Source organism: Hermetia illucens, chromosome 6 (genome assembly GCF_905115235.1).
Source record: "Hermetia illucens chromosome 6, iHerIll2.2.curated.20191125, whole genome shotgun sequence".
Taxonomy (NCBI): Eukaryota; Metazoa; Arthropoda; class Insecta; order Diptera; family Stratiomyidae; genus Hermetia; species Hermetia illucens.
In genome coordinates, this window is record NC_051854.1 from 101,453,371 (window position 1) to 101,597,549 (window position 144,179).

A 144,179-nucleotide genomic window follows, 5' to 3' on the forward strand; every position below is an offset into this window, starting at 1 on the left:
AATCCATTTTTTTTTATATTTCAAATGTTATCAGAAGGTTACTATATGAAGGATTTCGTGAAATACACTTTCCTCTCTGGATTGTTCGAGAGCGCTTTAGTTTTTCAGGTCCTTTTCCTAGAAGAATTTAATCTTTCACTATACTCCGCTCCAACGGTGTCCACGGAACAAAAGCGCGCAACAGGATGAGTTGCTGTCAAGCGTCCGAGCGGATCGGACGTGTTTCAAAAGTGATTCGAGTAAAACGATAGTGAAAGAAGTGATACCGAACAAATCAATTGTGTGTGGCGCAATGTCAAAGCGCCAAGTTGACGATAGGTCACTGTCGCCAGAGGGGATGGATCCTGAGCCCAAAAGGATCCACCCTTATGGGGACAGCGAAGGCGAGGCCCCATCCAGCCTCGAAGGCAGTCGGGAATTTGCCCCCGAAGACAGTAGGCATTCTGCCCCCGAAGACAGCGAGTCAGTTATGGCTCTCGAATCAACCGATGACGATGAAGACGATGTCGCCGTGCTAAGGAGACAAGTCCAAGAACTCAAGACCTCCTTGAAGGAGATGACGAGTCGGTACGACCGGCTCAGTGCCCTCTTCAGTTCTTCATTGACACAATCTACAATAGCCCTCACCAACACAACACTACAGTACAACACACCAGGTACATCAGCCAATAAGAACCGAGAAGAACGGTCTCGGGAAGAAATTACAATTCCGAAACCCAGTTTGCTACATAAACCAGCTCCAACAACAACAGATACAACCTCACCGCAACTAACCGTACCACCAATGAAAGCCGCTCATCATCCTACTCAGCAGCTACAACAGCCACCCACCCACACCCCAACAACAACCACCACAACCACACCACAAGCCGCTCAATCAACTAAACCAAACAAACAAGAGGTAAGTCAGGAAAAATTTCCACCATTAACTATCCGCGCGGACCCCATAACCACAAAAAAGATTACGACCCAAGTCCTGTCCGCGATCCCTACGAACATAGCACTTAAAAAAACCTCAATTCACTCCACCCACGTCCTTGCCACTTCCCAGGCAGATTATGAATCGGCCAAAAATATTCTAAAAGAAGGTAACCACCCCTTCTTCACGTATACCCCAACACATCTGAAACCCGTCAACCTAGTCCTTCGGGGACTAGATTTTACATACTCCCCTGAGGAAATACTCAAGGAACTACACCGCCTCGACATCTCCGAAGCCATCAGCGTCCGTCAGTACGAGACCAGCTCGTCCCGACGAAACGCAAAACCCCTCCACCTCTTCCTTGTAACGTTCTCCCCCAAATTCCAACAATCAACCCTTACGAAAGCCAGGGCGATGTTCCACTGCATCGTCAAGTTTGAGGCAGTACAACTCCACGAAATAGCTCAATGCCGGAACTGCCAGCGCATTGGGCATGCTGCGTCAAACTGCAACCTGCCATACCGATGCGTTAAATGCAACACCGCGCTCCTCTCCTTCCTCTGCCAAGTGTCCACTAAAGTGGTATTACTGAACGTCAATTCTGTCGTCAGCCGACAAAAACGCTACGAATTGACCAATTTTCTTTCCGCCCACAAACCCAACCTACTCTTTCTCACGGAATCCAAACTCAACCCTAGGCATAAGTTGCACATCCCCAACTATACCACCTTCCGCTCCGATCGCATTGACCGCCAAGGCGGGGGCACAGCCATATTAGTAGCGAATCCCATAGACGCCCAACGGGCTTACATCCCATCCACCATCGCCTCATCCATTGAGTTAACCGTCGTCTCCATAGCTACACCGTCCTCCATCATATTCATAGGCAGCCTCTACTGCCCTGACTAAACCCTTAATCCCGCCGACATCTCCAACCTAGCGCAGCACCTCAAAACCCTACCAGTTAGTCAACACAAACGTTTCTCCCTCGTACTAGGGGGCGACCTAAACGCCAAACATAATACATGGTATAACACCACCATAAACGCCAATGGCAATATGTTAGCCAACTGGTACACGCAGCACTCCCAACCTCTACAGCTTACCCTCCTCCCCACCAACCAACCCACCTACCACCGGCGAAATACCCACTCCTTCATCGACCTCTTCCTGGTAAGTAACCACCTCCTCATCCACCCTAGCCACCCCACCTCCCCCCAAGACCTTCCCACCATTCCAGGCATGAGTGACCATGACGGAGTGGTTTTCCACTTCAACACCACGGATCGCCTACCTAAATCCCAGCCGAAATTCCTTCCCAACTACGCTGCTACCAACTGGCAACGACTCAACCACAACCTAGCCGACAAACTCTCGACTATCTGCCTCCCGCCCAATCCGTCTCCTTCCGAAATCGACTCCGCCGTGGAAAAGTTCACGGAGTTAACTCAGCAGGCCTGCAATGAAACCATCCCCCTCAGACCCCTAAACTACCAGGGCCTAATCACCCTCCCACCCCATGTCCTCGACCTCATCAAGGAGAAAGCCACCCTAAGACGCCAACTCCACCGCCATAGATACGCTCCCCAGTTTAACTTCCTTAAATCACGTATCTACTCCCTGTCACACCTCATCCAATCCCACATTCAGACGCTATACGCTGACCACTACGCTGTGAAGCACGCGAATATCTCGCTCAATAAGCAAACGTGCAGCAAACTACGTGGTACTTGCCCTCGCCTCGCGAAACCGCGCGCAGCCAGCGTCCTCCCCCATAACACCTCCCTCAAAGGCCACGCCGACCTGATTGCCAACAGCTTCCTGGCAGCCCATAGCACAACTCTACATCTGTCCGACCCACCCACGGAAACGGCGGTGCGCCAATACATCTACAACCTAACTACCACACCATCCATATACACCCATTTCCCAATCCCCCCACCCCAACAAACAGAACCCAACTGCCTACCAATACATGCCGTTACACCCCAGACAGTAGAATCCATCATCCTTTCCCGAAACAACAAAAGGTCATCTGGCCCTCACCATATCCCTATCATCATCCTAAAAAAATGTACAAAATCGCTATGCCCATTCCTCGCCCAACTCTTCAACCAATGTTTGCTATCTGCATACTTTCCCTCTCCATGGAAAGAATCCCATATCGTTCCAATCCTAAAAAAGGATCAGCCCTCAGCCTCCCCAAGCAGCTACCGCCCCATCTCCCTCCTCAACGTGACATCGAAAATGTTCGAGCACGTCATCCACGACATCATGCTCCAACACATCACCGACCACGACATTATCCCCCCCTTCCAGTTTGCCAATTGGCGTGGCCACGGCACCTCACACGCCCTCCTAGTTCTCAAAACCGACATCCTAACCCAGATAAACAACAACATCCCCACCACCGCTTGCCTCCTTGATATCCAAAAAGCCTTCGACACAGTCTGGCACGAACGCCTCACCTACACTTTCAAATTCCATCCGCAATTATGCAAACTCATCATCAACTACCTGTCCGACCGTCAAGCCCGAGTACGTATCCACGATACCCTATCCGACCCATACAATCCACCAGCAGGCATCCCCCAAGGCTCAGTACTGTCAGCAACTCTATTTTCCCTTTATACCGCCGATATACCACTACAACACCCCACCAACTCTCCACTAACGGTCAAAACCGTCCAATACGCTGACGACTTGATTCTTTACACCTCGTCCCGAAACATACAATCCGCCCAAAACCGCATCAGTACCACAATCCTAACGCTCAACAAATTCCTGCAATCCTGGAAACTCCTCCTCAACCCCAGCAAATGTGAAGCCATCATCTTCCGCGGTAGAGCCACCTTTACCCGCAAGATGCGAGCCGACACCCGCAACCTCAAAATCAAAATCGGAACATCCACCATTCCCTCCGTCCAATCCACTAAATACCTGGGAATAACCTTCAATACCCGCCTATCACCCGTGCCTCAAGTAAATTCCATCATCGCAAAAACCCTAACAGGACTAAAAACCTTATGGCCCATCCTTAAGAAAGACTCCGCTATCTCCCCCAAAGTCAAACTCTACTGCTACAAGTAGCTGATCCGTCCCCTAATCACATACGGATTCGTCGCATGGTGCGACGTCTCTTCATCCCAAATGGAACGTCTACGAGTACGTGAAAGGAGGTTCTTCCGACTATCCCTCTCCCAATCATATCTCCACCCCAACCAAGCCGTCTATGACGAGATAAAATGCTCCCGCATAGACCAGATCCTCCTCACCTCACTGACCAAATTCCTCACCAAATGCCAAACCCACGAAAATAACCTCATCCAGTTCTACTCCCACATCCGCAACCATAACACGAACCCCCCATACCGTCACCATTCCCTCCCTGCAAACCTCCTAACCCTGTCCTCTCAGAACAGCAGCTATCACAACGGCCAACTGATATTATTTAACCGCCCATACGATCGACATCGGCCTGGCCTCGTCTATTCCACCGCCCAATAACAACACCATCCCCTATATGTATCCTTCCTCCACCCATTCACGCAAAACAATAATCTCGCCGCATAAACCACAAAATAAGAGGGGTTTTTCCTGACTTTCCCCTCTATAGCATAAGTCTTAGGATAAGTTAGTATTACCTTAATTTAAGTCCAGTAGTATAGGAAAAGTTTTATACTGTTAGAGGTAAGTTTAGTAGTAAGTTTAGCCATAAGCTATGTACAAACCAAATATGATCAATAAATTGAATGTGTTAACAAAAAAGCGCAACAGGATCCACACAATCCGTAGCCGTCGTTTCGGTGCGCGTACTACCTTTATGGGCAAGAGTCCCGAGGGGTGGTTCTGTCAGCTCGAGGAGCAATTGGGGCTGGCCGGCGTCACATCTGACGCAACATGTTTTAACCACGCGTTGGTCGGGTTAGATGAGGAATCTGTTGAGCTCCGCGTGTTATGTGTTGGAGCAGGGCTCCTACGAAATACTAAAGGAGCATCTAATACGGAGGCAATCACATCAAATTCATCGTCAATCCGCTCTTATGGCTACAGACAAGAAGATCTGAATTTGGGAGTTCGACGCACGTATTCGTGGCGTTTCATTATAGCGGACATTAGCACTCCCACTTTGGGCGCGGACTTCCTGGGCCACTACGGTTTGTTAGTGGATCTGCAACGCAGGTCCCTCATTGATCCCGCAACCAAACTTATGTCATCGGGGATGATTTCCACCTGCCGATCTGATGCTCTATCCATCATTTTCGAAAACGTTTCCGACTCACACGTTCGTGCACTTCTTCAAAAATACGTAGCGTAGCTTCTCCAAGCCAGCAAAGCATGATGTACAAATATCACATCACTACCAGCGGCTCTCCTATTTTCTCTAAGGTGCGTCCACTACCACCATAGAAGCTTGCTGTTGCGCGGAAAGAGTTTGAGGAGTTCCTTCAGCAAGGTATATGTAGACCGTTAGACAGCTGTTGGTATTTGCCACTCCATATGGTTCATAAACCAAACGGTGAGTGAGTGGACCGATATCTTAGACCATTGATTCATGACTTTGCACATTCTCTCGCTGGTAGCCATATTTTTTCTACCTTGGATCTAGCCAATGCCTACCACCAAATCCTTGTAGTTCTCCAAGACTTTCCGAAAGTAGCAATATGCACACCTTTCGGACTTTCGAGTAAACCTGTATAATTTTTGGACTGTGCAATGCGACGCAAACATTCCAGAGATTCATCCATTTTGTTTTACGGAACCTAAACTTGTGTTTCGTTTACATGGATGATGTTCTGGTCACCTCCTCTTCAGAGTCTGAACATATTGCGCACCTCGAGTGCATTTTTAACGTCTCGTTCAGGCACTGGTTAAAACCGCAGGTTAAATTTCTTTGCCTCAATATTTCTCCTGATGGCATCCAACCGGTCCCGAACAAAGTGCAAGCAGTTGCGAGCTTCTCGATTCCCAAAACTGTTAAGGATATGAGAAGATTCTTGGGCATGCTAAACTCCTACCGTCGTTTCTTGCCCAAGGTCGTCGCCACCAATCTATACTTGACAATTATTTGTCCGGGCCGAAAACGAGAGACACCCGACTGATTGAGTGATCCACAGCGGCTATCCAAGCATTTGAGCCAACTAAGCAACAGCTGGTGGAAGCAACGGCTGATGGAAGCCACGCTTCTGGAATTTCCTCAACAAGATGCACTCCTAGCTGTTTTCGCCTGCCTTAGACTTCGCCATGAATGCTGCTCTTCACCAAAAGGTGAACCAAACCTGGCAACCGCTGAGCTTCTTCTCAAAGCAGTTGAACTCTGCCCAACGGAACTACAGTACCTATGATCGTAACTTATTAGCTGCGATTCCCCTAAAAGACCCTATCATGTGCCGAGTCCCTCTGTCGAGAGTTTAGGCCACGGTTTGGTGTGCCGGCAATCGTCACTGACCAGGAATCTTTTTTTTTTTTTCGGGGTTAGGCAAATTCCTTGACTTCAAACGCCATCGGACAACTGCCTACCAGCTGCAGTCCAACGGGATGCTCAAAAGATGACACAGGTTGCCAAAGCCCGCTATAATGGCGCAAGACGATTCTTCCTGGTCGGAAGTTCAGCTTCTCATCCTAACTCCGCCATGCTATTAACATAGTATGCTGGTCCCAAGCCCAGGTAAAGGAGGAGGGTTTGAGGCAACGTACTCTGTACTATCCTCAGTAAAACAAAAATAAAATGCTGAGATCAGGGAAAGTGATAAATAGAGTATAGTTGGAGTTATTCTACTATGCTAAATCCTACTTGATCTCTCTTGGTGACAGGCCCCGCGACAGGTCGACCAAGAAAATGCATACAATGTCGTTACAAACATGATGATCGGATTAAGTCACAGGCCTCGGAGAAATGCTAGGGCGTCCACCTCAGTCGACGCGGCAGGACGGGCCCCGGTCCTGTCGAGAAATGGGCAAGGGTTCTTGACGCATGGACGGCGTCAGGACGTAAGCAAGTTAGTCCGCACACAACGAACAAAACAAATACGTGTCTGCACGCTAAATGTTGGTACCCTAACTGGAAAGACCGAGGAACTCTCAAGAGCCCTTCGGAAAAGGTGCATTGACATCTGCGCTCTGCAAGAAACCCGATGGTCTGGTTCCAAAAGCTGCGACATTGAACGCGAACGCGGTAAAAATGGCTACAAACTTCTCTATTTTGGTAACCCACACACTCAATATGGTGTTGGCATTGCCATCTCAGAGGGTTTCCGTGATGCCATTAAAGAAGTCGAACGATTTGATGATCGGCTGATGAAGCTCACCATTATATCAGCTGATCGCACTATTCACTTCTTCACCGCGTATGCACCACAGACAGGCCGACCTGATGCCGAGAAAGATGCCTTCTGGCAACTTCTCGATGAAAAGACTTGTCACGTGCCTGCTGATGATTACATAATCATTGCCGGCGACCTTAATGGTCATGTGGGTGAAAAGGCAGACGGTAACAGGTGCCATGGGGGAAAGGGGTTCGGAGCGCGCAACGAAGGTGGCGAGCGTATAATCGATTTTGCGGACACCCATGACCTTGTACTTATGAATACATGGTTCATCAAACGATTGTCTCATCTTCCCACATTTTATAGTGGGAACAATAAAACGCAAATCGACTATATTCTCATAAGACGCCAACATTTTACCACTGTCACTGATTGCAAAGTCGTTCCCTATGAGACCATCGCACCTCAACATCGGCCGTTGATTGCCGTCCTGCGAATTAAGCCACTGATAAAACAGCGGAGGAACGCACTGGCCTGCCGCGCATTAAATGGTGGCGATTTGGTGAGGAGAAAGAAGAAACGGTCTCACTCATACGATTGCCAACCATTACGAATGTGGAAGAATCATGGAACCAAATGAAAGACACGATTCACAAAGCGGCCTCTGCAACCCTCGGGGTCACCTACCCGGCTTGGTGTACATCAACCGAGATACTTGGCTTTGGAATGATGATGTTGAAATGAAGGTCCGTGAAAAGAAACGCCTCTACCACAAATTTCTCGACGATAAAACGCCTGCTAATTGGCAAATTTATAAGAATGCCAACCGGGAAGCAAAGAAAGCGGTCGCTGTCACCCGAGCGAACCATTTCAAAAATCTTTACGATAAACTGGACACTCGGGATGGCGAGAGAGATCTGTACCGACTTGCTAAAAGCCGTGATGAACGCACACAGGATATCGAACACTTCTGTTGTGTTAATGACAAGAACGGTACTTTGCTTACTGACCGTCGAGCCGCGACGGATAGATGGCGAGAATACTTCGAGCAGATTTCAACTGAAGAATTTGCTCATCCTCCACTTCCACAATCATTGCCGACATTTGGAGCAGTTCCACCAGTCAGCGCAACTGAAGTCGAGGAGGCAATAAAACAAATGAAATCGGGGAAAGCAACAGGACCTGACGACATCGCATCTGAGCTCAGGAAAGCAAAGAGCTCAGACCCAACACCGTGGCTGAGTGAATTCTTTAACCGGGTTATTCAGGAAGGTAGAACACCATCTGACTGGCAAGAAAGTACCACTGTTCCAATATGGAAAAAGAAAGGTAGTCCAGCAGAATGTTCAAATTACCGTCCGATCCGGTTACTTTCCCATACCATGAAGATTTTTGAACGCATTCATGACAACCGTATTCGCGAAATCGTTGAAATAACCGTGAATCAAGCCGGATTTGTCATGAACTGCGGAACTACTGACGCAATACACGCTGCGCGGTTACTCATGGAGAAACACTGTGAGAAGCATCGCCCTCTTTACATTGCATTTCTGGATCTAGAGAAAGCGTTTGACCGTGTACCACACGAACTCATCTGATATGCTTTACGACAACACTTCGTGCCAGAAGAACTCGTGCGCTGGGTTCAATTGCTCTACCACGATCCGAAAAGTAAAGTTCGAAGTATGGCGGGTGTATCAAAACCGCTTCGTGTCTCTGTTGGTGTTCATCAAGAACGTGCCCTCTCACCACTCCTCTTTGTTCTTGTTATGGACACCGTCACACGGCATATCCAACGTCCAGCGCTCTACACACTGCTTTATGCAGATGATGTTTTCCTAGCATCTGATAGCAAAAATGATCTCGAGCAACTTGTTCAAAAATGGAATGATCGCCTCATGCAACACGGTCTCAGATTGAATTTAAACAAAACTGAATTTTTGACGACCGATCCTCATGAAACAGGCACAATCACTGTCAGCGGCAGTGATCTGCCCAGATCTGAGCGATTTAAATACCTCGGGTCAACTCTATCAGCCAATGGAGAGTTGCGTTATGAAATTGCTTCACGCATTAACGCAACCTGGATGAAGTAGCGTTCCACAACTGGTGTCCTTTGTAATCGACGTATCAACGAACGTCTCAAATCTAAAATTTACTGCAATGTTGTCCGTCCAGTCGCTCTCTATGGTTCTGAGTGTTGGCCGACCATAAAAGACAATGAACGGCGTCTCGCGGTAATGGAGACGAAGATGCTACGTTGGACTAGTGGCGTCACACGTTTAGATCACATCCGAAATGAGGATATCCGCGATCGTTATGGGGTTGCACCGATCGTGGAAAAGTTGCGTGAGAGGCGTCTTCGATGGTGTGGTCACGCAATTCGTGCAAACGAGAATTCACTTGCAAAGGTTGGTCTGAACATCGAAGTCGATGGTAAACGTCCAAAAGGCAGACCTAAGCAACGGTGGCTTGATACGCTGGATGGGGATTTGAAAGCCTCGAGATTGCACCCAGATCAGGCATTCGATAGAGCCAAATGGCGAAACCGATCACGACGAGCCGACCCCGCTTGTGAACGGGACAAAAGCTGAAGAAAAAGAAGAAGAAGAAGAAGAAGTTCAGCTTCTCATCTTACTTGGTCTGCGGACGCGCGTCCGGTGCGACTTGCCGAGCTGAAGAATTTACGCCCCGGACTTTCGCTGAAGCCCCCTGGTTTCAGTAGAGGGTGGAGTGCTATGGAGACTGCTGTAACAGAATCTGCCGCTACGTAAGATTTGCCTGCACCGGAGTATTAGAGTGGGGCGCAATCAGAGCGGTGAACCGCGAAGCGACACAATCGCAACATATTGTAGTACGTTTTCGGGTGCATATTGTTAATTAAGTTTTTACGCAGGCACTGAATTTACAACCAATCAAATAAATAATAAAAACCGACGACAGCAGACAAGCATCGAACTTTTTTCATGACAAATTGGCTTTTCCGGATGTTTAGGCCACCGTGTCTCATACAGAGAGCCCTTCCGTTAAGAGCAGCAAGTGCTGTTTGAAGGTCTCTGTGATGAGCAATAAGTAAATATAGGAAATCTTAATGGCATAAGTGGGCAGTGGGCATGACTTTGTTCATCAGTCGCTGCATGGTTTAAGGTACATTGCAGAGTCCAAACGGCGTGGTTACGAACAGATAGAGTGGTTGCCCTGGAACTGTGAGGGCAATTTTATCTTTGGACGCCTCATTCAATGGAATTTGCAGAAATGCATCCTTCAGATCTAGACTGGTGATAAATCTTACCTTCGGGGGATGACTGAAAATCTCCTCGATGAGAGATAAATGATAAGCATCCTTCACGGTGAGACTGTTCACCTTACGCGCATTAAGGCAAAGCCGCACTTTGCCAGGTCTCACTACAAGGGTGGCTGTCGAAACCAGGCGCTTTGCGATTCTTCGATGACTCCCAAAGCTAGCATCCGGTCAATTTCTTCGTAAAGGAGCTTTTGGATGGCGGGAGAGACTGAGCAGTGTCTCTGTTTGATAGGTTTGTTATTCCAAACATCGATGATGTGTGTCGTTAGGCTTATACCCCATAAGCCCATAATTGAGCTTTGCTCACTGGTATGTCTTCAGCTGGTGTTGGCTGACGTTCTTGACAGTTTCTATGGAACATAAGGAAGGTACAAGTAATGTGATTTCTGCAGACACTCTGCCTAGTATCGCGCAGCGGGCACTGTGACTTCATAATATTTGGCGTTCCACAGTTGTAATAGAAACGAGATAATTTTCCCACGCAATCTTGCCACTGAGGTCCTAGGTCACCGCAGTTCCAGTAATCACGAGACTGAACTGATTTGACCTCTGCCTCCCGAATGTCATGCGGATCCTGTTGAAGCCTTTCACCAGAAGCTTCGGCTGCGTCCAGTTCCAACGAGTGGCGCTTCGGACCCGTTAATTTAACTATCCGATGTAAACCCAAGCGGCCTATATGGATGGGGATCATTACGGGTCGCAAGCTGCGTCGCAGGCTCTCAATCAGTTCAGCTTCCTTGCTGGAGTCTAGACACCAAATATCAAATATCTCTATAGAAATTCGCGAATGATTCTCGGTCATTTTGGGTTCGGTTTCGGACCGGCTCCCAGAGAACAATATCTGGCAGACGATTTCGAAATTTATCCCCAAAAGCGACCCGCAGATCCAGCTCACCCTAAAGTTTCAACCTCAAAACAAATTCTGCAAAGCTCATGGATGCCAAAATGCCACCCCAAGCTCATAAAGTTGTTGCAAATTGTCTGCAGAAAACTTCCGCTCACAGTGCTTATCGATGGAGAAAAACGAATCGTGTTGCTCCCCGTCGCAGAGTATTATGTAACTCAAATTGTGTAAAAGGGATCGCCAGAATTCAATATAATTTTTTTGAAATCAGAAAACAGTGAGGATGACTCATTGAGGCCGGAACGGAGCAGTATTTAGCCAACTATCTTCGTATTCTATCAAAGATTCATTTCATTTCTGAAACGAAGAGATAGTCGTTTCACATAGTGGTAGGGAAAGACACTCCTTAGAAGCTCGGACGGCAATACCTGTCAGCATATAGCCGCAAAGGGCCGTAAATTCAGAGACTTCTGGAAGGCAATCACCTATGCGACGTTTAGTCTCAAAAACAAACATAACAAACGGCTAGCTCTTGTGGTATACTACCAAGAAATAGGGCAGGAAACTCTACTCTACAAGGTGGGAAGGCTTCTGGGGGAAAAGGCGTGAAGCCCAAAAATTTGAAAGATGAAGTCAAGTGCACGTGGAGCCTAGCCGGGAGTAATATTGAGAAACTTTTGTTTCTCTATCCGATACACCAAAACGAAGTTGTGAGCCGAAATACTACTGGTTCAAGTAACCAGAACCTAGGAAATGTTAGGTCCCACGTTGGGCGCCATTTGTAATAACATAATGGATGGAGATGGTCAACAGACCATCCTGAGTGGACGGAGACGGCCAAGAGGGAAGAGCTACCCTAAAAAGTTAAAAATTTTATTTTTTTTTAAACTTATTTATTCATTTCTATTCTTTTCCACTTTTGTTTCATTCTGCTTCATTATTATATTTCGTTTTGTTTTAAATGTACATTACAAATGGCGCCCAATGTGGGGTCTAACTATGTGACAGGGGCAGTCTTTCCTTCATCATTTTTTAGGTTTTTGGGAACCCTCTTCACTCTGCTATGGTTGTAATATAGTATTCGTTTTGAGCTCTGGCCAAGTTCTGGTCATTAAGGCGGATTTGCGCTCAATATAATTCGTAGGCATGTCGTGTTCTCAAGGAATGCTCAAAAACGGGCACCACCCTCCTATTCCTACTCCTAGGAAAATCGAAAACCCAGCTTTCACGCGGCCATCTGTGTCCTTTCCAGACACCGTGCGGAGCAGAAACCCGTCCACCCTAGCACCCCAGCATCCCAACACCCAAATCCTTCGAACATTTCCAACCCCGATTTCCTCGAGTTCGCCAGGAAATCGCAGGAATTCCTGCAGATGTTCAACGAGTCGGTATTTTAACGTCCAATAATGGATGTTAAGATCATCGAGTTGAACATTAACTCGATCATCGGCCGTGCCCGCAGGCACGAACTCGAGCTATTTCTTGGCAAGCATAAACCCCACATAGTGCTCCTATGTGAAACCAGGCTGTACTATAGACATAGACCCATTGTCCCAAATTTCAACCTGTTCAGAACCGACCGTCCTCAGTCCAATCCACTAGGCCAAGACACCTGTGGTGGAACGGGCATCCTTATTTCCGACAAATTCCTTACCAAACAACTGTTCCCGCCGCCCAATAGCTTCAAATCGATTGAGGTTACCCTTATTTCCTTTAAAACTCAATCCTCCATAGTCTTCGTAGCTGCTGTCTACTGTCCCGATCAATCCTTTGATACCCATGACATCCGTTCGATCCTATCCTACTGTGCCGGTCAACCGAAAGCAAACAAGTCCTGGTTCATAATTATAGGGCGAGACCTCAACGCCAGGCACCCGTCATGGTTCGATGTACGGTCGAACCAGAACGGGGAAACTCTCCACCGTTTCCTAACCCCCTCTCCCACTTCAGCCCTGCCCTCCCTTCATTTAATAAAGGGTACTACCATTCCTACCTTGACCACTTCCTAATCAGCAGCAACCTCACCATCAAACCCAATCCCAATACTTATTCCTTCCTAGAAACAGCCCCCAGTATCAGTGATCATGATGCCGTGGTCTTAGAGGTTTCACTCCTCGACAGAGCCACCAGGCCCTCACCCACTTTAGTCCTTGACTTCCAGAAGGCGAACTGGAAACTCATCAACGGCACCCTTAAATCCAGACTTGAACCTCTCCTCCTCCCTACCAACGGAACAGTTTCCAACGTCACTATAGATTGGACAGTTCGTCAGTACACTGAAGCAATTCAGCAAGTATGTGACGAACTGATACCTTCTCGATCCCTTAACTACCGCAACCTTATTTCTCTCCCAGACGATATCCTCGTGGATATCAAATACAAGCGTACCCTAAGGCGGAGGCTATTTAGGAACAGATACTCTCCATAACGAAATCCTTTCCCTTGACAGGTCAATCCGCAATAGGATTTTAACACTCTATACCAACCACCTCCACAAACGCCTCTGCAACATCGAGCTGAACCCTGATACCTTCAGGGAACTTAGAAAAACTTGTCCCCGTCTAGGCAAGTCCTCCCAGCAAACCACCATCCTTCCACAGAATATCTCAATTCCCGAAAAGGTGAACATCTTAGCCGACCACTTCCTCCAAGCGCACCATTGCACCCTCCACATTCGCGATCAACACTTCGAAAGTGTTGTGAGCGAATCCATAGAAAAACTTCAATCCACACCAACTTTTTACCAACCCAGTCCCAACCTAAACCTATTCACTCAACCCCTTATCCATCCCGATGAACATGATAATGTTTCTCCCATCCACTTTGTCAGCCCAAGTTCAGTGGAAGCTGCAATTGCAGCCTCCAAGAACAAAAAATCAGTGGGTCTCCACAAAATCCCTTCCATAGTTTTAAAAAAGTGCGCCCCCAACATTTCCACCACACTATCCTCGATCATCAACCACTGCATCCTGAACGCTCACTTCCCCACCGAATGGAAAAATGCTCGCATAGTTCCCGTCCCTAAAAAGAACCTTAACCCTCTTAATCCTGATAGCTACAGATCTATCTCCATCCTTTCTTCCTCCACCAAAATCTTCGAGCGGATTATCAAATCCTTCATAGACGAGCATTGCACTTCCAACAACACTCTACCAGAGTTCCAATTCGCCAACCGAACTAAACACTCGGTTGAGCACGCACTGCTTGTCCTCAAGACTGATATCCTCCTGGGTTTCAATCGGAGAACACCCACCATAGCCTGTCTCCTGGACCTAAGCAAAGTTTTCGACTCCGTATGGCAATACGGACTCACGTACAAGCTTTCTGAAATCCTCAATTTCCATCCGCACCTCTGTAAGCTAACACTTAGCTTTCTAGATGGGCGGAAATCCTTAGTCAGCATCCAGCAGCACCTTTCCTCGTCCTATATTTGCCCCGCCGGCATTCCCCAGGATTTAGTCCTGCCTGCAACTCTTTTTTCGCTGTTCACCGCAGACATTCCCAAACCACCTCCACACCCGTGTCCCATCCGGATCCTCCAATACGCGGATGACCTAGTCATCTATACGGCCACCAAAGACATCTCCCGTGGTGCGCGTCTGAATGCTTATTTGGACGAACTTTACCACTAATTCACCCGATGGAAACTTTCCCTAAATCCCGACAAGTGTGAGACCATCGTCTTCCATGGAAACATGAGAATGACACCGAAGATGTGGAGTGACACCAGATCATTGTCACTCACAATCCACGACGAGCCGATTCCCACTGTTAAAGAAGTCACCTACCTCGGGGTGACAATGAACTCCCGCCTCTCCCACGTACCTCATATAACGAAGGCACTAGGCCGTGCAACTGGTGCCTTTCCGTCCCTGTATCCTATCCTTAAATACAACATCCCGACTCCAAAAAAGGTTAAGCTGTTTTGTTATAAATAGCTTATCCGCCCACTCCTCATCTTTGGCTTCATTTTCTGGTCCGATTGCTCCCCATCCCAAATGGAGCGACTCCGCCTCAGAGAGCGTAGGATCTTTCGCCACTGAGTCAATATCTTTAAGAACGAGGACCGCTCCAAGTACATTTCCAACCAGATCCTCTATGAGTCCTGCCAAACCCCACGCATCGACGCCGTCCTTGCTCGTCTTGCCCTCAACTTCCTGGTCAAGTGCCAATCCCATCCCAATCCTCTTGTCGCCAATGCCATGCAGATCGAGATCGTTGAAGATAACCTTCTCCGGACTCATCTGTTCCCCCAGATCCTTTTATCCCTCCAGTCCCAGAACCGTCTGTTCGATCCCCTAGGTAGAGTAGTCTTCTATACAGGCAATTTCTCCGACTCCCAATTTTTTAAACCTTCCCATCATTAGCACCCCTCCCAGCTTTTAATTCCCATCCCTCTCCCGCATGCCTCCCATCCTACCCCAGTCCTTTTCCCTCCTAGTCCCATCCTGTTTTTATATATGCTCAATGAGTGGAGGTTTTTTTTCGACTTTTCCTCCAAAATGAAATGTAAATATCTTTTTTTTTCATATAGCCTTTTTAGTAATAAGTTAGTTTAAGCTTTATGTTATACCTTAGATTAAGTTTAACTGTTAAGGTAGTCCCTAAGTTAACTATAAGTTTTTATTCACTAATTTCAGATAATAAAAAATTGTTGTTTTTCGCAAAAAAAAAAAAATTGTTGTTTTTTCGCGAGCCGCTACGGTCATGCTAGGGGTCAAGCAGTGTACTGCAGGATAGACTGATGCGGAACATAGCTCCCCGAGGCCAACCTATCTTTCTCTAAGGATGAGTTGTCTCTCCTCTGGGACGGTGTGTGCCTTTTCGGGGGCCAAGCCTCTCGTCTACCAAGACCGTTAGTGAGTGGTGATAGCCACACCCTGTACGAGGTGACCCTACTATTAACAAAACGCTATGGATCTAGACTGGGGAGTCGAAAAACACCTTCTCCAATCCAGGGTGTCATGCGAGCCGTGCCCATTGGATAGTTTGCAGTCGGGGGTAACTGACTGTATTCGAACGGAGCCTCACTGATACCTGGTCGCCTCAGTGAGTAAGTTATCATAGATCTTACCGTGCTACGGGGGCTATGGCACGGCGGACCTCTTAACCCCCATACTCGTGAGAATCAAATGAGTACAAAAAAAGAATAGAAAACGAAAACCAAACAAGCGAGGCCCCGTACCGCACAAAAACTGGTTAATCAGATTGAGGCACGTCTCCGAATTACTGAAAGCCAGGTGACTACACCCAAGAAGGGAGAAGTTGGGACGTCAAGCAGTGGATCCAAGGTGAGCATTGGTATACTGCGTGGACTACAGCCAACGAACACCACTGCTCAAAGAGCAGGGACCAGCAAAAGCACGTCTGAGATAAATATAACAGACGTCAGGAAGGAGACAGGTCTCAGTGGCGCCGGTGTTAAATGGTACCTGCGCTATCTGAAGGAAGGCCTGAAACCAGAAGAGGTTCTTAAGAAGGCTCAGGAGAGACCTAAGCCATCTCTACCGGAGCCGAGAAAGCGGGGAGCAGCAGAGATCAGTCCGCATGAAGGGAATGCTCCCAAAAAACCCAGACCTGAACCCACGGGAGGAGGAAACCCGGGCAGGTCAGGAGTGAAAGCAGGACCCAGGAAGCCCGGCATTAGCTATGCTAGTGCGGTTAAGGGCATTTGACTGGCCATACTGCCAAAAAGGTTTCCCGAGCAAATACTCACTCGGGAGGAACAGGAAATCATTGAAGAACTTGTCGTCAAGCAGATGATCAAGGGTTGGACGTCGAAACTGGTGTTCACCGGGATACGCTTTCGACCAGGCCTTATACTGGTGGACTACGCGACGGAAGGCACCCCAGAATGGATTATAACCATAGTTCCTAGATTACCAGGCTGGGAAGGGGTGGAACTGTCAATATGTGCTGGAGATGATATACCAGGAGCCCACATGGTGACAGTTTTTCTCCCAAAGGCCGCGGCAGTAGTAACAGAAGACCTTATGAGACTCCTAATTGCTCAGAACGAAGATCTCCATACTCGACTATGGAGAGTCTTCAGAAGCAAGGTGGAGGGAAAGGGTAAACTCCTCACGATCGGGGTAGATGACCGATCCCTAGAGGCTATTAAACGTCGGAGTTGTCATATCAACTACCGATTTGGCAACATACCCGTGCATGTGCAAAAGGAAAAGCCAAGGAAAGAGACCTCGGAGGAGGCATCGGGTGGAAAACTTACCGATGTCCCTGAAGAAGTTGCGGAAGCCATAGAGGCGGAAAGAACGGGATCAACCAGGGAAATAGACCTGCTGCCCAGTGAAGAGCAGAAGCTGGACGACCTAGACCTAGGACTCCTAGGGCTCGGGGTGGACAGCGACGCGCAGGAAAGCGCCATGTCGGAGGAGGAGGGTGACATTCCGACAGTGGAGAAGAGCTCCAAACAATAAGGGAGCCAATGGCCAGCACTAGGATAGCCCAGATAAACCTCCACCATGCGAGAGCTGCATCTGCAGTGATTGCAAGGGCAAATTCCAAGGAGAACATTGGAATAGTGCTGGCTCAGGAGCCCTGGGTGTACCGGGGGCAGATTCGCGGTCTGCAAGGAGGAGACATGCAGGTAATTTGGGACTCCTCTTGTGAAAAACCAAGAGCTTGCATAATTCTCAAACGTAATTTAAAATACATATGTCTTTCAGAGTTCTTAACCGGGGACCTTGTGGCTATCCAAGTCTCATTGGAAGCCGGGAGGAGCACTCGAGAGGTAGTTGTAGCATCGGGATACTTTCCAGGAGACGAGAGCCGGGCTCCACCGGAACAAGTCGCAAAGCTGACGGAGTATTGCGAGGAGAGGGCGTTACCACTTCTTCTCGGCTGCGATGCCAACGCCCACCACGAAGTGTGGGGAAGCAGTGACACTAATCGTAGAGGTGAGTACCTTCTCGAATTTATTCTTGGTAATAAGTTAGAAATATACAACGTAGGGAACACTCCAACATTTGTGACCAGCACCAGACAAGAGGTACTAGATATAACTCTAGGAAATACCCTAATGAATGGGATGGTCAGGAATTGGAGGGTGTCGGATGAACCCTCAATGTCTGATCACAGGATAATCAGATTCGACATTGAGGGTAACTCCGAAATAAAAAGAATAATAAGGAATCCCAAGAGAACGGATTGGGAATCCTACACAATGCACCTGAGCAACAACATTGCCCACCTTCAAGGGGGCGGTGACATCAGGAGCGAATTAGAATTAGAAACGGTGGTGGAAGACCTCAACACAATCGTCATTGACGCATATGAGGCCAGCTGTCCTGCCAAGACAGTCAAGTCATCAAGGGATGTACCATGGTGGAACAGGAACTTAGCCAGAATGAGAACGGAGGTACGAAAACTCTTTAACCGGGCAAAACGAACCGGGGACTGGCGGAGGTATAAAAATGCACTGACTGCGTATAGCAACGCCATCAGGAAAGCGAAACGGAACAGCTTTAGGGAATTCTGTGAAGGGATTGAACAGATCACAGAAGCAACCAGGCTGTACAAGGCTGTAGCCAAAGACGGGGGAATATCCTCTGTCTGCCTGAAAAAGGAAGATGGGACATTCACCGAGAATGAGGAGGACAGGTTACACCTGCTTCTCAGAACTCATTTCCCGGGGTCCTACCCCTCGGCGGCAGGCGACAATAATCTGCCTGACACCCCAACAACAAATAAAAGGGGAATGAAAGAGAGCTGGAAACTAGCAAAAGAGGTATGCTCAGAAGCTAGGCTAAGATGGGCAGTGGGAACCTTTCATCCAATGAAATCTCCCGGAGCAGATGGCATTTTCCCAGCACTTATCCAGAGAGGCCTAGGAATTATCTTAGAGCCTCTTCTGAGGGTGGTAAGGGGGAGCATAGCACTGGGTTACATACCAAGGGCATGGAGACGGGCAAAAGTGGTCTTTATTCCGAAGGCGGGTAAAAAGGATCCTTTTCACCCTAAATCTTTCAGACCAATCTGCCTAACATCGTTCGTACCCAAAACGGTGGAGAAGGTCATAGACAACTATTATATATTAGAACTAACGTTCTAAAGCGTAATCCCTTACATCACTGTCAACACGCTTACCGGGCAGGAAGGTCAACTGAAACTGCTCTGTATCAGCTGACAGAGGTACTACGGGACGCCATAGAAACAAAAGAAATTGCACTGTGCGCGTTTTTGGGTATCGAAGGAGCATTCGACAACACATCGCACACAGAGATACAGGATGCCCTGAGCCGCAAAGGAGTGGGAAACACCCTAGCACTCTGGATGGGCAAAATGCTAGAAAGCAGACAAATAGAGGTACAAACAGGTACAAATTCTATTATCATGAACACCACTCAAGGCTGTCCACAGGGCGGAGTACTATCGCCGCTGATGTGGAGTATGGTAGTGGATGAACTCCTGGACGTGTTAACTAATACTGGAATACAAGTCCAGGGCTACGCGGACGACATTGTTCTAATCTGTAGGGGCAAATATGAAGATACCCTATGTGATAGAATCCAAACTGGATTAAGGGTTACTAGTGCCTGGTGCAGGAAGGTGGGACTGCGGATCAACCCAACCAAAACCACCATAGTACCATTGACTAGGAGGCGTAAGCTGGATCACCTGAAAGCCATAACATTACATGATATGGAGGTGAAACGAGAAACAGAGGTCAAATATTTGGGAATCACGCTAGACCAAAAATTACTCTGGAAGACACATGTCGGAAACACTTGTCGGAAAGCCACGAGGGCTCTGATGACTTGCAGATCCATAGCAGGAAAAAAATGGGGTTGCAGCCCGAAGATACTACTTTGGATATATACTGCAATAGTAAGACCAATGATTACCTATGGAGCGGTAATCTGGGCAGAAAGAACCCAACTCAGCACACAAGCCAGGGAATTACATAAGCTCCAAAGGCTGGCTTGCGTGTGTATCAATGGGGCAATGAGGACATGCCCAACGGCATCCCTGGAGGTCCTTCTGGGATTAACCCCTCTCCATCTGCACATACAGATGCAGGCAAGGAGATCAATACTCAGGATGGCCGGTAGCATGAGTGAGGCGGGGAGCTGCCTAAATCGAAGGAAGATTGATATCCTTTCTAGGTGGTATCCCGAATTACTGATACCGAGGGACAACATGACAACGAGGTTTCACTTCGATAAGAAGTTTGAAACACGTTGGAGTAACAAGGCAAACTGGGAGAGCGTGGCTGCGACATACGGCTTAAACCAGCAACTGATTACTTGGTACACTGACGGATCCCTCACAGCAGAGGGAGCGGGTGCCGGTGTCATTGGTCCAAGGAAAATGTACTTTGAGCCAATGGGCAGGTACACTAGCATATTCCAGGCGGAAATTTACGCCATAGACAAATGTGCCTCCTTTAACCTGCAAAGGAACTACAGGGCGCAGAACATAGCTATTCTCACCGATAGCCAAGCAGCGATCAAGGCACTTAGGTCCAACCAGGTAAACTCTAAACTGGTATGGGAATGCCTTGAGAGACTGAATACACTCGGCTCGTCCAACAAGGTCTGGATACTTTGGGTTCCAGGCCATGCTGGGCTGGAAGGCAATGAGGCAGCGGATGAACTAGCCAAGAAGGGAGCAGGGATGCCTTTACACGGGCCAGAACCCTTCTGTGGAATCGGAAACGGTTTCATGGCTATGAATCTAAGAAACGAAGAGAAAAGGTTGAGGGAACTATATTGGGCGGGCCTACCAGGGATGGAGCAGTCCAGGGTACTAATTGGGGGATACGAACCCATGCGCACAAAGGATTGCTTAAACCTCACCAAAAAGAACCTCCGAATCATAGTGGGAATTCTCACTGGTCATTGCCGGCTGAACTATCACCTAGGGAAGCTAGGGATATCTACGGACATTGCCTGCAGGTTCTGTGAGGAGGAGGACGAAACCTCTATGCACGTCCTGGGACAGTGTCCGGTACTTGTGCAAAGTAGGTCGATACATCTGGGAGAACACTTAATACCAGATGCAAAGCTGGAAGATCTGGAAGTGGGGAACATACTAAAGTTCCTAACGGTTACAGGCCTGCTTGAGATACCATGATCAACAGGTACACTATAACCAGTAAAAGGGGCACAATAGTTCTTCAAGGACGCGGTGCGACTTTCCCTTAACAGAATAATAATAATAATACGGTCATGCTGCTCCCAGGGCAGAGGTGAGGCAGCGTCTGAAGATTTGCCTCTGTCCTGGTAAGAAACCGTAAAGCCGTCATCGCTTGACTTTTTTATAATATAGTAACTCTCACGGCCAACTACTCTCTAGATTTCTTTGTACCACAAACAAGAGTCAGTTAAATTCTATATGTGGCTTACATACATATTTATTACATCTCCACATATTGTCACATCCTCTGGTCTGGGTGTGAATCCAAGTTCCCTCTTATCTATCATCGTTGGCCGCCTCTAATATATAAAAACACCAAATCTTAAAAATTGAAATCTCGATTAAACTTTATAGAAGATTCCAGTATAGAATGATGGAGCAGCAAAGGTCATCAAAGGTCCTGAAAACGTTTCATAAAATTTCAGTACTTTTCCATCTATGGATCGAAGTTGGTTTTCTCTTCGAAATGTCTATTTGTGGCAGCATATGTACGAATGCGTAGCTGCGTGATTATATATTTCCAAGTCCTTCCTCCGATAACAAAAACAAATCACACACATATTACATTATGGCCCAGTAAAAGTACCTCAAAAAAAGTGTCAAAAAGTCATTTCGGCAGATCAGCATGGGTTTCAAAACTTTTGACATTAAACTTTCCCACTTTCCCATGTTTCTCTATTCCTATATATGAATGTATCTACTATTTATGGAGCGGAAAAGAAATTCCTTGGTGTGTATCTGGAAGAAAAACCTCCTCCTTGATGTCTCCTGTAAGAGGTTGTCATCAAGGACGACACATATGCATTGGTACTTACAACTAGTGCGTGTGATGCTTGGAGTTTTGTCTTCGCACAAACAGGACAGGACGAATGAACGAACATCTCAATCAGAAATGGGAGGGCATGAAAATATAAATGAAAGAAAGTTTTCCTGTTTTCGTTGTTTTTCGCTAAGTTGTCGTTTTGATATCTTATTGTCTTTGACGATGTTTTGTCTTTCTGAAGGATGTCATCTTAATCATTGCTTTGAACAAACTTGTGCCAGAGTACACAAGGTCCTGGAAAAATTGGTCCATGGGAGTAGGGTAAAGAGGATTCGAAGTTATCATGAGGTGACTCAAGGTTATGACAAGGATGCAGAAGGGAAGGGGGAAGGAAAATGTGGTAAATACAAGACTTGACCTTGATCTTCTCCTTGAAATGAAAATATATTATTGTTAAGCTTTCCTTTTCTTGTCCGTGTGGATAGAATTTCACTCCTGCTTCGGTTCAATGATGAAATGAGTTTTCCTTGAACAGTTCTTCTGACCTTGCAGTGTAACCTCCCAGGTCGCAGTCTAGCAGATTCTTCGGCAACAAAACAACGTTAAGTGTTGGAAACAATATGACGAAGACAAGCGAGAATTTATGAGAGTAAATTTGGATTTTTATCACACATGACATATTTACCCATTTTGATGCTGTCGGGAAAATAATAATAGGAAAACAACATGAACGAGACCTAACCCCTGGAGTGACGGGTATTCCATATTTTAAAAGCTCTCGTCATTTAAAATGCATTTCATTCATGACTAAGTAGCGAAAGGAAATTGAAAGATGTCCTGTTGACGATAACATTGGCGTGGTGTGAAGTCCTGACATACAGAAATTCAATATGCGACTGCCAACAAGAAAATCTACTTTCGCGTTGGAATTATTATTTTCCGTTTTCCCCGTCAAAATTGTCTACGTTAAGTCCTAGAAATGTCTGATTCAAGTGAAATGTATAATTCACTGTGGTAAATATTTTTTGAAAACATGCAGTTCAATGGAGTTGAAACGAAGTGCGAAAATACATTTTCAGTAGGTGTTCGTCTGTGTTCCAGTTTTTCTTGAGAAATGTGAATGTATTGTTAATTATACAGACAATTTGGGAAAGTGTTTGTGCTTAAATTGATTGAAATATGGTTGACGTTGATTGGGTTAATACGCCCAGTACCAAAAGAGTGAATTTTTCCATATTGTCGAGGTCACTTTTCAGTAAAACCTCTGACGTCCAGTAATTTGACGTGGGGTTGCAGAATAGAAGGGCGAGTTTCTCTTGTGGAAAACTTATGAGTTCAGTGGAGATTTCGAATTTTCTTGTAGGTGGGGGGTTCGGTACGTCATATGAAAGGTAATGTGCGCATTAGGGATGGCAAGAATGACTAGCTGTCCGGATAGCTGAGTGGTTAGAGCGCAAGGCTGTCATACGGAAGGTCGCGGTTCAAATCTCACTGGTGGCAGTGGAATTTGTATCGTGATTTGACGTCGGATACCAGTCGACTCAGCTGTGAATGAGTACCTGAGTCAAATCAGGGTAATAATCTCGGGCGAGCGCAATGCTGACCACATTGCCTCCTAGTGTACCGTTACGGTCTTGAATGAAGTGCTCTAACACACTTCAAGGCCCTGATCCATCATGGATTGTTGCGCCAACGATTATTATTATTATTATTATTAAGAATGACTAGCTGAGTTGATCATCATGGAGGCGGAGCTATCTCAAAAACCAAAAGCAACATGGCAGAAGTTGCAGTTTCGGGAATAAAGGGAGGGGGAGGAGGGAGTTGTTATTTTAGATGCTTTAGTCTCTCATACATCATCAACAATAAAGGCTTCCCCATGCGGGTTGAGCAGCGAAGTCCGGAGCCCCATGAAGAATTACATTCTTCAGCTTCATCCTGTTCAGGCATCAGAGGTCCGCTGCCAGAGTCAGTTCAGCCTTGTCTCCACTGCCAACTTTCTGAGTTCTCGAAGCGAACAAACGTCAGCGGAAGCTCCTCGAGACCTGTTAAGCAGAAAATATAAGGAACTATTTCTTCTAGACAGTGACACCGGTGATAATTGGACACTGTTTCGTTCGACAAGGTAATTAAAAGAAAGAAACAAGTTAAAGAAAAAATGTTCTTTACAATTTCAGATCTGCGTACAACACCAGGTGCGGGCTTGGGAGCAAGATGTCCGCCAATAGGTGTAAGATGATACTTCCGGAGGAGTTATCATCAGGGGGACTGAAGGAATTCAACGCGAAGCTCCTCGAAAAAATTGGGGAACTGAAACAGGAAAAGTCCGTCATGATCCTGCAATTGGATTGCCAGAAGGGAATTATTAAACAATTCGATCAGCGCTTGGCATTTCTCGAAGAGAGAATGCCTGTAACAACGTCGGAGAAGAAGCAGCAGCAACAACAACAACATCAGCAAAAACAGGAGCAGCAACTAAAACAACTCCACGATGGAGGAGAGATGTGTTTGGAATTGCTAATCGAAAGAGATGACGGCGACGAGTTCAACTTTGTGCAGCAGAAGAAAAGAAGAACTCAAAAAGATAAGGTCCGTGTTAGTCGTGTAAGTGCCTCTTCGGAAAACCGTCCCCTCAACTACTCGCCGAAAATAGAAAAAAATCCCCGATTACTGGGAACAAAATTAATGTACATCAGTTCCTCCAAATATTAAAAGAATAGAAAAGCAACCGTAAAGGATACGAGCCCAAACAGGATCCTCATCTTTGCATGGAACATTGAAGATTATTATTATTATTCAATCTTATTAAAGAAAAGGGGCTACAACTCATAACAAGCAGCCTCCCAGCTTTAAGGAGTCAGTCCTTGGTAATCCGCGATCTCCACAGAGAGATAGACCCGGCTGAAATAATGCGAGAGCTCAATGAAGAGCACCCGCACTTGAAGGTCAAAAGCGTGTCAAACCTGGTCACGCGAGCTTACAAGCTTCTCCATAGCCAGAATTCAACGCTATCATTGAAGTCGCAACCGGAGCTGTTCATGGCTATCTTCGAGCCCTTTCAGAAGGTCAGTGAAGCATTCAAGGTGAAGTATATAGTCCCTCAAAAGATTTCGCTTGAGAAATTCAAGCCTACCCAGGATGTGCAGTGCTAGAACTGCCAAAGCTTCGGGCACAGCATCCTCAATTGCTTCATTGTGAAGTGCACAAAATCCCATGTGCGAGGGGAATCCCCAAGACCCACGGCAGACACGCCTTCAAAACTTGATTGAAACGCTTGCTACTAAATTAACGAACAGCGAAAATTCGCTGTTATCCAACTTATAATGGGTCTATGGACTTACAAATTATCACACTTAACTTCTCGTCTCGACCTCACAAGCCCAATGTGCCACCGGACAAGAGTTGGTAGATTCCATGATAGTGGTCTTGTACTGTGTTTCAGCGACATTATTAAAAGCAGGCACAATGTAAATCTTACTGGATATAATATTATCTGGAACGGCACCAACTGCGGTACCGCCCTGTTAGTCAGAAAAAAAACTATGAATTTGAGGCAGCGGCTTTAGCTAAAACCACCGACAGCAGATGTATCTTAATAGCTACAGTGCAACGTGCAAAACCTTACCTGGCATGTTCGATCACTTTGCAGTTGAGCTCAAACTTTCCTTCGCCGCTCAACTGCAGAAGGGAGTACTCAACAAAATTAGATCCTTGTTCCACACTAACTGTAATAAGTGCTGGACAGAATTGGCAACACAGCTGAACCAGTCTCGCAAAATCTGATGGGCAAAGAGATCGATGAGATCACTTTAGCTATCGATGCAAACTCTGGTACACGCAGAAACCTGTTGTTATCGGCATTGAAAATTTAAGCGAAAGATTATGTACTTTGCGTTCGGAGGTCATGAAGGTTTACGCCCCCACAGAGGAGACTGCAGAGTCGGAGTAGGATACCTTCTCCGGGGCAGTTGAATGAACTCTCAAAGCCTGTCCCAAGTATGATATCAAAATCATACTTGGAAATTTCAACAGGCAAGTAGGGACGGAGCCCGTATTCAATCGATACATCGGCTCCCATAACTTAGATAGGGATACCAATGGTAACGGACTGCGGATTATTCAGTTAGCAGTATCGCACGAAATCGTTGTTGGAACAACCTGGTTTGCGCGGAAAGCGGTTCACAAACATACGTTTCTCCAGACGGGACCACTTTCAACCAAATTGACTACGTGCTGATTGAACGCCGGCATCTCTCAACCTTGAACCTTGTCAGAACATATAGGGGGACAAATATAGACTCAGATTACTATCTCGTTGGCATAGTGCTCGGAGCTTGAATTATCATACAACACCACCTACAATCTCCTCTGACAATCAGGTGGGAGTAAATACTGAAGCCATTCACAACAGGCCGCAATAACCACAGTCAACAGAGATCCTGGAGATGAAGCATCAACAAATGATCTTCACAACCACCTGGAGAACGTTGCCATAAATACGGCCACAAGCATGCTTGGCCCCAGCCGCAAAAAAAGTGGGAACGGCTGGTTCGATGATGAATACCGAGTAACGTTACTTTCTTAAAGGACGCGGGTACGTACAGAGACTTATCACAGACTTCAATGAGCGGAGAAGCGACTTCACAGTCGGAAGTAGGTAGCCTGGGAGAACCAACAAGTCTGTGAACTCAAAAAGTACAGGGAGCAACAGCACCAAGCGCGGAAGTTTCACCGATAAGTCAGCACGATAAAACATTATACACTTCGATGCTCACCCTGCCGAGACAAAGAGCGAGAGATCTGACTTCCAACAAAATGGGCTAATTGGAGCGATGGGTTGAGTATTTTGATGAACTGCCCAATAACCAAAAGATCGGCGAGTTGGAAATCACGTCAACTGAAAATGACGGGCAAATGCTGCCACCACGAAGCATAAAAGAAACAGTCCGTGCAATCCACTGGTGTAAAAACCATAAATCGCCAGGAGCCGATGGAATTACAGCCGAAATGGTTAAATATGGAGGCGACCAACTACACTACGCGGTTCGTCAACTGATGCTCAAGGTGTGGGGCAGCGAATCAATGCCTGACTTCTGACAACGAGGCATTATCTGTCCCATACATAAAAAGGGGTATATCATGTGCTGCAGTAATTATAGAGGTGTCACGTTGCTTAGTACCATCTATAGGATATTCTCCGTTATCTTGCTAGGCCGGATAGCCCCATACGTCCAGACCATCATTGGCCCGTACTGAAGAGGCTTCACTCCAGGCAAATCAGCAACAGATCAGATTTTCTCTCCGCGGCAAGCGATAGAAAACTGTTGGAATATGGTCATCAGTTGCAACATCTTTTCATCGACTTTAAGGTCGCCTATGACAGTATAGCCAGGGTAAACCTGTACAGGGCCATGAGAAAAGTCGGTATCCCGTCGAAATTGATAAGACTGGCTAGGCTGACCTTGACCAATGTGCGAGGCAACGCTCGAGGCGATTAAGGCAGCAGGATCCCTCTCGAGACTACTCAACATCACTACTCTCTTACTGTACAAGACTATGATTTCGCCCGCCCTTAAGTATTCCTCAGTGACTTGGGTTTTTAGCAAAAAGAAAATAAAATTGCGAACGTATTCGAGAGAAAATCCTACGAAGAATTTTTGCCCCTACATGAGGATGGACGATTCCGTAGCGTACATAACGGCGTAACCTGTCAGCGTTACCATGACTGTCTGATTGTGGATAAAATCCGGCGCAACAGGGTGTGGTCGGTGGGTCACCTAATCTGAATGGATGACGTCAGACGGCCCAAAACCGGGATGTATGGAGTTCCTCACTAAGGCAGGCCTAGCCCGGATATCGGTAGTTGCGCCGTTGATGATAATGATGAAAATAATGATGAAAATTGTTGTCTTTTTTTTTTGTTTTTGGGAGTAGGGTAGGTGAATGCGTTTACGCACAGAGTGTTGGACTCCCGCAACAGCACGCTGGCGGACTACCAACTAAACACCTCCCTGTCATCAGAGAACTAGCCTGGAACCGTTTGACACATTACTTCGGGCTAGCCCTCGCGCTCTCCCGGCTTTGAGAGCCTTCAAGTCAGGGAATTCCTTTCACCAACGGGAGGGGAGGGGAGGAAGGGAGTTGTTGTTAGTTCAGGGAACCCCTTACCGTCCGATCCCTCTGCCGGTCGAGTTCAATCTTCTTCGTAGTAAGAAGAGCCCGAACATAATGCGCAATACGCGTCCAGCTGCCAGCGCTGTTCAGCATCTCTCTGACAATGTTGTCAGGAGAGAGCTCCCCTGTGTCTGCATAAAGCTGCTGGCGGAGGCCGTCCCACCTCTCGCAAGAGAAAAAGGTGTGTTCAGCGCCATCCGCCACTCTATTGCAGAATACACAATCAGGAGATCGCGCCTTCCCAACCCTGTGCAGGTAAGACTGAAAACCTCCATGCCCATTTAGAAGTTGTGTAAGGAAGTAATCAATCTCACCGTGCTTTCCGTTCAGCCATTGGTCTAATTTGTCGATGAGGCGCGCAGTCCACTTGCCCCTTGGCTCATTTTGCCAAGAAAGTTGCCACTCGCTAAGGGTGCGTTGACGTTCTTCACGGGCAACCACTTCTCTTAAGTTTTCGCCCTTACGACGATAGATAGCTTTGCGCTCCTTGGCAAGGAGGGCAACGGGGATCACTCCCGCAATCACCATCACAGCCGGTTCGGAGACGGTGCGATAAGCAGACGCCACTCGCAAAGCTCCCCGCCTCTGCACTTGAGCGAGGCGTTTACGATGCACCTCCTTGTCAAGGGCATCAGCCCATACCTCCGCACCATAGAGAAGGACGGACTGCGTTTCTCCCATGAGGAGACGTCTCCTAGTTGATATAGGGCCGCCGACATTCGCCATTAGCCGACTCAAGGCCGCGACTCCAGCTGCAGCCCTGTCCGCGGCTGCTTTGATTTGCTCGAAGAAGCTCATCTTCGAGTCGAGCATTAAACCAAGGTATTTAATCGCTGGTTTTGACTCTATAGTCAACTCGCCGATCGATATGGGACGCAAGGTCGGGATTCTCCTTCTGGTCAGGATGACTACTTCGATTTTTTCCAGCGCAAGGTTGAAACCGTGAGCAGTCATCCATCCGCTTACCCATCGCATCAATATGCCAAGTCTGCTTTGCGCCTGTTCAACAGTGCGTCCGGCAACAAGTGCCGCAACGTCGTCTGCATAACCGACCAGTCGCGACTCTTCGGGCATATCGAGTCTCAGCAGACTATCGTAGGAAGCGTTCCAGAGGTCCGGCCTTAGGATGAATCCTGCGCTACTCCCGACGTGAGTTCCATCCTCCTCTGGCCTTCTAGCGTCTCATAGAGCAGGGAGCGGTCTTTCAGATAATCCCTCAATATCCGCAAGAGATAATTTGGCACGTGAAAGGAGTTCTCTAGTGTGCCTAGCATATCTGTTCATCTTACGGAATTGAAGGCATTTCTGACATCAAGCGTTATGAGGAGCACTATCCATTGAGATCGGCGGCTGTGTGCCCCGGCTCGATTAAACGCATCTACGACCTCCATAACAGCATCCACTGTAGATTTCCCTGTTCTAAACCCGAACTGCCTTACGGATAAATCCCCGGCAGCCCGGGATAGCTTCAGCGAGTCTACCCTTGATGAGCTTCTCGAGCACTTTTCCGGCCGTGTCAAGCATACACAGCGGTCGGTATGCAGACGGGAGCTCCGGGTCTCCTTTACCCTTACTGATCAACGCGAGTCTGGCCACTTTCCAGCGACAACGAAAAATGCCCTCCTTCAAGTACGCGTTGAACACTTCAAGCAGCAATTCTGGCCGTTGGCGGAACACCAGTTTGTAAACTTCCGCCGGGATGCCATCAGGACCTGGCGCCTTCCTGTTTTTCATAGTTGATAATAATGATGAAAATTGTTGTCTAGCCTCATTGAATACAACCGGAATTCTGTGAGAATTCCTGAATCAAGTTTGAGGATATAGAACCAACGTCTTGGCGGTCTGATAAACGAAATGATTCGAATGCAAGATATACGTTCGCAGACAGTGTTCATAAGGGGTTAAAGAATAGGGAAGGCTCCACGTTGCGTGAAATACTAATGACTCCAAGGACTGGGTGATCCATGACGAATTGCATCCTCAGACTCGTTGTACTTTAACGTTATGTTAGCCAAAAAGCGCGATCTATGAAGTTCACGCCTTACCTCGGCATCTCCCTACCGAAATAGAACGGGATGCCCCTTTATTTTCACGCGGCATAGTCTGTACAAGGGCAGATTTGCCAGTGGCTATTACGTGGGAATACGAAGCACGAAAGGTAATCATCGTCAAGACGGCCATAGATATAACAGCTTTTTGCATCTTCTACGCTTCCAGATGTGAAGTCCTTTTGCCGCTTGAGGGTTTATTGTTTGATCCTTCTATTCAACCGTTTTCTCACTCTCCTTATTTTACTTAGTCATTTATTTTTACATGTTTATTTTCTTTAAAACAATTCACTCTCTGCATAAAAGTGCTATATAAAGACAGGTCCAGAAACGTCTCCTTATCCAGTATTAAATAGGATGGTGAATTGCTTCCGAAAGTATACCATATTGACTATATCAGTATATCATCTGACTTCATATCTCAATGACCCCTAATATTCCTATACATAATGCATACATTCTTCTTATTATATTTTAGAATCGAACTCAGAAAATACCTATCCTTGTTGGGCCAGCTTGCACAAAGCGTTAGCAAATACCCAGTCAAAGCTCACAATCAAAAGACATCTATCTTCTATTTGTGAGTAAAAGATGCAACTAAATCCTTTTTCCCCTGGGCAGGCAGGCCAATGGTTGAAGGTTTCAGATATTGAAAATCTTTAAGGACTTGCAACTAAACCTAGAGAAGAATAAAATACATACATAGTTGCTAGTCTACCTTACAAGTATATCCTTGTACTATTATTTATTGGATATCATATTTGGCTAAACCCGAAACTCTTCTGACTTTTATATGTAGTTCTCATTCGTAGATTTGAGTCCCAAGTTACTTATTGATCAATCGTCAAAGGGTATATTGGATTCAGAGGCTTCATTTTTAAGTCCTTTACAACTTTAGGTTATACTCGCATGTTCCACAATTGGTGCAGTGTGGTGATAGGGTATGGTAGGCGAATTTAATTGTGGATCACATGTGTTGTCGGTTATTGGAATGTCCTTTCGACTTGCTATTCCTCTTGACTCCTAGAAGAAATATTTATCTACGAATTGTAGAAATACTTTTATCTCTGTAAGTTGTTCAAATCACCGGAAATAGCTTACTAGTCCATTCAGTCTTAAACAATGAATGATAAGAGCCACCCCCTTCATGATTCTCATCTCAACATGCTTCACAATTTTATACTAAATTAATTGCGGGACGCGTAGCATATACATCGATTATTGGGGTATTCAGTGATCGTTTTCATTAATGGTAAAGGATCTCCTCTAGGTCCATATCCGAAGCACCCAGATGTCCCCTATTCCAGACTGGAAACTCGCAACGTCGAACAAATCACTATTTCCTCCTGAGGACATCTATCCGTTGACAACATTCAGAGCTCTCTCGATTTATGGAAACCATTCAATCGCTTGTTCATTTCTTCCCTTAACGTTCACTTGTCCGTCTATCTGCCTGTCTGTCGTCTATCACTACCATCCGCCGTCTTCAACGAATTTATATAAGCTCAAAGACGAAATCGATTTAAGAGGATTCTAAAAGGATTACTTTGCCAGGAAAATAGTTACGATTTTTGTCAAATTTAAGAGGATATAGAATCGATCCCGCACATCAATGATACCCTTCTGTCGTAGCCCAACCGAATGGTTGCAAGATGAAATATATATCCTCGAGGGAGACATGATTGAGAAATAAAATTTCTTACTTTTATCGCTAATCGGAAAATTGGTTTCGAAGCGCACAAGGTAATTTCTATTATGGCTTCGAATGTAAAGGTGTACAAAAGGTTTTTCACAGATGTCGGTTAAGAATGGAAGGCTTTAAAATCAATTGGAATGTGGAAAGGAAAAGGGCTTTAAGAGTCCTTCGTCCTTAGAAAATGATAGAAACTATGCTTTACGTTTCAAAGAAGAATAGAAATTGTCCACGCTAGCTAGCCAGATTACGTTTCCATTTTAATTTTTTTTAGGGGTATTAGGTCTTCATATAATCTTGATTCTTAGAATTCAGAAATATTTAAAAAAAATAATTAATTGACCCAAAAATCTTAGAGTCGAAACCAATCACGTCGAAGAAAGTAGAAGGGATACAAAAAGTCGTCTGGTCGTAGGTAGCAGCTTAATAACATGTGTAATTACCGAAAGGACCAAAATGTATCTTGAGATGACAGTTGCATCTCATTTTGACAAGGCAACACATCGGGATGTTTGAGTGGACTTTTAACAGCAAAAAAAGATTCAAAAATCCACTCGAGCTATTAAACGATCAACTATCAGAAAAACTTTCAAGCGATCTCTCCTGATCATCTTATCTCACCAAAAAGGACGTCTGCGATATCAACCTACTTTCCTTGGTAAATTTGAGTCCTTGATAGCCAATTTTGAAAATTGAAATAATTAAAAGAGAATAAAAAACAAAAAAGTCAAAGTTCAATCCAAACCTGAGCATTATTGAGCTCACCGATAGAGAACCTGAGTCTAGAAGCATCCTACCTAACACTGAAAAGGATGCTGAATTATGATGATTTGAGAAATATTTTCTCTGGCTTCCAAAGGAGAACGGAATGGCTCTAAGGGTTCTGTAACAATTTGGGGTTCATATTGATTTCAGCTCCACCACCTGGATGCCACTAAAGAGCAGACTGGGGGAAAGAGGTGATAGAAACCTCATCGGCATACCATGTGTTGTTGATAAGAATTTAGAGGTTCAAGTTCCCCGTATGCTGATTTAATGTACGTTGAGCGAAGCACTAGACCACTCCCTAGATAGTAGTTCCACACGCGCTGGAAAAGATTGGGGTAGTGGTTTCGGCTGTGTGCAGCCAATGTGAGGAGGAGGAGGAAACTGCCCTGCACTTTTTATGTAGCTGTCCGGCATCCTCAGATCTCAGACGAAGACACCTTGGCAAGGTTTTCTTCAATGAAGAATCTGCACACTCTCTGCCTCTTGAGAATGTTCTCAGATTCGCTAGAGCCTGCGAACACCGTAGGCGGGAAGCCATTGAATAGGCAACTTACGGGGATAGTACAATGGGCCTAATAATGGCCTGAGTGCTCGGAGCTGCGGCTCCCCCCATTTAACTAAACTAAACTACTAAACTCCACACGCGCTCCGAAATATCGTGGTCAACAGCCTATACATATAACGAAACCATAACAATATGAAGAAGAAGAAACTTTCTTGGCGGCTTTTGAAGGAGGCCATGGCCCGAAGGGAACGGCGCTGGAAAAAGTGAGTCAGCTGTGCCAGCGGGTAGCTGAGGCACGCGATAGTGCCGCGACGAGTTCCACTACAGTAGGAAACTAAACTACTGGTGGAACCAGAAATCGCGTTGCTGAGAGAAATCGGTCTGGGAGCGAGGAAGCTTTGCCAAAGAACACGAGGCAAAGTAGATGAAAAAATACCGTAATCATCGAAGTAGCCATAAGAAGAGTATACGGTAAAGTAAGCAGAACCTTCTTCAAGCAGTTGCACCTTGAGGTGGGGCGCTGCGTACAAGGTTGTAATGAACAAGATTCATGGGCAAAAATCATCATCATCTAAGTGACGTTCCCGCAACTTTTGTTTAAAATAATCGCCATCGTTTTCCCCAATAGGAAGAAAATGTACCTTAGGGAACGGCTTACCAGGACGCCTTTCCAATCCCCGGGGTATCCGACAAGGAACTGTGCGATTATTGTGGACGAATTGGGCATAATAAAGCTCCGGGTTTGGATGGAATTTCGAACAAAGCCCTGAAGTTGGCTGCTAAAATGAAGTCCCCATGGTTCACAAACGCATTTGAATCGAAATGGTGAAAGGAGTGTTTCCCACCTAATGCAAAAGCAGAGGTTGGTTCTGCTACCGAAGTGTTAAAAACCACCTGGCACACCCTCTTCATATCGTCCTATCTGTCTTTTAGACCCTATGGGGAATATTAAGGGTAGCCGACTTATTTGCATTGACAGTTTTTAAAAAAACCAAAATTATTCCTTTTAAGTCGATTTATTTTTCCAAATGTACATGTCAGTAACTACCTTCATCAGTGGGTTATGAAGATGTTGGAGAGGGTGATATACAAAAGACTGTTTCCGTTCGTCGAGCTAGCGGGTGGTCTATCGGATCGGTAATATGCGTTTCGCTGAGCACGGTCCACTGTCGATGGACCTGGTTCGGGAGGCATTGGCCACTGGTAAGTGGTGCGCGGCGATGACGCCGGATGTCAGAACCGCTTTTAATTCGGGTAACTGGGGTTGAATTAAGTGCACCCTGGTTAAACTGGGTCTCCCTCGTTATTTGGGTCGGATAATCGAGAGTTACCTCTCGGAGAGCCTTCTTTGGTATGAGACGGACGACGGCCGAATGAATATTTTGTGAAAGCAGGTGTTCCCCAAGGCTCCATAATGTATGACAGATTGCTCGACCTTCGCGTGAAGAATGAGGCAACATTGGTTGGTTTTGCAGACGACCTGGCGGTGGTAGTACTTGCGAAACAGCCCTAGGGCATGCACCTGTATAGAAGTGAAATTATTCATACTGTTAAAGCATGGCTCCAAATGGTGAAACTGGACCTGGCGGAAGATAAGACGGAGGTGATCCTTATTACCGAACGCAAGAAGAAGAAAGAAGACCTAAGGAGAAGCCGAAAGCTGCTGCCTCTGTGTCATAGTGACTCAAGTGTCGGCAAAGTGCAAGACCATTGTCCTCCAGTCCAGTAAAAGGGTGCATGACAAAGAGGGGTAAGCTTTATAGAATCAAAAGGCGCCAAAAGGAAAAAACGAGTTCTGACCAGTCCAAAAAAAAAAGAAACTACAATAAAAGTTCAGAAAGGGGAAACCATGTGCCCAATGCGAAATGTCTGGATCGAACAGTATTGCAAAAACGTTTTTTGGCTGGTCAGTTTCGATTGCAAGGTGGAGGCGGTCTCATCAGACACTGTCTCGCGCCTTCATCCTGAGGAACACCGTGACCGAAACCCGCTGCAGGTGTCATTTTGCTATACTTTTTTTAGTTCAAAACTCGATGATGTCACACATATCGAAGTACAAGTGGAACAAACAACTTTGACTTTCTATAACTTTGTTAGTAATAGTTGGATTGCATTGAAACTTTCCAGAATTGTGTCTTATATTATCATTTGTACAGATGCCGTACTTTTAGAATGAAAATAAGGGGGTTTTCATTTAAATTTCTAAAATATAGTAATATCCAATTATTAACTGTATTTGAACAGATATTGGAATTGGATGATTTTGAGGCCTATATATATAGGTGAGATTTTTTCCGGATTGTTCGGTTGGATAGGTCCTGAAAACCAGACCCGTTTTACTTTTTGGGGCACATATTTTGAGTCCTCACTCGCCTGCGTTTCACTCTATGTTAGAAATGATCATTTTCGAAAATTACTAATTGAGCTCGTTCCGTCGATATCTCACATGACCATATTTTGCAAAAAAAAAATGCTCCGGAGTGAATTTCGTGTAACAGATGGATATACAGACAGACAGTCATTGAACCAATGTAGTAAGGTTTTGTTTCATACAAAACCTTAATAGTCAACAGGGATATAACGGAATTGCTTGCTACTCTAGTTCTTTCTCCTCCGACAAGACAAAGTGGAGCATTCCTAAAAGTTATCTAATATGATAAGGGTGAAATCATTACAGTATTAGCAGTCTGCGCTGTGAACATCCACCATACAGATGGAACAATCTCCAATGGTTGCATTTCCAAATCCGCTGACATACTAACTATGTCTATTTGGCCAAGTCACGGACCATGGGGGCACATCAAGTGCATTGCAGGACGATAAAACAATCCAACTGATCATGAGGGAAGCTTTTCAAAAAGCTGCCCTCTTAGAAAGGTAAAACACCATGGCTGGAGTTAGACTTGGGAAGACAAAGAAAGTAGACAAGGCCGTCATCATCCAAGCCAAGTTCAATTGTAGTCCAGAATTGATACGAAAATCCTCAGAGACGTCTGGTTCAAAGTATAAGATCATCAGCAGCCAGTAACGTCGAAATTAAAGAGGATACTAATCAAGGAACGTGGATAGCGCCTGAGTAACCTACGTTTATGAAGCGGCAAATGGAACGTGATGAGGGAAGGGTAGTCTATCTATATAAAGTGCACTTTGCTGTGCAGGTGGTTCAGAGTTAGGGTCTTGGTAACGAACTGAACATATGAAGGTCAAACGCGGAGTACGGGTAGAATGAATATAAGGCCAAAGTGGTAGTAGGTCACATTCGAAGGAAGGGACCAATTCTGTTGTCAACTAGGTCGCATACTTTTGACGCAAGGACGTCTCAAAATGATAGCTAAAAGGGAGTGTAAGCTCTCCCGGAAGTCTTGAAACAAAAATACCCAGGTCTGACGAGGACGGTATGATTCTGCAAGGGCCTGAATTTTTCTTGAGGGCTTGAAAGAGAAGCTTTACTGAAATAAGTAGACAAATACTCAATATGCCTAGATAGGGAGGACAGAATAACTTTTACTCTGGCTCCGCAAAATGCTCACCTCGGAATCAAATTTTCCCTCTCTGGCTGACAGCAATGACGCCAAAGATTGTTTTCGTGCTATGCGTCATGGTATAGCTCATAAGAGTCATACATATTTAATTGATTCGACGTAGCTTCCTATTACATTGAATAACAAAACCCACAAAAGATATAAATCAATGATATTCAGATTTTTTCACCACGTTCATTTCTCTAAGTGCTTCAGAAAGCATATCATCATTAAAAATTGCAAATATTTATTCATCAACTTCTTATTCTGCGTATCTTTTGTCTTGTCTATTGACAAAGCGCCAAGATTTCATAATCATTTCCTTTTTTCAAGACGGTAAACATACCATACATCCACAGCACAGGTAAACAGAAATTCAAAGCAAGGAAACCTTCATTTCAACCAAATTACATCGTCTGCTGGTCATGAATTTTTCATCAAAAATTTGTTTACAACGACGGAAGGTGAAAGTTTATTTTCTAGTTCTTCCGGAACGTTTGTGGTACAAAGGATAAACATTGCCTCAGTCACAGTACACCGTTCTCTCTGATCTGATACCAGAGTGCAGGACATAGCTACGTATAATGTGTACACTCCATGCCGGCGTAGTGGAAAATGTAGAAAAAATATCCATATTTCAACGCTACTGTAGGACTCTGGTATCTGCTGCACTTCGCCATTATTGTGTTTTCCACGTTTTTTTTTTGTTGTATCTATGCACTCTACAGGAATATGGATGTGTACGACAAAGGAACCACAAAGGACTGAAAAATATAAATCAAAGGTCAGTCTATAGCAGAAACTGTTTTGCAACAAACAAATGATCTGCAGGCTTGCGTTGTTGATAGAAGAGGCAATTAATGTTGCGGCTTTTCCCAGCAGTGTTGCAGTCCATCAGTATTGCATAGTCAACCACCACAGTCAATTTCAGTGGTTTATAAGAGTAGACTTCAATTTTTCCATTTGTACATTTATTTCATCAGAAAGGTCCCAATAACCCCCCTTTTAGATAATTAGATCATCCTGAGAGTGCCTTACAAACAATGCCGGTAGTTCGGGAATCAGTTCTTTGCTTCATCAAAGCAATTCCCTTGAAATATGGTCTTGTAATATACTCGCAGGCTGATAAATTACTCAATATGTGGAGAAAGGGGAAATGACTCGGCGCAGTAAACGAGAGCTAAGTTAGTTAGTTAGTTCAGTTTAGTGGGGGGGAGCCACAGCTTCAAGCACTCATACCTTTGTTAGGCCCATTGTACTATCCCCGTGTATCACCTATTCATTGGCCTCCCGCCAATGGCGTTCGCAAGCTTTCGCGGATCTGAGAACATTCTCCAAAGACAGAGAATGCGCAGACGCTTCGTTGAAGAAAACCTTGCCAAGGTATCTTCGTCTAAGGTCTGCGGAGGTCGGGTACTTGCATACGAAGGGGAGGGCCGTCTCTTCCTCTTCCTCACATTAGCTGCATTTGGCCGAGACCACACCTCCGATTTTTGCCATGTGGTAATATAAGGAGTAGGGTCCCGTTAAAAGCCTCACTAGTGTTTTCACTTCTTAAGGGACATCCAATATGCCGACCCCGGGTTATTTTGCAAAGACTTTCGCCTGCCGGCAAAAGCTAAGCTTCTCTATTCAGCTGTGTGAATCCTTGCAGTTTTCCCTTCTTGACCTGAAAATAGATGGCCGGATACCAAAAGCTGGTTCTGGCCGCAGCGTTGTGAATCCAGAACCTTGGCGAGCCAAGTTTCAGCAGCACCCGATGTCGTGATGATGTCGTTGTTGTTTAGTGTTGATAATGCTGCCTGACTGTCGGAGCAGATTCGAATGATGCGAACCCTCTATTTTTGCAGCAAATGTTCTTCTGCTGCCAATGAAATGGCATATATCTCCGCCTGGAATATGGTTGTCATTTTTCTGAGAGGTCGAGCCAGATCCATAATCGGATTTCCCGAGAACACCCTTGCGTCCGATCCGTTTTCCATGACTGACCTGTCAGTGAAGATTATTAAGTTTTTAAACCAAAAGAACCGTCTCCATTTATCGACCATTCTTCTCTTTTGGTGATTACCACGAAGTATGTGTTGTCGAAGACAAATCTGGAAACCATATGATCGGTCGGCATCAGAGCCACCTGATGTTTGTCAAGAAATTTTCAGATGGACGCATGACCGTATGATTGGTCGCCTTTCCAGGCGCCAATATTGTCAAGCATTAATGCGTCGTTAACTGCTTTCCGTTTCACCTCCAAATGGATTGGTGGTAAGTTTAGAATATTTATTTATTTATTTAATGGGGACAATACACAGAAAGCAAATTCCTTATTACATATTGTCCTTAGAGGGAGGAGCAAGTAAATGACTTATTTTACGCTTAAAACTAGAGAGGGAAATAGAGTCAAAGGACCCAAGCTGTAGGGCATTGTAGGACCGGCAAAGCCTCGGGATCGGAGAGTGAAAGTAAATCTTGAGTAAGTAAGCGTCGAGTATCGCGGTCGGCGTATCGCTAATTGCTCCAGAAATACTTAGGTAAGCGAGCCTCTGAGCAGCTGCTGTTAGCAAAATTCAGTCTCAGGCTTTATTACGGATGTACACATCCAATGAATCCGTTTTGGTGAAAGTCTTCAGGTCTTACCTATCGCTAAATTTTGGCATATTGGCTAGCTCTGATGAATGTTCCACTGGGAACTTCGTCTACGTCATAAGGGAAATAAACAGAGCACCATAGAATCTCCTTATCTCCCTGTTGGCTTTTTATGGTCAATTTGATCATTGTGATGTTGCCATCACATAGGTCGTAAACCAAGATAGCTTGGAGGTTTTTTGAAATCACCATTCAGAAACGGGGTCTACCACTTCTATTGGCAAACAACAAGCCAGCGCATCGGAAGTTTAAGCCCCTAATTTCCCCAGCAACTATCCATGGTTCGTGTATGAGGTATATACAAGTCTTGCAGTATGATTCGACGACTGATAAGTGGAGTCACTGCTTTATAATGGTGCAAATTTATCTGAGAAATACGACACTTCATATACGATGGTTTTAGGAGCCGATACTTGTAATGTAATGGTCTCAACCTCATAGAGGAGCCGACAGCTCGTTTGTTCCCGAACCTCCTTAATATCCAGTTCAGGAACGCCGATAGTAAGGAAAGTTTACCCGGCATATCGGCTCTTATTCCTGGCTTTGCTGCCTAATAGCATCCAGGTGGAGGTGATGAGGTTAATCTGGACACCAAGTTCTTCCAGGACCTCAGCACCGTGACGCTCCTTTTCTGGAAGCCAGAGAGAGCATTGCCAAAATAGGGCAAATGCTAAAAACCCCAAAGGACAAAAAACCGGCACTTCATACAAACCATGGGTATATAAAATTCCTTGCTTCTGCGGAAAAGTCTACATAAGGGGAACTGGTAGGACGATACAACAGGGGATTAAGGAGCACGAAAGCGATGTAAAACACAATCGTTTCAAAGTGTCAGCTCTAATGGAGTACAAATTGGTATCGGGGCATCAGTTCTCCTTCAACAGGATCGCGGTGCTGTCAAAAACTACCTCACATTACCGGCGAAAACATCATGAGGCCATTGAGATAAAAAAGCACCCAACAATATTAAGAGGGACCAGTGTTATTCCATAAATTCATATCATAATTTAGACGTCTCAGGTCTGCCCTGAAGGGGTGAACCGGACTGCTCACGAAACGTTGGAGATAGAAATAAATTATGTGGGCAAAAATCCGGAAAATACCCAAAAAGTAACAAATGTCATACGTTTTTTCTTGATATCGGTAGGGTTACCTAGGAGAGGAGTCACTGGATTAAAAAGTTGGGATGATGGGGCCAGCATGGGTATGTTAAAATCGTTTGCAGAGAATGAAGAGAAGAGGCGAACGTGACAGCTAGAAGTTTAGACAAACAGCCAAATGATTCGTGACACAGGTGGGAGGAGCATTTGGAATATTAAGTAAAACTATCGGATAGCGAATATTGATGAGTTAGGTCGATGGGCCAGGCGGGCTGGTTTAGAATTGACCCGCCAATTGGTGAATTTACATGTAGAGTCAAGTGGTAGCAGATGCAAGTCTGGTGCTGGACTGTTACTAATGGCTGCTACTAGGTCACAATTGAACAGTACAACGCTCCATCAGATATGATGTAGCGAAGAAATATGCTCTCTATGAGAAATGAGACCCAGTTCAGAAGAGGTCTTCTAAAGGTGACATTGTGATCGTGACTGGTGGTCTGAATGCCATGGTAGGGTCTGACAACACATTGTCTGGACATGTGAAGAGCAAACATGGTATTGATGACCATAATGGCTAAAGGTTTGTAGACTTTTACAGTTTTCACCACTTTGTTATTGGTAGCACACTGTTGAGTACAGAGTCTACCACAAGGTCAGTTGGATTTCGACTAACCACAATCCGATTGTTGTCCAGCAGTAAACAAATTGCTTGCTGCGTCAACGACACAACCTTTAGGCAACACGCCTCTAGTTTGGGTAAAGTTGCCGGTCATCTCAAAGCGGAATTCCACCACTATGTTGATGAGGGAGGCAAAAGGTGCTGCAAAAAGCAATGATGGGGCCACCGCATCACGAAAGAGCTCGCAATTGGGTATAAACCCCGTGAAGGACATTAACGGCAAGCTTCTTATCCACGGTGATGAGTAGCGGAGGAGATGGAAGGAGCGCCCCACCATGATTCTGAATCGTATAACATCCGGTGAAGTTCCACCTCTCGTGATATGGCAACAAAACAAAAGTGAAATTACCATTGCCATAAATGCACTCAAACAATTTCTGAAGATTTGCGATTTCTACTCGTACGGAAATTCTGGAATTCCTAGAGACTGTAAGGGAGGGATTATCGTTAAAATTCTATGGAAAGTCATCCATCTTGAGTGCGACAATGGGAGGGGTATTTATGTGCTTCCTGCCGTGGCAAAGAGTCTGCGGAATTTAGATCATCGCTTCCACTTTTCTTTATCGATTTCGAGAAGGTTTTCGACAGAGTACTCTACGCACGAGGGGTATTCCGGAGAAAATAATAGCTATTGTCAAAGTGACATATGATGGCGTAAAATTAATTAATTAAATGCAACATCGAGATAAACTCTCAGAGAAATCGCGGTCCAAAGCGGAGTCCGACAGTGTTGAATCTTGCTATCGATACCTTTTCATCCGATGATGGTGATGATTTTCATGCTGCCTTGGGTGGAGGACATGGTGGAATTTAAGGGATTATGTCATCTTATCTTGAACACCTCGACAACGCTGAATGCCACTGTCTCAATACTAACAACAAGTTGAGGCTGTTCCGCGCCAGTGTACTTTCTGTGCTATTACAGTACATGGTACATGACATTCAAAAGGTGTCATGAATTCATGTGGCGGTCGTGTGATCGGAGTATGAAGCGGTAATGAAGGACTTGTTCGGTGTATGAGTGAAATACCAGTGGACGGACGATTAGGAAGCGGAAGTGGCAGTGGATAGGTCACATATTAAGGTAGAGCGACAACTGTGTTGCGGATTATCCTGTTTAATGGAAGCCACTATCCCCCGATGGACAACGAATAGGGCGCCGTAGAACTACGTGGAGTAGAACACTATAGCAGAAGTGGAAGCTTCTCGGAAAATCCTGGACTAAGTTGAAGCGCTTTGCTGGGAACCGACAACAATGGCGTGTAAGTGTGATTAACACACTATGCCCTACATAGGGGACTATGACAACCCTATATACATCCATGTGCGTGTATATATATAAGCAGCGTACGCTAGCCTGGAGAAAAAGGTTGTTTTGGAAGGGCGGGTCTCTTCAACTCCAGGTCCGGGTGAAATACCTAGATTGAGGCCAGTCTTGATCTGTGATGGTTCAGATGCGGGAGCCGACATTTCGTGAAAGGCGGTGTCGATGGAAGGATGGCTGTGAATTTTGTTTTGCTAAAGGGACACGGATATTGGACGAAATTGGTGATTTTTTCTATGTAGCTCAAATATCTGACTCTACTATGGGTTGTGCTTCTTGCTTCTGGCAAATTCTACTAGAGGAGGCGCTTAAGGTTAAGACAGACTTCACAAGGCCAACGTAGCCATCCAGTTAGTTCTTGATCAGGCCGTTTGAGCTTTGCAATGTATTTCAAACCATGAAGCAACCGATAGGTAAAGAATAGAACATCATCATCATCAACGGCGCAACAACCGGTATCCGGTCTAGGCCTGCCTTAATAAGGAACTCCAGACATCCCGGTTTTGCGCCGAGGTCCACCAATTCGATATCCCTAAAAGCTGTCTGGCGTCATGACCCACGCCATCGCTCTATCTTAGGCAGGGTCTGCCTCGTCTTCTTTTTCTACCATAGATATTGCCCTTATTGACTTTCCGGGTGGGATCATCCTCATCCATACGGATTAAGTGACCCGCCCACCGTAACCTATTGAGCCGGATTTTATCCACAATCGGACGGTCATGGTATCGCTCATAGATTTCGTCATTGTGTAGGCTACGGAATCGTCCATCCTCATGTAGGGGGGCCAAAAATTCTTCGGAGGATTCTTCTCTCGAACGCGGCCAAGAGTTCGCAATTTTTCTTGCTAAAAACCCAAGTTTCCGAGGAATACATGAGGACTGGCAAGATCATAGTCTTGTATAGTAAGAGCTTTGACCCTATGGTGAGACGTTTCGAGCGGAACAGTCTTTGTAAGCTGAAATAGGCTCTGTTGGCTGACAACAACCGTGCGCGGATTTCATCATCGTAGTTGTTATCGGTTGTGATTTTCGACCCTAGGGAGGAGAAATTGTCAACGGTCTCAAAGTTGTATTCTCCTATCCTTATTCTTCTTCGTGTTTGTGTTTGACCAGTGCTGTTTGATGTTGTTGGTTGATTCGTCTTCGGTGCTGACGTTGCCACCATATAAATTGTCTTGCCTTCATTGATGTGCAGCTCAAGATCTCGCCCTGATTGCCGCCTGCTCGATCTGGATGAAGGCAGTTTGTACATCTCGGGTCGTTCTTCCCATGATGTCGATATCGTCAGCATAGGCCAGTAGGTGGGTGGACTTGAAGAGGATCGTACCTCTTGCATTTACCTCGGCATCACGGATCACTTTCTCGAGGGCCAGGTTAAAGAGGACGCATGATAGCGCATCCCCTTGTCGTAGACCGTTGTTGATGTCGAATGGTCTTGAGAGTGATCCTGCTGCTTTTATCTGGCCTCGCACATTGGTCAGGGTCAGCCTAGTCAGTCTTATTAACTTTGCCGGGATACTGAATTCTCTCATGGCCGTGTACAGTTTTACCCTGGCTATGCTATCATAGGCGGCTTTAAAGTCGATGAACTTATGGCGCAACTGTTGTCCATATTCCAAGAGTTTTTCCATCGCTTGCCGCACAGAGAAAATCTGATCTGTTGCTGATTTGCCTGGAGTGAAGTCTCTTTGGTATCTATCCGGGCTAGCAAGATAGTGGAGAAGATCTTATAGATGGTACTCAGCAACGTGATAGAACAGAAAGCAGTTTTTCTCTTCCGGGGGAATGATGTTTTATTTTTTTGTATTAAAGATGGCGTGAGGATCTACTTCTCAATCTTGTTGTCCCGGGTTAGAATCCCCTTTGGTCATAGATATTTGGTGGTGGTAGGCTTTTTGCTGCCCCGCTTATCATCAACATTAAGTGTCACAGTCTCATTGAAAATTAAATGGGACAACATAACAATGTTACAAAAGACTGAGGATATAGGAAACTCTAGTAAGCTCAGTGAAATTACACGGTTAGCATGTTAAAAGGACTCATATCGATGGGGCAAAGCTAAGCGAAAAGCATGGATTGAGGATGCCACTGTTGAAGTAATGACAATTCAAGCTCCATTTAGAGGACCGACGAGCCAGTTCGTCCTGCATGGTAGGCCGGTCGGGTTGGTACAGAAGCTCTAGGGATTGTCGAATTGAAAATGTAAAGTAGTGGAAAAATGCCGATTATTTATGAGAAGCATTTTATATCATTTACATTCTAGTGAAATATTTCTTCAGAAACGAACAATCCTAACAAAAGCGCAAATTTCCATAATTGTCCTTATTCCCTTTCCAGCATACATACACAAACAGTTTTCTTTCAACTTGTTTTTTCCTTGAGCATAAACAGGAAGGATTGTATCAAATGTTTTTAGAAGAAAAAAAAATCTGCGAAAGTCTCGTCCTTTCTGCAATTCATGCACTTTCAGCGTAAGGACATCTAAACGGAATTGAGTTTCCGACGTTTTTCGCATCATTTAATTGCGAGAAATTTTTCATTGAATTTTTAATCGTTATTTTTTATCTTCGTCGATCCACGTCTGGCATTTGGATTGTGCATCAAAGTCCTTTTTGTTTATCTACAGTTAGTGCTTAAGTGGATAACTCTTGAATAAACTGAAGTTAAATGGATTCCAGACGACTTAGTTGACTTTCCGTGGATGTCGAAATTGCAAACGGATTGGATTGCATCAATTCGAAGAAATCAAAGTAGAAATCAAAGTGAATCGAGGAGTTAAGGAGGAAGAACTTTTTTTTAGCTCCGGAAAATTGGGAAAACTATTGGAGAAGTCGTTTCCATAATGCCTCTGTTAATGGATAGTATAATTAGACGTGATTGATTCCAGCTCATACATATGGATTTATATCGCTTTGAATGAAATTGATTTTGAAAGCTTTTAAGGGAGAAATATTGATTGGAAAAGGTTTTAGTCCACGTTGAATCAGATAAATTACAATACTGGTATGGTATGCTGGTACGGTTGATTGTATACGATAGTATACCTAATGTTGGGTTGTGGGAAATATGGTAATTACTCGAAAAGTTTAATTGGCATCAAAGTAAGACAGAGCCAAAAGTTGTTATTTTGACTTCTTCACAGCATATCATTGTTATACAGGAGAACCAGTGCTGGCCCAAGACCCCTGCAGTATACCAGCTACAATTTTTCAGGCCAGAGTAGGTTCCTTCGTACTTCACTCGAAATAGGCGCTCTGATATATATGATATCGAAAAATTCTTCTGGGAGGTCTCTATGCAATTTATAGAACAGACCTTGATGCTACAACTTATCAAACGACTGGGCGAAATCGAGAACAATGGCTGAGCACACCTCCTTTTTCCATTGCATTTTCTATCGGATTCATGATCCTGTGCCCTTTTATGTTAATTGTGGAATGCTTTTCGCGGATACGGTTGAATTGGTGAGATGGTAGTAGATTTCGATTTAAAATGATTTGGTTTAATCTCTTAAGGAGAAGCCCTTTAAATAGCTTGGCTGGCAAGCTAGGGTTCGATTCTAATTAGCTCCTTCCGATTCGACTCTACTTAGCTCCTTCCCTGGTTTGGGGACCATCGTAACTTCGGCCCCTTTCCATTGGCGAGGGCGTTTTTTAAACTGAAAGCTGCATAAATTTTTTGTAATCATTTTATTAGACTACTGGAAATTCTTTTAGTATTTTCTCTGTAATAAGTTCATAGCCAGGAGCTTTATTTGGAGGCACATTTGTCTTCATGTCTGTCCTCAGCTTGTGGCGGCACATCAGAGGCAACAACCACCGACTGCATTGCCGGCGGTGAGACCCCCTCCCGGAAGGTGCGATCTCCCCTGTGGCAGCGGTCGCAATCAGGGTGCCCCCCTTTTGGCGGTGCAGTCTGGCGGCTTGGTTCCGCCAATTGGAGGCGTAGTATGCGCTCGCAAAAATCGCAACGGAAGCCACGCATTTTAATCACGCACTTATGGGCCTTCTCCGCCTCGGGCTGATTCCAGTTAACCGGTTGGGGAGTTCCGTCCCCACGTACTCGAGGAGGGCGATCAGACCCGAGTCTGCAAGGAACTCATCTGAAGTGGCTCTGCCGCGAAGCCTCACCGGAGGTTATCTGGTACCATGGGAACCGGGATGACCCTTTGAGAGCATATGCTCCAGGGGAAATCCTGGAGGATATGCTCTCGGCCCGGTTATTTGCGGTTGGCCCCCTAGGGGGAGTTTCATGGTGGTTGTGGTTATGCCTACATCGCGGGCAGAGCTCCTCGGAGCTCAAGCGTGGAGTTACGCTGTACAACTCAGATGCCGTACCCCTTAGTTGCGGCAAAGGTGTTAGATAGGCCTCGCATCCACTGGTATGAATGCTGAGCCTGCACTCACCAGGAACCAGGACCGCTGTGCTTGCATGGCAGGGCTCTGATTGTAGTCCCAAAATCAATCTGTGTCCGAAGAGGACTGTGGGATTAAGCCTTCACGGCCGGTACTCACGTTAAACCCCCAGGACTTTCGCACTTATGGGCCTCTGTGAGGAAACGAAGTCCTGTGGTGGTGGAAGTGTCTAGAGGCACACATCGGGAGGTAAAAGAATGGTAACCACACTTGCAGCCGCAGTTAGATTAACACGGCGTTTCGGATAATTGTCCACTTTTCTGACTGGCGTTAAGCATGTAGACGCTTGTGTATCCAAAGGGAGTAAAGTACTTTCTGGATGCTTCGCGAATAGATCTTTCCCGCTTTCAATAATGCTCTGCTTTTGGATGTTGTTAACCTAAATTCCCAGAATTCATTTTTTGCGTTAAAGCAACCTCCTGAAATGGAGGATCGGGGCGGAGAGTATATTGAGGAGATCTTCACAACTTTGTTAGATAGTTGTACACCAATTGTCACAAGCGGCATTTTTCCATTTTCAATTTTCTGTTCTTCGTGGTGTCTGATATCCTCCTTAGACTGACCTCCTGAGAGGGTGGATTTTCCAGTACAACTGGTCTCTCACCTGGGGTATATGTTCGTTTGATTTGCTCCATTGCATATGGATGGGTTTATTTTATTCCTCTTGGCAGGTTCAGCGGTCTCCATATTAGAGTGTGCGTTTGTTTGCTACACGACAGTTGTCTAATGGCCATCCAGGTTTACCACTGGGAGGTGTGAATCGACTTGATCCAGACATGAGCAAGGATCATCATTGGCCTTTGCTGAGTTAAAGTCGATCAGGAAGTTTACTTTGTATATCTGAAGTAAATTTAAGCCAAAGGTGAAGGTTGGTTTAAAAGTGCCTTCCAGTGAGCTCGGATGACAATACGAATCTGTGAACTCAGTTCAGCTAATTTGGAGAAAGAAACGAAGAGATTCAAACTGAGAATAATAATAATCGTGGGCGGGGAAACCAATTAGATCCAGGCCTTGAAGCGTCTTAATATAATAAGAATCATTGGCGCAACAATCCATATTGGATCAGGGCCTTGAAGTGTGTTAGAGCACTTCATTCAAGACCGTAACGGTACACTACAGTACACTGTAGGAGGCAATGTGGTCAGCATTAGGCTCGCCCAAGATTATTACCCTGATTTGACTCAGGTGCTCATTTACAGTTGAGTCGACTGGTATCCGACGTCAAATCACGATACAAATCCCATTACCACCAGTGAGAATTGAACCGTTGGTTACTAGTTGGCTCCAAGGCGATTCTGACTGTCTTTAGGATGGAGTTCTACATTAGGACAGGCGTAGCAACTCCAGTTGGCCCTGAGCCGAGGGTAGTTGCTGCGCTTTGTGATTATCTGCCAGGGGCCCTAGGGCACCAGTAATTAATTCGTTATGCTACCTTAAAGGGCGTTTATTTCTCGAAATTGTAAATAAATAAATTTTCGGAGTTAACTTCCAAGTGTTTCATTGACTTAACCAAGGCTGTTTAGGGCCATCTAGACTCAATTAATTCTGTAAACATTTATCGAATTCCAGGTAGTATGAGCACCATCAGCTTTCCCATCAGAAAAAACTCTTCTCGGTAGCTATCTAGGGTGGTGCCCAAATGGGAGTCGGGCACTGTAATTAAATAACTCGAATTGTGGTTACAGGAGCAGTTGACGATATATTCGGTCAAGGTCTACATATCTAGACAGTTGCCAGCCCCTTGGAGAGACTAGGATTGACGCCTACCCAGCTGGAGACTATAGCCCTCCAATAACAAGCGGCCAGACCTCGTCTAATGACAGCCATTACTTTAGCTCAGTACCAGGCCCGGCATCCCATACTCGGGAAAAATACACTAGTAAGTGAAAAAAAAGGAGCAGCGACCTAGCGGCAGTCGAAAGTTTTGCCAACGGCTAGAGAGGTGCATGCCGCATCTGCTCCGGGAGAACACTGTGACCCTGGAAGTCAAACAGCGGATCAAGCGGGATCTTCGAGGGCTGAAGCGGAGGCACAAGTTAGAAAATTGGGGAGACGAGCCAAACGAGCAGCCAACCTGTCGGGGCATCCGAAACCAACTGGTGCCTAGAACAAGGAGGAGTCGTACGTGACGCCTCTGGATCCCGAGACCCTACGTGAAATAGCTAAAAAAAAAGTAAAGAAAAGAAAATTAGATATATTATTCTTTTCATTTGGGCTAAGATTACGTTGTGGCGCACGGGGTAAACCTCAGATGAGACTGGGCAATACCCGTATAAGAATATAAGCTAGAGAAGCTGGCGAAATCTTAACCTGTTGCGCTTTGGGAAAGAGGTCCTAAGGTGCATGGTGGCGTTACATAACATTATCAGAGGTAACAATCGTCCAATTTGTAAATGACGCAGGCGTGGCTTTATGAACAGACAATCTAGAAGAAGTGTCGCAAAACAACGATCAGAACTGGCAGAGCAGAAAGTCGAAGCTATGCGTCCGCCGGTAAGAGTAAAATATTTGAAGTCATCATTAGTGGTCTATTCCATCTATCCCATAAATTCATGTTATGGCCGATTACTTGAGTTATCGATTATCAGCTCCGCCCAAGTTGAGTAGGAACGCAAAACGATTATCGATATTGTCACAGAAACTTTTCGGGTTTTCTGTCTAGCTCGATATTCAGGTTCTTATCTGTGGAGTTTCGGGTGTATGTAGTCTGGAACATGGATCAGGGTGTGAGTCAACTAGTTTTTGGGTTGTCCCAGGGCTGTGCCAAAGAAATCGATCGTTAAATAGAAGCTCTGTATTGGTTAACGCATCTATGGTAGAAAACGAAGACGAGGTAGACTCTGCCTGAGATGGAGCGATGGTGTAGGTAAGGACGCCAGACAGCTTTTAGGGATATCGAATTGGTGGACCCCGACGCAAATCCGGGCAAGCTAACTTGTCAAAATGTCCAATTGACAGAGGCGAAGCCGGTTTTTTTTTGAAAATTTCCGTGTTGGTGATACTCGGTCCATAGTCACAGACTAGGCTCTCAAGTGTCCTTGGGCTGATATCTCTTCCAATACAAATTTGGGTATCTAGTAGTAGAAGGAAGGGTCTTTCCAATTGATTTGGCTTCTCATCAATTGGATGCGGACTTAGGGGAGGGTCCTCAATCCTCAAACAGAAAAAAAGTGAAAGAGGATTTTGAATAGTTTCACGTAAATTCCGTCAGCTTTTTTCTGAACTCAAAAAGTGGGTACTTTCCGAAAACAAATGAACCGTGCATTAAAACGTGGGAGTTAATTGCCACGTCCCGCCTACGTTTCAATTCCAAACATTTAATTGAAGGTAGTCAACTTGAGCCGATAAATTATGTATCGCTGTTTCTTGGAACTTTCTCGCATTCATTTCTATCAGAAATCGTGACTTCTGAAAATTTAAATTTCTAATTATTCCTGAAAAGCCATTAAACACATCTTGGACTCTTACCGATTCACGAGGCACTCAATACTAGGATACTTCAGAACAATTGTTATCATTTGTTCGATTCATGTAAAAATAAAATGGAAATGATAAAAACTTTCTGAAAAACCATTATGCCAAGCATTTTCCCAAAGGGGTATCTTGGCATTGGCCAATCTTCTTGGTATTTCACAAAGTATTATGCGAAGATGCCGAAAAAGTCGTCCTGCATTAGAGGGTGAGCATTAGGCTGCCAGAATAAATCAGAACGAAGAATATTCAAGAAAACGATTTAAATGCTAATTAAAGTGTTTCGGGGATTATTATTTCCAGAAAGGAGCTTTCTACATTTCGTTTATTTCAAATTTCGTTAATTAATTTATGACGAGTCAAAGTAAGGATTCTTGTGGCGGTTACGTCGTCCTTCCCATCAGCTCGTTGTATACAGAACTTGTTATTGTTAGCCAGCGATTCGCAAATCAGATCGCTTTGCGCGTGGAAGAGAAAGTTTTGCGTGCGGGAAGCAAATGTTCTTAATGGACTTGGCAAACATTAAAGTACTTTGATTAAAATTTGATTTGAAAAAAATTACATCAAGCAAAGTGGTTTCCACACCGTGGCTATCGCATGTTTTGGAAGAAGAGGAACAAGTTAGGAGTGTATGTATGTGCATATATCGAATAAAATTAGACTTGATTGCATCTCCATACCAAACCCATATTTACCAAGGTCACATTACCTTCTAGTACAACAATAAAGGATGGGTAAGGAAAGTAGGGTCTTATGATCTCCCTCGACGATTACCTATCTTGTCGTGGCGAGGGAGCTCAGTAAGGAAGATCCCCCAGAAAACGGGAGGTGACACCTGAAGCCAAGCGGTAATCAAAACCCCAAGCCAAGATGTGACCACCGTGCCGAGGGCTGAATGGTCACAGGGGTTGAGAAGTGGCCGTAAACGGTAAACTCTGGGCACCAGGCGACCCCCAATTTCAACTACCCTTGTTTCGGCAAAAGGGGGCTCTGCCGAAATCGACCTACTTTCCCCGATAAAACTGAGGCCATAGCAGCCAATTATGAAAAAACAAAAAAACATAAAGATGTTAAACTAACACAATTAAACCAACCTCGATCGTGACGATCCAACCCCGAGTGAAGAGGCAAACCTAAGCTCATCGATGGGAAACCTGAGTCTAGAATCAGATTCTTCACTTAGTCACCTGGAAACCAATCTAATTGGGACCCAGTCCTTAACGGACTAGCCGAAGCAAGCCCCTTCTGTCAGCACTCCTGACCCCAGGCTCCAATCGGCGTCACCTGCCGAGGCTAAAGTCTTGCCTATGAGTAAGCACGGACCACGGTCCACGGGCAGCAAACAACCTTCGGGCAAACCGCCTCGGGGCAAACCGCTTCCGGGCAAACCGCCTTCGGGAAAACCGCCTTCGGGCAAACCGAATCCGGGCAAACCACCTTCGGACAAACCGCCTCCGGGCAAACCACAACCCAAGAGTTGTGCCAAGGTTGAGGGGAAAGGATCGTTCGGAGCACTTGCGGCTAAGGGGAAGCGGCAGCGGTCCTCGGACGATCCTAACTCTTCGACGCAAATTCAAGAAAGAAGGTTCGGCAGGCAACGGCTAGACTTTCATTTGCAGCCAAGGCTATCGAAGCCGATGGATGGGTCTTGTATGACGACTCTAATTCATCCGGTTACGATACTGAGCAGTGCGAACAGCTTAGGAGGAAACTCCTCCTAGCTGTAAGGACTGCATCCTCGCAAGGCATTAAGCTTTGCTTTGAGTCGGTAGGTGTATACCGTAAAATGTTGCGACTAAACTTTGCCGACGAAGACACGGACGAGTGGCTCAGGTAGTACTACTCTTCTCTCAACGATGTGTGGGAGGGTGCGCGACTAACCTTGAATAGGGTCTCTGAGCTACCATCGTTAAAAAAGTGTTTCCTCTGGCTTCCAGAAGAACAGTGGAATGATGCTGGCGTTCTGGAACAACTTGGTGTACAGATCAACCTCAACACTTCCACCTGGATACTGCTAGGCAGCAAAACAGGGGAGAGAGCCGATATGCCGGGAGCTTTTCTCACTATCGGCGTTCCCCAACTCGATGTTAAGAAGGTTCGGGAAAAATCGGGCTGCCGGTTCTACTACGGTCTACGGACCGTCACGTTACAAGTGTCGGCTCCTAAAACCATTGAAGGGGCATGCAGCCCTCGGCATCTTCATCTGAAACCTAGATGAGGTGCCTCATTTCCCAAATAAATTTGCAGCATTGTAAAGCGGCGACTGCACTTATCAATCGTCGGATCAATAGCTGCAAGACATTTGTATACCTCATACAAGAGGGGTTGCTGGTGGGGTAGTCAGGGGCCTAAAGTGATCGATCCCGCTTTTGCATGGTAGTCTCCAAAGATTTCCAGGCTAATTTGGTTAACGACCTATGTGATGGCGACACCACATCGGCTAAACTAACCATAAAAAGTCAACAGGGAGATTAAAGAGATACTATGGTGCTCTGCATATTTCCCTATGACACAGAAGACATTCCCAGTGGAACATTCATCAAAGCTATCCAATACGCCAAAAGTAGAGGCATAGGGGTAATAGCAAGGTGTGACGTCAATGCTCACCACATATGCTGGGGAAGTTTGAACATCAATACAAGAGGATCGAGACTACTGGAGTATCTAGTAGGAGCCGATTTGCAGATTCTTAATTTGGATAATGAACCCACTTTCTTCAACGTGGTCAGGCGAGAGGTCATTGACATCACGACGGCATCTCCTGACATCGGGGCTCTGGTCGGAGAGTGGAGAATATCGAACGATATCATACTCTCGGATCACAGACAAATTGATTTCGTAATGGGCATGGATCCACCTCCACCCACTCTATTTCGAAATCCGCGGAAGACAGATTGGGTGATGTATAAAATAGAATTGAGCGCCCGAGTCACGATTCCTGGGAAGCGCATCAAATCCATTGCTGGAATTGAGAAGATAACCCAGATGATCACAGCTAGCATGAGAGAAGCTTTCGAAGAAAGCTGTCCATTCAAGATGTCAAAGAAGAGTAAAACACCATGGTGGAACTTGGATTTGGCAGAATAGAGGAAAATGATAAGGATGCTCCTCGATCGTGCTCCGAAGTGTGATTCAGGCATTAGGTGGATTCGCTATAAAGAGGCACAAAAGGCTCTAAAGCAGAACATAAGATCGGCTAAACGATCATCATGGAGACGTTTTTGCGAAGAGACTAATTTTCTTGAGGTAACCTCAAAGCTGAAGCGGTTTCCGGTTAAGGAACGTAGCCAAAAACTGGGTTATTTACGTTTATAGAACGGGAGGTACACAGAAAGCGATGAAGAAATGGCAAACCATTTGCTTGAAGTGCACTTCCCAGGCAGCATTCAAAATCTAATCTCGGGGCCAACAGGTGCATACAGCCCTCAACCGAGAAACTGGAATTTTGCATGCAAAGTAGTATCACTGGAGCGAGTAAAATGGGCATTTAACGCGTTCCATAGATACAGGTCCGGATGGCATCGTTCCTGCGGTAGTTATATAGGGATCGGATGCAGTGGGTCTACATATTTGAAATTTGCATGCCTAGCACGCGCTTATGTTCCAATTAACTAGCGTGATGTGAAGGTGTTATTCATTCATAGAAGCAAAAAGTTTCCGACTGATCAGTCGAACGTCCTTTCTACTAAAAGGATTAGAAACACTAGTAGATCGGTTCATAAGGGATACATACACATCCCTAAGTGGCCACTTCACCGTAGGCAACACGCCTATCAGAAAGGCAATCCATGGAGATAACACTCGATGAATTTACGGCAAAAATTGAAAAGAGGATGTTCGAAGAAGAATACGCTTTAGGCGCATTAATGGACATCGAAGGTGCCTTCAATGATGCCTCAATGGCCGCAATTTGTGATGCGGCGAGACAGCATGGAATCGAACCGCTGCTAATCAGTTGGATCCTTCCTTCCAAAATCCACATATCAGTCGGCCAGAAGTCTATTGAAGCAGGGCTGCCCACAGGGAGAGGTGCTCTCTCCACTGTTATGGCTTTAGGTAATGGATACCCTGCTGTGGCTCTTGGATGACAAAAAAGTCTTCGCGCAAGCGTTTGTGGACGACCTAGTCGTAATTATTACCGGCAAGTTTGCGGACACATTATGTGACCACAGTTGGTGCCTCCGCAATAGACTCACGGTGAACGCTAGGAAGACTGGACCAGTTATATTCACTAGGGACGTTAGGTGGGGCAGCTATACGCTACCTACCTTAGTAGGGGCGGAAATGCAGCTGGCACCAACAGTCAAGTATTTAGGAGTACATTGTGACTCCAAGTTAACGTGGACGCACCATATCCAGGAACAATATCAGAAATCCTGCAGATTGCTCTGGTGCTGTAGGAATACGATAAGTAAGATATGGGGACTTTCCTCAAAACGGATTCATGGTTGTATACATCCATAATAAACCCCACTTTGATGTATGCATGCATCGTCTGGTGGCCGAGACCGAGCTTTGCTAACAGCACGAAGCTGCTAACGCAGATTCAGAGGCTTGGTTGCCTAAGTATTACTGGAGCAATGAGTACTACGTCGACTGCGGCACTTGAAGCTATCCTAAATTTACCTCCCCCATTTACTTGGAGGTGAAACGGAAAGCAGCCAATGACGCATATAGACTCGATACCATTGGGGCGTGGAAAGGCGGCCAACCATACGGGCATGCGTCTATCTGGAAATTCCTTGATAAACATCCGGTAGACCTGATGCCGACCGATCATATGGTTTCTAGATTCGCCTTTGAAAAGACATACACTATCGTAATCACCGAAAGAGAAGAATGGTCGACAAATGGCCATGAGTCTTTTCAGATTGCAGACTTAATAATCTTCACCGACGGGTCAGTCATGGAAGGCGGATCGGGCGCAGGGGTGTTCCCGGGAAATCCCGTTATAGAACTGGCCTGATCCCTCGGAAAAATGACGACCATATTCCAGGCGGAGATATATGCCATTTCATTGGCAGCAGAAGAATGTCTGTGACAAAAATGCAGGGGTCGCACCATTCGAATCTGTTCCGAGAGTCGGGCGGCATTATCAGCACTAAATAGCAAGGACATATTAAGCCAGTTGGTTTGGAGTTGTCATCAGGTGTTGCTGAAACTTGGCTGAACGGAACATTCCTGATGTGGGCGCCGGGCACTCTAACAACGCTGGTAATGAGGAGGCTGACAGACTGGCTCGCCGAGGGTCTGGATCCACAATGGTGGGGCCAGAACTAGCCCTTGGAATTCGACCATCTACTGTCAGGTCTGCTCTGAAGAGTGAAATTGCAAGGATTCACGCAGCTGAGTGGCGAAATTTGGATTCTTGCCGGCAAGCGAAAATCCTTGTGAAAGAGCCTAGCGCCACTAGAGCGGAATTTTTGTTGTTCCTTAAGAAGTGGAACATGAAGACCCTAGTAGGGCTTTTAGCGGGACACTGCTTCTTAAACTACCATATGGAAAATATTGGGGTGGTGGTTTCGGCTATGTGCAGCCAATGTGAGGAGGAGACGGCCCTGCACTTTTTATGCAGCTGCCCGGCCTCCTCATATCTCAGAGGAGGACACGTTGGCAAGGTTTTCTTCAGTGAAGAGTCTGCACCCTCTCTGCCTCTGGAGAATGTGCTCAGATTCGCTAAAGCCTGCAAACACCGTAGACGGGAAGATATTGAATAGGCGATTTACGGGGATAGTACAATGGGCCTAACAATGGCCTGAGTGCCAGGAGCTGCGGCTCCCACTAGCAAACTAAACTTAAACTAAAACTAAGCGTCTTACGATAGAAAATATTGGAAGCCACTGCATCCCAGGCGCTAATACACATGGAACACATCTTACATGAGGCGCACATATCATAAACCAAACAGAATTTCGAACAAGTAAACTTCACAGGATAGCTAATAAGCTAGACGTTACAAGTAGTATCGGTGGAAAAGGGAATACTATATATACTCTTAGATTAGTCTTCCCACTAAACCAAAACCTTCTATGAGGGCGGGAAATCTTATCAAACCATAAATATAATTTAATAGCAATATAGGAAAAACCATGAAACTGAAATCCTCGCTATTCCCGCATCGGCTGATACCCTTACACATACAGAATCCCGACAAATGTTTGTTGATTCCCTTTGGGAACATTCTAAACAATGCAACCTACAAGGATTTCCTTGAACAACCACCGACCTTAAGTATGGAGGTGTTGGCTCATTCCCAGTCTACGTTGGGAACGTTATGTAAAGAAATAATTACCAGGCTCCTTACCTTTGTCTGCATTTAGTGTACATGTGTAGAAAATTGAATTATATATTCCCATAAATTTTAGATCCACCTGCGTCTCAAATTAGCACAGAGCAACAATGGCGGGAGGTTCTTTGGATTTCTAGGTTGTATACCCAAGGGATTACGGGTAGATGAGGATACTTCCTATCTGGAGTAACTTTAAGTGATTTTCATTCAAATTAACATCAGTGTAACGGCATCGTAAGATAAAGGACTTCAATATGTCTATATATGTATGAGTCCCAAATTTACTCGATATCACTGGATTTGAATGAAACTCGTGCAAGTAGATTGATAGAAAGATGATAGCAATTAAGTTGAACAATGCTTTGTAATCGAGACAGTTCCTTCGGAGGTATGAGCTCTTTGATCCTTCTCAGAGGTATGATGTACACATTACGGAGCTTACTAAATTAGGTACGAATCAGATAAGATATGTATTCACAATTTAACAAGTGAACCCTAATTTTTTAATTGATATTTTGATTATTTCTTAATTAGGTGGTCCTTTCATATATTTCAAACATACCTTTTCAGACCATAACAAGCGTCACCAAGCCAAGTCATGCCGCGCTACGCTACGATGCCACGACGATGTTTGCACCACGGCAAGAGGCCAAACTACTGGTGGAACCTCGGAGATCGCAGCCTTGAGATCCTCTTGTCTCCGAGCGAGGAGACTTTCCCACACGACAAGGGGAAGGCCGGAGCACCAGGAGCGTGAGGAGGAATACAGGGATTTGCGAAGCAACCTTAAAAAGGCCATACTAAGAAGCAAGCGGGAATGCTACCAGAAGCTCTGCATGGAGGCTAATACGAATTCATGGGGTACAGCCTACCAAGTTGTAATGAAGAAGATCCACGGGCGAAAATCACCTCAAGTGACATGCCCACGGCTCTTGTTGCAAATAATCACAACTCTTTTCCCGCAGCAGGAGCAGGATGAAAGAGAAGCCCAACTGGCAGTTCAGCAGGACGTCTTCTCGATCCCTGATGTTACCGAAGAGGGACTTCGGGTAAATCTGCAGACGTACTGGGGATACCAAGGCTCCGGATTGGACGGAATTCCGAACAAGGCTCTGAAGGTGGCGGTCGAGGCCAGACCAAGGTGGTTCGCAAGCACATTCGAATCGTGCATGGTGGAAGGAATATTTCCCGCCCAGTGGAAGAGGCAGAAGCTGGTGTTGCTACCGAAGCCCCAAAAACCACCCGGCATGCCCTCTTCATATCGCCCTATTTGTCTGTTAGACACCATGGGGAAGATGTTGGAGAGGGTGATATACAACAGGCTGCTCCCGTTCATCGAGCTTGCGGGTGGTCTTTCCGAGCGGCAATATGGGTTTCGGCGAGCCCGTTTTACGGTCGATGCAATAGCAAAGGTCGTGGAATTGGTTCGAAATGCAATGGCCATAGGCAAATTCTGTACTCTGGTGACGCTGGATGTCAAAAATGCTTTTAACTCAGCCAACTGGGGCTGGATTAAAGGTGCTTTGGACAAACTGGGGGTTCCTAGCTACTTGGCTCGGCTAATCGAGAGTTACCTTTCGGACAGACTTCTCTGGTACGAGACGGACGACGGGCCGAAGGAGTACATTGTGACAGCAGGTGTGCCTCAAGGTTCTGTATTGGAACCGCTGCTGTGGAACATAATGTACGACGAAGTGCTTGGCCTTCGCGTGCCGGAGGAGACAACGCTGATTGGTTTTGCGGTCGACCTGGCGGTAGTTGCAATTGCAAAGCATCCCGAGGATGTGGAGCTTTATGCAAATGAAGCCATTCATACCATCAAGTCTTGGTTACGAATGGCCAAGCTAGACCTGGCGGATGAAAAGACGGAGGCGGTCCTTATTACCAACCGTAGGAAGAACAACACGGTTACCATCCAGGTTGGGAATCGTGAGGTCGTCTCAAAATCGGTTGTCTAATACCTGGGGGTGATGATCGATGCCAAGCTGAGTTTGAAGGGACACTTGGATTATGCGCGAGAGAAGGCAGCAAATGCCAGCTCATCCCTTGCAAGGATGATGCCTAACGTGGGAGGGCCGAAGTATAGTCGCAGGCTATTCATCGCGGGAGTTGTGAAGTCGATCCTGCTATACAGGGCCCTGTCTGGGCGGGAACGTTGAACCACGCTGTCAACCGGAGGAAGATAAGTTCGGCATACCGGCCAATTGCGCTAAGGGTGTGCAGCGCATTTAGGACGGTGTCGACGGAGGCAGTGTATGTCATTGCGGAAATGATCCCTATAGATCTTCTAGCGAGCGAGGCACACTGGCTCTACGGAAAACGGAAGGCAAATCCAGCCGAGGTGAATGCGGATATCCGAAAAGCCATCAGCAGAGGGTTGTGTGGCAAGTGGCAACAACGGTGGGATAACTCCGACAAGGGCCGGTGGACCCTTACATTGATCCCGGGTATCGAGAAATGGGTCGACTGAAAGCACGGAGAATTGAATTACCACCTAACACAGTTCCTTACGGGACACGGTAGCTATAGGAGGTACTTGCATCGCTTCGAGTTGGACGAGTCTCCCAATTGTCCTGAATGTTGTGCTACACCCAAGGACCCGAAGCACGTTATGTTCCACTGTCCCAAATTTCTGCAGCAGAAAAGGAGGTTGAACAGCATCTTCGGGGCGGACATCGAGCCCTCGAACCTGGTGGAAGAGATGCTGAAGTCGGAGGAAAACTGGATGGCGGTAAATGAGGCAGTAGCCGTGGTGCAGACGAAACTCCTGGAGTTGGATCGAGCTCGGAAGGCGGCACGACGGAGACGTGACATGGACGAGCTGGTATAGCGAACCAGAGCCCCCCCCCCCCGCGAAGTAATACTTCACGGTGGTCCCGCGAGGAGGGCGGAAGAGTAGGGGTGGTTTTAGTGAGTGCGAATCCTACACACTGCTGCAACCTGGCGCAGCAGCGTCTTTCTAAGATTTTCACCTCGATCCATAAAAAGAAAAAAAAAACAAAAAAAGCGTCACCAAGCCAATATTGCCTCAAAAGTGGCTTCAATTATAGCAGTTCATATTATATCATGCAGGAGTTACTTGGCACTTCCAGCCGGCCTGCGAACTAGCTTTATTACTCCTTAGTCTTTGCATTAAAAGGTAATAGAATACTTGCCATAGCATGCTGGTCCTAATCTCAGATAAAGGAGGATGGTTTCAGGAAATGTATTTTGTACCATCGTCAGTAAAACAAAAATAAAATGCCAAGATCAAGAAAAGAGATAAATAAAGTATAGTTGGAGTTGCTCCACAATGCTAAATCCTACCTGATCTCTCTTGTCTCGCGATGGGCCGACCAAGAAAATTTATCTTCATACAAACAAAACGATCGGATTTAGTAAAAATGAGCCTCGGAGAAATGCTAGGGCGTCCACTTCAGTGACGCGACAGGACGAGCCCCGGTCCTCTTGCGAAATGGGCAAGGGTCGTTGACACATGAACGGCGTCAGGACGTAAGTAAGTTAGTCCGAGTAAAACTAATACATTTGATATTGGCACCTTGACTGGAAAGATTGGAGAACTCGCAAGAGCCCGTCGGAAAAAGCGCATTGATATCTGCGCTCTGCAAGAAACCCGATGGTTTGGTGCCAAAAGCTGTGATGTTGAACGTAAGCGTGGTCAAAACGGCTATAAATTTCTCTATTTTCATAGCCCACACACCCAGTACGGTGTTGGCATTACCATCTTAGAGGGTTTCCGTGGCGCCATTAATGAAGTGGAACGATTTGATGAACGGCTGATGGCAGTATTCATAAATGAAATAACCGTGAATCAAGCCGGATTTGGTAAGAACTATGGAACTACTGACGCAATACAACGCTGTGCGGTTACTCATGAAGAAATACCGTGAGAAGCATCGCCCTCTTTACATTGCATTTTTGGACCTCTAGAAAGGGTTGACCTTGTGCCACACGGACTCATCTGGCATACTGTGTGATAACGCTTAGTGCCAAATGGGGTCCAACTGTTCTATCACGATCCTAAAAATAAAGTTCCTTAAGAAAGCACCCGCTTACCATTCCTCTTTGTTCTTGTTATGGATGGAAGAGGTATGCGAATTAAATTACCCTGAAAAGGGCGAGACAATAATGGGTGTATATCACATAGAACTGTTGGACAGAATCAATGCCAATATTCAACAGAACAATTCTTGCTTTATATGCGTATTTTTTGTCATAACTGCAGATTTGATAATACCTCCATGCATGTCCACGAGAAGAAACCGAAACAGGACATATGAGTATTTTACTAACATCACCGGAGAAATCGTGAAGATTTTCGAGGCCGAAAGAGCAGAAGCGACCAAGAAGGTTGAGATTGGATGATCTCGACCTCGTTTCTCAACACTCAAGGCGGACAGCGAATCTCAGGCAAATGTTATGTTAGAGGAGGAGGATTATACTCTGACACTGGAGAAGAGTTCCAAACATTGGTAGAGCGATTGTCTAGCACTAAAATAGCACAGGTAAACCTCCATCCTCATGCAAAAGCCGCATCTGTTGTCCTAGGATGACCGGGCACAGATTCGTGGTCTGTTAAGAAGAAGTACACAGGTAAATTTGGACACCTTTTTGTAAAAACCAAGCGGTTGTATGATTGTTAAATCCAAACTGGAATACATATGCCCTTCAGAGTTCATGATTGGAAATTTTGTAGTTATCCAACTTCTATTTCAACATTTAATAACGAAGGTTCAGAGTAGATCAACCAAAGGATTTTCGAGGTGTTCCGGACACCAAGTTTTACATTCAAACCACAAAAACTTCTTTATATTTAGCCTGGTGAAATTAGAAAAATTGCCACCAATTCAATTGGGATCCAAGAAATACTCCCGAAGAACTTCGATCATTAGAAAATTGAACTATTCAAAAATCCACTAAATCTGCAACCTTTCTCTAAAAATCCGCCAGTTAAAATTTTCAAGTTTTCCCCCTCACAATCAAAAGAATAAAACAATGCTTCAGGGGTACTTTCCTCCGGTAATGACTCAAAAATGTTCACGGCACCCGCGACTGCATTTGTTAGTATGCGGTATAGACATGTACATGACCGGGCCATGCGATTTATAGGGAAAACAACAACAAAAACGGCTAATGATCACTTTTAGATATTTGAAAATGTATGTGTTATAGTTGAATAATGTTTAAATAGGTTTTAGGGTTTCAGGGAGTTTAAGGACGATATGGTTTTATGATGAACATTTTAACAGAAAGATAATTAAAATGGACTTCTATAGATGAATGTTAATGTTTTTGGATAATATGAAAGATAGTGAAGGTGTTAAAGATGTTGGTTGAGTAGAAAATGAGAAATGATATATGCGGGCAAATGATTTTCCTGTCAGCTCATAGCGGGATCAGAATGAAACGAAATAGTCTATAAAAGCAGGCGAAAAGCCATGTTCAGAATGGGAAGAGGGCTGCCAAACTCGAAGTAGATTTGACATTATTTGTAAGTGGTAAATTACTGATAGCACGGGATTGTGCGACAATGAAGTTTCATTCCGACGGCTAAAAACACTGGGAGAGTATAACAGTGACCTACTTCATAAATCAATAACCGATTACCTGATACACTAACGGGTCCCCCACAGCAAAGAGAGTGGGCGAAGGGGTGACATGCTGCACGGAAAAGTAGTTCAAGCCAATGGGTAAGCATACCAGTATATTTCCGACGGAAATATATGCCTACTTTAACCTTCAAAAGAGGGGTCAGAACATCAACCATGAGAATTACGACAATGACTTGATAAATTACATAGATTCGCTTGACTCGTATCTTCTTCTTTTTCTTCAGCCTTTGTCCCGTTCACAAGCGGGGTCGGCTCGTCGTGATCGGTTTCGCCATTTAGCTCTATCGGATGCCTGATCTGGGTGCAATCTTGAGGCTTTTAAATCCCCCTCCAACGTATCAAGCCAATTTGTTTGACTCGTATCATGGGTTCTAAGTACTCTGGGCAGTAGGGAAGGGGAGCTAGGAGGCAATAAAGTATCAGAGCATTTTAGTGGAATTTGGAAGTGCGTCGTAATTATGACACTTGGACAGAAAGGACAATGGTTGCGGAAACTCTACTGGATGAACTTACCAGTAATCATACAGTCCAGGGTGCTTATGGGACCATATGAACCAAAGCTCTTGTAAGATTTCATGAACATAACCGAGAAGAGCCCTAGGATTGTGGTGGGAATAATTAGAGGTCATTTACGTGAAACTAACACTTGGGAAAGCTCTGGATATCTGATGGCATTATTTACAGATTCTGTGGCGAGAGCAGTAAATCGTCCATAAATTTTCTGGGGCACTTGTACAGGAAAGGAAAACACAGCTGGGAGAACACCTATTATCAAATACAAGCCTAAAGCCGCTAGAAGTAAAAAAAAAGTGTAAAATGTTTGTCGGTTAAAAACTGGCCGATATACCGTAGGCATGATCCGCACTGTAAAATCAGCAAAAGGGTTTTATAGCTCCATAAAATTCAGTGCAATTTCCTTTTATATTAATTATTATTTTCCGAGTTATCACAATCTCGGCAGAAGCCGGATTTTACCTAATACTAGCACTAAGTGCCAAGCATTTAGGCTCGGACGATCCTACCAACTTAAAAACTAAAGGGGCGCTGGTGGTGGTGGCCGGTGGTAGGTCAGTGGGAGAATCCGTCTAGTACTCCCCGCAACATCGAGCACGTATGCAGAATGGTGTACTTCTGCATGGTTTGGTGGTGGTCGGTGGTAGGTCAGTGGGAGAATCCGTCGAGTACTCCCCGTAACATCGAGCACGTATGCAAAAGTCCCAGGACATCAAGGGAAGCCGTCAGGGATGTAGGTACAATACGTGTAGCTGACAATATTATGGGAACTACAACCACCCGCTCGAGACGCCAAATTTCTTTGATTTCACGAGCCAATGGCTCATAGTTCACCTTCTTCTCCACGTATTTCCGTTCAATGTTGCTATTATGGGGGATAGCAACATCAATAATACACGCGGAGCGACCCGTCTTGTCAACTAACAGTACGTCAGGCTTGTTGTGTGCGATGGCGATCAGTCAGAACTTGCCGGTCCCAATACATGCTGTAAGCAGAACTATCAAGTACTGCTTGCGACTCATATCGGTAAACCGGACATGTTCCCGTGATCAGCCCATGCTTGTATGCAAGGTTTTGATGGATAACCTTACATACAGCTTTATGCCTGGTGATGTATTGCACCGGTGCCATAACAGTACAGCCAGAAATGAGATGGTCCAACGTCTCTAACGCCGAACCACACATTCTGCACTGGTCGTTCTCCACCCGCTCCTTCATGATGAGCTTTTTATAAGCTCGGGTGGCGACCACGCCATCCTGAATGGCACACATGAACCCCTCCGTCTCAGCAAAGAGCTCCCCAGCACACAGCCATTTGTTCGACAGATGCAAATCGACAAATGGCTGCCAAAGACAATTCACGTGTTTACCGTGCATTGCCTTCGACTTCCATTCCTCGATTCGCTCCTGGTCCGACTTCACCCCACTCAGAGGATTGAAAGATCGATCCTTCAAGTTAAGTGGAGTCAGTCCACAGTCTGCCTTACAGACAGTCGCATGCAAGGGGCTCGCCTGCTCTTTACTGTAAAAATAAGCGCGCAGCGAGTCGACATGGCGATGATGTTGTGCCGCCACGTCAACCACGCCCCTACCTCCGATGTCACGAGGCAGGTTCATCCGCTCCACGGCAGACTTTGGGTGATGCATTCGGAATTTGGACATAGTTGTCCGTATCCGCCGCTGGACGTTTTCCAGATCGGTCTTCGTCCACGACAATATTCCGAATGCATAAGCCAGTGAAGGGATAACGAATACATTCAATGCGCTTATTTTATTCTTCTCCGAGAGATGCGATTTCAGCACCAGCTTTACACGTCGCAGGAATTCGGACAGCAGAGCTTCCTTCAGATCACCAACTCGAGCATGGGTTCCTTGCAGAATTCCTAGGTACTTGTAGAAGTCTGTCTCGGTCATAGCTTCGATGTGGAGGTCACCAATGCTATGTCCGGCATGCGGCTCCTGATGACCTTTGCGGATGGCTTGGATTCGACACTTGTCTAATCCAAACTCCATCCGAATATCACGGCTGAACATGTCTATTATTCGCAACAGACTTCTAAGATGGTTGTCAGTACCAGCATACAGCTTGATGTCATCTAAGCACATCAAGTGTGTCAGTTCGCACTTAGCACGTAGGTCATATTTTATTGCAAAACCATGCCCTCTAGCATCATTCAGTAGCCATGAAAGGGGGTTCAGTGCCATACAAAACCAAAGAGGACTCAATGAATCCCCCTGGAAGATGCCCCTCCGTATACGGATGGGCTCTGAGGTATTAGCACCCTCAGATGTACGCACCGATAAGGTGGTATGCCACCCTTCCATGACTGTCGCCTAAAACTTTATTAGTTTCGGATCAATGCGATACAGATGTAGGATGTCGATTAGCCAGGTATGCGGAACGCTATCAAAAGCCCTGGCATAATCGATATAGCAACTGAAGAGGTTTCTTTGACCTCTAGTTGCTTGTCCTACAACTACCGAGTCGATAATGAGTTGCTCTTTGCAACCCCTTGACCCAAGTCGGCAGCCTTTCTGCTCCTCGGACAGAATGTTGTTGGTCTCAAGGTGCGCATTGATCCTTCTACTAATAATGGACGTGATGAATTTGTAGAGGGTTGGTAAGCAAGTGATCGGTCTTGTGTCCGCGGGGTCCTGCACCGTGTCCTTCTTAGGGATAAGGTAGGTAATCCCCGCAGTGAGGAAAGGTGGAAATTCCTCCGGCCGACTCATGACTTCATTTATACTGCGTGCCAACCGACTGTGCACGCTGGTAAATTTCTTATACCAGAAATTCTGCACCCGATCCAGACCTGGGCCCCTTCAGTTCTTCGAGATGTTTATGGCTCGTCGAAGTTCCTCATCGGTAACATCCGCAAAATTCATGCCAGGTGTATTGGCATGGCGGGTGCCTTCGGCGGTGATCCATTCAACATGCTCAGCATGCTGGGCGGGTAACCCCCAAAGTCCACGCCAATACTCTTTCGCTTCCGTCACCGAGAACTGCATTGTCTGGGCGCTCTGTTGAGATTCGTTGAGAGATCTGAAAAAGCTCCGCTGGTTTCTCGCGTATGTTGCATTCTGGACATAACTGGAATAAATTTCGCCATACCGTCGTAACTGACTGCATATGACAGAAAGTTTCTGTTTTAGTGTGTCCAGAATTTCAACAACGGTGGCCGGGATTGTGTCGCTGCGAGTAATAAAGCAGTACTGGTCTGCGACTCGCTGCACAGTCACGTGCGCGAATTACGGGAAACGCTCGACGAATCTCTGGTGCAACAAGGGGCGGTAAGATGTTATACCCGCCCCCGCCGTTGTTTCGTAGTAGAAGCGGATGATGAAGAGGTTCATTTCTTCACTCCATTTCATCCGCTTCCTGCGCGAACCTGCTGAAGTGGTCGCCACAGATTGTGGCGAAACAGCTGCAGCAGGCGGAGCTGTGCTCCTGGTCGTCGTGCCGCCTAGACGTCGAACCGCCCCACGACTAGCGGTTTCGACGCCGTGCTGTCCATTACGAGAGCCCGACTCAGTCACCAAGTCAGATGACTCCCGCAGGTAATCCGTACCGGACCTTAAATTTCTCCTTCTTCTCATTTTTGGTAGTGCATTTTATCCCTAGCTGCCAGGTGTTGAGATAGCTTCCTTAGTGAGTAATCTGCAAGACTGCGAGGTTCCTGCACTTTCCTCACCTACCCCCTGAGACGCTGCGGTGGCGTACAGCCATTCAGACTGAAGCTATCCACCCCTCCTCCTTTCACAACCGGGCTTGGGACCGGCTTCGGCGGAGTTAATTATTATTATTATTTTTATGTAAAATCTCCATTCAATGCTTTCAATTTAATGGACTGAACCTAATCACCCCTGAGACCAACGAAAAATTCAATTAGAATCTATCCTTTCCGACTATTGCGCCGCCCTCAACAATCGTCCTCGTTAGCTCGATAATTAATTCGTTGATGAGAAGATGACTACGTCTCTGAACCTTCACCTAAATATTCTAGCTGGTTGTGTCTATGAATAGATCTCCAGGAGATTTACGCTTCCTATCAGTCAATCTAAACATCCGGCACCGTCATATCCCACACATGTTCCAAGGAGTATCACATGCCTGCTGATGAATTCCATTTGAATGGCTGCAATTTACTTTGATTCGAAATTCGGGTCAAGTGCTATCTGTTATCTGTCTGACGCGAGCGACTCCTCTCCAGATCACTGAAGAGGATGTAATGTGCTGATGATAATGAGAATTGGATGACTGACTGGAGTGGCACAAGTTGACGTTGTTCTACGTACTTATCTTGGCGAAAGTATCCAATTACGAGGTATGAATGATGTATGGGAGTTAATAAGCTTTTGTCGGCATTGAGTGTTGGAATTTATGTATCTAAAGGATACTAGGCATATTCTTGAGAAATCAAGGGGCGGCACATAAAAGGCCGAGTTCTCATTCCAGGAAGAACAACTTTTATGGTGGTAATTGTTAAAGAGCCTCAAGTTGACGCCCTAGAAAATCAGTGAAGGCATCAAGTATAGATACCTCTAGACCCAACCCCTCACAATATCCGTGCTACTCTTGGAGGCCAACAGAAATCCTTCAACTCAAACTTCCTAAGATAGCAACATTAACAGTACACAACTCTTCGTGACTTCTATTTATTGAAAACATCTAAATGCAAAATTCGCAAAACTTTCCCTGAAGCCACTAGAATTTCCAAACTTGGTCGTACTCGATGAAAGGCCGGGGCGGAATGTCCAACTGACGGTTTTGCTCAAATCGAAAATTAAATATAATCCTCCGTGATACGCAAAACGAAACTCATAAATTCCCAAACATAAATTATTCCGCCATATCGCTTAAAGCTCGAAACATTCCGCACAAGACAAATTGCAATAAATACAAGAGCAAATAATAAAACATTTTCCTCGAACCGTGCTGAACTTATAATAATAACTTGAAGGAAAGTCTCCTTGGTCCCGACAAGGCGAAATGCCAGGCGGAAAAAGAAATACTTCCGCCCACCCGGCTTTGCCCTCTTCCGATGAAGTTATCGGCATAAGGGTCGAAGGTTTTTTTACTTGGAACTTTTCAGTTCTTGGCCGCTATCGCGGAAAAAATCTGGAAATTGAGACAAGGACCGTACTTTCTCAAGATGTTTTCTCTAAAATTTAATAACATTCAAAAAACTTGCAATTCCTTGAAACAAATATTTTTCGATGAGATAGAAAGAGGGCGCAAGGAAGAATGGTCGCATCGATTCCTTCAGCTGTGCAGGCTGCTACCGCCGCTGCTCAAGTACACTCGTAATGGGAAACAAAAGAGCAATTTAAACTTTTGTTGCCTCCTTGTTTTCGCGATCGCGGAAAATCTGGTGAAAATGGCCGTCCCCCGCGGAACCGTTAGTGGCGGAAAGAAATCCTTTAACTCGTTCGATTGGGAAAATTTAAGAGAATTTTTTTAATTTGGAAATAAATTATTGCGGGAGTGGAGGAAGGGGATGGAAGGGCCTTTGTGGATGCTGCGAATCGATGGAGTTACTGATAAAGGTTTGAATTTCTACAATTGAGGTAGGACGTCAATTGGCATTCATTTATCGTTTAAAGTGTTAGCTTCGTCTTATTTTAACTACTCAAAAAATGAGGTGAGATTCGAATTAATAGACGATGATATCTCGCTAATTAAGACTGATTCCCTTTTCCCTGGTTATCGAAGCAGCGATGATGGTGCGGTGATTTGAAAGCACCCGCATCAGGAAAGTTGACTTCAGTCCACCTAGTTTAAGCAGCAACTGTTGGGAACTGCATGTCTCTATGTAGTCTTGCTACTTCAGGACTCACAGGACTTTCCACGTTGGTAAGCATGTTGGTTTTCACTAAGTGGGTGTGACCTAAGTGCGTTTCCACGAATGTGACGCTCCACCAGTCTCTCCAAACCTTTCAGCAAGAATGAAGTCAATCTGATCTGTGTGAAGTTCTTTGGATTAGAATAGTCATCTTTCCCAGGTTTCAGTATGAAAACTACCTTAACTTGTTGCCAAGAAGAAGGCACGTAGCCCAGAGCAAGACATCCTCGAAAAATATTTCTTAGAGGTCGCTCTAAATGCTCCATACCCTCCTTTAGCATTGCCGGATAGATGCCATCCATGCCAGGTGCTTTGAAATGTTCAAAGGACAGTATGGCAGCTCTCACCTTTTCATGGGTAACAACCGCTTTCGCAATGTTCTAGTTCCCCTTGCAACGCTTGCGTGGTGAAGGGGTTGCAAGAACCGTCACCACCGTCTACCACTTCTCTCACCCGTTCTCCCGGGTGGTGTACTTCCAGGAGGGTCTGTACTGAGTCCAGTCTGGTGCTCGTGAAAGTACCGTCGGGTTTTCTAAGAGAATCCAACTTGGCCGACTTATCCCTTTTGAGGACTCTGCACAGCCTTGAAGTCTCCCTTTCGCCTTCCAGTTCCTCACAGTACGCACTAAAGGAGTCTCGTTTGGAGCACCTCACGAGCCTCTTATATTCACGTTGTGAGTTCCTGAAATTTAACCAGTCTTCGTTCTTTTTACTTTTGCAAGCACGATTTAGAAGTCGCCTGGTTGATTTCCTGAGTTTTTGCAGTTCTCGGTTCCACCAAGGAACTGTTTTACCGCTTTGGCCTCGGGAAATAGGACAAGCCTCTTCATAACACTCTAAAAGTGTGCCGTTCAGAGTTTTCAATTCATCTTCCAGCACCAAAGGAGTCCTTAGTCGCCTAGGCAACTGTACTTTATTGCCAAGAAGTTCATTGAACTTTGCCCAATCCGTTTTCCTAGGATTCCGTCTTTGTACTGCAGACTGTTTGCCCGCAATAGTCAGATTGAATTCTAGATATCGGTGATCTGACAGTGAGACCTCGTCTAGCACTCGCCAGTGTGTAATCAACTCTAACAATTTTGGGGAACAGATTGTTAGGTCAATTACTTCGCTTCTTCTCGGTCCCACGAACGTAGGGGCGCACCCCACGTTTGCAGTCATAAGACCAGCTGAAGTGATGAAATCAAATAGCTTCTCTCCTCTTGGATTGCATTTGCTACTGCCCCAACAAATATGTTGAGCATTCGAACCGCAACCTATTAAGAGTTCGAGACCACTTGATTCTGCATACGCCACCAGATCCCTAAGTTCTTGTGTCGGTGGAGGATACAAAGAATCATAGGGTAAATAAGCGGAGGCAACTATGATGCTTTTCCTCTCGCCATTTATCTGGTATTGTATGATGACCGTAGCTAAGTCCTGGGAACAATATTGTCTCAGCATAGTTGCCTCTAACCGTCTTGACATCAGAACGCAAGCTCTCGGTCTTATGGATCTTTCGTCGTAGAAGATCCTAGCCCCCTTTACTGATCCAATACCACAGATTCTGTTAAATCGAACCCACGGTTCTTGCACCAGAAAGATATAGGGGAAATCCTGTAGCTTTGTCATTCTCGCTGCCAACAGGTAGGAGGAAGCTTTGGCATGCTGCAGGTTAATTTGACCAATCTTTATGTTTTTCGACATAAACTTAGTCTATTGTCTTATGGAAAACAGAAAGAAGCGTATGCGGCAGTCCGCGTATGACGGGGTTTCCCCCACACCGTACCGCCAGAGACTCGATCCCCTCGTGATTGATTTCTCTGAGAAAAGCCGTACTTGGAAGTACCGCAATTCCCATGTTCTCATCCACGAAAGATCTCATCTCATCCCGCATAGCATTCGTCTGTTTTCCACTTAGCACCTTAATTGGTTTGCGGTGTCCGGGTTGCATAGATTCGATCACTCGAACTGGCATCAAGTCAGTTCCGTTCACGTCTCTGCCTTCTCTTCCTTCCGCCTGTTCCTTGGAAGGTGTAGGAGAAGTTACTAGCAGGTAGGATTCACTCTGTAGTCCCTTCCTCAGTGCGAGCCTCCATATAGGGGTTCCGCCCCTGTATGCACTATCCTCCACGCACGTCTCCATTGTGGGAGAGCGCACCGAAAATGCTGCAATTTGCTCTATGTTGTGTGAGTCGAAGACCATCATTGTTCTTCGCTCTCAAAATGGAGATAATGCCCTACAGTTTCCTGATATGACTGAATTTCAGTCTATTTAGGAAAAAGTGGAGCACCATATGGTGACTTCCCCTGAGCACATTCAGACTCTGTTGGTCCAGTTCGAATACCAAGTTGAAGCCCTCCACGTTTGTAGATTCCTGGCATTCATGAACTTTACCCTCCAGTGCTCAAAGTCCAGGCCCAGGTTCTGTTCACCCAGTATGCGGATGATGTCCTTTGCCTTCCTTCGAGGGCCCAGTAGCCAACATACGACATGTTCTGTCCTGCGTAGCTCAGTGTTGACAATAGTGAACTTGGGCCGACCGCCGGAACTCAAAGTTGGGATAACCTGCTGGAGCCACTTTAAGGCAGCCTCGTCAGTGCACTCCAAATGGAGAAGCCCATCACTAAAACCTTGATTGTTAAATCGTGGCTTCGTTCCAGGCTCCAGCATTTTTTTCCACAGGAGGGGCTAGTTTTGGTCCAATTGAATCGTATTGGTTTTCAATTGACATTAAGGAGGTCAGGAATAGGACTTAATTGAATATAATTATCGACAGGAGTGGGCATAGAATTGACTTTTGTGAGATACTGTATTTTCGGTCCTTTATCTAAGTCGCAGTACAGTCGATTCTTGATTAGGATATGCTAAGAAGCGCCATCAGGTTCTTCAGCTGATCTACTTTAATTAAGGATGCCATTATTTCTCTTCGACTCGTTTTCGGAATCAAAACTAGTTTTTAGGTAGGCCCTCTTCTTTTCGTTTTTTGAAAAACAGTTCTTTCACGAAATGGACCAGTGGCATTTAGAAAGCATATCGGGCTACAAGAACTTAGTTAGTTTTAGTTTAGTTTACTGGAAGGAGCTGCAGCTCCGAGCACTCAGGACTTTGTTAGGCCCATTGTACTATCCCCGTAAATCGCCCATTGAATGACTTCGCGAATCTGAGAATATTCTGCAAAGGAAGAGAGTGTGAAGGTTCTTCATTGAAGAAAACCTACCAAGGTGTCTTTGTCTGAGATCTGAGGAGCCGGAAAGCTGCAAGGCCGTCTTTTTCTTTACCTCACATTAGCTGCAGGTAGCCGAAACCACAAGCCCGATCGTTTATAGACGGTAATTTAAGGAGCAGCGTTCCGATAAAAGCTCTACAAGGGGTTTCATGTCCCACTTATTGAAGGACAAAAAAAAACGCTGCTCTAGTTGACTAGGTTCACAAGAATTTTCGCCTGGAATATGATTGTTATTTTTTCGAGGGACGAGCCGGCTCCATAGTCAGATTACCCCAAAAACACCCCTGCGCTTGATGCGTCTCCCATGAGTGATCCGCCGGTGAAGATTATTACGCCTGTAATCTGAAAAGACCCAAAGCCATTTATCAATCATTCTTCTCTTTTGGTGATTACAACAATGTATGTCTTTTCAAAGACGAATCTGGAAACCATGTGGTTGGTCGGCATCAGATCTATCAGATATTTTGAGCTGGACACATGAACGAATGATTGGCCATCTCAAATGCTGTTGAGTCTACATCCGTCATTGGCTGCTTTTCGTTTCACCTCCAAATGATTTAGATAGCTTCAAGTGCAATATGAAGGATTTTGTATATTGTTCCTGGATATGGTGGTTCCACATTAGCTTGGAGTCGAATTGTGCTCCTAAATACTTGACAGTTTATACCAGCTGGATTTTCGCCCCTGCTGAGGTGGGTAGTGCGTAGCTACCCCGCCTGACGTTTCTAGTGAACATAACTAGTCCAGTCTTCCTAGCGTTCATCGTAATCCATTGCGGAGGGACCAACGGTGGTTTTCATCTAGAGTTGCATTCAGGTGTCTATAAACTTGTCGGTACTTTTTACGTCTAGATCGCCCGCAATTGTTTCCGCAAAGACTTTTTGTTCTCCAGGAGCCGTAGCAAGGTATTCATTACCAGGAGCCAAATCATAACGGAGAGATCCTGGCCACCTGGGCAGCTCCTAAGACGTCTTGCCTCAATAGACTTCTGGCCGACCAGTGTGTGGATTTTTCCCGATTCTAGCATGTGAAGGATCGATTTGAAAGTTCCCGGCCTATCATCTCTCTCTCCTGTTTTGTTACCTAATAGCATCCAGGTGAGGTTATTCTGGACACGAAGTTATTCTCAGCATCTGGTAGCTAGAGGGAGCACTTTTTGAACGATGACAGCTCAGAAACCGTTTTTAGGGTTAGTTGCGCTCCTCCCATACATCGTTGAAGGAGGAGCAGTACTGCCTGATTCACTTGTTCGTCTTTTCGTCGGCAAAGTGAAGTTTAATAACGTGCAAGAATACAGTGTTTACAGCTAGGAGGAGTTTCCTCCTAAGCTGCTCGCACTGCTCAATATCGTAACTGGACGGATTAGTGTCGTTATACAAGACCCATCCATCGGCTTCGATAGTGTTGGTTGCAAATGAAGGCTTAGCCGATGCTATCCGAGTCCTCTTTGTTGCCTTTTGTGTCGAAGAGTTGGGATTGTCCGAGGACCGCAACCGCTTCACATTTGCTTTAACTCTAAGTGCTCCGGATGATTCTTTCTCTTCAACCTTTTCACAGCCCGTGGGTGGTGATTCGCCCGGAGGTTGTTTGTCCGAAGGCTGCTTACCCATGGACAAAACTTTAGCCTCAGCAGGTGTCACCGATTGGAGCCGGGGTCAGGAAAGCTGACACAAGAGGCCTCCTTCGGTTCGTCCGTTTGGGACTGGGTCCTCATCAGATTGGTTCCCACTTGAGTAAGTGATTAACATGAGTCTAGACTCAGGTTCTCCATCGATGAGCTTCGGGTTACTCCTTTACTTGGGATTGGATCGTCACGGTCGAAATTTAATTTTGGGTTTTAGAAGGTTTTTGCTTTTTTAGCTTCTTATAATAAGCGACCATGGCCTCAGTTTTATCGGCGAAGGAAAGTCGATTTAGGCAGAGCCCCCTTTTTCCGGCACACCGTTTACGGTCACATCTTAACCCCTGTCACCATTCAGCTCTCGACATGGTGGAGAAACCTTGGCTTGGGGTTTGGATTACCGGTTAGCTTCAGGTGTCACCTCTTGTTTCTTAGAAGATCTTCATTATTGAACTCTTTCATCACGTCAAGGTAGCCAGGTAACCAAAGAACCTATATGTAATAGTGACAGAAAGGATCTTTACAACAAAAGGAGCAGGTTGTTGGGCTGGATTTTTTTTTTACAATCTTTTCGGATCATTTTCTTCGAATTATCTTAGTCATCTGAACCTACCTCACTTGTGCCTTGGAAACAGCGTGACCGAAATTAGCGACAGGTGGTAATCGCTCCGTTTATATATAATCGCAAACATGGCATGAGTGCGAATTATATTGAAGTGAAATCCATCATAAGTTCAGACCTAAACCAGGCCGAAGTGAATTTTTTGTTGAGGATGCTGGGAACTCCTAAGTCCGCATTCACTTGATGACGCTGCTTCACTGTCTCACTGTCTGATGAGCTGCCTCTGCCGTGGACAAAATCGTCAGTCATCACTTTTTTGATAAAGTTGGGTGTCAGGGCTCCCTGTATCCTCAACAAAAAATGCAATCGTCGCCCATTAGTTGGACATGCCCAGTCCACTGAAGGTGTTGTAGTTTAACAAATTTCGATACTTCTAGCTCATCGTACGCGATGCGCCATCCATCACGGTCACGAACGGCTCCGAAAATTCATCGAAGGACTTTCCTTTCGAATGTGTTTGGCAAATTTTCGGAGTATTTTATAGGATGAATAAACTATCTAACTAGAATCTAGTTCCCTTTTTGTGGATGGTGTGGACAGGTGATCCCCCCGCGCCAGTGTCTCGGATCTCCTCGTCCTCCCAGATTCGCAGCAGTAGTTGGTGAATTGTATTTAATAGATCCTTCTTCTGCTGTCGGAGGATGCGTAGTGGAGCCAGGATCGCCAGGATCGCCAGGATCGATTTGTACTTGCATGGGGACCCCAGATCCAGAAGCCATTCAAAATAGGACGCCCAGCGTTTGTTGAGACTATCGGCATCGCTAATGGTGTTTCCAGTTTTGTCCTTGCAGAGATTAGTCCTGGGTTGATAACCATTCTTGATTGTGTTCACTGATCTATATGTTTGTGTGGTGTTTCCATTAACTAGTTTTCATTAATGTTCAGCTACTGCTCGTCGAAATATTTCAGTTTCGTTTGTCTAATTATTCTATTCAAAGTTCGTCGTAGCTTATCATATTTTTCTTTTTTGTCTCTGACTGCTTGTTGGATATATTGGTGGTGTCTTTAAGTTCTCCCCAGAACTCGTGTATATCTATGTTGCTGACGTCGTGTAGCGTCGTAGTTTAGTTTAGTTAACTGGGGGGAGCCGTAGCTCCGAGCACTCAGGCCATTATTAGGCCCATTGTACTATCCCCGTAAGTTGCCTATTCAATGGCTTCCTGCCTACGGTGTTCGCAGGCCTTAGCGAATCTGAGAACATTCTCAAGAGGCAGAGAGTGTGCAGATTCTTCATTGAAGAAAACCTTGCCAAGGTGTCTTCGTCTGAGATCTGAGGATGCCGGGCAGCTGCATAAAAAGTGCAGGGCTGTCTCCTCCTCCTCCTCACATTGGCTGCACACAGCCGAAACCATTACCCCAATATTTTCCATATGGTAGTTAAAGGGGCAGTGTCCCGTCAAAACCCTACTAGGGTTTTCATGTCCCTCTTCTTAAGGGACAACAAAAATGCCGCTCTAGTGGCCCTAGGTTCCTTCACAAGGATTTTCGCTTCCCGGCAAGAGTCCAAATTTCTCCACTCGGTTGCGTGAATCCTTGCAATTCCATCCTTCAGAGTAGACTTGACAGTAGATGGTCGGATTCCAAGAGCTGGTTCTGGCCCCACCATTGTGGATCCAGACCCTCGGCGAGCCAGTCTATCAGCCTCCTCATTACCGGCGATGTTAGAGTGCCCCGGCACCCACATCAGGAATGTTTCGTTCAGTCGGCCAAGTTTCAGCAGCACCTGATGACAACTCCACACCAACTGGCTTGATATGTTGTTGCCATTTAGTGCTGATAATGCCACCCGACTGTCGGAACAGGTTCGAATGGTGCGACCCCTCCATTTTTGTCGCCAACATTCTTCTGATGCCAATGAAATGGCATATATCTCCGCCTGGAATATGGTCGTCATTTTTCCGAGGGGTCGGGCCAGTTCTATAATCGGATTCTCCCAGAACACACCTGCACCCGATCCATCCTCCGTGACTGACCCGTCGGTGAAGACTATTAGGTCTGTAATCTGAAAAGATTCATGACTACTTGTCGACCATTCTTCTCTTTCGGTGATTACGACAGTGTATGTCTTTTCAAAGACGAGTCTGGAAACCATATGATCGGTCGGCATCAGGGCTACCGGATGTTTTCCAAGGAATTTCCAGATGGACGCATGCCCGTTGGATTGGCCGCCTTTCCACGCCCCAATTGTATCGAGCCTATATGCGTCGTTGGCTGCTTTCCGTTTCACCTCCAAGTGAATGGGGCGTAAATTTAGGATAGCTTCAAGTGCCGCAGTCGGCGTAGTACTCATTGCTCCAGTAATACTTAGGCAACCAAGCCTCTGAATCTACGTTAGCAGCTTCGTGCTGTTAGCAAAGCGGCGGCCACCAGACGATGCATGCATACCTCAAAATAGGTTTTATTATGGATGTATACATCCAACATATCCGTTTAGGTGAAAGTCCCCAGATCTTACCTATCGCATTCCTACAGCACCAGAGTAATCTGAAGGATTTCTGGTATTGTTGCTGGATATGATGCTTCCACGTTAACTTGGAGTCGAAATGTACTCCTAAGTACTTGACTGTTTGTGCCAGCTGGATTTCCGTCCTTGCTAAGGTGGGTAGCGTATAGCTGCCCCACCTGACGTTCCTAGTGAACATAACTAGTCCAGTCTTCCTAGCGTTCACCGTGAGTCCATTGCGGAGGCACCAGCTGTGGATTACATGCAGAGTTGCATTCAAGCGGTCACATACTGTGTCCGCAAACTTGCCGGTAATTATTACGGCTAGGTCGTCCGCAAATGCTTGCGCGAAGACTTTTTTGTCCTCCAGGAGCCACAGCAGGGTATCCATCACCAAGAGCCATAACAGAGAGAACCCCTCCCTGTGGGCAGCCCCTGAGACATCCTGCTTCAATAGACTTCTGGCCGGATTTTTCTTCACTCTAGGATGTGAAGGATCCAACTGATTAGCAGCGGTTCGATTCCATGCTGTCTTGCCGCATCGCAAATTGCCGCGAATGAGGCATAATTAAAGGCATCTTCGATGTCCATGAATGCGCCCAAGGCGTATTCTTTATCGGACATCGCCTTTTCAATTTTTGCCGTAAGTTCATGGAGTGCTGTCTCCAAGGATTTGCCTTTCTGATAGGCGTGTTGCCTATGATGAAGTGGCCATTTAGGAATCTGTGTATCCCTTATGAACCGATCTACTAATCTTTCTAGTCCTTTCTAGTGTAGCGTCGTAACATCGTTTATGAGTTTATCAGCCGCGAAAATTTTGGTAGGGCTGATTACCGATTGGTGCACTGAGGAGATTCTGCACCGATATGTTGCCTTCATCAAGTGATGGATTGAATGGGAGTTTGCTCCTTGATAGGTTGATGGTATATGCGTCTGTTGATTTCCAGGTCTGTTTGTGAATGTGTCGGTACGGGAAGCATGTTGACCGTTATGAATGCATTCCTCATGGAGGCTGCTTCCTCCAGTGGTTCCCCGATGCCAGCTTTCGTTTCCGATTTTCGCATTAAAATAACCCAAGAGTATTATGATATCGTTTGTTTGGAGTGAGTCAAACAGTACCCCCAAGCATGCATTAAGCTCGTCTTTCACAGCATCTTTCTTGGCTTCAGTCGGGGCGTGCACGTTGATGAGCCAGAGATTGATCCTGATGTTAATCGCACATTACCTTTCGTTGATAGGTTTGAAGTCAATGACATGCGACTTGCGCTGTTTGCTCACCATAAATGAAACTTCAGAATCCTTGTTACCCGGTGGTTTGCCACTTTTGAAAATTGTGTACGAATTCATATCGCTTATTTCACTACCGATTCAATTCATTTCCTGGACTGCAATCATGCTCACTTTATAAATATCGATCTGTTTAAGGAGCGCCTTGAGGGCCTTTGGTGTTTAGGGAGCGTACATTCCAGGATCCGAAATATAATCTGTTAGACATTCGCTTGGTTATCGTCGTTGAATCCGAGGCAAATGTTCCAGATTTCTTGTCATGGAGTTGTTTTTACATGGATACATTGTTGGCCCATTACAAAACTTTATCCAGGGGTGGCCTCGGTGGTAGCTGGTTTAGGTGGTTCGAAACGTGCCAGAGTTCACACAAATATGTTGAGGGTCTGGCTACGTAATTCGTGACCCCCTACTCACCTGAGACGCTCAGCTGTAACTCAGTCATTCAGGCTACAGCTGTTGCCCCTCCTCCTTATTCAACCATGGTTTGGAGCAGGCTAGGGCGGAGTTGTGTGAACTGCGATTATGCTAATACACGGAGTTAATATCTTTGCTAATTACAAACGTTGAAACCATTATCAACTACTTTCGCCATTTTTTGGAACAAATAGTCAACGTTGAAAGTTTACCACGAGCGTTTTTAGAATATTAAGTTTCAAAGATTATAACCGCTACCTGGTTCCCGTCCATTCCAAAAACGCTTCATCTCCCTGAATATTCAAAGAACGAGACACATTCAAATTCCTGCTGCATTCCCCGGGTATGTCAATAATATTCCTTTTCAGATTTAATTGTCTTAGCAAACTTTTCCGAAATTCTTTGGGCACATTAAATGCGTCCTTCCAACAAAGCTGATACTGAGCACCTGTCAACTTTGCCACCAGTGCCTCCTCCTAATTTCCAGCAGCTCTTATTTTGCTAATACCCGCACAGAGCACTCATTTCACCTGTTTAAGCGTCTTCAAATGAAATTAAATGCGACACAGACGAGAAACTAATATGTTTGAATGGAGCGTTTTGGGTACCGAAAAAGCTCATCCGAATTCTGTATTCTCTAATTAAGACAGTGTTCTCCGGCATCTTCTTCCCAGTCTATCGGAACAAGACCAAGTGGATCCTATAAAGGCACCTGTGCGGCATTTACCAATCTCCTTGGCGCACTATTGCACCGTCACGAAACGCAATCAACATAAAATTTGCACGAGATCTCCTTTTATGGCCGTCACTATTAGAACGGAAAAAGCAAGAAGGAAGCATTTCGTAAGTTTTGGTGTACATCCCCCAAAAAGTTTACGCCAGCCACTCTTCGGAGTTCTGTTAAGCGGAACAAGTAGCTGAGGACGAGGGTTGCTCACGATTGTAGTAGTTCGTAGAAATATTTTTGGAGGGAGGTGGGGGAGGACTCAGTCAATTGTGTGACAGGGGGTGTGCCAGCCATCAGCATGACATGCATTGGAAAATGTTCATACAGAAACAGTTTTTTGGAACATAACAGTTCCTTTAGGCATAACTCGAAACGGAAACAATATTTGATTTAATGGAGCTATATTTTAAAACTGTTGTCGATCCACTTACTGGTGGACTGGTAGGAAAAAGGACTAAGAAGTTATTCATAACTGCTTTCGAGTTTATTCCCTAGACAGGAGAGCCGGAATTATATGTCAACTGAATCTGTCGAAGAAACTGCATCCTTTGGCTCAAAATTAAAGTGGGAGTTCCAAGGATCGATGAGGACACTTTCCCTAATTGCTAGCTGATATAAGAACGTGGTATATCAATTAAGTATTGCCTCCTGTCCTTGTTTTCAGTCAAATCAGTTTAATAGAATGCATTATCATAGCAACTTCGATTTGCTGGTGGGCGTGTCTAGTCCTTCCAAGTCAATACAATAGAAGTCGAAGTGATTAGCACGTTATTCTGTCAAAAGCATTGAAAACTAAGAACGACATTTTGGCGTTGATAGGCATATTGGAGGTCCGATATACTCACCTTCGTGCAATGGTTTACATGGTCTGCAGCCACAGAAGTTTTACTTGAACAGAATGTAAGTTTCACGTACAAACGAGACCATTAGAATGTGTGGTCGTGTTCCGTTCAGACATGTTACGAAGTTACGTTACTACAGAGTTTATTGAACAGTCTATCTCGAAAACGAACTACAATAGTTTGGTAAAATTAGGGTGAACTCGATATATTAATTGGGATTGAGGAGTCCTAAGTCAGCATCCACTTGATATCGAACCGGACCAAATGGAGAGCAACTCCCACCCTTGTTGGTCCACGGACTTATCTTTCTGGGTTTAACACCTAAAGTTCATAAATGGAAAGAGGGATGAAGATGATTTCGTACTAGGGCACAGGCAACTCATCAAACGCTGCTGCACCTCTGTCCTGGGAGCAGTGTGACCGAAGCGGCTGGTAAGTGCTCCCGTTTATAATTCGCAAAACACACTAAGAGTGCGAATTATATCCAACGTAAATCCGTCCACAGTTCGGGCCAGAGTTTGACTGGAGCTAGACATTTTTGTTTAGGGACGCTGCTCTCAGGGCAGAGGTGAGGCAGCGGCCGATGAGTTGTCTCTGTCTTGGTACGAAACTGTGGCCTTGCTTTTGATCGATATATTAAATTCCAGTTTGCTATAAATGTATTGCATTGTATTGTAAGACCGTTTTTTCAAGGCTTTGTGGGAAATCTATCTGGCAATTACAACAAAAATGCCGCTATGATCATCTGTTCTTATTCAGGATCCGTTTTCAGTGTATCATTAATTTAATTTACACCATGTCTTTTGCTAGGTTTATCGTCCTGCTGGGGCAAAGAGAAGCCATTGCTGCTGTAGAGGATAGTTAGCAGCCTATTGTAGGTGATTCTTTCCATCATGTTCCCCACTGAGCTGGGTATCCAGGTATCCTATTGGGCTTGGGAAACAATATTACCTTTGCTTTTTCCATCGGAAAAGGAATATCTCTTCTTGGATGTACGCCTCGAAAGTTTTGGTGAGCAAGTCAGCTGGGAATGTCGTCTAAACCTGGTCTCTTAATGTCGATGTCCTTCCGCATATTTTCTGGAGTTGCTTCTCAGAAACTGGAGGTACCATGCGCTCGTTGAATTGGACCACAGTTTTGTAATAAAGAAATAATGCAATTTTTGATATGCTTGTTCTCTATTGTTGCTACTGAATTTTCCTCCGGACCTCTGGTGAAGCCGTTTGTCCTGGAAGAATGTGGTCCGCAACATTGCGATTTCATTTTTATAGTAGTAGGACATATTGGCGTTGCATGTTTTAATGAGTTATTGGGTAATCTGCACGATCATTTCTAAGTCCTTGCCATTCAAGGAAATATTGATCTCGGGCTTCGCGAAAAATATGTTAACTTCAAGGGTCAGGCTGCGTCCTATTTGAATCCCTCGATATGACTTTTGGTCCATGCTCTCTTGTACTCTGCATCTACTCAGATTCAGCCGGTATATGCTATTGAGGACATGTGGATTCCATTCTTCCTCGCATTGAAAAACCCATAACTTCCTGAAAGGCCTGTTGGCCGCATGCCAACACCGTAGCGTGATCTGTTTATCGTCAAACGGCGTAAACCTCCACATTTTCTGGATGTTTTGCTATAACCACCACAGCTAGGCCATCATCAGGGCCGACAATAGTAGTTCCCTCTGTCGCGGGAAGAGGCACCACCTCATTATACATGATATTCCAGATAGGACAATATGATGCTGGGTTTCCAGGTAGCTTGTTTGGTTTGGAAAGCACCATCAACTTTTGTTTTTCCACTGGACTTTTCGATTTGGCTCAAGAATTTGTCCGCAGGATTTTTTGAGCTTCATCGTAAGATCTCCTTTCTAGGCCCGTCTAATGCGGTTGATATTGTCTCACAAGTTGGTTAGTTCGGGGTCTGCCTTCACTCTGCTGAGAATTTCAGCATATGACCCTTCACTTCGTTTGGAAATGATAATTGCCTCCGCTCTTATCTTCTTCTGAACTCTTCTTTTTCCGGATGCTACTTTTTTCCAGGCTTTCGGATCCGCCTTTAGTCGTGGCTGCAACCGTTTCGCCGACCGCTTTAGTAGTAGTCTTTGGGGGTTTAGTCCTTTTTTGTTTTCGGGGTTTGTTGGCCCGTTGAATAGTTCAACTTTTCGTGTAGCCTCTTCCCCGATTTCTCCCCTTTCGTAGCTTGAAAAGGCGTTATCCAAGTCACCAGGTTTACTTTTTTATTCGATAGCTTTCCCCCTTATTCATCCTCGGTCTAGCTGTACGCCAGACGGATGCACCTTATCATGGTCCGTATATTCTGGTGAATGTTCCTGTGATCTTTTATGAATTCATACAGCTCTATGGTCTTTTTATCCAGGGCATTAAAGGCAGCTCCTGACTGCCTAAAACAGCGCTCGGGTGGTACGGCGCTTAGAATTCTTCTTCCTCGTCGAAGATTCCCGCTACATACTTCCCACTGGGGGTAGCACTCGCGAGGGCTTGTGCCCGTGTGCGAGGGGATTTGCGAAGAATGGAGCTTCTTCTGAACGGGTCCGTCAATGAAGCTAGTACCAGTCGTTCCCGTAACATTCGATTCCACAGTATGATGCCCATTACTGAGGTACTGCGGTAATTGGATATCGATAGCCGGGAACCCGCTTGCCTACTCCCAAAAACCCTCGGTATGGTGTTTTCGAAGCCTCACATCGTAACTTTATTCTCCTTCTGTTCGACAATGTTTGGTTTTATTTCTGGATATCCTTCCCACCTACTCTTATTCGCATGAAGGGACATAAATATAAATATATAATTTGGAAAGGTCTGGGGAGACTGGAGGCATTTAAGGACGTTTACTGGTCCAACATACGGTTTTCACAACACATTTTTCCGTGGTATTTCCCAGTATTCGGATAGCTTAGTGGTTACAGCGCTCTTTTTTTTCGCCGCTGAAAGATTTTCTTCCGTCACACAAATTCAAGTTGGGAGACGATTGTTCTTGGCTTCTACTATGTCGTGTCTAACATGCTCGGTGCTGAAAACGGAACACCTGGTGTTGGATCGTATGAATACTTTCGTCTGTGCTGTGACGGACACGCTCCGTGCTAGGTCGTACGAATAGAGCTTTAGCTGTGAATGAGTATCTGAATTTTTGACGACCGATCCCCATGAAACAGGCACAATCACTGTCAGCGGCAGTGATCTGCCCATATCTGAGCGATTTAAATACCTCGGGTCAACGCTATCAGCCAATGGAGAGCTGCGTTATGAAATTGCTTCACGCATTAACGCAACCTGGATGAAGTGGCGTTCCACAACTGGTATCCTTTGTGATCGACGTATCAGCGAACGTCTCAAATCTAAAATTTACCGCAATGTTGTCCGTCCAGTCGCTCTCTATGGTTCTGAGTGTTGGCCGACCATAAAAGACAATGAACGGAGTCTCGCGGTAATGGAGACGAAGATGCTACGTTGGACTAGTGGCGTCACACGTTTAGATCACATCCGAAATGAGGATATCCGCGATCGTTATGGGGTTGCACCGATCGTGGAAAAGTTGCGTGAGAGGCGTCTTCGATGGTATGGTCACGCAATTCGTGCAAACGAGAATTCACTTGCAAAGATTGGTCTGAACATCGAAGTCGATGGTAAACGACCAAAAGGCAGACCTAAGCAACGGTGGCTTGATACGCTGGATGGGGATTTGAAAGCCTCGAGATTGCACCCAGATCAGGCATTCGATAGAGCCAAATGGCGAAGCCGATCACGACGAGCCGACCCCGCTTGTGAACGGGACAAAGGCTGAAGAAAAAGAAGAAGAAGTATCTGAATCAATGAAGGCCTAGATTCAGTTGGATTGCCGCGCCAATTGATGGTGTTGCTAATTCTCCTTATTTCTTCTATGAACTTGATAATGGACCATAAAGTGCCTTGCGTTCTCGAATTCACCTTTTTCAGGGTTATCTTACCGTTGTAGTCACCCTCCGTACTCTTCCTTATTAGTGGCTCTTCGAAAGTCCGCCATTACTTCCATAGTATTCGCCGTACTACGTCTTACTTATCAAAAGTTGCCTTACGGTTGGTTGTGATGGTGATTTAAGAATCTCTTGACTTCGCTGGTGGTGTATTTGATCCAAACGTGGTGGCCTCGTTACTAAACGGGATAAGGAAATAGAAAAAGAGGAAGAGTTTTTAGTTTAGTTTAGAAAAGTGCAAGGCACTACCAATGCTGAAGAGATCGCAAACAGATCAACGTTGGAATTCGGAGGTGTCGGAGCTCGTGGTGTAATCTTTCTTATCCTTTTCTCTTTTGTAGAGTTAGGAAGCGCAGGATGCCATATTGTGAGGTTAGCGAATGCGCCAAGTCAAGGGAGATTTGGTCCACCTATAGCAAGACTCGATTGTAAGAGCTCTTGCGCAAATAGCACTGGCCTAAAGCCAGGCTGCGAACACTAGGTAAATCAATCTTTTAGGACCTCAGCGAGATTTCTAGTTGGAAGGTGGGAGAACTGCTTTTCTTCGTGAATGCCTCCCGCTGGCTCTGAAGACCTGAACCGACTGGATTATGTCCCCCACAGCAGTCATGGTTTTAGGAGTATGTGGCATCAAAATGGCACACCACAGCGCTAATTTTCCTCCTCGGAGGGACCACTGATACCTACCTGCTTATCTATCATAAAAATTGCTTCCGCGAGAGAGATAGCCTTGCGTGGGACCCCATTTTTTACCAAATTCTTCCTAGGGAAATGACATAATAAATGAGAACAGTGAACATTTTGTGGAGTTATAGTGTTAGCATATTAGTCTAGGCGTTAGACCACCGCCTTTGTGCCACCTGTGAGGAGTGGCCAGATCTCCCATCAGGCGCGACCCCAGGTGGCGGATAGGGGCATACCTATTGATGTGTAAATATGTGTTCATGCACTTTTCTTTTCTGGCTGTGCATGGGCTAGTGTTTGCTCATCTCTGGTGCGTGGACCAAAATGGCTATGGGAAGGACACCCAGAAAATAAAACCAACATGGACGAATTGAGATGGAGTAAAGTTACGGTGCAGGGGCTCGGAACGCCAGTACCGGCGGCTTTTGGGAGTGAGCAAGCGGGCTCCCGGCCGTCGATATCCCTCGACCGCAGTGCTTCGGTGGTGGACAACTTGGCCACCGTTGCATCTAATACTACAAGTGTTTTAGATTTGGAGAAGGAGGTGTTCAAACGAAGCACAACTCTGCCAAGAACACCAATTGCGAAGGCAAAGAATGATGGGCTAAAAGGAGATAGCTGGCCAAAAAAGGCGATTTCGACACCCATCGGATCTGATCAAGAGGTACTCCAGCAGCAGCAAATAGATCCATTCAGGAGAAGCTCATCAATTTTACGATCTCCTCCAATATCAAAGCCGGCAAAAGAGAAAGCTCATGGAAGCTCAGCAACTGAAAAAGGTGAAGGAGTCAGTAAAAGGAGTAGTCTGGCCAGGACTCACCGAGAACAGAGCCCTGACCCAGAAGAACTACCTTTTATGCAGCTTGGGACTAAAATAGTTGAGCTGTCCGAATTCATCAAGGACAAGCACAACGTACACCAAGCCATTAAGAACATGGTGAGAGCCATCAGGGTGCTTTATAATAGGTCACAGGAAGAAATAAGAAAGCCTAAGGAAAAGCCGGACATCCCAGCCTCAACAGTGTCACAGGCGACTCAAGTGACACCCAAGCACATAGTCGCCGACCTTCGCTCAAGTAAAAGAGTGAGAGACAAGGAAGGGGAAGCTTTGGCGAATCAACAGGCCCCAAAAAGGAAAAAAGGGGTCTTGACCAGTGCAACAAAGGGAACTAAAAGTTCAGAAGGGCCCACAGTACCAAAAGTAGGAAAGTCGGCTAGCGAACCGAAACTGAAAAAAAATAGGAACGATGGTTGGACTAAGGTCGTGAATAAAAAAAGAAATAAGAAACCAAAGGTGCGAATTCGCCCGGAGGCAATTATAATCTCCAGCAGAGGACATCTAACATATGCGGAGATACTGAAGAAGGTGAAATCTGACCCCGACCTAAAAGACCTAGAAATTAGGAAGGCGTTAACAGCAGTGAAAAAATGAGGTTAATACAAATAAACCTTAATCATTGCAGGGTCGCACAAGATTTGCTTGCGCAGACCACTTACGAATCCGCAATGGAGATTGCTATCATTAGTGAACCGTACAGAAATCTTGACGGTGCTGTATGGGTCACAGATTCGACTGGTGGAGCGGCGATATGGGCGTGCGGTCGTCAAGCCATACAATATAGCATGGGTCAGGCGGCTAGAGGCTTTGTGTGGGCAAAAATAAGCGGTATATTCATATATAGCTGTTACGCCCCACCGAGCTTCACACTGCCCGAGTTTGAAGAGCTGTTAGACGATCTTGTTCACGATGCAAAGGCACGGACTCCAAAGGTGATAGCCGGTGACTTTAATGCGTGGGCTATCGAGTGGGGCAGCAAAGAGACTAACGTAAGGGGGCGGTGCTTATTAGAAGCATTCGCCCAGTTGGATGTGGTTCTGGCCAACGAAGGCGATATAAACACTTATCGCAAAGGGGGAACTGGGTCAATTGTAGATCTGACTTTTATCAGCCCTGCGTTAGCACGTGACATGTCCTGGCAAGTTAGTGAGGACTTCACGTACAGCGACCACCAGGCAATCACCTTTGAACTAAGGATGGAGCCACAAGGCAGGAGACCCGCACCGCGGAAGTCGAAATCCAGAGGAACACCAGGATGGTCTGCCAAAGCGATGGATGAGCAGACATTCATGGAGGTGTGGCTAGACGTGCCTAGCAAAGAAGGCACCTCCACGGATAGAGCTCTCCATGTCACACAGAGCATCTCTAAAGCATGTGACGCGTCGATGCCTAGGAGATGTTCATTCCCCACTAGAAGACCCAATTATTGGTGGAACAGTGAACTTGCCAATCTTCGATCGATTTGCCACAGAGCCAGACGAACGGCTCAGAGGGCAATAGGTAGGATCGATCAGGGGCAAAAGGAGCATGCCTATAGGGAAGCTCGCAAGAACCTCAAGCTCGCCATCCAACGGAGTAAGAGGGAATGTTTTAAGGGGCTCTGTTCGGAAGCGGACATAAATCCGTGGGGTAGCGCCTATAAAATTGTGACAGGACGATTCAGAGGCCGATCGTCTCCGCAGATCATGTGCCCTATGCTCTTGTTGAAAATAATCCAGGGGTTATTTCCCCAGCAAGAGGGGGGTGCTGACACCTTCCAGCGCCCCCTGAATGTGACGCCGATTCCACCAGTCACCAGGGACGAGCTGCTAGAGATCTGCAGTCGAATAGGCGACAGTAAAGCCCCGGGTCTTGACGGCATACCGAATAAGGCTCTCAAACTTGCCGTCAAAAGTAGACCGGATATGTTCGCGGAGCTGTTTGAAACGTGCATGTCGGAGGGTGTTTTTCCTGCACCATGGAAGCGGCAGAAGCTGGTACTGTTGCCTAAGGCTGGCAAACCTCCAGGTGAACCGTCCTCCTATAGACCCATATGTCTTCTAGACACTATGGGGAAAATGTTGGAGCGGGCCATTTATAATAGATTACTTCCAGTCGTCGAGAGCCAAGGGGGCCTTTCAGATAGGCAATATGGGTTCCGGAAAGCCAGATCAACCATCGATGCCATCAAAATGGTTACTGGTTTGGCCGAAAATGCAATTCACGGAAGGGGTTGTACCAGCAAATATTGCGTGGTGGTGACCCTAGATGTGAGGAATGCATTTAACTCGGCCAATTGGAACCTTATACGAAAGTCTCTAGCGACGATTGGTGTTCCCACCTACCTCGCCGCTATTATCGATAGCTACTTGAAAGAGCGGACACTCTGGTATGATACCGATGACGGATCCAAAGAGTACGTTGTCTCCGCGGGTGTCCCCCAGGGTTCTGTACTGGGCCCACTACTGTGGAACATCATGTATAATGATGTGCTCAACCTTCCGGTTCCGGAGGAGGCTACGGTGGTGGGTTACGCCGATGATATAGCACTGGTTGTGGTTGCAAAGCATCTCGAGGATGCTGAGTTGTACTCAAGCGAAGCAATCAGTGTTATTAAGGTTTGGTTAGAGAGTGCTGGACTGGCACTCGCGGAGGAAAAGACGGAAGCGGTCCTCATCACTAAGCGCCGCAAAAGAAATTACGCCTGCATTAGAATCGGGAATCGTATCATCACTTCCAAGCCGGCCATCAAATACTTGGGGGTGATGATAGACGGAGGACTTAATTTTAAGCAGCACATAGAGCATACTTGTAAACGAGCATCCACCACGAGTATTTCTCTGGCAAGGATGATGCCGAACGTAGGAGGCCCGGGGCATACTTGCAGGCTGCTCATAGCCAGGGTGGTGAGCTCTATCATGCTGTATGCAGTCCCAGTTTGGGGAAAAGCACTGCAGGTTTTAGGCAATACACATAAACTGAGTGCGGTCTACAGAAGAACATCCCTAAGGGTGTGTTCTGCCTTCAGGACCGTCTCAGACGATGCAGCGTTCGTCATCTCGGGAATGATGCCGATTGACATCCTGGCAACCGAAATGATGAACATTTATAACACCAGGTCCATCTCTCCCTTATCTCAGGTGAAAAAAGCCGAAAGGGAGAGATCCATAAGCAGGTGGCAACAGCGATGGGACCAGTCAGAAAAGGGTCGTTGGACTTACAGGTTGATCCCTTCCATCGGGGAGTGGCTGGAGAGAAAGCATGGGGAGATCAATTATAATCTCACCCAGTTTCTCACCGGCCATGGAGGATACCGTCAATACCTGTACAGGTTTAAATTGGACACCTCGCCTAATTGTGCAAACTGCGGGGTCCCAGAGGACCCGGCGCACGTTTTCTTCCAGTGTCCTAGGTTCGTGGAAGAAAGGAGGAACCTGGAGGAAACTCTAGGTGAAGTGCTATCACCGGAAAATTTTGTCCGAAGAATGGTAGCCTGTCAGGAAGACTGGGATGCGATCAATTCCATGATCTCTGTAATCCAGGAAAAACTGCGAAAAACAGAAGAAGTGAGGAAGACGCGGTTACGAACCCCGCGGGTAGTCGGAAGGAGACCTAGCTAAAGTAAGCTAACTCCGCCCCGTGATGTAATACCTAAAGGTGGTCCCACGGGGTAGGGGGGGAGTCGGGGGTGGTTTTAGTGGGTAAAAATCCCACACTCTGGCGTGCCCAGGCCAGAGTCTTTTGAAGATTTCCACCTCCTCAAAAACAAAAAAAAAAAAAAAAGACCACCGCCTTTAGAGTCACCTTAAGTCTGTAGTAAAGAAAGAGTGCACCTTCTCGGAAAGTCTTCAGGGAAGCTGACGGACATTGCCAGAAACAGACATCCTTGGATTGGCAGGTGATGGGTGGACCTTCCGTTCGAATGATACTTAAATGGAATTCCATGGTAAGAACTCCATAATTTTCTGCATAGTGATGTGAGCAATATTTTCACATGCAATGTACTTTGGAGGATTCACATTCCAGAAACGTGGTTGAACAGCTTCACACGAACTAGTACTTTTTTCCATGTTCTACTGTGAACATTTGGGAAAAAACTTTAACCTGCTCCCGCAATGATTGTCTGGAATTTTCCGTTTAAGGAGCAAATTCGTGTCACGGGTTCAAGGGAGTTTGTGTTTCAACGATAAGTCATGCACGTTTCACAGGTTAAGCTTCCATCCTGGCGAAAAACTTTTAATCGGAAATTATTGTTCACAGTTGCAGTGGAGTTGTTAGATGTGGTTTTTTTTCTCTAGTTCACGCCAAGAATGCGATACGTGGTAGCCATGACCAGAAAAGTTAAGTTGTTCAGCCAAAGCAAAAAGTTTTCTTTCGAGCATTTTTAAGTTCAGTTTCCACCTTTTTACAACGTTGGTCATACATTTTACTGTGCAAGAAAGCATTGAGGTGACGGAGTTATTTAGAAGAGAGTCGAGGAGTCGTTTAGGTGTGAATGGAAGTTGGTCTGCAATTTAATTCAATTTTCGGAGAGAATTAGATTGGTAACGATCCATTCAAGTTCGGAAGCAAATAATGCAGTTTGCTTAGAATTAAATCAAAGTAAATTCTGTCTTGCGTTTCGTAAGCTTTCTTTCATTTAGTTTTGCACGTGACCATGGCTATGCTATGCGTTTCAAAGGAAACACAATGAACCCTTGATTAAAGATCAATTACCAGAAATTTATATCCTCCTTTTCTTCCAATTCTTGTCTCGAAATAAATCAGTCTCTTCGGTCATTCATTCCTCGCAAGCAAACTGCTAGTTTAAGCGGCGAACAATGGGAAGATATAATGGGCTACAAAGAGGCCACAAAGGACTAAAGTGACCGCAGTCACCCTGCCACTTGCACTAACGTCCATTTGCCTAATGTGTTTCTGTTTACATCGGAACTAATCGATACGTGTAATTCGCCAAAAAGGAAATGGGAGTTGCATGCGGTCAGCCACTACTATCTTATGATATCAGCCACCCTCCCTCAGGAAGCAATCACCTCGTCACCAAATCGCACGGGCAATCTTGAAGCGAAATGGGTGGTTATAGTCGGTCCTGGCTGAAGCAACGAAATACGTTAAACCTCATTTGGCCGAAATTAAAACGGTTCCAGCGAACGTGTTAATTAAGAAAAGTGACCGAATAACATCAACTGAAGAGGGGGTGGGCGAATGGAGCTGCAACTAGTAATTAGAGAAGGTGGTGTTACAAGGGCTGTCGATTCTTTTGAGGAATTATAGTGAATCGGTTCTGTTATTTTTGGTCCTTTTTTTACCGATGAATTGAGGCTTGCACTTTGAATTAAAGTTGATGCTTATCCTAGTACTGCTGCACCTTGTCCTTACTGAATAACTTGTCGTCAGCTGAGACTCCTTGGCTAGGATAAAGACAGGAATTTAAACTCCCATATTCAGGTCGATACCTTATCCACAGATGTCTAACCTATCCACCTTTCCAGGACTTCCCCATTAATAGGACAACCATTCAGACGGATTAAGGATTAATTATACGGAATCGTTTAGGAGGGCAACAAACGACTATACCATCGGATATTTCTGTGTAAATATGCGTCTATGAAAGTGAAAAGGCAGTGTCCGATCTATGTTCCTTCTGTGTCCTCCCGATGTCCAGACGAATTCTTGCCCAAATGATAACTTTGTTAAATGGCATTTTGATAGCGTTGCAAGAAATATTGCGGGCAGGTGCTATTTTTATATACATGCATAATATTTTCAGCCCCGGGAATGACCAGTAACAGGGGATGTGCGGAAATTATAAGGAAGGAGTTGAATATTAAATTTGAAAGGTGTGTATTTTGTAACGTGACAATTTATGACGGAGCTATAATGGTATATGCATTGTTGTCTACTCATTAGACCGGCTAAGGAAGTTCTGGGATAGGCTTTTGAAATATCATTCTGATAGCAGCGGGAGGTCAATTGTTATTAATCATAGTTGCCATTATGATGGCTTAATTAGTTAGTTGGTCGTTGGATATTGTTGTATGAATGTGTTCCTAAATAGTTTGCTTTGGTGACGGTATGATTCTTGGCAGGACAGGGGAGACCATTTCGGTATATATTCCAAGCTTTAAACTTTTTTGGTTTAGCTGAATTCCATTCGGTGTCTAGATTTCGCCAAGCTTTCCATTTCTCTATTCTATTTTGCCTTTTGAATAATGGATGCGTGAATAAGGGCACCTTAGGCTTCAACAACACCCTTTTTCCACGGTGTCAACTCTGGTCCCTGGCCTGACCTTACTCAGCATGAAAACAAGAAAACAAATCGAAAACTCGACCCGCAGGAGAATTATCAGAGAAGGAACCTTTAAATCAGGGGTTAACCGCCGTCGAATCAAATGCATGTAGATTCATCATGGATAAAGTACCCAAAAATCCACTACAGAGGAGTCTGAACGATGACATTTTTAAGAGGCAATCTGCGGACGCTAAGAAGCATGCAGTGAGTACCAGTGATAGTACTCCTTCACCTGGTACTTTTACGGAGGCTTTAATCTATAAAGCGTGACAGGATTTGTTGGGAATACTGGGAGAGACTAAGGTTGGGCATTAGTCAAGGTATTAATCCATTCCCGTCAATAACGCAAATGACTGGAAGAGGCACCGATCAGAGAGGACGTTTCAATGAGAGCATCAATGCTCCCTATTGAAACAAAGACTGGTGGGTATTAATGTATGCTTCAGCAAATCTGATAATTTTTCTTGCGGAAGAGCACATCGAAACAGCGCTCGCCCCCAGCTCTGGATCAGGAACTATAATTGTATAAAAGAGTGCAAGGATCAACATTTTAATCTATTCCTTCATCAATAAAATTTAGGCAACGTCAGAACATGCGTTACATTGAGAAAGTATTGGAAGTTCCAATCTGCGCACTGACGACCAAACCGCGTTGAAGCTTAAATCCGATTCGGAGAAGACTTCGTAATATCGTCGGTCTGGATGGACGATAACAGAGCAGAAGCGAAGAGTTCCACTAAGTATCCTCCATCTGTAAGAGTAGGTGGAGTCGATTTAACGAATGGACGGGCAAGTGACTACAAAGAATGTTTGCTCACCCTATTCCTAGATATAAAAGTGACATTCTTTAATTGAACGCTGCAGTAGCGTAACTGCGCCAGTTGAGATTGCATAACCCAACTTACCAATATAACGTTATATGATTGGTGCCTAATTCTGTGTTCTTAGTCAGTTTTGGCAATATAAGCTGATCATATGCTTAGAATTGGTATTCTATATGTCTGCCGATGACTCCTTTCCTGTTATTGATTTTAAGGTTGAAAATAAATTGGTTTACTGTATGTCTGCCTTTTTTTTTTAAGCTGGTGGAAATCTTCAAAAGACTCTGGCCTGGACACGCGAGAATGTGGAATTTTTATCCACTAAAAACACCCCCCGACTCCTCCCTACCCTGTGCTACCACATTTACATATTGCATCATGGGGAGGAGCTAGCTTACTTTAGCTAGGTTTCCTTTCGTCTACCCGCGGGGATCGTAACCGCGCCTTCAATTATAGAGTTGTTCGCATCCCAATCCTCCTGGCAAGTTACCATTCTCCGGATAAAATTTTCTGGTGATAGCATTTCACCTAGAGTTTCCTTTAGGTTCCCCCTTTCTTTCGAACTTGGGACATTGAAAGAATACGTGCGCTGGGTCCTCTTGGACTTCGTCGCAATTAGGTGACGTGTCCAATTTAAACCTGCACAGGTATTGACGATAGCCTCCATGGCCGGTGGGAAACTGAGTCAGATTATAATTAGAATGCTTTCTTTAGAGCTACTTCCCGATGGAAGTGCTCAACCTGTGAGTCCAGCGTCCCTGTGGATAAGGAGAGATGGACTTGATGTTATATACTTTCATTAGCTCGTCTACCAGGATGTCAATCGGCATCATTCCCGAGATGACGAACGCTAGATCATCTGAGACTGTCCTGAAGGCAGAACAAACCCTCAGGGCTATTCTTCTGTAGACCGCACTTAGTTTGTGTGCATCGCTTAAAACATGCTGAACTTTTCCTCAAACTGGGACAGCATGGAGCAAGATAGAACTCGCCACTCTAGCTATAAGCAGCTTGCAAGTATGCTGCGGCATTTCTACGTTCATCATCATCCTTGCTAGAGCCATATTCGTGATGGATGCTCTTCGCAAGTATCATTCCCAAGTATTTTATGGCCGGCTTGGAAGTGATGATATGATTTTTAATTCTAATACAGGCGTGATTTCTCCTGCGGCGCTTAGTGATGAGGACCGCTTCCGTCTTTTCCTACGCGAGTGCCAGTCCAGTTTTCTCTAGCCAGAGCTATATCGTCGTCGGAGTAACCCATCACCGTGGCCTTCTCCGGAACCAGAACGTTAAGTACATCATTATACATAATGCCCCACAGCAGTGGGCCCAGTACATAGCCCTGTGGGACACCCGCGAAGACAACGTATTCCTTGGGTCTATCATCGCTATTATAATAGAACTTCTGCTCTCGCAAGAAGCAACCGACAATAGTAGCGAGGTAGGTGGGAACAACAATCGTCACCAGATTTTCATATTAGGTTTCAATTGGCCGAGATGAATGCATTCGCGACGTCCAGGGACATGACCACGCAATATTTGTTGGTACAACTCCTTCCGTGAATTGCATTTTCGGTCAAACAGTAATCATTTTGATGGTATCAATGGTGATCTGGAAGGCCTCCTTGGCTCTCGACGACCGGGAGTAACCTATTATAAATTTCTCCCTCCAACATTGGCCAATAGTGGCTAGAGGACTGTTTTCCTGGAGGGTACCCAGCCTTAGGCAGCAGCACCAGCTTCTACCGATACCATGGTGCAAGAAAGATACCCTCGGACAACTACGCAAACATATCCGGTCTACATTTGAAGTCAAGTTTGAGGACCTTATTTGGTATTCCATCCAAACCCGGGGCTTTGGTGTTGTCTATTCTTCTGGAAATCTCTAGAAGTTCGTCTCTACCTAACTCATCGACACATTCAGGGACCGTTGGAAGGTGTCAGTACCCCCGTCTTGCTGGGCAAATTCCTTCTGAATTATTTTTAACAAGAGGGTAGGGCGTGTGATCTGCAGAGATGAACGTCCTCTGAATTGTCCTATAACGATTTTATAGACGCTACCCCGGGGTTTATGTCTGCCTCTGACCAGAGCAACTTAAATATTCACTTTTGCTCTGCTGAAAGGCGGTCTTGAAGTTCTAGCTGGCTTCCCTATAGGTATGCTTTAACTGGCCAGGACATATTATGTGCCAGCGCAGGGCTGAGAAAAGACAGATCTACATCCTTTCCGGTAGGAATTAAGATCACCTTACTTGGCCAACTGGGCAAATGATTTTAATAAACCCCGCCCCTTTTGGTTAGCCTCTCTGTTGCCCCACTCGATGGACCACGCATTAAAGACACCTGCTGCCACCTTTGGAGCTCGTCCCCTTGTGTCGCGAACAAAATCGTCTAACAGGCCTTCAAACTCAGGTAGTGTGACGTTCGATGGGGCTTAGCAGCTGTATTTGAATATACCGCTTATTTGTGTTCAAACAAAGCCACTATTATTGTATCGCTTGATGATCGCATGCTTATATCGCCGCTTCACTAGTTGAATCTGTGACCCATACAACACGGTCAAGGTTTCTGCACGGTTCACTTATGATGGCAATCTCTATCGCGGATTCGTAAGCCGTCTGCGCAAGCAAATCCTATGCGACTCTGCAATGAATCCGGATATTTACCACTTCTAGCAATATACCGGATATCCCGTCTCTCCTTTCCTTGGCACAAGTTGAATTTGGGCTCCCTATTGCATTCCTTGGCACTACGTTCTTTCTCCCCACACATCGCTCGCATCGATCGATGCCGCTAGAGCATGCCTTCGCAAAGTGTCCAAACATCAGTCATTGGAAGCACATCTTTCGAAAGATATGTGCCCTTAGCCGACAAACAGCTTATCCAATTCGAACCTTCACCACGGCCCACAACTTTTGCGCTGCCTCCACTGGCAGTCGCACTGTGGCCGTTCGATTCTGCCATAAGCTTTTCTTCACTAGATAGATTCTTCCCCGAATTACTCTAACTTGAATTGTGGTTTCCCACTAGTGCAGTGAGGTCAGATTTCACATCTTTTTCAGTATCTCCGCATAGATAAATTACCTTTGCTGGAGATTACAATTGCCTCTGGTCGAATTCGTACCTTTGGTTTTCTTGTTTTTTTTTTTGTTTATGATCTTAGTCCATCCACCACTTTTGTCATCCTTGGGTTTCGACTTGCGAGCCATGCCAGCATTACCACTTTGGGCACATGCTTTTCCTCTTCGGAACTTTTAGTTGCATTTGTTGGGCTGGTCAAGACGCCTTTCTTTCTTTTCGGCACCTGATGATTTGCTAGAGCTCCCCCTCCACTTGGGTTGCCTGCGATACTGTTGGGGCAGCGGTTTTCAGTTTTTCTGTAGGTCTTCTTTTTTCTTCTTGCTCACCCTGATGGCTCTCACCAGGTTCTTAATGGCTTGATGCACGTTGTGTTTGTCCTTGATGAATTCCAACAGCTCAACTATTTTAGCTTCAAGCTACACGAAAGGTTGACTTTCCGCTTTAGGGTTTTCTTCTAGGTGAGTCTTGGCCGGATTACTCCTTTTACAGACTCCTTCACCTTTTCAATTGCATGAAATATCAATAAAACCTTTCATACCTGAAGAGCCGAAATTTGGTTTGAAAATCGTTTCCTCCTGTCCTCTACACGAAATTTGGTGAATATGTGTTGAAAGAAACCTTTTACATACAACATGTAGCATCATTTTGCGTTGGGTTTAAGGGGGCCTCATACATGCTAAAGGGAGATGTGAATTGTTTTCTTAGTATACGTTCATGTGGGGTATAAGGGAGTGAGGACTCAAAATATGTGCACCTTGTCATGATCCATCTAACTGAAAAATCTGCAATAGTGAATCTAAATGAAATCTAAGGTATTGAAATACCTGAAGGGATATTTTAAATTTTTAGGAATTTTGTTTTAATAGGAAAATGTTCATTAATTAGCAAAAGAATAACACAAAACCTTTTAACCAGAAGCATCTAGTTTAATATTTCATCCGCTAAGGATAGGCCACAGTGACGGGCAAGAACAAAGATGAATACACATCTGCATGACGAACCGGACTTTCGACCTGGGTAAATAAGATCAATAGGCTGACATTCAATCAAATTGGTCATCAAGCGGTCAAATAGCATAAGGTATGGTTGATGCCAAAACGTCGTGTTCGTAGGTCATAAACCTAAGGTTAAGTGCGCATGGAAGTTTTCAGTCTTACCTGCACAAGATTGGAAAGGCGCGTTCTCCGGATTGTGTGTTTTGCAATGGAGTTGTGGACGATGCCCACCACACTTTTTTTTCTTGTGGAAGGTGGGATGGGGTTCGTCAGCAGCTCTATTTAAACACAGGGGATCTCTCTCTAGACAACATTGTGGAAGAGATGCTGAGGACTGCTGACAGGTGGAACCGTGTTGCCCATTACGTTCGGGCCCTTTTCGTTGCTGAGAAGATAGAACTCGACCGGTGGAGGAGCCGGAGGGCAGGCGGCTCCTTGAACTGACAGTTCCTTTCCTCCTCTCCCCTCCCGTTGGTGGTGGAATTCCCTGATTTGAAGGCTCCGCAAGGCGGGAGAGTTCGGGGGCTGGTCCGAAGTAATGTGACAAACGGTACCAGGCTAGCTTTCTGACGATGGGGAGGTGTTTAGTTGGTAGTCCGACGACGTACCGAATCGGGAGTCCAACACTGTGTGCGTAAATCCATTCACCTACCCTACCCCCCAAAAAAAAAAACCTAAGGTGAGAAAGTCACGAATCCAGAGGTGCAGCTGAACGAAAACATTTTTTCTAACCTATTAGAGAGTTGGTCCTTCGAAAATACTCATGTCTTATTTATAACTGGACTTTTGCTTTCTCTAAAAGTTGTTGATATTGAAACTACTTTGTCACAAGGAAGGAGGAGTATTAGTTGGTTAGTTTAGTTTGATGGGGAAGCCGCAGCTCCAAGAAATCAATCGTTTGTTGGATACATTGTACTTTTCCCTCAAATAGTATATTCAATGGCCTGCTGCATTAACCAGCTTTTGTGAATCTGAGAACATCTTCCTGAAGCAGAAAGTGCACAGATTCTCTGTTGAAGAAAACCTTAGCGAGGTATCTGCGCCTTTGGTCTGAGGAGATCGTTCCGCTTCATATGAAGTGCAAGGCCGTCTTCTCCTCTCTCCTCTTCTTTGGGACTATATAGCCGAGACCGCTACGTCAATCTTTCCATGCGGTAATTTGAAATGACTTAATTAGTTGACGACGGTCAAGAGACCATACTTAGTGGCCGGAGATGACCAAGAGGGAAATGCTATCCCAAATACCTAAAAAGAAAAATGGATAAATCGACCGTGAAGGTCCACTCGCAAATTTTGAAGTCCCATCGAAGCGCTCGGCCGACAAGTCCTTGCATGCCTCTTTAGTAGCCAGGCTTGGGAATGTGGGGGTCCTTTGAGCACTTTGCTCCCTCACGTGTCATTATAAAAGTGGATGAAAACTAAGGGATACAGGAGTCCTTGCAATTCAATTCATTTTTTTTTTGAATCTCTTATTTGTTGTTCGTAATTTTGAATTTAGTACTTTACTTACTTTTGATCCTTAACAAAAATTGTGACGACTAAATTGGTTGAAGATGGTCAAAAGACCATCCTTAGAGGCGGTCTAGTCATTACAAATGGCGCCCAACGTGGGTCCCACCGTTTCCTAGATTTAGATCCAACATTTCCTTAGTTTCAGGCGCTTTAAATCGTTTTGTAGTGTCGGATAGGGAAACAAAAGTTTCTCAATATTGTTTTAGGATTCACGCCTTTCCCCCTGAAGCAAGTATTTCTAAGTCTCAATTTTCTTTTCCACCTTAGAGTTTCCTGCTCTGTCGTTGGTAGTGTACCATAAGAACTAATTGTTTGTTGTGTTTGCCTTTGCGATTTTACGTGTCGTAGGTAGTTGCCTTCCAGAAGTCTCTGGATTTACGGACCCTTGTGGCTATATGTCGGAAGGGTCCGAATTTATGTGGACTGTCCCTCCCTCTTTGGCAGCTAATGTCCCGTCAAAGTCCTACCAAGGCATCTATGTCCCAAGGAAAAATAAAAATGCCTCTCTAGAAGACAAAAATTCAAAATTTACCTTTCGGTTACGAAACTTTGCGCCTTCAATCTTCACCTCCTTCTTGCCTTGTCTAAGGCTTATCCCTTATTTTGGGTAGAGCTTTATCAATTTTTTGGCCTGATTTTGTGGAGTGTTGTTTGCGTTGATTTGCCTTTCTCGGAAGGATATTTTCTACAGTGAAGCGGCCAACTATGCCTTTTGAACCGACCTACTACATAATTTTTCCAGTTCTTTTAGTAGAAAGGAGGTAGAAAGGATGGTTCGAAAAGGTGGGTTTGCCTGATTTTGTGAATAAATATCACGTTGACATTATGCGTATTTGTTCGATTCGGTTTGTTTCAGTTTCTTTGTTTCTTCTTTCTTCAGATTTACTCCGAAACCCTAAGTAAAACCTCAACTAAGACTAGTTAATAAGTTTGGCAAAGATAAGACCTAATATAATCTCGGAACGTATCAAAGAGCACGTCCAAAGCGATTAAAGCGTCTTAAAGCGATTTTAAATTGGAAGGGAAGTTCGCCGGGATTGCATCCTGTCCCCTATACTTTTTCTTCTGGTTATCGGCGATGTTATCAACATTGCTTGGCTAGAAGATGTAGAGGGATTCAATGGAAGATTTCATTTTTCTTCAAACACCTCGACTACGCTGATGATGCTCTCTTACCGGGTCATGGACCGTGGCCAAATGGCGGATTTGGAGTCGGAGATAAACACAAACAAAACCAAAGTGCTCATGACGGACCACTCGTCCGAGGTGTCGCAAAGTCTTTAGTATCATCACACTTCGTACTATGCAAGTGATATATACTACAAAGATGAACACAAACATCCGTGACGAACTTGGATTCGAATTCAGAAGCCTACATTGAATTGACCATCAGGTTGGTATCAGCTTTTAGAGTCATACCGGGGCGGTCAAGAGTGCGCAATCTTGCTTTGTTCGATGCGATGCGATCGGTTGAAACTCTACCTGAACCAAAGTTTTCCTTAACACACGTTCGTCCTTACAAATGATATTAATTTCAACAAATTTATGAGGATTGTTTAGAATATAATCAGAATAAGTCTTTTTAAGAAATATAACACATACTTTATCTAGAATATAATGTTAACTCGCAATAATTGCATGCAAGGTATTAGGTTCGATTGTCAACAACGATGGTAATGAACTAAAAATGCATGCATGAGAAATTGGTTGACATAGCGTTTTTTTTTTGTAATATTCGCGCCTGCAGTTTTTTAGTCTACTAAGAATTTTTCCTGTAAGCAAAAATTGTGTATATAATAAGTGTTCAAATGCAATAAAATTTCAATATGGTTCAAGCACACAAGCCTTTAATTTGTTTAAAGCTTAGGTGAGACTGCCTAGGCACTTGGCCATATTCAGTTTGACTTTTTAGAAAAGTCAACATTTTCTGGTCGGTTGAGCCGGATACTGAACGAGTTGGAGAAATTGTTCTCTACCACAATCTTTGCGCTCAATATTTTCCACCGTGTAAATTGAACAAATCAATTTGGTGCAAAAGAGTGGCAAGACTTCGGTGCCAGAGAGCTTAAAAGTACCCATCCGTCAGTATCCTTGTAGATCCGTGACGTCACAAGATGACCAAGGAGGTGATCTTAGTACAGCGTGATAATTTCGCCAGTCTGAACAAACTGAGCCGAAATCATTTGAAGGACAGCAAGGAGAGGCATTCCCTTGGCTATTTCCAAGCCAGAACACAACGACTGGAGGAACTGTGGCAGGCTTGCCAGGAACGACATGAAGCAGTCCTGGATGACCTTTCAGGAGATTCCAGTAAACAGAAGTCCTACTTAGAAGAGTATGAGAGCGCCGAAGAAACGTATTTGGATTTGCTTACTCGTTTCAAGTCGGGCTTGGCGGCATACCAGCCAATCACGCAACATATGAACAGCAGCGGTTCAGCGGCGACGAACCGGGTGCGATTGGAAAGATTGACTATCCCGAAGTTTGATGGGAAATACAGTCAGTGGCGCATGTTCAATGACATGTTCAATTCGTTAATTCACTGCAACGAGACGCTATCTGTGGTTGAAAAGATGCAGTACTTGAAAACTCATGTTCAAGGTGATGCTGCAAGAGTCATTCAACATCTGGATGTGAACAACGAAAATTACGAGGCAGCAAGGCACATGCTGCGAGAACGGTATGACAACAAGCGAGCCATGGCATGGAATTACTTGCACAAGTTCCACAACTTGCCAATGGCAAAGGAAGATTCTGATTCCTCTATCAAACGAGTAATGGACGCCACCGCAGAGTTCATCGCTAATATGAATAGCATCGGCGTCAACACTGAACATTAGGACTTATTGGTCATTTTCGAAACAACTCAGAAATTGGACCAACAATCTAGACGATTATGGGAGGCATCACTGGGTACTAACGCAGAATTACCCACCTTGAAATCGTTTTTGGAGTTCCTGACGAGTCGATTCAGGACACTCGAGGCGTTGAACATTCCTTGGAAAACTTCTAAGGTTGACTCACTGACGACTACAACGACAAAGGCATGCAGCATTTGCACCAAGGACCACTACGTGAATCAGTGCGACAAGTTCAGAGAGATGAACGAGCAAGAACGGAAAAATGAAGAAAGGAGACAAAACTTGTGCTTTAACTGCTTGAGGAAGGGACATGGCGTCAACCAATGGCCCTCGAGTAGCAGGTGCCGGATATGTTCAAAGAAGCACTATTCGTTACTACATAACAGTGAAATCACAAGCATTTCAAAAAAATTGACAGTTGATGCTAAACCATTCGTCCCGACTACCCAAGCGTTGTTGGCTGGGGATGGAACGCAGGATCAAGCAGTACTACTCGGAACCGCTCGAGTTGATGTACAGAGTGTTTCGGGCGAATTTGTGACTTTGAGAGCTCTAATAGATTCTGGGTCGCAAAGGAGTTTCATCACGGAATCAGCGGTTCAATTGCTTGGTCTACGAAGGCGGTTCTCAAAGATACATATATGCGGAGTCGGAGCAGGTACAAGACTGCAGAGTAGAGGCGGTGTGGAGTTAGTGATCAAGGCAAAGTATGGAGACTTCACAACCAACGTGTCCACTTTAGTACTACCGACCATAACGAACTTGCATTCGTCAAGCTACCAGCGGGAATATCAGTCAAAAAAATTAGCTGACCCCCAATACGGAACTCCAGGGCGAATCGACATTCTACTTGGAGCAGACACCTACAACGAGATCGTGTTAGCAGGGTTCAAAAGGGGATCTCCTTGTGTAGTGAATACCAGATTTGGCTGGATTTTACTCGGTCCGACTTCTGCTCGAAACAATCAAGAGGGCATATTGACATTTATCGCTACTGAAGACAGCACGGATAGGCTGGTCAAGAGGTTTTGGGAAATCAACGAGATACCGAGCGAACAGCCGGTAACAAGGGACAAGCAGGCAGCTATGGAATGGTATCAGCAGACCACTAGGAGGGACGAGTCTGGCAGATACATTGTTCGGCTCCCGTTTAAGCAAAATGCGAATCCCCGAAAAACCGTGTGCAACTCGCAGCAAAAGGCGTATATTCGCTTCTTGCAATTGGAAAAATGATTGAACAACGACGATGACTTAAGGAAGGTGTCCTCATGTTTATTTTTGAGTCTTGGATCTTCTTTTCCATTGCCGGGTTCCATTTATATCAATATCTGATAACCATTTTCAGTCATGGACCGAGGTCAGGCTAGTGGGTTGCCTCTGCCCTGGACGAAACTGTCGATCTTTTTTTTTAAAAAAAGAAGTTGGTTGCTTAGTACCGAAGAAGGTGTCCGTGCACCAAAAACAGAGTTTGAGAAAATTTCTTTTTTGATCCATCATCAAGAGAATGCGGACTCAGGACCGCTTCAATCTTTAAACAAAAACGGATATGTTTATAGGAAATTTGTCAGAGCTACCTCATGGGACGTCCAAGTTTCTTGTTGTTTAACCAAATCTGTCAATGCTTCCACTACAATCTACTTACTAACTCAGCCAAATCAAGTTTAAATTTATTCAATAAATGAACCATTGTAAACTAGCAAAAAATAAAACAATGAAAAGATACAAGACATTCAACTTCATTTTATTCAGATTCTTTCTCCTGAAAACATCTTGGAAACGCTTCATTGGTGAGAGCCTACATTTCCTTCTTATTTTGAAGAAAAAAAAAAATTTGATGTTGTTCCGAAAGTCGATTTCCAACTTTCATACACAGAAATTGCTTGGAAAAAGATATTTCGGTCCAAATTGAAATTTAAATATCCGCAGTACTTTGCAGCCGTGGTACACAACCGAGTGAGTAAGGTATGCACGGAACGGTATGTATGGTTGCCAAGTTGGCGTATCCTTAGGCCATAGATACGGGCTGAAAGGGTTAAATTTCTCGGATAAGTAGTTTGAAATAAAAGTTTTCCCTTTTTGTTTTGCGTTTTTTTTTTTAGGTCACGGGAAGGATTTTTAGGATTACATCAGTACAGTGTTTCCTCGGTTGCTTTCAACTGGCTACAGATGTAGTTACTTGTTAGATATGTACGAGCAAGCACATAAGCTCCTCAAAGATGTTTCCTTCTGGTTGAGCTCCGTCTAGGAGAAATTTCATCGTTACTTTCTTCCTTGTGTTGTGGAACTGGTTTTGGAATGAAAGTTTTTTTTTTTCATTACTTTCGGATGGTATGTGGAAAAACATTCCGCGAAGATTTGTATAGTCCAATTTCGAGGCGATTGTGTGTGGCACATAAATTATTTAAAATTTGAAAATGTTGTTATATAAAGCACTAAGAGGAATGGAAAAGTTTAAGATTGTTTTCTTTCCTTCAAAGTACAGATATCATTCAGGTCAGGCTAGATTCAATTTCCGCGAAACTGCACTGGTCCAATTAAATGGTTCCAAGTTTTCTATTGCCCTATTCGGTTTAACTAGGGTCCTCCGCAAACATGACAGTCTTGTGTCAAAATGTGGTTATGACTTCAGATTACACTGCTTCTAGAGCAGGGGGAGGGGGTTAGCATCTAACAATTCACATACATGTAGTGCTTTCGAATTTATATAACGGTGCAAATACCAAGTCTACTTTTGCAATTTGAGTGCTTGCCCCTGGTCCGTGAACAGAACCGTGGACGACAGCCCAACTGGTCCGGTCCACCATCAAGTGGATGGTGGACTTAGGGCTCCCTAAATTCCTAAACAAAATCGATCTATCTTCTCATCCGCTTTGAGAGCGCCTATGGTAGCACAGTCAGGGTGAAACTATACACGGATGTGGGAGAATCTGGTATCCCAGTAGAACTGATAAGACTAATTACGATGACCCTGACCAATGTACGAAGCCAGATAAAAGCAACAGGATTTTTTTCTAGACCTTTCATTATGAATAATAGTCTAAGAAAAGGCGATGCTCCATCATGCATTGCCTTCAAGCAGAACCTAGAACCACAAGCACTATTCTCTTCAGGTTCGTCCCACTGCGATATTGACAACAGATGAAGCAGGCGGCTTGAAACAATCATGAAGGTAAGACGAAGCACACGCTTGCAAGGTCAGTACCAGAGACAAAGGCCACAATGGCCAATAGCATTGGTCAATTGAATACAATGAGGATAGGAGATTACGACTTTGAAGCCATTTAAAATTTCTTCTATCCAGAGTCAAAAATCACATTCGATGACAGCTATGATGGCGAAATCCGCAAGCGATTGAACCTAATTCAGTTTACAAAAAACATTCAGCTTGAAACATCTCACGAAAAGGATCCTGACAGTCTTCCTCTTCACTACTCCTCGATGACTTGGGTTTGCTGCAAGCTAAATCCCGACCTCTTAGTGGCGTTAGAGAGGAGAATTCTATCAGCAATTTTTTACTCCTAACAGAAGAATGGACAATTCCGTAGCCTACAGATAGAGAAAAAGTAAGGGTGATATCACGACTGTTTGACTGTAGATCAAATCTGGATCAACAAGCCAACAAATGCCCTTGGGTGACCTATACGTCGGCCACCTTGGGAAACTGGGTTGTACTGTATAGTGTAGACCACAATGCAATTGTCGCCCATCTAGTGCGTACGAGTGGCAGGCCTGTGTGGTGACCAAGTTCTTCATTTGAGAAGTCTGTCAGGCCAACCTACTCCGATGATACGACACAGACAGGTATTGACGAAAGCTGGAGCTTTTGAGTAACAGTGGAGTTCACTTTCCATGTGCCAATCCCATATAGCAACACAGAAAGAATACTAGTACAAAACAGTCTGCACTTCATCTTAGTGTTGAAATAACTGCATTTACAGATTTTAGATAGGGCAGCAAAAACGGATTTAGTACTGTTTATACATCGGGCAACATCTTGTTTGGTGCCGTCGTCGGTAGAAACCACGCCTCCTGGATATACAAATTGATCGACGTCTTCGATACTCTGTCGCCACCTGCTAGCATAGAAAATGTATGAAAACAATACATTTTAAGGAACTTGGGAAGCAGACATAAGTGGAAAGGCTACGGCGTGGGCTTGGAGTAATCGAACCTTGCAGTGAGTAATGGAGCATCGCGAACATGCTTTCGTGAGGGTTAAGATCGATGATCTCTACATTTGCATCTGTTATGCCGTTCCAAGCATACTAATACCAGAATATTGCAGCGACTAGCGAGAGACGCCAAAGATCGCAACCCCAAAATTATTGCTGGCAACTTCAGCGCTTGGACAATGGAGTGGGAAAGTCGGGAAATAAATGAAAAAGGAAGAATCCTACTAGAGCTACTCTCCTGTCTAAACGTCACCCTGGCCAATATGGGAAACGTAAAAACTTTTAGGCGTGGAGAACTAGGTTCCCTCGTAGATCTTACTTTCGTAAGTGACTTGATGGTCATGCGTCTACACTGACATGTTGGCGAAGATATATGCATAGTGACCACCAGACGATAAACATTACTATTGATAAGGGGTCCTGAACAATAAATCGTCACACGAAGGAACCAGAAAGAGGTTGGCCATTAAGAGAACTTGATGAGGATATATTTCTTGAGGTTTTGCAATAAAACATTGTGTTTACGGGAATGGTTGTAGAAAAAACATTGCAGTTCTCCCAACAGATATATGGAGCATGTGAAGTTTCCATGCACACTCTCGGAAATGCAACCATAACTACTCGTGGGACCCTGAAATAACGAAGTGCCGTACTGAATGCCAGAAGGCGGGGTCTACGCCGAAGAAACACGCCAGAGTAGAAACAAGGGCACGCCGGGTATAAACACGCACGGTAAAAGTCGCAGTGGGCCATCACGAAAAGCAAAAATTATTGTTTCTAGCGACCTTTGCAGGCAGATGAGGCAGACTTTGATCCACGGGGAAGAGCGCACAAGGTCTCCTCTTGCGTGAAACATTGTTTCTTAGACGTCTGAAAACTGCTTTCCTAATAATACTGATGAGCGCGGAAGACATCCTTTTAGTAACCAGAGACAAAGTTCTGGACGCAGTGAAAATGGTCCGTTATACCCAGCCCCCGGTATTGATCGGATTCCTAACAAGGCGCTAAAACTGGCAATTATAATGACACCAAACTTGTTTCCCTTGTGAATTCCCCATCCTCCCTAAAAGAAGGATCCTTTTCCGCCAAATATACCGATAGGTGAACCAAGATCCTATAGACCTATCTGTCTTCTGAATGTAATAGGTAAGGTCTTCGAGCGGGTAATCTATAACCGGCTACATTCCATAATTTATAGTGGCGGCTATTTATCAAATAGTCAATTTGGTCTCCAGAAGACTCAGTGGTTGATGCTACCAAAGTGCTTTTTGAGTTAGACAGAAAAGCCTACGATGAAGTGAATGCTGCACATTGGTGACTCTCGACATCAAGAACGCGTTCAATTTTGCCAGATGGAATCGTATCATCAAAGCGTTCATCGCAGCACAAACGCCTAATTATTTACTAGATAAAATCTTTGGACAGCGGAAGCTACTTCAATTTGCGTATCGCTAAGTGCTCCTTGAAGATGATCCGCCTACTGAATAACATATTATGACGCAGCATGCGTGATTGCGGGGATGTTTCCAGTGGATATTTTAGCCGATTAGGCAAGCTGTTTAGACGAAAATCAGGAAGCGGGTCTTAGCAAGCAAACTGAGCGAATGAGGTCATTGGAAAATGGTTGCAATGGTGATATGTTTCCATCAGCAGTTAAAAGAAGCAGAAGCGCAGCGGAGGCATAGCAGGGAAGCAAATGCAATTAGTACTACTTAAACCTGTAGCGGCTCCTTTAGATTAAACAGTTGAGAACTGAACTGCCCCGCGAAGCAATACCAGAACGGTGGTCCCGCGGACAGACTGTGGAGATATATGGGAGGTTTTTCTTTATAAGAGCAGGGCATGCGTGCCCTAGATTTCATGATGAATTTCACCAAGTTAAAAAAAAAACAGACAGTCAGACCGAGAGATGGAACGACAGACAAATGGACAAACGGACAGACGGACAGATAGTTGTAGAGGGCGTAAAAAGGCAATTTCCAGACGGCAATGTCGACGCAATAAAGAGTGTACGAAAGCACACGGTGGCATGCAAATGGCAATTATTAGTTTGCCAGCTGTTTGGGCAAACAAGTAGCTGGAAGCTGACAAAGTCAAGATCGCATGGGTTCGTAGGATTCGGGTGAAAATATGTCCTCTTATGTGTTTTAAATGTCTGGAGTACGGTCACATAGCCAGATCTTGCACAAGCAAACACCATAGGTCCGATGGGTGCAGGCGGTGTGGCGAAAAAGGAAACCTGTCTTGAAATTGCGGGAAAAACTCTGAATGCATGTTGTCTAAAGATGCAGGTTTTGATGATAAGGGCCACGCCCCAGGAAGCGGAAAATGCCCGTTTTTAGACGCAAGTGCACGATCCCCAATTGTCATCGCGGGAGACTTCAACACATGGTCTACCGAGTGGAGAAGCAAGATTTCTAACAACAGAGGGATCATATTGCGGAAGCTTTTTTTTCACTGGACAATGTTCTTAGGAAGATAGGTTTTGTGGTAGATACTACCTTCGTTAGCAGTGCCCTGATGAGTGACATTACTTTTTTAATGTGGTGGAGAACAGGAGAATGGAGCATCAGAAAGGACATGAGGTCATGCCGGCCGAAGCAGTGGAGTTCGAAGATGTTGGATGGGGAAATGTTTACTGAGATATTTAAGACGAATGAAAAATCTGGACAAATTGTCAGAAATATGGTCGCAGCCTGTGATGCCTCAATGCCAAGGCGCAGAAATAACGCTCATAGATTATCGAAACCGTGGTGGAATGGCTAAATCAGACGACTGCTTGTCAAATGTCTGTAAATTGCGCAGAGGAAGACGAGGTACGGGCTAGATGGAATACTGAACATGGCTTTGAAGGTGGCGATGAAAGCAAGACCGGAGTGGTTCATTTCCACTTTTAATACCTGCTTGGAAGAGAGCACCTTCCCGACTCAGTAGAAAAGGCAAACGCTGGCGCTGCTACCAGAGAGTAGTAAACCAACTGGAAAGCCATCGTTGTATCATCCCGTATAAGGTGTCAGGGCGGTACTAAATAATACCGTGCCATCATCACCCTTGACGTGAGGAATGCTTTCAACTCAACGCAATGGCAGCTTACAATAGGATCCTTAAACCAGCTGAATCCCAACTATATTCGGCTAATCATCACGCCCAGGTGAATATTTGATAACCGACGGTGCATCAGTCTCCCGCGGCAAGCGACCGGATGGATACCATAGATATTTGCGTCGGTTGGACATGACGATTCTCCCTTCTGTCCTGAGTGTTTAAATGAATAGGAGGACTCGGAGAACATACTCATCGTATGTTCGAAATTTGCAAATGAGAGGGAACAGCTTCAACTTTTCTTGAAACGACCCTTATAACTGGGGACGATCATTTCGCAAATGCTGAAATCCCAAGAAGTGTGGAACACAATTAGTGGCACCATAAGCTGTATTCAGAAGGAGCTTCGAAGGTTAGAGCGCTTTCGAAAAAGCGGCAGGGAGGGAACAATCCTCACAGTAGGAATAAGCCGGTAGGGCTTTAAACCGCCCCACGATATAATGTCTCTCAGTATAGCTGGTGTGGAGAGGTGGCTTTTGATGCTTTCCACTTCAATAAAAAAAAAAACCGGCGGACAGACGGATCGACGGACAGACGGATAGTAAACTGATTTTAGCCAAAATCTTAAAAAAGACGTGGAAGACGCTGAAAAAAAGGAGGGGAGGCGATGGGGTACACCAGGCTGTCGAAGATATCGAATCAGTGGACGGGGTTCGAAAATTGAAATTTTCCGAGCTTCTCATTAAGGCAGACACCGATTGTTGCGCTATCGGTGATGGTGAGAAGTTGTAAAGCGTCCTGTCTACCAAAATTGATATATTTCGGTAGTCTGCATAAATTTTAACTCGACCTTTGACGCAATATCACATCTATGGCTACTACAAATGTTATGATGGTAGAAAATCAATCCGGTCGTGGTATTTCGCCTAAGAACAACGAAGAAGAAGTAGACCACGAAGCAATCGTTATCCTCACAAGCATCAAGAGAGATACCAACCCGGCGTGGAGTGTAGCGAGCTACTTTTCACTCATTGTGATATTTTTTGGTATTGAACTCGTTGCCACGCTTTTTATATGGTTTCCATAGACTCCTGTCTGACATAGTTGTTCAAGTTGTCCCCAGAACTTTCCCATGAGGTGATGAAAGCTTGGGGCTCCCCTCAATGAAAAGGATTCGGATGACGAATGATAGAACTATTATCAGGCAATTTTTTATTTACTAAGTTTTCTGTATTCTTTAAACAGCTACTCCAGGTTTGGTAATAACGCTCGAAACCTTTAACCGGAATATTCCTTTGCATCCCTGTCAAATTCGTGTAGATGTTCTTCCAAAATTGTGTCATTTTAAGATGTTTCAAAATAGTGTCATTTAAAATGTTTTGTTTGCGGAGAAAAAAAGACTGAAATCTCATAAATAGGGCGCTGGGAAATCATAAGGATGCCTGCTTTTTTGACTGAGGAATTATCTCAGTGTTCCACTCTTGACTCTGTCGATTTTTTTCCTGGGGGATTCGTCATGTTTGAACACACAACTGACAAATCGTGGTCATTGGCATTCTCACCATTTTTTCGACTGTCCTACTGTGTGAGTTTTTTAGCACCATTTGGATTGCAAGTACAAAGTTAGAGTTAAAATTTGATGCACGATGAAACTTTTCAATTGTTAGTGGTCATACAGTTGCAGACCACTTTAAACAAGGTTCTTGGCTAATCAAAAATGTTTTGTGCTAATGGAAAATTTTGGCTTTCGATAAGGATTGTCCCCCATGAGACTGTTTCAATTTCTTAAAACTCACTTTCTCGGTTGCCCAATTTTTAACGCAGAAATTAATGACCTTACAATGACTGAAAATTTTTAATCAGTTTTCCTAGAAAAGCGGTAGAAAGAAAAAAAAAACGCCCTCTTCTTACTGTTGAAGTTAAGCATTGATGAGAGCGTTAGTATTAAGATGGGGGACAAAAATAGGAATATTTAATTTGATTTTTCTGTTCTTTTTAGTTAGTTAAAAAGCAATTTTAGTAACTTGAAGGTGAATAACAGTGAACAGATTAAATTATTTTCCTATGATTCCAGTTGCTCCCATATCGTCAAGGTTCCCTTCTTGGAGAGCTAGTCAAGCATAAAATAACGTTATCCGTTTAATTAATGTGAACATTTACCGGTATACGCGGTGTAGGTAGGTAGGTAGGTATCAGTGGCCGCTCCGAGGAGCCCAATTAGCGCATTGGTGCGCCGTTTTGATGCCACAAACTCCTAAGACCGTGACTGTTGTTATACGAACAGGGAAGCAGAGTCCAGCTGGCTCGGATCTTCAGAGCCAGCCCGTAGCATTCACGAAGGAAAGCAGCTCTCCGACCCTGCAGCTAGAAATCTCACTGAGGTCCCCAAAGAATGGTTTACCCAGTGTCCGCAGCCTGACTCGAGCCAGAGCTGGGCAATCGCAGAGAAAGTGCATGAGGCTTCGACAATGCGAGTTGTAGGATAAGCCGAGCCTAGCGGCATGGTCCCCTATGGGCCAGTGCCCCGTGCAGATCGCCGTAATCTTGAATGCATTTGCACGCGTCTGGCACAGGAGCTCTCGTGATCGGGCTATGTTATAAGCGGGCCAAATTCTCCTTGATTTGGCACAGCTTGTAAGTCTTCGCCATCTCAGGCCCGCGGCTGCTAGGTAGTGCGAGTACACTCGGCCCCCGACAGCCGCCAGCGGAACACCGACTGTATTCCCCGAGGGACTGCCAAGAGCAGAGCCTTGCCTGGCCAATCCGTCAGCCCGCTCATTCCCCTCTATGTTCCTATGCCCGGGAACCCAGAGGAGAGTGATTTTGAGCGTGCCGCCCAGATGGTTGAGCGTGTCTCTGCACTGCCCCACCAACCCGGAAGATGTCGTCGTTGAGTACAAGGCCTCGATGGCCGCTTCGCTGTCGGTCAGAATGGCTATGTTACGCTTGGGACTCGAATCACGCTCCAGCCATCGACAGACTTCCAATATCACCAGTACTTCCGCCTGGAATACACTGGTGAAACCTGGGAGACCATACGACTCGGATACACTGTGCGTATTCGAGAAAACCCCCGCGCCGACTCCATAGGCCATCTTTGATCCGTCCGTAAAGAATACCGTGTCATAGTCTTGCAACACGCCGCCGGTCTTCCACTTTGCCCTGGTTGGAAGGTCCACAGCAAAGTTTCTCGTGAAGTTCAGCTTGCGTGTGACATAGTCCGTGGGGGATGCCCAGATTTCTCGAGGTATTTAATCTAGAATGTTGCTGTGGCCGTAGGACTTCGCTGCCCAGCATCCGGACTCACGTAGTCTGACGGCACTGCACGCTGCAATATATTTGATGTGGAGGTCTAGGGGGAGGAGATGCAGGAGTACATTGAGAGCATCTGCTGGGCAGGACTGCAGAGCCCCTGTAGCACCTGCACACGCGGTTCTCTGAATCCTATTAAGCTTCGTTCTATTGTATTTCTTCTTCAAAGCCTGCCACCATACAATAGATCCGTACGTGAGGATCGGACGCACTACAGCGGTGTACATCCAGAGAACCATCCTCGGCCGGAGACCCCATTTCTTGGCAAAGGTTCTCTTACAGGCATAGAAGGCTATACAGGCCTTCTTAACCCTCAGTTCTATGTTCAACCTCCAATTTAGCTTAGGATCCAGGATTACACCCAAATACTTTACATTAGAGGAAAGAACCAATCTTTGTTCATTCAGCCGTGGTACATGGAATTCAGGTATCCTTGTTTTGGTGGTGAATAGCATCAGTTGCGTTTTGGTTGGGTTTATGCGGAGTCCGCATCTTGCGGCCCACTGGCACACCTTTCGAAACGCTCCTTCCATGATGTCGTTCATAATGGACAGATACTAGTATCACCAAGTCGTCGGCATACGCCACCACCTTCACCCCGCTGCTGTCCAATGTACGTAAAATTTTGTCCATTACTATTAACCAGAGCACCGGTGAGATAGCACCACCCTGGGGCGTGCCTCTGTTCACAGCTCTGGTCAAGTGGTTGCCTCCCAGATCGGACTGGATTATCCTGGTACTCAGCATGGATATAATCCAATGCGTGAGATACCCCTCCAATCCAATACCGGTCAAGGCTTCCTTGATGGCGTTCGTACTGACGTTGTTGAAAGCTCCTTCTATATCCAAGAAGGCAGCAAGGGTATACTGCTTGTACTGCAGCGACCGCTCAACCGTGCCGATTACCTCGTGGAGGGCGGTTTCTGTGGATTTTCCCGTGAGGTAGGCATGCTGGGACTTAGAGAAAGGCGTTCTCTCCATAATCGTCCTTAAGTGAATGTCCAGGACGCATTCTAGGGTCTTCAGCACGAAAGAGGTCAGACTGATTGGCCGAAAGTCCTTCGCGGACTCATGACCTCGCCTGCCCGCTTTCGGTGCGCGCCTCCAGGACTGCGGTACGTATCCTAAAGTGATGCAGCTCCGGTAAATCTCAACAAGCCACGGCACAACCCTTTCCTGCTGCTTCTGTAGCATGACTGGCATTATGCCATCTGGGCCTGGAGATTTGTATGCGGAGAAGCTGTTTATTGCCCAGCCGATCCTATCCCCGGTAATTACCGATTTGATAGTCTCGCACAGCTGGGGTTGCCGCAAACCCTCCAAGCGAGGTTCTGACTCGCAGTCCTCCTCGCTGGTGGGAAAGTGCGTTTGTATCAGCAGCTCCAAGGTTTCACTAGAAGATTCCGTCCAGGAGCCTTGCGACTTTTTAAGGAAGGATGGACTCTTATGTTCCTTGGACAGAATCTTATTGAGCCTCGCGGATTCACTAGTGCTTTCAATGCTCTGACAATAGTCTAGCCAAGACCGCCTCTTGGTGGTCCTGATGGCCGACTTGTACTTCTTTAGGCAGTCCTTATATGGCTGCCAGTATTTTTGCCTGTAGCAGATGTTGAAGATTTCTCTGGTCAGCTTCCTGAGACTAGAGAGATCTTCGTTCCACCACGGTGGCAAGGTCTTTTTGCTGTACTTAGTAGGGTACGAGACTTTGAAGGCGGTATCAAAAGCCTTCTCCAGAGCTCCGACCTTTGACTCCAGTTCGTCTGTCGTGCCAATCCTACCAATTTGCGCACCGGAGAGTTTGTTCTTAATTACCTGACCAAACTTTCTCCAGTCGATCTTCCGGGGGTCTCTAAAGGGCTTGGGAACCTCTGCGGCGAGATCTAGACTGAAGAGTATCCAACTGTGGTCAGAGGAGGATCTCTGGTCAGACACTCTCCAATCCTCCACCCTAAGAATCCCGTTGTCTGTTATTAGGGTGATATCAAGGACCTCCTCCCAACCGTCACAGTTCTCCGAGCAGGGGAAATGAAAGGTTGGTGTACTGCCCCTGTTACACACCGATAGATTTGAAGTATAATAATAATAAAATCAAAGAATGACTCACTTCTTTCGTTGATTTCGGAGCTATCCCAAAGCGTATGCCTTGCATTTGAGTCGCAGCCTATCAGCAGGTTGGCTTTCTTTGCGGTTATGGTGTTCGTCAGATGTTGTAGTTCTTCTGGCGGAGCTGATCGGTCATGAGCCATGTACGCCGAGGAAATATACACGTTCTCTGCCCCCACCTGCTCCAGCTTGACCACAACTAGGTCACTGGAACTCAGGTCCGGGCACAGGAAAGCGTGCAGACTCTTCCTCGCAAGAATACATGCTCTAGGTCTATCCTGATCAGTGTCTCCTGTGCTGTGGAATAAATTAAAATATTTGCTTTGGAGGCCTTTGATGGTTCCGTCGCTTCCGACCCAGGGCTCCTGTATTAATGCGACGTCGATGTCTTCCTCTAAGAGGAAGACGAGCAGATTAGCCGAGGCGCACTTCGAGTGCTGCAGATTTATCTGCGTTACCCTCAGCATGATCTGCTTGCGTGGGGGGTTTGTCAGCCCCCGTCGGACCGTCGATCGTCATCTCCTCCAACAGCTCGTTGGCGGCGTCGATTGGGTCAAGGTCGTCGTCCGGTTTCGCAGAACGGAACACTTTTACTTTGGCATTCCTGACTCCGAACCACACTTTATAATCAGCCTTTTTCAGTGCCTCCAGGCACTCCTTGTTTATGCGGAGTAGTACGGGCTGGCTGTTTATCTGAGGTTCCTCCTCCTTTATAACAACCCAGTCGTCCATGGGAATCCCGGGGTTGTGAAGGCGCAGGAAATGGACGAGCTTGTCCTTCTCCATGCGGATCTTCGGCAACCAGATGCGAGCGACCGGTCTCCTGGGAATCTCGTCGTAAGGGATAATCTTGAGCTTAACGCCCTCCCAGGCGTCGCTGATCTTAGCGACACACGAGCCGAGAAAATCCTTAGAGAACTGGTCCATGCAAGCTATTACGTGGAACCCACGGACCACCTGAGATGAATCAAAGTGGGGAGTGAGTCCCGGGTGCTTGCCTCCGGTCTTCACGAGATGTTCAAAGACCATGCCCGACAGCCTAGCCTCCACACTGGTCCACACCTCCAGCGTTAGTTTGCCGCTAGCAGAATTGCCATCCGCCAGCGCCACACCTCAGTGACTCCTGGCCACGTCGCTGAAGGGCTTCGCGGTACGTTGCCCGCCGGCAGAAGGTTGCTGTACAATTTCTTCCGTATGTTGCTTGGCGTCTGCGCTCTTGCCTACTCTGCTCCGCTTCTTATCTTGTTCGACCTCATCTTGAGATCGGTTGCGTTTTAGAGCGATGGGCTTCGTCTTCTGCTCGTCAGCCCGGCGTTTGCTGTTGTATTCATCAACAATCGCCTGGTATTTAGCGAAGTCTTTTTCATCCCGCTCGTCGACAGTGCCGGCCTCCTTATTCTTGGCAATCTTGCCGAGAATATGCATGGCCTTCTGGTACTGGCTCTTGAGCGGGACACCCGTGGACCTTCGCTTCTTAGCCGGTTTCCGGCGACCGACATTCTTGTCGGTTTTCGCTTTCGAGGGATCCCTCGACGCTGAGGGCTTCGGGTCAGGAGTACTATGTCTGCTACTTGCTACACCCAGCCTGACGGCAGTGGGTTCTGAGCTGGAAGCCACTAGTCCGTCTGACGCCTCGCTCCGGGAGGTCCCTGCAGTTGGTTTCAGCATAACGGTGCTACGGCTGGCACCGAGTGTACTACTCTCGACGGCCACTGTCTCCTGGCTGGAGGCCAGCAGCTCGTCCTCCGATGATGCGCCTGGCATCATCTCCTCCTCTTCTATCGTCGTTTTAGTTTTTTTGTTAATTGAGTCCATGTCTTGGTCCCACGAGTAGTCCGGGAAGAATGTCCACCCTGGCTGGCCCGGACACCAGGGTAAGGGTGTTATTTGAAACTGAAGGTGCCCAAGGTATTCAGAGTTCGCATACTAAAGACCAAGCTCCCCATTGGCCACGCAGCCCTCGGCGTATGCTGTTCGACCTTGGCTTGGGGTCCTATTAGCACCTTCTCCGGTGCAGGGAGGACGATCCCCGGGCTGTTGCTTCAGTCCATCCCTCCGCCAGATCTACTTGCCCCTAACACATGACCAGCAGACAAGCAGATCCTCGTCAGTTGGATGGGCCTACTCCCAGCCCGGCCCTACACACTCTTGGCCCGCCCGAAGACGGTTTCCAGCGGCCACCACGCGGAGGTCGTGTGAGGACTTGCCGAATTATGCAACTTTAACCTGAAGCATAATCAGACCAGGCCGCCATACGCGGTGTATTACTTACTTATATGCATGCATAATTCAAAACTTCGTCTAGAAGAGACCATCTGTCTTTGGGAAGAGTTTGGAAACTTTACTCGGATTACATGAAGTTTTCATATTTAAAAAAAAATTCAATTGGTTAACGAAACTTTAAAATTATTTGAAAATGATCTTCAAGAGGTTGTGGTAGACTGAAAGCATATTTTATCCGTAATCCTGTTTGGCTCCCCTGTAATGGGAGATAATTTGTCGTTAGAGTTATGACTTCACATAAAATCCTTGAAGCTGAGCATTGTTCATTTTCTTACTCCTATCAGACGCCATTCAGGAAAAGTTGAACGGTTAACGGCGATGGTGATGAAAAATTCGCAAGGAAGTATATAAATGGAGTCTTTCCGTTCATGCTCTCATGTTTATTTATTTCCCACATGAAAATACGAGGAAAAAATTCACTTCTTACGTGGCGCGAACTTAATTTCCCTTCCTTCGTCGTCTTTCAAAAATGGATTTTTCTTGTTTGCCACGGAAGGACTTGGCCAAGTACCGGATATCTTGTATCTCGGAATCAACTATCAAGCGAATCGTGTTGAGATATTCATGCTCGTTCCGTTTCCTTTTTCTTGAAGGATATCTACCATTGTTCTGGCATTCTGCTCCTCGGAAGACTCATAAAAACAACACTTCTTTGTCGGCATGTGAGGGTATGTGTGTGCATATGTGAGAAGTGTAATAATATATAACCTCTCATATTTATGTGTCCGTTGGGAGAAAGCATGAGGAGTTTCGGAATAGCCAGGGTCTTTACGCTAAGCAAGGAAAAAACGTATGAATTTTCAGTATGCAAAATGGAAAAATAAAAGTTTGCAAATGGAACAACTGCAATGCAGAGCATTATTACTTTTTCAGCAGGTTCAGGAAGGTTCACCGAATTTTCCTTGTCCGGGAATTTCGAGAATAAAGTGTCCTTAGCTATAGGACTCCTTCCCCGTATCGTTTATAAACATTTACTTCTGCAAATGCGAAGTGGGCTATAAACGTTTAGGGCAGGCATATTCTAACAAATTTTACTTTGTTGTAGAAGTGCAACCCAGTCGAAAAATTCATTAAAGATAATTTGAATGAATAGTTAAAATAGCATAGTCCCCGCTTCGTTAATTTTTGGAGATTTGTTTGAATAGATGGTTAATTAGGGGATGATAAAGTGTTATTGGTCTTGCGTGATCGGTCTTAAAATCTTACATTGATTTTCGGCTTGGCTTTCTTTTGACTGCTAGAAAATGGGACTGCCGTTGATTGACAATGCGCTGCATCTTTCTTGTTTCCCAACAAACCTGAAAATCTGTGAAAATAAGGGAGAGCACATTGTAGTGACCACGGTTGCGCGACGGGAGCGGAATCTCATTCGGCTCTTTTTTAATTAATTTGCTTAAACAATGCATTTAATAGTGTGCAATTGCTTTAATGTTCGCCGCAGATTGCACATTATTGAATGCATTCGGGCGAATTGATCTTGACAAGAGGCGAATGATTTGCCGCATCCGTAGGCGCATACGCATGTTGCCGCAACATTGCCTAGCGAGTGAGAGAGGCTATGTAGCGGGAAGTGGAGCGGTGCGCGAACAAAGAACGGAGAGGGTCTTTCTTTTGGAGCGTTGAAGCGGTGCGGAAGAAAAGAACAAGGTGGAGGAGCGGTGCGCAAGAGGAGAGGTTGTTTTCTTTTGGTGCGTTGAAGCGGTGCGGAAAAAAAACGGTGGAAGACAAGAAAGTAGAGTGCTTTGTTTTGGGTACTTGACTGTTTATGAGTGTCAAACATTGTGGAGAAATTCCGGAAAAATTTTCGCTAATAGAAAAAGACCGATTTTGGACAGCTAAGAAACGTGTGGATTCTAGCATAATATTAGCAATCGTTTATGTAAGAGTTTAAGCAATACGCCTGCTGGATGACAAGTGTTACGTATTTTGGCCGAGAAGGAATCGTCAAGTAGAAGGACGTATTAATGAATTAATTGTACTTATAATTGTTTTTTATAAACATTTTTAGAATGTAAACCAGCATCAATCCGAGCTCGGAGTGACGACCTGGGTAAGTCATTGTTTTTTTTTTCTTTTCTATTTTCTTTTTTTATTATTTTATTTCTTTAAATTTTACATATTGTTTATTTTTATTTTCATTTTTTTTTTGTTATAATTAATGTTTTGAAGTTTGCTTGAACGATGAATAATGAAGCTTGAATAATCCAATCGTAATTTGAGGACTTCCACCCTTTCTTATCCTCCTTTCTCCCGCGGAATTTCTATCAAGGGACATCCTCAAAATGAATAACTGGCCTGAGGATGTCGAGGAAGGGTGGAAACCTCAGGGGACGCGCCTCATACAAGATCTGAGGCGGAAGAGGCAACAATTGAGACGGTAATCCTTCGTGGATCTTCCCTCCTTGATCGCGGCACTCGGGTCCGGAGTCTTACGGCTCCACGCGCGCGGTCGAGCCGTTTTTTTTCTTTTCCTTTCTATTTTCCAATTTAGTTCGCGTTCTGTTTATCATTCGATAGGCCGTCGCGAAATCCTGATTAATGTCGATTTTAGAAGCCGGTGCGGACCCACGCATCGGAATAGACACGTTGTTTTGTAGTAGTGAAGCGTGAGGGATCAAAGCGCTCAAAGGACCCCCCCCCCCCCCCCCCCTCCAACATTCCCGAGCCTGGCTAACACAGAGGCGTGCAAGAACGTGTCGACCGAGCACATTGATGGAGCTTCAATCTTTGTGGGCGGACCTTCACGGTCAATTTAGCCAATTTGTTTAAATTTTTGGGATAGCTCTGCCCTCTAGGTCGTTATCGGCCACTCAGGATGATCGACCTGATCTCCTATTATCACTCATATCAATACACATAGAAAGGAAACCTTCTTTTATAGTGAACTAGAGAAATCAATCCGGGCATCAACGCACTCAAAACGGAGTAAAGTCGCTGGGCTTGACGGTCTCCCCCAGAATTATTTATCGCTGCACCTGCATTTAACGCAGATTTGCTGCTTCCACTCGTACGAAAATCTTGGGAATCCCAGGCGTTTCTCAGAGAATGCTAGAAGGGGATGATCGTTAAGATTTCAAAAAAGGGCACACGTTTTGAGTGTGACAATCAGAGGGTATCTGCGTGCTCCTTGCTATCGCAAAAATAATAGCTAAATTAACCCTGGAACGCATCAAAGAACATCTCGAAAGCTTGGTCAACAGAGAGAAGACTGGTTTCTACTCTGGATCCCTCAGCTTTCTCCACATCAACACCATATGGATCATTTTGCAACAGTGAGCGGAATTTAGATCTTCGCTGGACCTGCTCTTCATCGATTTCGAGAAAGCTTTCGACAACGTGAACAGGGAGTGTATCTGGAGTGTTTTCCTTAGGAAGGGCATTCTGGAGAAACTAATAGCTGTTATCAGAGCGTCACAAATGTTGCTTGCTGCACCGAGGTAAAATCTTGGAGGATTTTCAGGTCCAAAAAAGACGAGTAGGTCGCTCGAAGGGCAGAATAGTAAACGACGAGTGCGAGAATCTACGGAAGTCGTGCGGGGAGCTGAAAGATTGTTTAGCCGCAGGGTGGGAGATGATACGGGTTGGCTTTAAAGATCCTTGCCGGCTAGACTCCGCCACCTTGCTCTTATCAAAGCAGTCATAGTCTTAGAAGCTTATCGCGTCAACATGGCGTAATACAGAGCTAATTAGGCTCCTCTGAGCGACCACTGATACCTACCTACCTACCCTGCGAAAACGAGAGAAATTTGTTCAAGGGTTGTAACCTCACCAAGCAAACAGGTGTTGTGAATGACCTTGTAATTTTGAATATTTCCGTCACCGCTATCGATGCAGGTCAGCTGTGCTTTGCAATCACGGTCGAAACAGATGACGATCCTGTAGTAGGGAAGTAAGCAGCACTATGACTCAGTGATCGACAACTAGTTCACCGCCCTGGCCAATAAGCTGCCACAATGAGGGTGATTAAAATGAGCGACAAGCAATTAGCAAAGATACCTCCCCCTCCCCCTATCTTGAAATGGTCAAGACCAACTAATTGCACTAACGATATACGCGCAACATACAACACAGGTTCAAACCAAGGACTTCTAGCGATTCCTCACGCTCGTTCTCCTCTTGAGTCCGACCACTATCCAGTCAGTTCCTAACTCCGTCTTGAAGGCTGATGCCAAATCGAAAATTATCGATCGCTGTCTATAATCGCAGATCCACCCTAAAAAAGGCAAAATATTTTTCTGTCATTAGATACCGCTATTTTAGAAAAGCATCTTGAAGGCGGTTATCACGTCCTTCGACTTATTTGAATTCAATTGCTCAACCATGGGCGTGTGCGACTTTTATCGAGGCTGCTCGATTGCTAGAGGTTAGACAGGAATCGACAATGGGGTGTTGTTAGCAATCCTTGCTATTACTTCTAGTATATTTATTTATTTATTTATTTATTTATTTAATGAGGACAATACACACTAAGCAAATTTCTTATTACATATTGTCCTCAGAGGGAGGAGCAAGTAAATGGCATATTTTGCGCTTAAAGCTAGAGAGGGACATAGAGTCAAAGGAACCAAGCTGTAGGGCATTATAGGACCGGCAAAACCTCGGGATCGGAGAGTGAAAGTAAATCTCGAGCTCGGCGAAGGGTATATAAAAAATGTCCGCATTACGTGTGTTATGAGACGAGGCGATACGGAGAGTAATATCCGAGTTGACGGAGCAGTCCATCAGACCATTGCAGAGTTTGAAAAGAGTACACATATCAAGGAAGATACGGCGTTGCTGTAGGGCGGGGAGATTGAGGGTGCGCAGTCGTGACGGATAATCAACCCGTGGAAGGTTCTTTTTGTAAAAGAGGGACCGGGTGAATTTGCGTTGTACAGCTTCAAGAGCGCGGCCGTCACGGATGCGGCAAGGGGACCAGACTACACAGCAATATTCAAAGATGTTTCTGACAAGGGAATTGAAGAGTGTTAAGGAGGGCTGGATTGAGGTAAAGTCGGACGAGGAACCTAGGATAAAACCAGACATTTTGGAAGCTCTATTGATGATGTCAACGAAGTGGGAATTGAAACGAAGTTTATCGTCGAATATTACACCTAGGTCTTTGAAGGAGGCCAGTAGTGAAAGGGGTTGACCACTGAGTGAATAGGAAAAGGATAAGGGGGAGGGTTTAAGGGAATAACGCATCCAGTGGCATTTGTTGACATTCAGTGTTAGTTTGTTGACCGAACACCAACGGGCTAAATTATCAAGTTTGGATTGTAAGAGAGCACAGTCCAATGGAGACGAAACAGAGGCAAACAATTTAAGGTCGTCTGCGTAAAGCAAATACGGACAGGTGAGGATGGAGGCGAGGTCATTGATAAAAAACAGGAAGAGTAGGGGGCCAAGTATAAAGCCTTGGGGAACACCAGAAGAAGGAGAGAAGGAACCAGATGAGTGACCATGAAAAGAAACTTTGCAGGAACGGTATGAGAGATAGGAGGAAAGCCAGGAGATGACTGAGGGAGGGAAGTCTAGCGAAGTTTAGAGAGGAAAATGTTATGGCCAACGGTGTCAAAGGCTTTGGAAAAATCAGTATAAACAGCATGTACCTCCTGTTGTGAATTCAAGCGTTTAGCAACAAAGTTGGTAAAGACTAGAAGATTTGAAGTCGTTGATCTATGTTTAACGAAACCATGCTGCTCTTTGACAATGAGGTGACCGAAGTGCGCGGTGAACCAGTCGTTGACGTATCTTTCTTGGATTTTGGAGCAAGAGGAGAGAAAAGAAATGGGGCGGTAGTTCACAGCAAGGGAAGGGTCTCCGCTCTTGAGGATAGGAATGATAAGGGCCTCTTTCCAGAGACGGGGAAAGTAGCATTCGTCTAGACTTTTGTTGTAGATTATACACAGGGGGAGGGAAATGTGTTTTCTACAGTTAAGGAGGAAGAGATAAGGAAGCCCATCGGGGCCAGGTCCGACATTGGAGTCAAGGTTACCAATGAGGAACTCAACCAAGGAAGGCGTAAGGAGAGGAATGGCTAGTTATTCAGAGGAGTCTGTGGTTATGAAAGGTGTAGTGGGTGAAGGGCTCGAGGGAGAAAACACTGAAGAGAAGTAGGTACAGAGAAGGTCGCAGGATTATTGTGGGGAGTTGGCAATGGAGTCAGCGAAGCTGATAGAAGTAGGGGCATATTGAGTTGGATTACGAGAGTTGCGAGCGTGAGACCAAAAGGGTTTTAAGTTACCGCGGACAAGGGCGGCTTCGACGCTCAATAGGTACCTTTTACGCGCTTTTCTGATCATTGACTTCATAGTAGATCGTATAGCCTTAAAGTGAGCAAGGCCGGCGTCATTTTTTGAATCCCGAAACATCTTCCGTAGTGTATGTTTCAAGCGAATGTTAATATGAAGTTCTGTTGTGAACCAAGTTGGGTACGAACGTAGGCAGGGAGGGGAAGAAGGGACATAACAGGAGAGGAGATCAGAGAGGATATTGTAGAAGGTGTTAAGAGCTTGATCACACGATGAATTACTTAATATATGTACCCAGTTTAAAGACGCTAAAGCTGAGTTCAGACCGTCCAAATTGGCTTTGCGGAACGACGTCAACGGACATCAACAGGAAATAACAGGACAAACAAAAGGAAAGCCAGAGGAGGAGAAGACGAGTTCAGCGGGGAGTGAATCTTTTATAGCAATTAGGACTCCACCGCCAGTGGACTTACGAGAAGCATCCCGGTCCCTGTCACAGCAGAAAGTGGAGTACCCTTCGGGGAGCTCGGAGTTTAATATGGCATCGTCCAGCCAGGTTTCGGAGATAGAGATGGCATGGTGTTGCTGAGCCAGCGCGGATAAATTGAAGGCCCCCAGCTTGGTTCTTAAACCCCTGACGTTCTGATAAGAAAGACGGACAGTGAACATGGATCCAGTTATATAGCTCGGCGAGGCAGGCGGGTTGCCCTGAAATTTACCCGCGAATTGGGGCGCTTATATGGCTTGATGAATACACCTTTAGGCCAGAAAGAAGGGTTGCCGAGGACATCAACTTCATGTGGATAATTAACTTTGAAAGATGCAATCACCCGGTCGGTATTGTCGTCTTTTGTGAGTTTAATGCAGGACAGAGGGGAGAGTAAACCAACTTTGCTCCTTATATACTCCAGAACATCGTCCGTAGAAGTTGTGAACGCTAGCCTAGAGATGAAGAGCTGTTTAGGTGGGGACGCCACCTTTAACTTGGGGCCACTGGTATGGATGGATGAAGTGCCAGGATATATGGCGGTAGCGGGAAGCGGAGTTTCGTTGGCGACAGGAACGATGTCAGAAAGTGGGGCGGCTGTGTTCCGATTCGGAACTTGCTGAGGAGGCTGCGGATATTGTCCCGTCGTAGGCGCGATGGAGCGAGACAGGATGGGAGGCTCGGTGGACCGTAACTCGTCGCATGGGGGCCGCTGGATTAGGGGTGTAAAGCCAGTGGAAGCAACCCTGATGTAGGAGGGCATTGCAGGCGAATTCAACACAGATTGAGAGGCCTGGTGCATACACTCCTGAGATGATGTTGAAGCTGCATTGTTATGTAGAGTAGGAAGCGCCTTTTTGGAGGTCACAGTCTCGTCTAACGGATTCCTGAGCCGTCGGGAACACGCAGATGACAACGTCGATAGCTGCATTTTTGGCACTGCACCAGTGTTGCGGTTCATGTTTTCGGCGGAATTCAGTGATTGGGATGAATCGGGGGCTTGGTATGGTCGTCCTTGGCAGAAGGAGATGTAGATACAGCTGGAGGTACAGTAGATACAGTAGAAACCGCCGATAGAGGAAATCTATTTGACTTCGGTACCAAAACGGAAGTCTCAACGGCGCGCTGAATAGCGGGCAAGGTCGAGGAATGTTTATTGAGCAACTGTATTGCATCAGACAGCGTGGAGTCATGGCAAGTGTTGCAGCGATAAGATAGGTTTTTAGCGAACTTTGCTCGAATCTCTAAGAATACTGCAGGAATACCTAGACATAGTGTAGTTTCTGATATCGTCGTTGAAGCCCAGGGAAGTCACCAAGGTGTACTTTATCTGCGCGAAAATTCCAAGCTAGCGTTTCATCGGTTAGATTAAGCTGGCAATTTTTGGTTAGGCAATTCCTTGTAAAGAAATGCCGATCTAAATCTGGCCCATTGTTGCGCGAAAGCCTCGGAGGGCCTGTCAACCACCGTGGATGATAAGAAACGTCGCGTGATTAGCAGATTAATGTCAGTTCTGCTCCGCTGCGGCCGCGCCCTGAAATCTGTGAACCTACAATCGGCAGACGTATCATCAAGTGGCGTCCCAGATTTTGGATGTCACTTTTAACCACTGGTTCCCCGCAGGCGACCTCGTGATAACTCCAAACAGATTCTACCAATGGCAATAATACCATCAACACTTCAGAGAATACCATAAATTGTTAAGCTTCTGAAAGCTACCCATGAAAGATGGCATAAATAATCTGGATTGAGGCCACTGAAATGTCGTATTCTGAATCTCCTTGTGGGTGAAGTTGCTGGGTTGATCTGTTGAGCTTATTTATGTCAGAAGGTCTGTAAGTATCCTGCGCCTCCCTCAATGGCGTGATAGGTCAAATTGACTCTGACTTCTTCAAGGAAAGAAAGAGGACAACCTGTAGTTCATTATTACTACCGTACTACACATCCATGTATCACCAATGACTGGTTTCCGCAAATTTCCTGCAACAGGATAATAGCAGGAGTCTTAGCAGGAAATCCAATCATTTAGCCCTTTAAAGTTCAGAAATGAAAAAATCAACTCAAGGAAACGAAGTAGCCAGAGTAAATATTGAGATCCGCTCTATTTAATTTAATCTCAGACAAACCATTATTACACACTCGCAACCGCACTGGTTGCCTCGTCCTTTCTCTTGGCAGATTGCAATTAATTTCTTTGCATATTATTTCATCCCGAGTGCAAACAGCTCGGCAAAATAATGGCGTACTTCTCGTTTAGTGTTTACAGGACCCAGGCGTCATTACGTCCTCACCCCGTCCACCTATAAAGTTCATTTCCGACAATGTGCTGCCGGAATTATAATTTAGAGGTTTGCTCGGCATTCGAGGGACATATCCTGTAAGTTGCCGCCATATATATGGGGTTGCAGTATATCTGTATGTGAGGTACATACGTGCTCTGCGAGGATAAATTTAACACATTTGTTCGGACGTTTGCGCTAGTGTGTCGCACCGAAAGGCTGACAGCAAGAAGTGTTCGCACAACATCCTTGCGAACCACCTCCAGATTGTAAACGAGCGTTTTCGTAAGCTTTAGCAAGTTCCTTGGCTTAACCGCAAACTGCCGGGTGAGTGTGTGAAAACGTGCGAGATGGGAATGTGCAGGAAAATACTTCTCACTGGGATCATGGGGTTGCCTTTATTTGTTTTGCCTTGATTAACAGTTGCCGTATATTTTCAGCGCCTTGTTTCCGCTTCAGGATTTTCCAGAACGATGCCTGTAAGCTTATAAAATAACAAACTTTTTATTATGCACGGTGAAACCTTTAAAACCACCAACCGAATTAGAGCGAAAATTTGTGTTGCCGTACAGGCGGTCACTGTTTTAACGCTCCTTTTACGCAGTCAGACTCCAGGAGTGACTTTAGCTGGGACTTTACATTTGCATACCCAAGTAATCCTGCGAGAACCACGTTGTGCTCGTTGTTGGCAAACTGATTTAAACCGGATGATGTTTGCGTCCTTCATTTGGAATAAAGTCCTTTAAAGGATAACGTTTTGAGATTTTCGATGTAGTTGGGTTGTCGCTAGCCAATTCCGGGGAACCTATAACAAATTCTAACATTGTTCACTCTTTTCATCTCCCTAACACACAGGTCCTTACGGCAGCTCTAAACACCTCTCAACATTGACAACGTTTTACATCTTCCTTTGAAATTGCGGTTGTAATAAAAAATTAGTAATATGACAGTCAAGTTGATGATGAAGAAAAGGAAGACAAGGAAGCCTTAAGTTTTCGGGTAATTTCGAGTTATGAGCTTTATAGGCCGTGTTGATGGTTATAACATTTTCGCGGGGATTTAATCTCAAGTGAAATTGTTTTTCCTGCAAGAAAGCATTATATAGCTGAATCGGCGATATCCTTATGCAAAGAAGAGTTTTTAAGTACTCCCTTGAAGAGAGAGAGCATTGTCAGCTCCGCAAATTTTCCAAACCAGTGAATGTACCGACGTTGATGAATCATGTGGGACGGAAGCTCCACGAAAAATGGAGATTATATTTGCACGTTGATTAATAATAAACGCAACAGCAACATCCATTAAACTTAAAGACTATTGTTCATATTTACAAGCTGTTGAAAAGTTTGGCCTTCGTCACGCTTGAGTGCTGAAAAGATGTAGGTATTGGAAGCATCCTGTTAGGATGGAATGAAACTCTAGAGAATCCGCCAGTTTCCTAGAGCTTAATAGCCTAGAGTATCTCTGGGACAACATGTTTATGGACTCCTATTATGAAGAGCCCATTTCTCCTCTTTATTTGAGTAAGGCGGATATTAGACGATCAACTAAAGAGGAGCTAGTGAATCGGACTACTTAATTTCGACAAACTTAAACAAAAACTATAAAGGTCTCCTTACTGGGACACCGTAGAAATGTCCTTACTGAGATAATCTAGGTCCGTCAATCGAGTGATATCGATACCTTGACAATGTTACGAAGGAGTTAAGGCTTACAAAAGCGTTGTTTTGCCATTTGGCGGGGGTGAGTCGGTCTGTAATATTTGTCCTTTGCTATTTCTGGCATAGCTTTCATGAGATAATATTTGGGTCTATAATGATCCAGAGAGCCAGTACAATTTTCTTCACTATGTTAGCCAGCTATTGATGTTTTAATTAGCAAATGTCTTACCTGAGCCATGATTGAAGAGAGAATCATCTTTTTGGCCCCTAGAACAGGTGATGATAATCCAACCCCCATTCAGACCTGTGGCATAGAGAAGGTCCCCCGGCAGCTGGCACCAAAATCAGGATGTTTGGAGTGAAGAGGTTGTTGATGAACTATTGTTAGTTGCTTCTAAATCAATTAGTGGAAAATGGTGCGTTGCTTTTGCAGGAATCTGTGCAACAGGGGCTCAATCTGAATTGATTTCATTTGCAATGGCTTCTTCAGGGTTGCTTCTACTGGCTCTGCGTCTCTGATTCAGCGGTTCCTACGCAACTAATTACGGTCCACCGAGTCTCTGATGTTAACTCGCCTCATCGCATTTTCAACGGGACACTATCCACAGACTCCTCAGCAAGTCACGAATAAGAACACAGGCGCCCTACTTTTCCACATCGTTTTTGTCGCCAACGAAGCTCCACTTATATACCCTGGTACTTCATACACTTGTGTCAGTGGCCCCAAGCTAAATAGCTGTTTATTTTTAGTTTAGCGTTCGCTATTTCTACGGACAATGTGCTGGAGCATATAAAGAGCAAAACTTGGCTAGTTACTCTTCTGCCCTGCATCAAACTGACAAAAGACAGCAACCCGGACCGAGTGGTGTAGCGGCTTTCAAGGTAGCTTATACTCATGAATCAGCAATCCTTTTTTCTGGCTTGAAGGTGTGTTCATCAAGCCAGACAAGCACACTAATTCGCGGGTAAATTTCAGGGCAATCCGCCTAGCTCGCCGATCAATGTAACTGGATCCATGTCTACTGTCCGTCTGTTCTATCAAAATGTGAGAGGACTAAGGTGGGGGCCTTCAATTTATCCGCGCTATCCTAACTGCATTTCTGGAAGCTGGCTGGATGATTTCACATTAAACTCCGAGCTCCCCGAAGCGTATTCCACTTCTCGCTTCCAGGACCAAAATTCATCAGGTATGGTTGCCCCTTTCACCTGTACGAAGAATCGTTTGACAGTTTGTTGCAGTTCTTTACTGTCAGATTCCCTTCCCTTCCTTTTTTCTTTTGCGGAGATTTCAGCCTGCTCGGGCTCAACTGGCCTAATCATTCTAGCCTTGCAGTTCCTTCCAGCAATCTGTCCCATTCTTCCCTCCCACTTTCTTGCTTTATAAACACTTGCTCTGCCCTGAATTTCAATACCTCTCGAACTCTTTCTTTCCAACCTCCCCGAGCGCCACCTCTCTTTATTTCCTTGCGCATCCCCGTATGGCAAATTTATGCTCACCAAGCTTAAACTCCAAAACTGCGCGTAGACCTACTAAGTTCAACTTCCGCAAAGCCAATTTGGGCGGTCTCAACTCAGCTTTAGCGTCTATCAATTGGGCTCATATTTTACGCAACTCAACGTGTGATCAAGCTTTTAGCTTTTTTTACAATATCCTGTTCGATATACTTTTCTATTATCTCCCTTTTCCATTACTTGCCTGCGTTTGTATCCATCTTGATTCACAACGGAGATCCTTAATAATATCCGACTAAAACATGAATTGCGAAAAATTTCGGGCTTCTAAGAATGACACAGTCCTAGCTCACTTGCGCTACGCGCTCCATTGTGAAGTCCATGATTAAAACAGCACAAAAAATGTACTTGTTGAGCGCCGAAGCCGTCCTTGTACGCGGCAACTTGAAACTGGTTTGGTCCCACAGTTGCCATTCCCGTAACCCCACCGAATCTCTTCCATCTTCCATCAGTTTTACTGACTACATTGCCAGCTCCCCACAACAATCCTGGGACCTTCTCTGCTCTTACTTTTCTTCAGTGTTTTCTTCTTTAACCACTACCTTTGCGCCTCTTTTAGCTGGATATTGCTCCGAATCTCTGACCATACCCTTCCTTACGCCTTCCTTGGTTGAGTTCTTCATTGGAAATCTTGACTCCGACTCCGACATCCTGGTCCTGATGGGCTTCCTAACTTCTACCTTCTTAACTATAAAAAACACATCCCTCTCGTGTATAATCTACAACAAAAGTCTAGAAGAATACTACTTTCCCTATTTCTGGAAAGAGGTCCTTACCATCCCTAGAGCGGAGACCCTTCTCTCGCTGTGAACTGCCATCCCATCGCTCTTCTCTCCTCTGCTCCAAAATTCTCGAGAGATACGTCAATGACTGGCTGATCACGCACTCAGGTCACCTCACAGTGAAAGAGTAGCATGGTTTCGTGATACATAGGTCTATTGCTTCACACCGTCTGGTCTTTACCAGTTTCGTTGCTAAACGCTTCAATTTACAGGAGGTACATGCTATTTATTCTGATTTCTCCAAAGCCTTTGATACCGTTGACCATAATATTCTCCCCTCCAGTCTCCCTCTACTCAACTTCCCTCCTCAACCATCTCTTGGTTTCTCTCCTATCTTCAATACAGGCTCTAGTAGAGTTTCTTTTCATGGTTACTCATCTCGTTCCTGCTCTCCTTCCCTTCGTGTTTGCCCAGGCTCCATACTTACCCCCCCCCCCCACCCTATTTTTCAAATTTGTGTTTGTTTTACGCAGATTGTCTTACATTATTTGCTTCTGTTTCGTCTCCACTACTCTCTAGCAGTCTAACCTTGATACTCTGGTTCGATGGTGTTTGGTCAACAAGCTGACACTGAATGTCAGCAAATGCCGCTTAAACCTTTACCAGCATCCTCTTCGAATTTTCTTGGTGGACTACCCCTTTTACTAGTGACCTCTTTTCAAGACCTGGGTGTAATATTCAATGACAAATTTCGTTTCCATTCCCACTTCGTTGACATCATCAATCGAGCTTCCTAATTATTGGGTTGATCCCACCTTCCCCCTCCGAGTTTACCTCAATTCCGGCCTTCTTCACACTCTTCAATTTCCTTGTCAAAAACATTTTTGAACATATTTTGTTGAGGATGCTGGGAGTCCTGATTTCGCACCCACTTGGTTGCGGACCGGACCACTTACTTACTCTTTTTTAGTCCATGGACTCCTCTTTTTTGGGTTAAACACCCAAGTTTTCAAAAAAGAACGAAAAAGTTGACTGGCGAACTCAGGACTCCCAGCATCCTCAACAAAAAATTTACTTCGCCTGGTTTAGGTCTGGATTTATGACGGATTTCATTTAAATATAATTCGTACCCATTACGTGTTTGCGATTATTTTAAGTGGAGCGATTAACATCTGTCGTTACTTTCGGTCACGCTGCTCCCAGGGCTGAGGTGAAGCAGCGTCTGATGAGTTGCCTCTGCTCTGGACGAAACCGTCAGTCAACTTTTTTGTTCATTTTTGAATATCGCAGTGTAGTCTGGTCCCGCTCCTGCATCTCCATAAAGTTGTACAACCCAAATTCACCCGGATCCTCTTTTTCAAAAGGAGCTGTCCGGCTCGGCACCCTCGCTTTCCCTGATATGTGTACCCTTTTCAAACACGCTTCATTCAATCGTGGAAACATGTTTTATACTTGATGTTTCTTCCGTCCATTGAAGCTTTTTTTGTTCTCCTGTATAGTATATAAGAGCGACTTCCTACGATGTTTTAACTATCTTTCCTGTCCGACTCTTTACAGTGTATAAAGACCGGGTATTTTTCGCTGCCAAAATGGCTGCTTTCACTTCGACTTCCGTAGCCGTTCTACCGTTGCTTTTGCTTACTCCAGACATTGGAAGCGCCGACTTGGAAGCGTGCGTTTACCCTGAGCTCAGGGTACGTCTAAAGATGTTTTACTCGCTATGGCTATCGCTATGCGTCTCTCCTCAAGCTATTCCCTAAAGTTAGGAATAAGCCTGCGTTTAAATTGAACTTTCGGGGATTCGTCTTATCTTCATTGTTAACGATTATTCGATTTTGTGCGTTCTTGCATTTTGTATACCAATCCTGTAAGGTGCAGCAAACTTAGTTCTCCCGCGAGTATATCGACTATGACATGCGCGTTATTTAATTAATTAGTTTGGTTTTAGAAGCGATAGGGGCCCTTGAATCCGTCAGACGATAAAGTGAACTCACTTGTTTTCGTCTCTGTGAGTTTGCTAGCGTCTCTGCTCATACCACCACCTATGCGCAATCTCTGACACTGATTCGGCTGGGAAATTTGCGACGAAATATATTTTTGTATGTATTAGGCCGCTTCCTAAGACTTAATTTAGCGACACTCATCACCTCCAAGGATTTGACAAAAGGCTCGAAAATGACCGTATGTCCAGTGACTTTCATTTGGATAGTCTTCTGTCCTACAGCTCGCGATCAAGGCTGTTCTGGTCCTTTTTAGCCAGTATCTTGCTGCTTTCACTGTCTCCCTCGCGCAGGTTGCCACGTCATCTGGATGCTTCGTTATGATAACCAAACTCAAGGCATCTGCAAAACTGACAATCCTAGCTTATACTAGCGAATACTTAGTTATACATATCATAACAGAGTCTCTAGTACCGAGTTTTGTGTAATTTCCGTTATGATGTACCAGAGAGCCCCCTCCAAAAGGTTATTTTTGACTAAAATTGCCAAGCTTCTGGGATCACTGACTTCACCGAATACTCGCACTTTCCTTTCACAGGTAGGCATCGTATTCTACGGAGAACTGAGTTTGGGGTTCTTATTGTAATCCTTCATAGTAAAAAAAAGTGGGTGCAAGTTGTCATCCGTTTAGTCACAGTAAAGGAAGGATTCGGGAGGAGCAGTTTAATTCCGCTAACCCTATGCAACTATGGTGCTAGCTAGGCTGCTTGGCGTCCGTCAAAACCCTTGATTACAAGCTTTGTCCTGACAGTCACTGAGAATTGATTTTTTTTTTAAACGTAGCATCGAAATGTTCGCATTTTTTTGAATCAGGAGGACCTCCTTTTTCGATCGCGTTTCCGCCGAAGTAGTATCAATGATTTTGAATATCCTGAATCGGAGGCGCCCACCTTTTCGATTGAGGTATCTCCCACGGGAATTCGACGATTTTCTATTTTTCGCCATTTTTTCTACTCGGAGTTCAGCAAAATTTTCAATCCTCTTCGACTTCTCGTAGGCTCGTCCCCAATGGATCTTCCGTGATATTTACCAATTACGATGGCGTACCACCAAATATTTTGCATTTCCTGAATTGCAGGGCGGATCCCTTTTCGATCGTGGTATATCGGCAACTCAAGCTAGTCTGTTAACCATCGCAATATCAATTAATCATTACACTGAACTGAAAGGAATTTGGGTTATGAATCTGCCATTCGTCTCAATATATGTACAATATATTGGGTTGGGGGAAAAGAGATATCGTATTTGTGATCGAAATTTGACGCTTTATTTAACATACTTAGAATTATCCGATTTAAGTCAAATATGCGCCGTTTTGTTCGCAAACTTATTGCCATTTAGAAGGCAACTTCATTATCCCCTCCTTATTTGCAAAAAACTCAGACAGCCAGTTTTCGCAAGCCTCTTTTGAGGCCAACTTAGTAGCACCAAAAACGTTTTGTATGGACCAGAAGAGATGGTAATCACTTGGTGCCAGGTCCGAACTGTACGGTGTGTGCGATACGACATCCCATCCGAGCTCCCGTAGCTCCTGGCGGGTCATCAAAGATGTGTGTGGTTGAGCGTTGTCCTGGTGGAACACAACACCATTCCCCAATTCTGGCGATTTCTGGTTAATCACCTGCTTCAAACGGTCGAGTTGCTCACAGTATAGGACCGAATTGAAGGTCTGACCATAGTTGAGCAGCTCATAGTAGATGATTCCCTCCCAATCCTATCAAACACACATTAAAATCTTCCTGGCCCTCAATCCGGGCTTGGCGATGGTTTGGGCCGGCTCACTGCGCTTCGGCCACGACCTTTTTCACTTGAGATTTTCGTACATGATCCACTTTTCATCACCAGTCACCATCCGCTTCGAAAATGGGTCGAATTCGTTCCGTTTCAGCAGTGCATCGCAGGCGTTGATTCGGTCCAAGAGATTTTTTTTGCGTCAACTCGTGTGGCACCCAAACATCCAGCTCTTTTGGAATCCAATCTTCTGCAAATGGTTCCAAACGGTTTTATGGTTTATTCCCAGTTCCTGGCCAATCAAACGAGTGCTCACATACTGGTCTACTTGGATGATTTCGACAATTTTATCGATTTCCACGACGAATGGCCTACCTTCGACATCCACTGCACCAGAATGAAATGGATCGAACCAACGCTGTGCCGTGGGAATCGTTACAACATCGGGCCCATAAACTTCACAAATTTGTTTGGCCGCCTTCGTTGCATTTTTACCTCTCAGATAGTAAAAACGTAAAATATAACGAATTGCTTGGTGGACTCCATCTTTAACGCGCTATAACTTGAGACTGAAACGTACGATCACAGCACTGTCAAAGAGACACTTGTAGCGCAGACTGTTGTCTTCAAATCGTCGTATAGTATGACCCGATACGATAAGTACAACACAATATATGTTTAAGTGTCGCCATCTATTGAGAAGTGGTTCATCAACTTGTGCTCAAGGTATGGGACAGCAAATCAATGCCTGACAATTGGCAACGAGGCATTATCTGTCCCATACATAAAAAGGGAGATATCACACAGTGCAGCAAGTATAGAGGTAGAACGTTGCTGAGTACCATCTATAAGATATTCTCCGCTATTTTGCTAGGCCGGATTACCCCATACGCTGAGGACATCATTGGCCCATACCAATGAGGCTTCACTCCAGGTAAATCAGCAACAGATCAGATTTTCTCTCTACCGCAAGCGTCGGAAAAAGTGTTGGAATTTGGACAACAGTTGCACCATCTATTTATCGACTTTAAAGCCGCTTATGATAGCACAGCCAGGGTAAAACTGTACACGGCCATGAGAGAATTCGGTATCCCGACGAAACTTATAAGACTAACTAGGCTGACCCTGACCAATGTGCGAGGCCAGATAAAAGCAGCAGGATCACTCTCATGACCATTCGACATCAACAACGGTCTACGACAAGGGGATGCCCTATCATGAGTCCTCTTTAACCTGGCCCTCGAGAAAGTGATCCGTGATGCTGAGGTAAATGCAAGAGGTACGATCCTCTTTAAGTCCACCCAATTACTGGCCTATGCTGACCATATCGATATCATGGGAAGAACCACCCGAGACGTACAAACTGCCTTCATCCAGATCGAGCAGACGGTAATTGGCGCGAGATCTTGGGCTGCACATCAATGAAGGCAAGACAAAATATATGCTGGCAACGTCAGCACCGAAGACGAACCAACCAACAACATCAAACCGCACTGGTCGAACGGGAAGAATAAGGATAGGAGAATACAACTTTGAGACCGTTCACAATCTCTCCTATCTAGGGTCGAAAATCACAACCGATAACAGCTACGATGATGAAATCCGCGCATGGTTGTTATCAGCCAACAGAGCCTATTTCAGCTTACAAAAACTGTTCCGCTCGAAACATCTCATCATAGGGTCAAAGCTCTTACTGTACAAGACTATGATCTTGCCAGTTCTCATGTATTCCTCGGAGACTTGGGTTCTTAGCAAGAAGAGTTGCGAACTCTTGGCCGCGTTCGAGAGAATAATCTTCCGAAGAATTTTTGCCCCCTACATGAGGATGGACGATTCCGTAGCCTACACAATGACGAAATCTATGAGCGATAGCATGACCATCCGGTTGTGGATAAAATCCGGCTCGATAGGTTACGCTGGGCGGGTCACTTAATCCGTATGGATGAGGATGATCCCACCCGATAAGTCTATAAGGGCAATATCTATGGTAGGAAAAGAAGACGAGGCAGAGCCTGCCTCGGATGAACCAATGGCGTAGGCCAGGACGCCAGACAGGTTGTAGGGATATCGAATTGGTGGACCTCGGCGCAAAATCAGGATGTCTGGAGTTCCTTATTAAGGCAGGCCTAGACCGGCTACCGGTTGTTGCGCCGTTGATGATGATGATGAATGAATACCTTGCCACAGCTCCTGGAAAACAAAAAAGTTTTTGCGCAAACAATTGCGGACGATCTAGGCGTAAAAAGTACCGACAAGTTTGCAGACGCCTGAATGCAACTCTAGATGAAAACCACCGTTGGTCCCTCCGCAATGGACTACGGTGAACGCTAGGAGGACTGGATGTCAGGCGGGGCAGCTATGTACTACCCACTTTAGCAGGGGCGGAAATCCAGCTGGTATAAACAGTCAAGTATTTAGGAGTACAATTCGACTCCAGGCTAATGTGGAACCATTATATCCAGGAACAATATTCAAAATCCTGCATATTGCTCTGGTGCTGAAGGTTTAGAAGGCCTGTATAGCTTTTTATGCTTGCAAAAGAACCTTTGCAATGGAAATGACCAAGGATAGTTCTCTGGATGTTTACCATTGTGGTATATCCAATCCTGACGTACAAGAGAACGAAGCTTAATAGGATGCAAAGAACTACGTATGTAGGTGCTACTGGGGCTCTGCAGTCCTGCCTGGCAGATGCTTTCAATGTACTCTTGCATCTTCCCCACCTAGACATCAAATACGTTGTAGCGTGCATTGCCGTCAGACTACGTGAATCCGAATGATAGACAGCGAAGCCCTACGGCCGCAGTAGCATCCTAGACGAAGTACCTTGGGAAATCTGGGCATTCCCCACATGCAAGCTGAACTTCACGAGAAACTTTACAGTGGACTTTCCAACCAGGGCAAAAACACAGTGTATTCGAGTCGTATGGTCTCCCAGGTTTCGGCAGTGTATTCCAAGCGGCTGGAGCATGATCCACGCCCCAAGCGTAATATAGCCGTTCTGACCGACAGCCAAGCGGCCATTAAGGCCTTGTACTCAGCGACGAAATTCTCCAAGCTGGTAGGGCAGTGCAGAAATGTACTTGACAGTCTGGGTGGCACCCTGAAGGTGACCATCCTCTTCGGCGGGTACAGTTGGTTTCTCGCTGGCGACTGTCCAGGGCGGAATCTACTCGCACTCCTTACCAGCCGCGGGCTTTAGTCAGCGAAGGCTTATCACCTTTGCCAAGTCAAGGAGAATTTAAGCCGCTTATAACAGAGCCCGATCACTAGAGCTCCTGTACCAGACCGGATTCCGGTTGTTGCGCCATTGATGATGATGATGATCTATTGACAAAATACGACATTTCTTTTTGCCCAACCCAATATTTCTGTGAAATGTAACGTGTATAGAAAAATATTTAAAGAAAGTTGAGTGTTCACGGAGAGCTGATTAGATGGATCACGTTCCATTCTAATGCTATTCTCGCTAAATCCTACGTCGAACGTGTCAAGAGCTCATTACAAGTAACAATGATCTCGGATACATTTGGTTCCACCTAAAAGGCGGAAAGGTGGGTCAAGTTCTATTCGCATTTCAATTTATCTTTACGACGGTCCTTCAATAATCCACTTTCACTGCCAACGAATAAAACGAGCTTCGGGGTTAACTTCTGTTCGACCTATTTATATCAGATATCAGCATTCATTCACAAATAAAAATCAATCGAAACATTATCCTGCATTCCTGCCTGCTAAAATCGCGACAAGGAAATCACAAAGTCCCTTTTCCAACGGGAAACATTCGCTTTTCGGTATCATCCATGTAGGATTCAGTAAACATAAAAGTGTTCTTTAAAATTCTAATAAAAATTCCGAAAAAAGGTAAAAAATATCCAGAACGCAGCTTTGGCCTTCCATCAGGGTCGAGTCTGCCAAATTTCCCGAAGAATAATTCGAAAAAGGCTCGTTCGCACATAAAAGCTGGAAGGACGCAAGCCGACTTTACACTCCTGCAAACCCCTTTAGAAGGTGATTGATTTCAAGGTTATAATACCAACACTGACATAGAACAGGCTTCGAGGGGTTTAGGGGAATTCCCTTTTCATTCTAAGGTTTTCAGGTTTTATTTCATGAAATTAATAGCTGTTTTGGTGCAAGCGGGAAAGCCTTCGATTTTTTCAGGCTGAATTTCTTTTTGCGAAACCTTTCAAAAGATTTTAGATACAAATAGTAGTGCAACTAATTTCAGATGAGGCAGCTTCACTCATTCAAAATGAAAACTCTTTGAAAGCCGCCACCGTGTCTCTCCATTGAATTCGCTGCTGAAATGACTCTTATATCGAAATTTCAATATTTTCAAGATTTTCCTTTCACGTCATCATCGTTGGTTTTATGTTCGGGAAAAGATACTTTTTTCGGGTGAATTACTTTTGAGGATTTGTTATTTTATGGCGCATAGACTCCCTCTCAAGTTTAATAATCGCAAACGCCTTGGTTGCGTCATTTAATTTCGTTGTAGCTATAAAGGTTAATGCAGGTTCTCGTTTGTTTATTGCTCGGCATCCAGGGGAAAGTATCTTTTCGGGGATTTAAAATAATATGCTTACAAATGACAAATAAAGTCAGAATTTTACTAGTCAGGACAAAAGGGGTTGAAGTTTCTGTTGATTAATATCGTTTTTATGATCCGCCTAGGTATTTGGATAGGAAGTGGAATTTGTTGGTTTAGTGCAGAGTGGTTAGTGGGCTAGAAAATTATCGCAGGAGTCAGAACCTTTCAGTTGTGTGAATGTAATGTCAAATTTTTGATGATTGTTGAAATGGTTGATAAGAAAATGTATATAAAATAAATAGATTTAAGTCGAGTTGATTTTAGATGTAGAATAATCTGTGCCTTCCCCTTTCGTTTATACGTTCAACAATTTTTATTCAAAATGGAGCCTATAAAATAAGAAAACACATTTGCAGTCCTTTGAGCGCTTTGATCCCTCACGCTTCATTACTTTATCAAAATCAACGTGTCTATTCCGATGCGTGGGTCCGCACCGGATTCCAAAATAGACAAGATTAGGGCGCTAGCACAGAGGCGTGCAAGAACGTGTCGACCGAGCACTTTAATGGAGCTTCAATCTTTGCGGGCGGACCTTCACGGTCAACTTAGCCAATTTGTTTAGGTTTCTGGGATAGCTCTGCCTTCTAGGTCGTTATCGGCCACTTAGGATGATCTCTCTGATCATTCTACCCTTCTAATGCATTACAAATGGCGCCCAACGTGGGGCTCAACATTTCCTGGACTCAGGCCTAATTTCTTATTTGCAGGTTTTCTGAATCAAGTGGAAGATAGCCTTATTACCGCTCACTACTTCGTTTTGTGGTGTCGGATAGAGAATCAATAGATTCTCAACATTGTTCCCGGCTAGGCTCCACGTACACTTGCCTTCAGATTTCTAGTTTTAGGTTTCACGCCTTTTTCCCTGGAAGCAAGTGTGCCTAAGCCTCAAATTCCTTTCCCACCTTGTAACGTAGAGTTTCCTGCCCTATCCTTGGTAGAATACCATAAGAGCTAGTCGTTTGTTGTGTTTGTCTTGAGACTTAACGTCTCGTAGGTGATTGCCTTCCAGAAGCCTCTGGATCTACGGGCCTTTGCGGCTATAAGCTGAAAGGTATTGCCGTCCGAGCTTCAGAGGAGGGTCCTTCCCTACCTTTATGTGAAACGGCTATCTCTTCGTTTCAGCATTTGAAAAAAATTAAATATTCTTTCTCCTTCGTAGGGATGAAGTGACGGGTGAGATCAGGCCTTGATGGAATACGGAGGTAGTCGGCTATATGCTGTGCCGTTCCGTCCTCAATGATTCATCTTCACTTTGTTCTCTGACTTCAGACGAGGAAGATTGAATTCTCGCGATACCTTTTTGGTTGTTTTTTTTTTCAATATTCTGCGACGGGGAGCAACTCGATTGTTGTTTCTTCATGAAAAAAAATACTGCGTGGGGAAGTTTTCTGCGCACAGATGAAAAGATTTATGAGATTGGGATGGATTTTTGGTCATCCGAGAGTTTTGCGGGGATTGAATATGGAGTTGACAATTTAGGGAGAGGGCCAGTTTGTCATTTTTGAGGATGTCAAGTAAGGGTGGGAGCCTCAGGGGCCGCGCTTCATTCGAGATTTGAAGCAGAGGAGCAATAATCGGGGTTGCGCTCCGTCGTGGATCTTCCCCTTCTTGATCGCGGCACTCGGGTCCAGAGACTTACGGCTCCACGCGCGCGGTCGAGCCTTCTTTTTTATTTTCCAATTCCCGTTCTGGTTGCTATTCGATAGGCCGTCGCGAATTCCCTAGTCTTGTTTATTTTGGAATCCGGTGCGGACCCACGCATCGGAATAGACACGTTGATTTTTGGTAGTAATGAAGTGTGAGGGATCAAAGCGCTCAAAGGACCCCCCCCCCCCCAACATTCCCAAGCCTGACTAGCACAGAGGCGTGCAAGAACGTGTCGACCGAGCACTTTGATGGAGCTTCAATCTTTGCGGGCGGACCTTCACGGTCAACTTAGCCAATTTGTTTAGGTTTCTGGGATAGCCCTGCCCTCTAGGTCGTTATCGGCCACTTAGGATGATCTCTCTGATCATTCTACCCACCTAATCCATTACAAGATGCAGGCGACAAATTAATCACAGCATCGACATGTTTATTTATTTTATTTATTTATTTCATGGAGAACAAACAGGGTAAACTCCAATTACTTATCGTCCTCAGTAGGTCGAGAAAGCAATAATCTTATCCTATGCTTAAAACTACTTAAAGAAGGGAAGTTAAAAACACCAAGCTGTTGTGCGTAATAACTTCAGCAAAGCCTAGGAATTGATAAATGGAAGTAAACTTCGAGCTCTGCGAAGAAGACGTTGAAAATGTCTGCGTTACGTGTTTTATAAGACGCAGGATGGCAGGTGATGTCGTTAGCGGCAGAGCAGTCCATCAGGCCCGAGGAAAGTTTAAACAAGTCGGAATACCGGAAGCTCGCGCTTCGGGTATAAAGGTTTTGTGTTCATCTTATGTAAGAGACGCACATTTCTCTGTCCGTATATAGCTACAAATCCAACATAATCCTTCATATTTTTCCAAACTACGAGACATACGTACATATTAGAGCCATAGATATCACGCTCACCCTAAACAAACAAACTGCCTATTACCTGCTGTACACATATATGCACATATCTAAATTTATCGTACCCATATTTCCGATTTACGTCTTATATCTATCTGAATTAGGCACTACCCGCAAAGTTCATTAGCACGCATATATTATATACCTACATATACACATGTCTGGTTGACAAATAACTAAAAAACTAAAACAAAATAATTGTCTGCGACCCAATTCATAAGAATTCATTTCGTTGTGGTATTGACGAATTGATATGTGATGATGACGTCATGCGGGTTGTAGAGTGCACGAAATTCACAAAAAATTGTAAAGTTTCACCCCCAATAACTTTGTTAATAATAGTTGGATTTTATTCAAACTTGACCAAACTGTGCATTATATTCTTCGTTACACTCATGCCAAATTTTGTATTTCTGGGATGAACATAAGGGGGGTGCCGGGTAAATTTCTAAAATGTGGAAATATACTATTATTAACTTTATTTGTGCAGATATCGAAAACGGATATATTTTGAGGCCTAGATTTCGTAGAGATGCATCACTGTGATTTTTTCCAGATTTTTCGGTTGGATAGGTTCTGAGAACGAGACCTGTTACACTTTTTGTGGGTCATATTTTCAACCCTCACTCCCCTATGTTTCATCTAATATCAAATATTGAACCAGATTCGAAAAGTACTAATTGAGACCTTTCATTTGATACCCTACTTGGCTACATTCTGTGAAAAAAAAATTTGCACCCTCCATTCACATGTACGGAGAGCCCCCCCTTAAACTTAACGCAAGATGACACCACTCACTGCATGTAAAGGGATCACCAGATTACATACTCTCACCAATTTTCGTGACAATCGGTCTAGCCGTTTCCGAATAAATCGGGTGTGACAGACAGACAGACAGACAGACAGACAGACAGACAGACAGACAGACAGACGGACAGACGGACAGACAGACACCGTCACCATTCTAATAAGGTTTTGTTTCACACAAAACCTTAAAAATGTGGATAAATCCAGATAGAAACTACGCTGTTGTAGGAAGGGGAGGTTCAGAAAGCGGGGGTGGGAGGGGTAGTCCACACGAAGGAAGCTTTTCTTAAAAAAGATGGAACAAGTGAATTTACATTGCACATTTTCACGGGCAAGACAATCACAGTTACGTGGAAGTGAGCAGATTACGGAGCAGTACTCGAGGGTATCTTTCACGAGGGAATTGAAGAGAGCTATCGTTGATAAAAGGAGAATAGATCCCTGTTGGACGCAAGGAGCCGGAGGGGGGGGGAGTACCGGGATGCGGAGCCGTCAAAAGAGACGCGGCAGGATCGGTTGAAAAGGTAGGAAGCAAGCCAAAAAAAAACTGTATGGGAACGCTTAGAGACGAGAGTTTGGAAAGAAGTATTTTGTGATTGTTGTTGTGTTGTGTCGAAGACTATAGTGAATCAGTTTAAAAGGTTTCTTGCCGTGAAATTATACATTTGGCGATAAAGTTGGTAAAATCAAGTAAGTTGGAGGCAGTGGACATACGCTTAACAAAGCAGCGGCAGAGTAAATCACAAGATAGTTGGGGGACTTAGCTGAGGAGCCAGAAAATTTAATGAACGGAGGGGATGGTTGGGTAGGACCGCGGGAGTTGCAAATGTGGGACCAGAAAGATTTGAGGTTTCCGCGCTTTAGTGAGTCTTCAACACTGGCCAAATATCCGTTTCTGAACTTACGCAGAGTTTTGAAAAAAAATAAGTTTGCATAGGTTCTAGAAGACAGGAACTTCTTCCTCGTAGTGTGTTTTTTACGAAGTTTCTTGTGGACTTCACTGGTGAACCAGACAGGGTAAAAGCATAAGCACTTAGGAGAGGAGAGGATGAAACAAGGAAGAAGATTAGATAAAATGGTATAGAAGATGTTGAGTGCTTGGTCAAACGTTACTGAAGGGAGGAGAGGAATCCAGTTGATTGTCGCCAGGACTGAGTTCAGACCTTCGAAATTCAACTTACTAAAGTTGAACTTGGTAGGCTTCTGCGCGACAAGAGAGTAGAGTCGGGATATCTGAGCATGGAATTCGAGACCAGGATGTTGGCAGTCGGGGCAACGTAAGAGGGAGCATGAGGGGATAGGGAAAGGCAACGCATAGGAAAGTTAGAGAGAACACGGTTAGGAGTGCGATCTAAGTGGTTTCTAGAAAGGTTAAACTGGAGGGCGTCACAAGTGTACATGAAAGTGGATAAAGGAAAGGAAGTGTGGTTGAGTTATTAGGGAAGGAGGGAAGGCCAGGAGAGCATAGGAAGATTAAAGCCGGAACAGAGGATGAAAGGAAGTGAGGGGAGCAAAACGATTAGGATTTCCGATAATCTGTCAAAGAAATCCTCGTACAGAGAAGGGGGACTGAGGCAGGGAAAATCTGCACACGATATCATAAAGGTATTTGGCGGAATGAATCGTATGGTGACAGAATAGTAGGTGGAGGAGGAGGAAGAAAAGACGATTTTGGCACGGATAGGGGAGTTAAAAGCTATTAGGGCACCTCCCCCAGTTGTCTTACCAAACGCAGCGCAATCTCTGTTACAACGAAAGACAGAGTAACTTGCTAGGAACTTGGAATTTAAAATCCTCCCATCCTACTAGGTTTCAGAAATGCAGATCACGTCATATTGGAATGCTAAGGCAGACAGTTTGAAATCCGACAGCTTGGTCCTTAGATCCTTTACATTTTGATAAAACAGTTTAAAGTTGTTAGAATCATTTCAGTGTGGTCAGGCAGGCGGGTGAGCCGGAAATTTTCACGAAGCTTAGTCGTATGACAAGGTTCCCTGTGGCCAAAAGGAAGATTGGACGATAGCCTCTAAGTCATGGGGATACGTCACTTTGAAGGAACCCATCACTCGGTCAGGAGAGCCATCCTTCGTGAGCTTCACACATGAGGGAGGTGACAAAACTATTGTTGCCGGAACAAAATTGTAAGTCTGAGAACGAAACATTGAACACACAAGAAGCGCGAAAATTAGTAATTTCACTTCCGCGAGGTATTGACTCACAACACGAGGTTAATCGGAAAAAGGCTCAAAGAACAAGGTAAAGGAAAACTGCAGAATATTCTCTATAAAAGTCCATGTAACACATCTATTGGGCTCGAAGTTCGGTTATTGTGAATGTTGAATATTGTCTAAGCAGAAGGAAACTCCACATCTTTTCCAGACAATGTCACAAAATATCAGAAGAACAAACAATGTAAACCACATATCAACCACTTTGGGGAGAAGGAGGAAAGTCACTGAACTAAGTAAAAAAATACTTGGGTCCAATGGGAAAAACGTTTTAACACGTATGTTTCACTGCTATTTTAATCGATAGCTAGGTGAACGTCATGATATCCAATTCCAATTAAGTAAATTCCAGGCTAGTCCTAGAGTGTCTTAATAAACTTAGCACACTTGGTTTATATAATAAAGTAGGGGTTCTCTGTGTTATGGGCCATATTGAATTAGAAGGCAATGAAGTACCAGGCATATTATTAAAGTAAGAAGCCAAAAAGTCGCTTATTGAACCTAAGACCAATCTGAAAAATTAGCGAGGTCAAGAGACTTAAACAGAATGAAGCGTTTCTGGGAATATATAAACTGAACTTCTTCCTTTTCTTCACAAGCGGGGTCGGCTAATATATAAACCGAACTGCTCTAAACAAACCCAAAAGTATTTTAGGATCGCAATTGGAGTACTCAAACCGGTCGAGAAGGTGGGAAAAAAAAGATAATTCCTTCCGGGCCGGAGTTTTCTCAGGGGGACATCAAAAAGAATTTTCTCCATTTCCTAAGACTCATCAATCAGCGCACAATGTCGAGGACGTCGGCAAGGCAAACATGCTACAACAAACCATTGTATCAAATGCAAAAAACATGGAGGTCCCAAGGTTTAAGATAAGTACTTGCTTGGTGCGCGTAATCCCATGTACGCTCATGGGGCCAGAGGGGTTCTAACATACAGGACAAAGTTCCTGGATGTTATTTTCGAACCAATTCGACCCACACCTCCCAGCTGGTAGCCCTGGATAACTACTAGACAACGACGACGACCCGGTAAAAACTGTTACCTTACTAGCGTCTAATCCCGGCTCTGAACATAAACTCGCATAAGGATTTTAGCGTGATCTCCTTGCTCACAAAGCCAATCGCAGGGATCATTTAAGGCAACTGCACTTTCAAGCGGGAATAGCGGATTTCAGGTGGGACTCAAATTCAAAATGACAATAACAGCGACAACAAACATGACACAAACGGATATCGCCGAAAAATTCAGAAGGAGCAACAATACACCACGCTCACCGCTTCTGATAGCTAAAAAAGGGAGATTTCATTGTAAATTCCTTTGCAAGAAGGGCGAAGTTAAAAGGGTCACTCACTGAAGAAGTAGAAAGGACCACTGTCTCAATGGTGAAAACAACTGGAAGTGAAAAAGG

The 144,179-nt window shown here is 45.2% G+C and overlaps 1 protein-coding gene across 1 annotated transcript; it reads left to right on the forward strand.

Annotated features, from left to right (window-relative positions):
* Nucleotides 1–100,306: 100,306 nt before the first annotated feature.
* Nucleotides 100,307–101,032, forward strand: LOC119660103. The gene has a single exon (XM_038068481.1). The coding sequence runs from the start codon at nucleotides 100,307–100,309 to the stop codon at nucleotides 101,030–101,032; it is 726 nt and encodes a 241-aa protein (XP_037924409.1).
* The last annotated feature ends 43,147 nt before the right edge of the window (nucleotides 101,033–144,179 follow it).

Excerpts from the sequence above, each read along its gene's own strand:
- LOC119660103 (XM_038068481.1), top strand. The coding sequence starts at position 100,307 with ATGACCAAGGAGGTGATCTTAGTACAGCGTGATAATTTCGCCAGTCTG.